This window comes from Phallusia mammillata, chromosome 7 (genome assembly GCF_965637545.1).
Source record: "Phallusia mammillata chromosome 7, kaPhaMamm4.hap1.1, whole genome shotgun sequence".
NCBI classification, from domain to species: domain Eukaryota; kingdom Metazoa; phylum Chordata; class Ascidiacea; order Phlebobranchia; family Ascidiidae; genus Phallusia; species Phallusia mammillata.
The window spans coordinates 12039257-12176344 of NC_137258.1; the positions used below are offsets into that span (position 1 = coordinate 12039257).

At 37.1% G+C, this 137088-nt stretch overlaps 21 protein-coding genes and 1 non-coding gene across 27 annotated transcripts in view; 8 read left to right on the plus strand and 14 right to left on the minus strand.

Annotated features, from left to right (window-relative positions):
* The first annotated feature begins 6043 nt into the window (after nucleotides 1-6043).
* LOC145239450 (uncharacterized) lies at nucleotides 6044-8673 on the plus strand. Its single transcript, XM_080102770.1, has 3 exons — nucleotides 6044-6227; nucleotides 6325-6741; nucleotides 6940-8673. Exons 1-3 carry the CDS (start codon nucleotides 6207-6209, stop codon nucleotides 8107-8109), a joined length of 1608 nt encoding a protein of 535 aa, XP_079958896.1. The 5' UTR covers nucleotides 6044-6206; the 3' UTR covers nucleotides 8110-8673.
* Nucleotides 8674-12204: 3531 nt separating this feature from the next.
* LOC145238956 (mitochondrial inner membrane protein Mpv17-like) lies at nucleotides 12205-15157 on the minus strand. The gene is made up of 6 exons (XM_080102248.1): nucleotides 15077-15157; nucleotides 14586-14695; nucleotides 14421-14498; nucleotides 14218-14346; nucleotides 13805-13857; nucleotides 12205-13212 (listed from the first exon to the last, which is right to left on the minus strand). The coding sequence occupies exons 1-6, from the start codon at nucleotides 15150-15152 to the stop codon at nucleotides 13107-13109; spliced, it is 552 nt and encodes a 183-aa protein (XP_079958374.1). The 5' UTR covers nucleotides 15153-15157; the 3' UTR covers nucleotides 12205-13106.
* Nucleotides 15158-15193: 36 nt separating this feature from the next.
* LOC145238955 (coenzyme Q-binding protein COQ10 homolog A, mitochondrial-like) lies at nucleotides 15194-16381 on the minus strand. Its single transcript, XM_080102247.1, has one exon. It carries the CDS (start codon nucleotides 16183-16185, stop codon nucleotides 15583-15585), a length of 603 nt encoding a protein of 200 aa, XP_079958373.1. The 5' UTR covers nucleotides 16186-16381; the 3' UTR covers nucleotides 15194-15582.
* Nucleotides 16382-20543: 4162 nt separating this feature from the next.
* Nucleotides 20544-25486, plus strand: LOC145237632 (KIF-binding protein-like). Of its 3 annotated transcripts, none has more exons than XM_080100572.1 (13): nucleotides 20544-20656; nucleotides 21070-21267; nucleotides 21581-21677; nucleotides 21744-21856; nucleotides 22266-22453; nucleotides 22583-22783; nucleotides 22934-23044; nucleotides 23217-23368; nucleotides 23532-23630; nucleotides 23867-24006; nucleotides 24112-24240; nucleotides 24470-24586; nucleotides 24764-25486. In XM_080100572.1, the coding sequence occupies exons 2-13, from the start codon at nucleotides 21086-21088 to the stop codon at nucleotides 24960-24962; spliced, it is 1728 nt and encodes a 575-aa protein (XP_079956698.1). In that variant the 5' UTR covers nucleotides 20544-20656; nucleotides 21070-21085; the 3' UTR covers nucleotides 24963-25486. The 3 variants fall into 3 exon arrangements, with proteins under 3 accessions (XP_079956698.1, XP_079956697.1, XP_079956696.1); XM_080100571.1 differs by lacking the exon at nucleotides 20544-20656 and adding an exon at nucleotides 20768-20880; XM_080100570.1 differs by lacking the exon at nucleotides 20544-20656 and adding an exon at nucleotides 20768-20860.
* An 86-nt stretch (nucleotides 25487-25572) lies between these two features.
* LOC145237633 (26S proteasome non-ATPase regulatory subunit 6-like) lies at nucleotides 25573-29266 on the minus strand. Its single transcript, XM_080100573.1, has 7 exons — nucleotides 29007-29266; nucleotides 28734-28933; nucleotides 28393-28538; nucleotides 28113-28332; nucleotides 27922-28030; nucleotides 27692-27860; nucleotides 25573-25948 (listed from the first exon to the last, which is right to left on the minus strand). Exons 1-7 carry the CDS (start codon nucleotides 29140-29142, stop codon nucleotides 25774-25776), a joined length of 1155 nt encoding a protein of 384 aa, XP_079956699.1. The 5' UTR covers nucleotides 29143-29266; the 3' UTR covers nucleotides 25573-25773.
* Nucleotides 29267-29610: 344 nt separating this feature from the next.
* LOC145237634 (actin-related protein 2/3 complex subunit 1A-like) lies at nucleotides 29611-31552 on the plus strand. The gene is made up of 8 exons (XM_080100574.1): nucleotides 29611-29787; nucleotides 29910-30083; nucleotides 30142-30242; nucleotides 30313-30467; nucleotides 30555-30744; nucleotides 30810-30974; nucleotides 31039-31245; nucleotides 31313-31552. The coding sequence occupies exons 2-8, from the start codon at nucleotides 29912-29914 to the stop codon at nucleotides 31421-31423; spliced, it is 1101 nt and encodes a 366-aa protein (XP_079956700.1). The 5' UTR covers nucleotides 29611-29787; nucleotides 29910-29911; the 3' UTR covers nucleotides 31424-31552.
* A 2-nt stretch (nucleotides 31553-31554) lies between these two features.
* On the minus strand, nucleotides 31555-33823 carry LOC145237635 (syntaxin-18-like). 2 transcript variants are annotated; one of them, XM_080100576.1, is made up of 8 exons: nucleotides 33611-33823; nucleotides 33261-33432; nucleotides 32608-32779; nucleotides 32397-32544; nucleotides 32204-32336; nucleotides 32031-32147; nucleotides 31788-31880; nucleotides 31555-31715 (listed from the first exon to the last, which is right to left on the minus strand). In XM_080100576.1, the coding sequence occupies exons 2-8, from the start codon at nucleotides 33393-33395 to the stop codon at nucleotides 31623-31625; spliced, it is 891 nt and encodes a 296-aa protein (XP_079956702.1). In that variant the 5' UTR covers nucleotides 33396-33432; nucleotides 33611-33823; the 3' UTR covers nucleotides 31555-31622. The 2 variants fall into 2 exon arrangements, with proteins under 2 accessions (XP_079956702.1, XP_079956701.1); XM_080100575.1 differs by having other exon boundaries at nucleotides 33607-33823.
* Nucleotides 33824-34514: 691 nt separating this feature from the next.
* On the minus strand, nucleotides 34515-34589 carry Trnas-gga (transfer RNA serine (anticodon GGA)). The gene has a single exon. It is a non-coding gene; the product is annotated as a tRNA-Ser (tRNA).
* A 3760-nt stretch (nucleotides 34590-38349) lies between these two features.
* LOC145238986 (NPC intracellular cholesterol transporter 2-like) lies at nucleotides 38350-38793 on the plus strand. Its single transcript, XM_080102283.1, has one exon. The coding sequence runs from the start codon at nucleotides 38350-38352 to the stop codon at nucleotides 38791-38793; it is 444 nt and encodes a 147-aa protein (XP_079958409.1).
* A 25-nt stretch (nucleotides 38794-38818) lies between these two features.
* LOC145238709 (uncharacterized) lies at nucleotides 38819-60620 on the minus strand. Its single transcript, XM_080101953.1, has 40 exons — nucleotides 60394-60620; nucleotides 60067-60169; nucleotides 59603-59827; nucleotides 58730-58915; nucleotides 58367-58555; nucleotides 58041-58226; nucleotides 57614-57783; nucleotides 57223-57388; nucleotides 56623-56877; nucleotides 55902-56086; nucleotides 55328-55572; nucleotides 54495-54723; nucleotides 53038-53186; nucleotides 52668-52918; nucleotides 52104-52248; nucleotides 50863-51834; nucleotides 50419-50628; nucleotides 50167-50348; nucleotides 49752-49985; nucleotides 49417-49606; nucleotides 48918-49138; nucleotides 47244-47437; nucleotides 46774-46995; nucleotides 45651-45830; nucleotides 45485-45592; nucleotides 44995-45198; nucleotides 44604-44753; nucleotides 44197-44422; nucleotides 43745-43928; nucleotides 42986-43190; nucleotides 42683-42821; nucleotides 42323-42495; nucleotides 42072-42244; nucleotides 41628-41903; nucleotides 41042-41239; nucleotides 40674-40798; nucleotides 40308-40476; nucleotides 39843-40109; nucleotides 39430-39544; nucleotides 38819-39345 (listed from the first exon to the last, which is right to left on the minus strand). Exons 2-40 carry the CDS (start codon nucleotides 60086-60088, stop codon nucleotides 39190-39192), a joined length of 8076 nt encoding a protein of 2691 aa, XP_079958079.1. The 5' UTR covers nucleotides 60089-60169; nucleotides 60394-60620; the 3' UTR covers nucleotides 38819-39189.
* Nucleotides 60621-61373: 753 nt separating this feature from the next.
* Nucleotides 61374-65861, minus strand: LOC145237209 (putative aminopeptidase W07G4.4). The gene is made up of 14 exons (XM_080099985.1): nucleotides 65794-65861; nucleotides 65591-65726; nucleotides 65444-65506; nucleotides 65187-65323; nucleotides 64964-65060; nucleotides 64707-64783; nucleotides 64538-64637; nucleotides 64257-64332; nucleotides 64006-64196; nucleotides 63827-63949; nucleotides 63536-63691; nucleotides 63186-63312; nucleotides 62287-62399; nucleotides 61374-61706 (listed from the first exon to the last, which is right to left on the minus strand). Exons 1-14 carry the CDS (start codon nucleotides 65796-65798, stop codon nucleotides 61575-61577), a joined length of 1533 nt encoding a protein of 510 aa, XP_079956111.1. The 5' UTR covers nucleotides 65799-65861; the 3' UTR covers nucleotides 61374-61574.
* LOC145237212 (immunoglobulin-binding protein 1 family member C-like) lies at nucleotides 65852-67220 on the minus strand. Its single transcript, XM_080099987.1, has one exon. It carries the CDS (start codon nucleotides 67218-67220, stop codon nucleotides 66219-66221), a length of 1002 nt encoding a protein of 333 aa, XP_079956113.1. The 3' UTR covers nucleotides 65852-66218.
* An 8-nt stretch (nucleotides 67221-67228) lies between these two features.
* Nucleotides 67229-71649, minus strand: LOC145237213 (TM2 domain-containing protein 2-like). Of its 2 annotated transcripts, none has more exons than XM_080099990.1 (5): nucleotides 71350-71649; nucleotides 68155-68306; nucleotides 67914-67998; nucleotides 67732-67853; nucleotides 67229-67442 (listed from the first exon to the last, which is right to left on the minus strand). In XM_080099990.1, exons 1-5 carry the CDS (start codon nucleotides 71374-71376, stop codon nucleotides 67229-67231), a joined length of 600 nt encoding a protein of 199 aa, XP_079956116.1. In that variant the 5' UTR covers nucleotides 71377-71649. The 2 variants fall into 2 exon arrangements, with proteins under 2 accessions (XP_079956116.1, XP_079956114.1); XM_080099988.1 differs by having other exon boundaries at nucleotides 71442-71643.
* A 1814-nt stretch (nucleotides 71650-73463) lies between these two features.
* LOC145237208 (rho-related BTB domain-containing protein 1-like) lies at nucleotides 73464-79882 on the plus strand. The gene is made up of 10 exons (XM_080099984.1): nucleotides 73464-74530; nucleotides 74591-74657; nucleotides 74723-74826; nucleotides 75566-75751; nucleotides 75827-75976; nucleotides 76159-76345; nucleotides 76794-77513; nucleotides 77665-77824; nucleotides 78066-78274; nucleotides 78881-79882. The coding sequence occupies exons 1-10, from the start codon at nucleotides 74406-74408 to the stop codon at nucleotides 79028-79030; spliced, it is 2058 nt and encodes a 685-aa protein (XP_079956110.1). The 5' UTR covers nucleotides 73464-74405; the 3' UTR covers nucleotides 79031-79882.
* On the minus strand, nucleotides 79633-84370 carry LOC145237211 (germ cell-less protein-like 1). Its single transcript, XM_080099986.1, has 6 exons — nucleotides 84009-84370; nucleotides 83660-83827; nucleotides 82171-82614; nucleotides 81625-81858; nucleotides 81049-81256; nucleotides 79633-80683 (listed from the first exon to the last, which is right to left on the minus strand). The coding sequence occupies exons 1-6, from the start codon at nucleotides 84330-84332 to the stop codon at nucleotides 80529-80531; spliced, it is 1533 nt and encodes a 510-aa protein (XP_079956112.1). The 5' UTR covers nucleotides 84333-84370; the 3' UTR covers nucleotides 79633-80528.
* A 3008-nt stretch (nucleotides 84371-87378) lies between these two features.
* On the plus strand, nucleotides 87379-93199 carry LOC145237464 (aspartate aminotransferase, mitochondrial-like). Its single transcript, XM_080100332.1, has 11 exons — nucleotides 87379-87608; nucleotides 88318-88474; nucleotides 88536-88658; nucleotides 88718-88777; nucleotides 91461-91534; nucleotides 91594-91681; nucleotides 91791-91859; nucleotides 91920-92106; nucleotides 92164-92329; nucleotides 92395-92545; nucleotides 92790-93199. The coding sequence occupies exons 1-11, from the start codon at nucleotides 87523-87525 to the stop codon at nucleotides 92910-92912; spliced, it is 1284 nt and encodes a 427-aa protein (XP_079956458.1). The 5' UTR covers nucleotides 87379-87522; the 3' UTR covers nucleotides 92913-93199.
* Nucleotides 93200-93399: 200 nt separating this feature from the next.
* Nucleotides 93400-95273, minus strand: LOC145237465 (calmodulin-like protein 4). Of its 2 annotated transcripts, XM_080100333.1 has the most exons (6): nucleotides 95100-95252; nucleotides 94827-94857; nucleotides 94620-94760; nucleotides 94377-94474; nucleotides 94205-94295; nucleotides 93400-94143 (listed from the first exon to the last, which is right to left on the minus strand). In XM_080100333.1, the coding sequence occupies exons 1-6, from the start codon at nucleotides 95100-95102 to the stop codon at nucleotides 94046-94048; spliced, it is 462 nt and encodes a 153-aa protein (XP_079956459.1). In that variant the 5' UTR covers nucleotides 95103-95252; the 3' UTR covers nucleotides 93400-94045. The 2 variants fall into 2 exon arrangements, with proteins under 2 accessions (XP_079956459.1, XP_079956460.1); XM_080100334.1 differs by lacking the exon at nucleotides 94205-94295 and having other exon boundaries at nucleotides 95100-95273.
* Nucleotides 95274-97823: 2550 nt separating this feature from the next.
* Nucleotides 97824-108343, plus strand: LOC145237463 (inhibitor of nuclear factor kappa-B kinase subunit beta-like). Its single transcript, XM_080100331.1, has 16 exons — nucleotides 97824-98106; nucleotides 98259-98393; nucleotides 98463-98575; nucleotides 98696-98834; nucleotides 99067-99256; nucleotides 99689-99864; nucleotides 100302-100490; nucleotides 100649-100762; nucleotides 100882-101032; nucleotides 101131-101241; nucleotides 102890-103070; nucleotides 103860-103963; nucleotides 104942-105038; nucleotides 105399-105546; nucleotides 106162-106250; nucleotides 106602-108343. The coding sequence occupies exons 1-16, from the start codon at nucleotides 97939-97941 to the stop codon at nucleotides 106753-106755; spliced, it is 2259 nt and encodes a 752-aa protein (XP_079956457.1). The 5' UTR covers nucleotides 97824-97938; the 3' UTR covers nucleotides 106756-108343.
* A 2602-nt stretch (nucleotides 108344-110945) lies between these two features.
* On the minus strand, nucleotides 110946-116673 carry LOC145237390 (large ribosomal subunit protein uL3m-like). The gene is made up of 8 exons (XM_080100237.1): nucleotides 116327-116673; nucleotides 115956-116248; nucleotides 115711-115802; nucleotides 115470-115568; nucleotides 115235-115395; nucleotides 114940-115114; nucleotides 114712-114853; nucleotides 110946-111231 (listed from the first exon to the last, which is right to left on the minus strand). The coding sequence occupies exons 1-8, from the start codon at nucleotides 116425-116427 to the stop codon at nucleotides 111113-111115; spliced, it is 1182 nt and encodes a 393-aa protein (XP_079956363.1). The 5' UTR covers nucleotides 116428-116673; the 3' UTR covers nucleotides 110946-111112.
* A 593-nt stretch (nucleotides 116674-117266) lies between these two features.
* On the minus strand, nucleotides 117267-123376 carry LOC145237389 (band 4.1-like protein 5). The gene is made up of 11 exons (XM_080100236.1): nucleotides 123113-123376; nucleotides 122703-122804; nucleotides 121910-122037; nucleotides 121369-121466; nucleotides 120530-120650; nucleotides 120359-120446; nucleotides 120006-120164; nucleotides 119605-119759; nucleotides 119415-119533; nucleotides 119082-119181; nucleotides 117267-118962 (listed from the first exon to the last, which is right to left on the minus strand). Exons 1-11 carry the CDS (start codon nucleotides 123296-123298, stop codon nucleotides 118863-118865), a joined length of 1356 nt encoding a protein of 451 aa, XP_079956362.1. The 5' UTR covers nucleotides 123299-123376; the 3' UTR covers nucleotides 117267-118862.
* Nucleotides 123377-124889: 1513 nt separating this feature from the next.
* LOC145237391 (immunoglobulin-like and fibronectin type III domain-containing protein 1) lies at nucleotides 124890-134925 on the minus strand. The gene is made up of 26 exons (XM_080100238.1): nucleotides 134825-134925; nucleotides 134138-134300; nucleotides 133994-134059; nucleotides 133759-133928; nucleotides 133416-133554; nucleotides 132589-132743; nucleotides 132103-132333; nucleotides 131445-131655; nucleotides 130436-130599; nucleotides 129743-129872; nucleotides 129527-129675; nucleotides 129218-129368; nucleotides 128551-128703; nucleotides 128214-128357; nucleotides 127937-128097; nucleotides 127699-127849; nucleotides 127517-127618; nucleotides 127126-127326; nucleotides 126769-126956; nucleotides 126593-126704; nucleotides 126431-126519; nucleotides 126153-126345; nucleotides 125971-126092; nucleotides 125721-125898; nucleotides 125406-125567; nucleotides 124890-125239 (listed from the first exon to the last, which is right to left on the minus strand). The coding sequence occupies exons 1-26, from the start codon at nucleotides 134909-134911 to the stop codon at nucleotides 125052-125054; spliced, it is 3960 nt and encodes a 1319-aa protein (XP_079956364.1). The 5' UTR covers nucleotides 134912-134925; the 3' UTR covers nucleotides 124890-125051.
* Nucleotides 134926-136930: 2005 nt separating this feature from the next.
* Nucleotides 136931-137088, plus strand: part of LOC145238987 (zinc finger MYM-type protein 1-like) — a 2256-nt gene continuing 2098 nt past the window's right edge. Inside the window, exon 1 of the mRNA XM_080102284.1 lies at nucleotides 136931-137088. This exon is cut by the window's right edge and continues 931 nt beyond it. The gene's annotated coding sequence lies outside the window, so the exon portion shown is untranslated.

A 137088-nucleotide genomic window follows, 5' to 3' on the forward strand; every position in this document is an offset into this window, starting at 1 on the left:
TTTAACATTATATCAATGTCGAATTTGATCAACCACAGTCAATTCGTGGCAACTAATTACGACACACGGTAGCCGCAATCCGACTGTCCGTTATTTGGCTACTTCGTCAAGTCATTATATACAGTGCGTGAAGCAATAAGCACGTGTCCCTTAACACGAAATCAAACACCAACTCAAGTGCAGTTGTCTGTCTGCTGATGTTTCCCTGCTCAGGTGGCTTTGTTTGCGAAGGTGCGCTAGTAGCTGGGCTGTTTGCTAGGACCGAGGACGACGCCCTGTCCTTTCTACGCGTTCGCTTGGGGCTCCTGGCCGTGGATGCGACGTGCATCGGTCGTGCGACTTGCGCGCGCTAGGAGGCAGATGGGAGACGGGCGTCGTAAGGACAGGTGATAGATAAAACTGCTTTGTACCAACGCGGCGAGAGTATTTATGAGTGAACTCTGTGTACTTTTAATCCCACCCCCTACGTCCTCATGGCAGCCCCAACGTTTTCGAATTGTTGAACTCTCATCGGGCGAGCTTTCGCGCTTAAGGGTAGTTATAGTTTAACTAAGAATTCTCCCGACTGTGCACATTACAATTAATCATTAACGGCGCCGTTTTTCAAAAAATACGCCTTGAAGGTTAACTGTGGTTAAATATCGAGTGTCACACAATAGGTCTATTCGGCAAACGAAACCTAGATTCCTGAGTGTTAGGGTTGTGGATTTGGTTCGATTTATCACTGTTTTGGTTGGCCTGTGTGTTTTGTTTCAATAAACCGAGCACAATTCCGACCCTAACAGTCAAAAGTTACCTTAGGTTGCAAAGGATAAAACATGCCGCAAAAGGTTGGCAACTGCTGCCTTATACGATGTCGAAATTGTTTTTATTTGGACTTTAACCGTTTTGCACTATTTCCAAAATTATATGACCTGTTTCTGCAAGCGTTTCACTAGAAAAGTATGTAGTAAAAAGTTGTGGAATATATTGGGCTGTTGTGACATCTAACGAACTGCCGGGCCATTTGTCAAAGCCTTTAATTCGTGGAGTGGCCAAGGGGCAATCACAACGCGCGTAATGTGCCAAGATGGATCAGGGTCGCGACACGGAACACGCAGTTCAGCGCTAAGCCATCCTGTAAGGCATCGGACAGTTTTGTTGACTGTGGGATTAGGGGACACGCGTAGGCTCGTGCCGGGAAAAGGAGGCCACCCAACGCGCTCTAAAATCTACCAAATAAATAAACATACGCCGAAAACTATAGGGGATAACGCTCGAACCGGCGTAACGCGCAACCGTTTAGCAATTGAATAATGCGTGAAGCTGTAGGGATTATGTTCCCATTTCTGAGCAATTTTCGGATACAAAAGCGACAGGTACATCTGTTTCTTGCTACCGATCTTACACCGGGCACTGGCGGGGCCTAATATGCAGGATATTGATAACAGGTGCTCCATCTTATTGCAGAAATACAATAACCAACACAGGTGGTGCTGCAAAACGTTTTACTGTACAACATGAATGGCAAACAGTAAGCAACACGAAAATTGTTGATGCATACGCATGCGAATACACAAACAAACACATTTCCGATGCACCACGAAACTGGCACTTATTTGAAAAAAATCGCGCAGATTTTTTATACTCAATGACACCAAACCAGAGCCGTGAAAAAGGGAACATTAATGTCGTCGCGTGGCCGGTCGATTAAATAAGCAAGAGCGGTTGGGCTGGGCAAACAAGGTTGTCGGCGAATTCGGCTGCCCGATGAAAAACACAAGACCTTGTAGAGGCCGTCTGCTTCTGATTGTGTAAACGATAACAATAGTGCAATGAGGCTACATTGCTTCCACAGGTCAAAGTGAATGATTAACAAACGAAGGGAGTGTTTTCAGAATCAACTAAGATTACGTTCAAACAAATTCAAGATAATGAGCTTTGAGTCAAAAGCGTGACTGAAAAGTTAAAAACGTACAACTCACATTATTTGGGTTAATTCCTGGTTCTTTTAATTTTTTATAGGGTGCGCGGACAATGAAATTGTTTGGCTGGCGCCGCGCGACCCTCTCTCGAATCACCATTATTATACCTGTCGCCTTGCAGCATCATCTATCACAAGATTAAAGCGGTGTTGATGAATGCCGCCGATCTACGTAGCCATTGTGGCCAGTTGAGCAGCAATCAAGGTACTGACCCTTCAATCGCCGTTGTGGACAGTGGCGCGTTATCTCAAATGCGATAAACAGTGACGCTTCGGTTTTACAGTGATTTGACAGGAACAAATGACGAGGCCACACCCAGCGAGTAAACGCGATCGGCTCTGATTTATTACGCACAACACCAAATTGCACTGCGGTGGATGCTTACAGGCTGCTGCTTCGCCAAACGATTTGAACAAATTTAAAAAAATGTGCACACTCCGGGCACGATAAATCAAGGCTTGTGTCAACACAGCTATCAAATATATATGAAAACCCATCTGTTCCTTTGGCTGATAATATTTAATTTGCCATTCGGTACGTTTGTTATCCTAAACCCAAAGTGCCGTAGCCATAGGCCAGTTAAAGATGGACAGTAAGTTTTTCACTGACCCGAGGTGTAATGTCGCTAATTTGGACCATTACTTTTGATGACCGCGGAGCCCAAATGTGTTGCGTTTCGGAAAATGATTGTCAATTGACCCTTTAATGCGTACGTGACGTCACCGCGACGCCATACATGTTATTAATAAACTCTATCATATACAGTTCGGCGACGAAACTTTATCGCAACGTAATTTTTCGGGTTTATCGGCGTCGTGTCAACACTCCAGCGCCAGGAGACGTGAGCATTGTGTTTGCATTCCACTGCGGCTTTCCAATGTAAGTGACCTCGTGGCGTCAGATGCACATGCCGACAAACACGGTGTAACAGCACGATACTTTTCTTATCTAAACTTTGATTAAGGCACACACTAAGGCAGACAATGGAACTTTGTAAACTGCTTGTTTCGTCCATTTTTGTTGGCGGCAATTGTTTGTGCACTAAAACGCAGCAAGTACTTTATCGCAGGATTGTATCTATTTTTAAACTAGCACCCCCCAAGCAAGCTTAAAAAATTGTCTAATTACGAAGCATTTTGTTTTACGATCCACATGAATGAGAATCTAACACCTACAGGCAATGAATTTTGCTTAGAATTCTACATAAATAAGCATAACGACTAACTTGACAAATATTTTAAAGCATTTCAATAACAAACAAAATGTTAGACTTGTATTTTTTGATAACTGGAAGCTTGTTGCTGCTCCAAACTTTCTTCGAGAAAAACAATAAAATTTGTACCAGGATTTTTGTTCAAAAAAGCGTAAAATGCATGGGCGATGATATCTTTGGACGCTACAGCTCGAAATTTAATCCACGGCCATAAGGCGATGCAGTCAATTGACTTCGTAGATCATATCGCTCAAATTCGGCGCGCGTCGTTAAGTATGAAAGTGATGCAGTTAACTGACCAGCGCGTTGATAATTACCGATCGTAAACTGGTAACAAAGAACTGAATAGAGCGAACGATGACATAATATGTCAGGCCGATAAGTTAATGCGAAGTGATAAATTATTTGATAAATATCTATAACCCAGGTGTCATATTGCAGTACAAGTGGGATTTGCAAGCAACTGCGCAGAAAAAATTCAGATGCACTTAAAATTTAAGTGATTAGATCTATAGCGGAAGGGGTCAAACTATTTCCAGGTCAAACAATTGTTCGAGATAAGTTGCAAAAGGAAGTGTTGTACACCAAAACTAAAACGGTTCACATAAATGTACTTAATGCAAACCATCTACCTTATCTCAATATTTAACCGAAACTTTAGTGCGATAACGACGTAAAGATGAAACCAATAAAGTCAATACATTTTCAGTAGGTATGGAAATTGAGGTAAAAACTTATTTTCCTTGTCAAAATAAAAAACAACAACTCTATAGACGTAATAATTTTTACCTGTTTTAATTCTACTTGCAATTTATGTAGCCGATGGAGCTGTATTAACAAAATATCAACAAACAATTGTGGGCGAATTACCAGTCGATCCCATTCGTGTATGCACAATCTGATTACCGTCATAATCTCAAGGGTTTTACTTCGTCGTAATCTCCGAAATCCATTATTTGTGTAAGAAAACGAAGTGTGCGTCGGATTTAAACGTGCACGCGAGGCTAGTAGCAACTTTCTAAGTGGCAAGTTGTTTTGTTAAAAAATGCAATCCCTAAATACTGTCTGATTACGCAGTTCTCGTTTTGTATGATCAAGTGGCGATCACAAATTGGATTATAGCGGTGCCAATTTTTTTCTTGCAATTGCACAGAACTTGTCACGTGACCAATTTCGAATGTTTAACCTTTAACCTGTGCGCGCGTCATGGGAAATTTAAAGTTGCGTTTGGTAGGTCACGCCCATGAAAATTGTCTTACGTTATGATTCGTGGTAAAGGGACGGTGATCAGTAATACCCCCCAAGTCGGTCCATGGAAATTTTCAAAATAGAATAATTTGAAGCATGTAAGTTTGATTTCTGGTAAACATCGGGATATTTGTGTGTGTGTTTAATTTCAATTATGCTTGACCATTTTTTTACCATGTCTTTTGAACGACTGATATCATCAGCTTGAAGAAACCGCAACAATTTAAGAATAATATTTGGATTGACAACAAAACACTAGCTAATAACACTTTGCTTTAACAGGGAATTTGTAAAGTAAAAATATGATTCGGTAATAGAAGATTTGCACCTGGCGAAAATAGGCGTCCAATACATGTAAATATAACACGTGACTTGCAAAAGTTGATCAATTATTCATGTTTATTAGGTTTCGACAAACTTGTAGCGTCAAAGTCGCTGGGCGGACATCCGACTTAACTCGCATCAAAATAAGTGATCCTAAAATGTTATTTGCTGCACAAACAAGTCATCCGGTTTCAGAGCCGTAATGCGTTGCGTTTTAGGCGATTATAACCAACCACTTTGCAAAATTGTTTTGCTATCAGGATTTGTGGTTGTACAAGACCTATTACACATTCCAAAGACGGATGGTTGCATGTGTGTACATCATTATTCGAGCAAAAACATGAGTTTTAAATCTTCGCTTTCGAATGAGTCTGCGTCCTTTTTCTTCGGTAACCGTTTTTGAACTTTGTTGTCTTTGAACAACTAACCTTACCAGATGAAAGAGTTAATTTAACATTAATTGCTATCCAAAACAGAATCAAACACAGTTATGGTTGACAATAAATGAGTGATAAACGAGACCGGCGACGGTTGGAGACAAACTGCTTCTCGCTAAGTATTGTGTTGCCGTTTTACTGCATCAGTTGTGTAAGTTTAGAAGTCCATCACGATCGTAAAGCTGATTTTCGTCCACGCACACTGACTTGGTTAGGATCCACCAAATTACACAACAAAATATAACAACTGCCTTCAATATTTTGCAGACAATAAGTTAAAAAAAAACAATATTGTAGGAATAACCTAATCACATTCCGAACTATAGAAACTATGGAAAGCGCAAACCTATGGTCGTATCCAAACATTTCTGTAAATAGATAATGGCCGCATTTACAAACACCATAAATCTTAGGCCACCCACAAACCTGAAAGCAATTGAGAAAGCAATTGAGGTCATAAACAAATGTTATTTTGGGTTCAATAAACGTTTCCGCCTGAATTTTCTTACACAAAATCGTCTAAAATAACACGCGTTCAAGGTAAGAGCCCGCCCTATTGATCATCATTTTAGCGGTCAGCAGCGAACACGCTAGAGTTCTCTCGTGCAAAAACGGGTTTACCCAATATCTTTAATGTAAACTTTGCAAATATTTGATGCAACGTCAGATTGCTGTTCAAAAACTGCACAAGAAGCGCGGGAGTGACGACGAAAGAGAAGAAACGATTTCTTGCAAAAATGTTCACCCGAGGCACGTGTCAGGCGCAAGATTCCCGTCATAACCAATCAGAAGCGAGCGGTCCGATGGTATAAAAGGGAGGCACGCGACTGGCATGTGACTCGCTCGCGACAAGTGCCACAGTTGCAGGATCGAATTCGACGAGCGAGCTCCCTACCATTTCGCAGGTTAAAAGTCGATTTAGACAAAAAGTTTGCGCGTAGAAAAAGTTTTTATAAAAGCAATAAACGTTGTAAGAGTTTTAACGTGTAAAATGTGTAGCAAACTAACTGTGTTTCTGGGATGATGTTCAGGAATTGCGAGGTGATTGGCGTATGTGTGTACTAACAGTGAACGAAATTGACTTTCAGTCTGTTATCAGCGATATGTTTTGTTGATCATTTGTATGTGTATATTACAGATTTTGAATTTTTTTTTGATGGTGGTTGCGGCTGTAAAGTGCAAAAGTAAAATTTTAAACCCACGACAAATGACGAAGGATAGCAATATGGCGTCACTCCACGCATCTGCCAGTGAACAGAACATGTTTCAAGTTGCCTACGATAAAACATGGAAGGCTCAAGAGTGCACAAACAAACAGCAAAGCAACGGTGCGCTGACCACCTACACTCTGCACATTAAGAACGATTCGATCACAGCCACCCCGGAACCACTGACAGAGGTCCGCCGAGGGGGCGGTGTCGCAGGGAAAAATCCTTCCAGCGTTGCCAGACGGAATGCCCGCGAACGCCGGCGAATTCGAAACGTGAACAGCGCCTTCGATGAACTTCGGCAACATGTGCCGAACGGCGAACGGAACCGCAAAAAGATTAGCAAGGTATTTTCGAGAGACCTAACCCAAAAATCTAAGGCGTTTGTACATGTATCTCATTTTTTAGGCTACTTTATACAAGTGGCCTACGTTTTGTTACAAAGCTTTTTAAAACTAGTCGTACTGTAATCGACTGTCTTAGCACATCGCTTTGACACGAAATTAATCAAACACTAATATACGAACATTTCTTTGTTTACACAGGTAGACACGTTGCAGTCCGCGATTGAATACATCAAAGCGCTGGAAGAACTTGTCCAAAACCGACGCTCAAAAACAACAGCCGCAGCTGAAGCCGAAGCCAGCAAGGAAAACGCGCCAAAGCTGAACAAATGCACCAAGCGAAACGAACAATCGCCATCGCCCCCTGACACACCTGAACACCGGAATAATGGCTCCGATTGCGATGACGTTATTTTTGTAAAAGAACTCAGCAATTTTGCCGAATCCCCAGCGCCAAACAATGAGCAAAAATCGGCAATGGAAAGCAGTGGTAAAAAGGTTCAACGCCCAGCAGCACTCACCGAATCCATGCTTAAAGCTTTCGACGTTATGCTTCAAAAGTGTGCTTCCGAGAGAAAGGCGTCTGCTTCGCGTCCCGAGTCGGTTCAGACTCTTGACAATGCTGAAGAACAAACAAAAAATCCGTGCCAAGACACTAGCGCTACGAGCAACTTCCATACGGACAACTGTCACCCCGATATCCAGCCAAAACGAAGCGACAGCGGTTTTTCCGAGCTTTTCGAAGACCAGGGCGATACCAGCAGCGAAAGCTCTTTTCGGCCTCGCCAGTCTTCCTTAGAACTAGATCAAAGCCCACCTAGCATGGATTTTGTTGCGTCACCAATTCACAGTGAAACTTTACAAGCAACCGTTGCTGAAACATCAGTTGGAGGGTTCTTGCAGCAACTTGAAGATTTCACGCCGTCGTTTGAACAAATCAACACACCAAACAGCCAAGTATCAACATTTGAGGACGCTCAGTTACCCGACGAATGGCAAAAGCCTTTAGGCCGATTTCAGCAGTTTTATCCTGAAGCCATTGCTGAAAATTGCCCAGCACCACAGATAAACTACTTACCGTTGCCCGCAAGCAATGCTAACTGGCCAAACGGCGTACAGGAAATGGAACATCAAAATTTTCATGAACCCTTTGATGTTCAAACCGTATCCGTGCCGAGTGGCCTTGACCAAATCAATCCAACTCTGGACTTTTTTCCCGGTCCTGACAGCAACAACAACTATTCCTTTGTTGAGACTACACCAACATTTATGAACATGAACGCCAACCAAGGCTGCGAACAACCGACATTCAGCCAATCGCTTTTCTCCGCTCGAGGAGTGGATGAGAGTTTTGCTGTCGCGCAGTGGTAATGCCTAAACCACGCTTTTTTACGCTTTTACCATTTTCCTTTGTTATACCACACAATCATAAAAGCTTGATAATCCAACAATCATTTGTAGTTTAGTTTACCAAGTGCCTATCTGCCATCCATGCGCAACAACTTCCAAATATACAAGTTGACACACTGCCTTAACCATGCTGCCGTACTGCTGTCCTAAAGTTTCTAATATTATCACTGCCAACCTTGTGCGTACTAACTTTTTTCTTTGCTCTAGTGCCTAAATCGTTAAGTCGTCTCATGAGACAAACGTCACTGCCAACAAAACGTACATGTTTGAGATCGTTTTAATTTATCGCGTGCGTACTGTCCATTTATGTCAGCAATGAAATCAAATAAGAATTTATTTTGTCTATTGCAAGGAAATTTACAACCAGAAGCCTGCATGGACGTGTTGTTTTAGGTTTATGCTATTGAAACATATAGCTATAATTTCCATTTACCGCCGTTCGTTTTCTTTGATTCTAAGTTTTGTGTCCGGGCGTTTACTTGCTTTGCGCTAAATAAATTCACAAATAAATCGATAAAAAAGTTTTATGGGTTTAAACGGTGTTTTAATCAAAAGTACAGATGAACATTTTGCGCTAATGGTATATGTTTGTCGTTCAGCAAATTATCCAATTGCGACGAACTGTTTATTTGTGGGATAGTTCACCTAGGCGCGAAACATCACAACACGTTCACGGTACAAAAGAGTGAACGCTGTTTATTTAGTCCTTTGCCATTCAGCAGCTCAAAACAAGTGTCGCGTGCGCTTGGGCACACATCGTTCGAAATCTTTTCGGGGCAATGATGTGCCCTTAAACCGGTCAAATAATCGACTGGAATTTCGTACAACAATACGTCAAACCACTAATTCAATAACTAGCGAAAACATATCTCACATTAGGCTTTTGTGCGTGTCCAATCTACGTTTTTGTGAAGACCAACAAAACGCTTCCGAATCTGTAGATCGGCTATTATTTTTGTGGTTTACTTTTCGTGCAGATACCGTTAGCAAATATATTAGTCACGTTTTGTTTAACAGCGATGAATCGTTGTGTGGAAATCTTTTAGCCTGGCATTGTACTGCCGCGGTGAGGTTTGTCGTGAAAAGTGATTTCAGGGTTAGCAAGCCATTCCGGCCTTGCGCGTGCAAATATTGAAGTTTCACTTCTCGATATCATCGATTGGCGATGGGCCGATCTTGGACAAATTGCAGCTAGAAGTAAGTCGTGACTAAAATCGACAGCCTGTCCAGTATCGAGTTAACAAAAGATGGGGGATAATTTCCGTATGAGGCGAACTAATGCTTTTGTGAACCCCAAAAGAAGTTTATGGGCCACGATAAGTTTTTGAGTATAGCGGGGACGTAAAAGTTAAAAGGCAAAAAATGTATGTTTTTTGTTGTAATTAGTATGTATGTAAATATGTATGCTACTATAAGAGAAATTCGGCATCCAATTCTACAGTTTGGAACTGGTTGTAGGATAATTTGAGTCAACACTCCAATTTACCATACATTAACGTAGCAGAAATGATGACAGGGAGCAGAAAAAAGAAAATCTTACGTAGGTCTGACGGTAGGACAGGTGGACGGCGGGCTTCGCGAAATCGATAGAAAATAGATTAATGTTCGCGATATTGATGGTCAAACAACGCGGGGTGTTCGAGTAAAAACGCAAGTGGGTTAAGTTGTCGAAAGCAACGTATGGTAACGAAACAAATGGTTTAATATTTCAAAGCATCAGAGCAAAAATTGAATAATGTGTAAATCAAAGCCAATTGGTATGGAAAGATTTTTTTTGTTTTCGCAAAACCAACCAAGTTTTATTTTTCCGAGAATGTTTATAATTTTTTTTTAATGTTTCGTGTCACGTTCGCTGTTTTATGAAATAGTGTGAAATGGCGTGTGTTTTCAATGTAAACAATCAATTTATGTAAAAAACGAAACGATGTTTCAATGTACTTTGTTTGTGTATATCGACGTAAAATTTGTTTACGTCAACGTATTGTTACTTCATCGAACATGTAAAGAGTTATAACCTAGAAGAGATCACGTCGTAAACACTCGACTTCATTAAAATGCGGATTTCGATTGCTTGGCGATATTTCAAGAATCATCAAGAATCCCGGTATTCAAATATTCACACGCCTTCTATTTCTTGCTCCTGTCTGTTTGCAAAACTTTACATCGGCCCCATACGACGCTACCGTTTATTTGTTTTCGTTGTACGCGGCGCGCACTGGGAAATTTAATGCGCTATTGTCTGCTATGTTACACTAATCTGCTGATTGGGGGTAGATTCATCTCGTCCAAGATGTTTACTTAATCCAAAAGCAACGTTGTTCGCATCAAGCGTTTTGTTTTTGCAAACAAGATTCGGTGTTACGAGCAGATGTTTCGTTTGGTAATTAAAAGTTCATGATTCTAAATGTCTATGAGAGAAGTACTGATTTGTTTAGTTAATATGTTTCAAAACGTTCCAAACAACTAAGTTAAATTGGCGATTTTAAAAGAGACATGTACTTCTTGTACCCATTGGCCAACATATTTGGCCTCTCTGTTAGTTCATATAAGCTAGCCCATCCCAAAGTGGGGTCCGCGAAACGATTTCTGATGAACCCGATGAGCTTAAGTTTTTCTAGAATCTAACTGTGTATTTTCATTACACTGGTTCTCAACCTTTTTTTACTTTGCGGCCCCATTTAGAGTCTATTCAGAATAGCGTGACCCTCGTTCGTACTACATGCAGTATCGCAAGAAACAATCATATGCGTATATGTGCGACCAGACGTCAATGCGACAGTCAGCCTTTTTGCTTTGAAGACAACTGTTTAACTCGCAGTTATGTGTGGATTTACTTCTGGTATAATTAAATTATCTTCGACACCAGGTTGAGAAACTTTGTATTACCAGTTTGTGCTGCTGGATAAAGGTAAATTTGTACATGTAAATGACTTTCCTGTGATGAGATATGGTTCTAATTCCGTGAAAAGTGACAAAAGAAGGGAATTGTTTGCGCACGGTTGTTATGGTTTTAGTCTTGATTGTGACGAAACAAACTTCCAATAATTTATTCGAGCCCCCCAAAAAACTAGATCATTGTTATGGTTATCCTCTCTTGTTTTTGTCAATTTTTTTTATCATGGATTAAATTATCCTTATTGTCGAATAAGGGTTGCGTTTCGCTAAGATATTTATTCAGCTTGGGATGTGAGTGCTACCAAGAGGCCGATATAATTAAAAAGTTTGGAAACCCCCGAGTTAACCACTTTATTCAAGAAATCCCCAGAAAAGATATGAAATCACACCTGTTTGAAGAGACAAGATCCAATGTGTAATATTTAACTTCAAAGTTAAAAAATTGACACCCTTTAAAATATTTTTCAACTACAGCTAGTGAACAAACTATTTTGAATTACAAAATAAAAGTTTGTTACTTTCAACAATTTTCAAAAACCTTTAGTAAATTGTCCAAGCGTTTGCAGATATTTATCGCGTTGATAAGGCAAAGCAATGGACGATTCAAGTACAAGTTTGATTATGTTTCCTTTAAGTTATTTTTGCTTTTTTTCACGGGGTTCGAACCCAGGACACTCCCGGGGACGAATCCCGATCAAAGTTTTTTGTGTCTGTATATGGGTCAGGCGCGCCAGGCCATTCGGCCAAGTTCCTGCTCTGCTATATTTTTGCGTCGTTTTCGGGAATGTAAATGTCCTAATCACGACATCTAGCGGATTGTGATAATTCAAAAACTTTCTTTGAGCGATAACGCAATAGTCTAGCTGGTAGGCTAGCTACTGCTAGTTTGTACAACTTCTTAAACTGACAAATAAATTCTTACATTGGTATAAAGCTTTAAAACTTAGCAGATAACCTATCGTATAAATCGGATTTCAAGCTAAATTGTGACTATTCATAAAATTGTCTTGTTTTGTGCAGAAAAAAATCATAAAAAAGTATTTTTAAAGAATTAAAACATCTTCTTTTACCGTTTTTGAGCTAGTTGTGAGATGCATTTACATAGTCTGCAATGGCTTTTACTCATATCCTAAAACACTAGATGCAAAACCATATCCAAAGTTTGCAATACCAGAAGATGAGCACTGTATTGGAGCAAGTGAAAACAAGAACAGTATACAATCATACTCACATACGGGAATATAAGAAACTGCAAAAAACAGTGTGCACGTACAGGTAAAGCAAACTACAGAAACAAATCGTTTTGCTCTAAACGTAAATCCTTTGCCTTATGCGTCAAAAAAGAAAGCAGTAATATTCAGTGCACCAACGATTGTAACCGTTCTACTGTGTACTGAAAACAAATTATTTGAACGAAATTGGCCAAACCGAGAAAATACCCAAGTACTTGGTGTCGAACATCACCGTTTGATGCTCGTTCTACTAATTGCATCAGTTACCTAATATATCCTACCAAGTACAGAGCAGTAACAAAAGTTGTGAAGCGGTAATCAGAACGTTTTGACAGCCTTTACTCTGTGTAGTGCAAAGCTGCAAAAAACCGCCACTCCCGACGCGAGCACACCAACTTATCATAAACAAACAACATGTAGACCTACATTTGTTCTAGTGTGAATTACAAGTAAAAAGCAATGCAATACAGGCATAGTGGCCAGTGGTATAGACAGAATAACTTTAGGAAGGGTGCAAAAATGTTTTGTTGGTATAAATACAAGTTGGTTAAAAACACCATATTTTTATTTCACGATGAAAAGTTTCATTGCATCATAAATGCTTGTGAGAGTAAGGTCATTAACTTTAATGCAGACTTTAAAATTTGGAGTTTATGAAGTCCTGATTTAGCAGAATACTTGCAATGTCATAACATGTGTATTATGTACATTACGCAGAAGAAAAATGGCAGCATCGTTGCTAAAAAAACAGCACAAAATAATAAAAGCAATACACACAAACCATAAAAAGCAATTGCACAGTAAAAGAAATGTGAAAGCAAATAGGCAGCATTACATATTGGAACCTGTTGTGGTTTCTTTTTTCTTAAGGGCAACATTTGCTCGATAACTCAAAAACATGTTCCAAAATATGGCAACCACTTGGACAAACAGCATTCTGAAACATGACAAATTTTGAACCTTAGTAATGTAAAGTTCAACATCATATTTAAAAATATTACCACTACACAGCAACACATTTATTTCCCAAAAAAACCTTCCCACACACTTGGTGACTGTTGATTATTTGCCATTGGGTTGAGTTTTTTTAGAACATACAAATTAATGACTTTTTCTGACTCTTTTGGGTGACATTAATGAGCGTTTGGAAGAACTGCCAGTATTCAACTTTATATCTTGAATTGTATACATGATCACAAGGACTATTGAACTTTGGGCCCCAAATATACTGCACCCCATTTATCATCATTTTAAACCAATTGCATTAAAATATTGGTAAATTGCTCGTGCGGTGCTGGATTTCAGCATTTTTTGTTTCTGAATTTTTTATGTGATGAATTAATCTAGATAAAATAGCACAGTTACAACAAAAAGGTTCCATACAAAATTTAAACAACCGTTTCCTGGCCAAAAGGAAGGAACATACTTAATATACAAAAAGTGCAGAGTCAAAAAACACATATGCCTTCATTGATCCATCACCGAGGTTAGGGACAAAACTATATACAGTTTATTTTTAAGTCACTAACCTGTACTCAAATGGAACAAAACTGAAATTTATTGTCTGTGCCGGAATCCAAACCTAAATGTGAATGTACAAATAGTTGAAATGGCAAACTTCAAAAATTTAAATGTTGACACAGATTTTATAAAAAGTTTGAATTGGAATTATTTTAAACACTTCTCTCGACCACATCCTTTCATACAACTCCCAAATGCATAGATGACTTTCAACCAGCTAAATATTAACATGCAAAAAAGTATTATCAACCATATGATTCAGGGTACAAATGTATACAGATATATACTGTGGATTATAAAGGGATATAAATTAATGGAACAACCAGACCACTTGGATTAGTGGTGTGTAACAGACAACCTGCAGCTAAGCTTATCTGCATTTGACTTATTTCAACACATCTATCAAGTGTCACAAACTTACCACCCAATTGGCTTTTAGTATGTCAAAGAAACTGCTCTTAAAAGTTGATATTGCTCCAGTAATCCCTTGGTTTGAAAGAAGAGGGTGTAAAATAGAAAATCCACCTAGTATAAGTGGTGCTGCAAAGCTCTATTAACGAATAAAGTATAGTCAACAAATAATTCTGCAGTCACATTTCACAAATAAAAACAAATCAATTTTACCTGATCAAGGGCAACAGTAAACATGACAGGCAAGTTCAACTTGTGCAATATGTTCAACCACACACTGACAACAGGTCCCTGAAGACAGAAATGTAGTTTAAGATGGCAGTTACAAAAGTTACCAGGATAAGCACCAATGAGTGAAAAATGAACAAACCAGCATACAAAGTAAAGAAAACCACATGCTGACATCACTGCAGTTCGGCGAAAGCTGTATCTTGTTTTTCTCTTTTCAGTATATTGTGCAACAACATCACCAGCTGTCGAAAGAATTCCTGAAATGCACCATAGTGATATTTATACAGGTGATATTCTGATGGCGCAATATGTATGTCAGTGGTTCTCAACTAGTGGTCCATCATGACATTTTGGGTGGTCCACAAGACGTCCACTAAATTAAGTATTCAACTAGAGATGATTGCATATTACATGTTGAAAAGAGCATCAAAATGTGTTAATAATTGTATCTCACTTCTCGAAAATCGGTTTACAAGAATTATGTTTCAAGTTCAAATGGTTGTTTCGTATGCGTACTTCAAACTTGCTCAAAAATGAAATGGTCCACGATTTTATTTTAACTGGGCCGGTGGTCCATGGCCTAAAACGAGTTGAGAAGCACTGATGTATGTGAAATTATTTATGCATTGGTTACAAACCTGCAGTTACAGTTTGGGTCAAAAATGGCCGTCGTTTCACTAGATCGCCATACATTCGAAGGTATTTCAAAGCCATTTTCAGATGATAAGTAGAACAAATTTAAATACGTATTGAGCCTTAAAATGAAAATCAACACATATCTTGAAGATGCAATAAACTTTAAAGAATGGCAGATTTAAAATAAATATTTTATTGCCTAACAGATATCAACAATAGCACTGACAGTTCTAAATGATGTAACAAGATAACGATACAACACAGTGACCAATGACATTATTAAACGCATTGGGCGGTGATCACAACACATCAAACACGTAAAACTTTTTTGACCTCTTATGTTTAAATATTCAAATGATATCTCAAGTTTAAAAGGAATACAATATCCCACTCACTAAAATCAGTTAAATGCACCTGAATTTAATCACATAAACAGTATTGTGACATCTTGTCAAACAATTAAAGCAAGTAAAAATAGCTAAGTGCATAAACTTGCATAAAGACAACACTAACAAACATCATCATTTATCACATTGTCAACTTTCTTTTGTTGTGCCATTGCTCTTGATTCAAATGATGTAACCATCTTTTTCACAACCTCATTGAAAAACATATTTGCCAACTTGGTATACATTAATGAGCGAAATTCAAAAATAATGTGAAAGTTTACAATACATGTGTCAGGTTGAGGTCCAGGTGCAAACTTCCAAGTGCAGTCAAGCAAATTAAAGAGCTTTCCTTCAGTGCAAATAGATTTAACATAAGTTGGATCATTCAGTACAAGAGTAGAGTTGTAGTGTTCCTGAACTGGGCCAAATCCAATAGAAAGTTTTGCTTTTGCAGTTTTGTTTGTTTTGGAAGTCACGACACTCTTTGTGCAATATGGTATGAATTCGTAATATTTATCAACATCAGCAACAACATTGTACATCACACTTATTGGGGCCCGCACAACTTTGCGATCTGCATGCTGAAGTGTTCTTGAGAAAATGGGTAACGTTCTTTGTGTCCTGACAATCACAGCTCTGTTGTTGACTGCACCAATTAGGTTTGAGGTAGTTTTCCATGTACCGCGAACTGCGGTGATTACACAATTCGTCAACAATACCATTTCCTACTCTATAGAGTCACTATAGTGACTGATTAACAGACAGACAAACAAAAACCTGTACACTTGGAGACAAATATATCAACAAGTTTAAACATATTACTCAATCTCATGAAAGCAGTGTAGTGAGATTTTCAGAGAGGTGTTTTTTTAACTGCAACCAATTCGAACCGAACAAATCAAGTACAATCAATTTCAACATTTAAATTAATTCAATAATAGAATTAAAATACCAAAATTACAAAACAACGACAAGCAAAAATACATTTGCAACTCACTTTAATGTCACAACTTAAAAAACTAAACTTATTAAAAAGTTGGGTCAAACTATAACTTATAACTATGCACAAAGAGCAAATGTTATTACATTTACTTTTTACCGTTAACATAATAGATAACAAGACGTTAACACTTATGATAGTGGCTGATCACTTGTTATGAAACAGTCTACGAATAATAGCCAATCAATGTCCAAATGATATTCATCGCTCCGTCCACCATCATCATTTCGCCGAAATCCAAAAAGAAAAAAAAATTACGCATGACTGCGTGCTGTTTCAGAAACAATTTTATTTTATAGATATTTTTTTCAATTTCAAACGACTTGCTATTAAACATTCCGCGCATAATAATTTTCTATAAATTGGCACAGAGGTACTTTAGAGCAAGTAGTTTAAAGGTATAGCGCGATCTTTTTGGTTTCAATCACTATTTGCCAACGAAATGATTTTAACCGACACTAGTTTACAAACGGCAACCCAAACATCAATGCGTATATGTACAGGATTGTGCGATGTTCAGATTCGATTAAAAATACATTCCGCGCATGATATTTTTCTATAAATTGGCACAGAGGTACCTTAGAGCAGTGCTTCCCAACCTTTTCCAGCTCACGGCCCACTTCCCAAAAAAAATTTTTTTGGCGGACCACCGTTTAATATTGCGACAAAACCACAATGAAAAAGAACAAACATTAAGAAAGAACAATAATAACCGCACAAGGAATACTTCTGAAGCCTGAGCTTGCTGATTTGATATGATGAGATCAAGTCGGAGTTTAATTGGGAGACAAGTTCACACGCAATTCAGCATTTAGTGTATCAGTGTTAAGACTGTTTCGTGTCTTCGATTAAGTAGTGTTGTCATGCGACAATTGCAGTTTAAGTACTGTTATGACGTAACAATTGCAGTTTGTTTGTGTGATAAAGCTTTGTTTAACGTGAAATTTTATGCGACTTTCATAGTAACTAATATTATATTTTAGAGAAATATAGTAAAACTTGAAAGTACGTTCACACGAACTGTGTAACTTTTTGAAGTTTGACAAGCTTCGCGGCCCACGAAAAAGAACGTCGCGGACCACCAGTGGGCCGCGGCCCACCGGTTGGGAAGCGCTGCCTCAGAGAAAGTAGTTTAAAGGTATAGCGCGATCTTTTTGGTTTCAATCACTCTTTGCCAACGAAATGACATTAACCGACACCAGTTTACAAACGGCTTGCTCTATAAGGTACCTCTGTGCCAATTTATAGAAAAATATCATGCGCGGAATGTATTTATTTTTTTGATCAAATCTGAACATCGAACAATTCTGTACATATACGCATTGATCACTAGCGTATTTAGGGGGGGGGACAACGTTCCATGCCCCCCCCCCCCCTCAAGAAATTTTGACCGGCTGTTTTAGTATTGAATCTTGCAATTTCAGACAAAACTGTAAATAGCAATGTGCGTAACGCATGGATGCTCGTCACACATCTCAATAAACAATGCCAATCTAGGCCACTTGGCGTCCAACTGCACGTATGACGTCACAATGGATTTTATAATAGCTTTGTTATGTCACACTCATACAAGTGAAGATAATTTACAATATGATTAAGAGGCAACCACTGTTAGAAAGAACTGTGTCGAGTGTTAAAAAGTGTTACATGTAGACGATCGAATCGTGACTATACGTTCGTTACTTACAGCAAGAGTAAGGGCTTCACAGGGCCTTAGGCTAACCAGCATTTAGTTGATATTGCGAGTTTAGTAGGCACAACAGGTGCTAACAGAGAGGTCTACACAGTCTACCGCCAAATGGCGCATTTTCTGCCACAAGTGGCGCATTTACCGCCGCAAGGTGGCGCATTTTCCGCCACAAGGCGGCGCAAAATATTTTGTATTATTGCCCCCCCCCCCCCAAAAAAAAAAACGATCCTAGATTCGCCACTGGCATTGATGTTTGGGTTGCCGTTTGTAAACTAGTGTCGGTTAAAATCATTTCGTTGGCAAATAGTGATTGAAACCAAAAAGATCGCGCTAGACCAGTGGTTCTCAAACTTTTTTTTGTTGCGACGCCTCTGGAAAAGTTTTCTGAACTTGCGACGCACCAGCAAATAAAAGTGAATGAGGAAACTTATCAATAAACAGTTAATTTAAATCCTTTAAACAGCACTTAGAGAACAAATTTACCCTAACTGTTTTTCGACAAAGTTACTCAACACTTTCAGTGCACCCGGCAATTACCTGCGGGATTTTGTTAATTGTTTTAATTATTGCGCACAATTGCATTGTCTTGTCTGCTGCAAGGCCTTAACAGCATCAATAACGAATTACAATGAAAGTAATGTTTCAACTTGCGCACAATATGACTGATGCACAAAAATTTACTGCTAAAACTCATGCACAATAATTACTTCAAACTTTTCTGACAATTATACGTTATAACTACCTCAAGCCTTTGCTAGAAAAGTCGCCTTTGTTACATTGTTAAGAAACAAGACTCCGTTCACGTAATCAAGTTTAATGCCCGCCAAGCGTCGCCCCAGACACGCGCCTATCACGCACTTGCTGCTTGTACTGTTTGGTCTCGACGTACATTAACGGACAGCCGCATTTTTGATCAAAAAATTTTGAGGTAAATTTACGTCAATCCGCACTCTACGCAAAAAGTATTTGGACGTAGATATACGTCACCTGCACTGAAACCTCATTTTTATGAAATAAACTGAGTTCAGCCACGATACGGAAATATTCTGCGACGCCCTTGGAAAATTGAAACGACGCACCAGGGCGTCGCGACGCACAGTTTGAGAACCACTGCGCTAGACCTTTAAACTACTTGCTCTAAGGTACCTCTGTGCCAATTTATAGAAAATTATCATGCGCGGAATGTGTTTTTATTCGAATCCGAACATGGAACAATTTTGTACATACGCATTAATGTTTGGCTTGCCCATTGTAAACCTGTGTCGGTTAAAGTCATTTCGTTGGCAAATAGTGATTGACACCAAAAAGATCGCGCTAGACCTTTAAACTACTTGCTCTAAGGTACCTCTGTGCCAATTTATAGAAAATTATCCTGCGCGGAATGTGTTTTTATTCGAATCCGAACATGGAACAATTTTGTACATACGCATTAATGTTTGGCTTGCCCATTGTAAACCTGTGTCGGTTAAAGTCATTTCGTTGGCAAATAGTGATTGAAACCAAAAAGATCGCGCTAGACCTTTAAACTACTTGCTCTAAGGTACCTCTGTGCCAATTTATAGAAAATTATCATGCGCGGAATGTGTTTTTATTCGAATCCGAACATGGAACAATTTTGTACATACGCATTAATGTTTGGCTTGCCCATTGTAAACCTGTGTCGGTTAAAGTCATTTCGTTGGCAAATAGTGATTGAAACCAAAAAAATCTCGCTAGACCTTTAAACTACTTGCTCTTAAGGTATCTCTGTGCCAATTTATAGAAAAATATTATGCGCGGAATGTACTTGATTCGAAATTTTGAACATTGCAACAAGCTTGCATTAATTTCCACCCAACCATTATGTGCTACAGTCATGCTAATGACGTCACAATGATATTTGGCGCCGATATATCAGGTGAACGTCTGTAATAGCGAGTCGTTCAAAATTGAATGAAGAAAAAAATATATACAAAGTAAAAAAAAAAGTTTCTGAAACTGCACGCAGTCATGCGTAAAATTTCGTTTCGTTACATGTATACGATCGATGTATACTATACATGTAACGAAAATTCCATTTCATGTCAGTTGGGCGAAATTGATTCAATGAGAGGGGAATTTTTTTACACATGACTGCACAATGTTTCCAATAAGTAATTTTTTGACAAGGACGTCGGGAGTCCGGCGTTGTGTGATTAACGGCAGGGTCGTTGTTATCATTATGTCTTTTAATGCAAGAAAGAAAATTAGCTTTATTTTGGTTACTATTTGTGCATTCAGGTCAAAGGTTGAAGCTCAGGGGGAAAGAGTTGCAAATCGTTTTCTAAAATTCAAACCACTTGCATGTACACCCAAAAGCGATTTAAAAACATATTTTTTGCTAGAGTGGTGGTTCCCGAATCAGGGGGTTGGAATGTAAATATGTGGGATCACAATCGAGCCATGGGAACAATGAGGTCCCTGAGAAAACATCTGATATTTTTTATCAATTAAAAATCACCGTCTGCTTAGGATTAGAAACAAGGTCTGTCGTTTAGTTTTGTAATATTTTATTTAAACTATACCCTCACTTTAATCCAAGCAGAGCCACTAGTGGCTCTGATCCAAGCAAGCCAAATTGTAAAATCTGTTTTTGCCTAATTGCAATATTTACATGTTAGGGGATTTTCCCAAACATTTTGCCTTTGCTTTATCAGAAGATGGTTTCAAGTTTCAACTGAAGTTTTTTGTACGTTAACCTCGGCTTAGGCATGTGGATGATGATACTAATACGTATAATATAATATTCAAAACCTATCGGCTTGTTAAATGTAATATTGCTACTTGCTTACGTGTAGAACTGCAGTTGCAGACGTTATTGACCTTAAGTAGTGGTAGTGAATTGATTTGAAGTTAATATAAAAAGTGTGTGTATACTTAAACCTAAACGTATTGCAGCTGGTGCACCAGCAACATGGCAACTTCCCTTACGTGTGAAGATTATGACAAATTTAAACAAGCAAAAGAACTAAACGAATGTGAAGATGAAGCACAAAATCCTTACAAATCAAAATATGAAGCAAGGAAGCTGTTTCTAGATGTTCGAAATTCTGTGCACAATTTAAGGGAGGACAATCAGGATGATACTGTACTATTGTAAGTATATCTTACATAAAACATATGGAAAATGTTTATGTATACATGAAACAGTATACATATGTTTTTGAACATACTGCCATTAAAACTTTACATGTACATGTGTTATAGTGGATGAAATTTTAAAAAATGCACCCACAAGGTAAAAGGTTTATGTCATCAATATTGGTGAACCAAAGTTGTTTAGGGCTTGTCGCAGCAGAAAACTTGGTTATTGCTTTTACAGTAAAAAAGTGGCTTAAAAACATATGGTAGTTTGGTTTAAAATGCAATTATTTTATGATGCTAACAAACACCTTCTATTTGTTTGCAGAGCAAAAGAAGCTGCAATTGAGTATATATTGGGAGTAAATTTTTACAACACTGAAGAAGTTCCAGATGGTGAAGAAAAGTTAAAAAAAGTTTTAGAAGTATTTTGCTTAATCTTTACATAGCAATAAAAGTATACCTAATGGCTGTCTGTACTTTTTTTGAAGACTCTGACATCAAGAGAAAACATTATACTAAAGCCACATGTGATATCCATTTTGATTGCGACTTACAACCAGCTGTGTCTTTTATGGTCAAATCGTGCTGAGGGACTAGAGAAGTATGTGTACTTTTTTGTATTCAAAGAGGATTTTAGTCCCATGAATATTGACTTGTATTTGTTCCAATCCATAAAAGTATTTTGCAAATCTGTCATTTGCTGACAAGCTAATAGAAACTTGTTATGAAATCGAATATTCTGTATTTGTTCCAAAACTATAATATGCATACAAATGCGGGATGTTCGATTACAGTCCCATTTAGGATTGGCCCGATACCCTTTTTTAATTCGATACTGCTTAACTATATTTTACACAAAAAGGCAATTAAATATGATACCCTTTTATTTGGGTACATATCAGAAGAAATTGTTTCCGATGCAGTATCAAGCCATCCCTGGCTGCAATCAACACAGTCTTCCTTTAATTATTAAAAAAATGTTTTTTGATAACATGTGTTGTCACCAACAGAACCTTCGAACATTTGGTAAAGGCAAAAGAACTTTACTTGTCATTTCAAAATGAATGTGATGATGCCCCTTGGACTGTTGAGGAGCATTTTTCAAATGAGCCACGCACCAATGTGGAGAGAAAACATGCATTTGAAAGCTTACATACATACACACTTTACTATCTTGCACAAGTTTACAAGCATTTAGGTATGTTTTATGATTTAAAATTCTTTTTTTCACTATTTTGTTTTTGTCAATATAATGGTGGCCAGCAAAGAACAAGATAAATGAAGCCTTGTTTTGACCTACAAAAAATTTCCCCAAATATGTTTTTAGATAAACGCGATGAGTCAGCGGAATGCTGCATGCAGACCTTACACAGGCAATTAAAATTTAATGAATACAAACCAGTTGACTGGGCTATAAATTGTGCATCACTTTCCCAGTACTATGTGGTGAGAAACAAATTCAAAGAAGCCAAACACTGTCTATCATGTGCCAACTACCTTCTTGCGGAAGAGAAGATTAAAGCTGAGGGTAAGAAAAAAAATCTCTTGCCTTGAACTACCCTAAATGGAGTTTACAATTCACGTTTCTCTAATTTTTGCACTTCGAGCAAAAGTACCTTCTTAAATACTAACATTTGCAAGTAGATTGCTTTAAGAATTTAAACACGATTGCTTGCAGATAATGATATTGACAGAATTGAACAGGCTGAGTCTGATGTTGCTAGATGCTGGGTGAAATATTTTGTCAACCTACTTGATGAATCAAAAGAAAAGCTGTCTGATGAATATGGTATGTTCCAGACACTTTGTTTTGTAATACTGTTGAATGAGGGCAAGTTTTTTGGCACTCTTATTAACTGTTATGTAGCATTTTTAAGCATCCTGATTTTTTGCCCTTTGCCATGCTTGCACAAAGTAAAAATTTACCATGACATTTTCTTTGTTGATCTATTTCCGATCAGGTGAGTTAGACATAAATCTCCAAATCCAAGCAGTTCAGAATGAACAAAGTGGCACTGGAGAAGATGATGACAAATCTTTTGAAAGATTCGGTTTGGAAGTAACATCAATTGAAGAGTCCATTCCTCATAACTATGCCCACAATATAAAATTGGTAATTAGAAAAAATCCAGTATTTTCTATGTCAAACTTATTAGTTGAATCATGCTATAAATCGCCTTTAAGCTGTGGATAATGTGTTGTAACATTTACAAGAAACTTAACTATCCTTTTTTTGTTCAAGGCAATAAATTATGTCATTGTTTGTTTTGTGGTAGGCAAGAGCTATATTTTTGAAAGGAAAGCAGTATGCTGAGGATGCCCTTAAATTTTTTGTCATGGATGGTTTTGTTACTGATCATGTGGAACTGATACAGGTGAAAATGCATGACCAAGAACATTTCTGTTGTGTGTTTAAGCCAGAGTTGAGGAGTTGCAGTTTCAAATGTGGGGTTGGAGTTAATAGGGGTCAGCATCAAAAAATATGTGATTGAATTAACCTTGGTTTAATTTTATTTTGTGTTCTTTTATCTGGCATGTTTTGTGTTCTTTTTTTCTTGGGATTTGACAGGTGAGATTTACTAGTAATTAACACCTATATGCATGCATATAGGATTTAAGTCACCTTTACCAGTACATGGCATTCTTTGAACCAAGCAAAGAGGTTCAGTGTAAGATGCACAAACGGAGGATTGATTTGTTGTCTGTTGTGTTGAAGGAACTTAACATACAGTATTACCTTGCAATATGCAGGTGAGAATCAGTATTTGCATCATTACTTTGTACGTTTTTTGTTAGATGTACTATAAAACAGGTTTTCATCTATAGCAGTAACAAGGTTTTTTTTGGATTTATTAGGCAACTTCAATATGAGATTGGAAAGACCTACAATGAAATGTTTTCACTAAAGTTGTTGTTAGCTGAGGGAAGTGGAAATTCACCCACCACTCATATGATAAAGAAAATGACAACACTTTGCAATTCTGGGTATGTAATTATTGAATTGATAAGGGCATTCTATTTTGAAATTGATGAGGACATTTTATTTTGACCAGTTGCTCAGGCATTAGCACTTTTTATATTTCTTATTCAAAATACAAGTTTAAGTATTTAGGGTTGTGGGATCTATAAGCATCAAAGTTACCCTTGTATTAGATGAAGCATTGTGTAAAATGTGTTTTCTTCAATTTAAAATTTTCTAACATTTATGGGCTAGAATTGGATACTTTCGAATGTTTTTAAACACACACAAGCTGCCAGATGGTAACTTTCCAGACAGATTCGAGCCAGAGATGGAAAGATCCACACTCTTGGCTCATTTCTACATTGGAAGGTATATACTACATATATGTTCCATCAACCAGCTGTATTCACTTAAGTAATGCATTTTAAAACAGGTCTTTACTAGACGAGCAAAGAATTTTCTTAAATCTTTCGAATTTTTGGGTCAAAACCACAATTTAGGCATTAAAACAAATTGTATTTAATTTGGTATAAATTTTTTGAAAAGATTATACTCGAAAAAACCTGCTGCTTCAGTTGAAAGCAATCTTCAAAACAAGAGACTGGCACTTGAAAATTACAAGTTTATAACCAACTATGTGGACACACACCAAGAAGCAGAGGCTGCTGTCAAAGCTGAAATTGGAGTTTGCAGAGAGATGGTTGATCTTTTGCCACGCACTTTAGAACAATTTGATTCTTTGTAATTAATATTTCACTGTGTTTACTTGCACCGCTGCAAAGGGATAGAGTTTGATCCTCATGCTTCAAGTTTTAGTGGAAGGACCATATTTAAATAAGGCTGGTACAGTTGCACTGTTTTGTAATGCTCAGGCATGTTCTTGTTGATGTTGTAGAGGTATTATAAGTAGCGATACACTGTACTATAGTTTGCTTAAATGTTTTAACATTGTCTTTACAAAACACAGGCACTGTTGTTATTTTTGTGTGCATCTAATACATTATGAAAGATGTTTTGGAGTGTTATGAACAAGTTTAACTGCATTATTTACATAGCATACCTTCCAAATATTTAGTAGGTTGGATCTTTATGGTTAGTGTTTCAATCGTTGCATCACAAATAACAAACTGCACTTTGTCTCTTTTTTGTTCTTGTTGTACCACTTACACTGATAAATGTATCCAAACATGTTTGTTTGAATTAATTTTATTTAGGTTTTTATGTGTCATTAAGTGTCATCCAAGCAATAAATGGTGCTTCTGTCTGAAATCACTTTTGGGTTACTGATAACAGGCAATTTTCAATAAATATGGAAACCAGCAATCAGTGACTTTGTCAAAATTCATTTACCAGAATCGGTTGTATCAAGTTTATTGTTTCAAACAGCACAAAGCTCTTGTAGCTTGGACCTACAAATATGACTTGAAAAACAGATTGCAGCAAAAAATGCCAAACTTAGTGTAAATCAATTGTTTTATGTTTGTCAAAGTAGTTCACTTCAAGTTGAACTTTTTTATGCACAAACAAACACATGTGTGAAGCAAAAGACAATAATGTTATAAATTAATAACTCTGGACAGTTTCTGGATCCTGTTTAGCAGCAGATCTCCTTTTTTGATAGTTTCCTGGTATTGCCAATTTTTGCTGTCGGGGCGATTGGTTTCTACCACTCCACCAACTTTGTCAATCTTGCAATGCAGTCGTCCAACAGCAATAAATCGTGACAATTCACTACAAATAATACAAGGAACTGTAATACCCAAGACACAACAGTTATAAGTGTTGCAGAACTTGATTTTAAAATTGATTGGCATAGTGCATTTGTATAACATTTCTTTAAAATTTAATAATTTGAATGTGGTCATAGAAATCTTATTTTTGCAAAACTTGAATACAGCAAATGTTTGTTGTACAGTATTTTGTTTATCACAATTCAGTACAAGAATTTGGGAAAATTAAAAATGTTTTTCAAAACAACTTAAAAGGATACACTGTGGCCTGTTTTGAAGCATTTGTTTATACCTATACTTATTGGGTCCCATATTCGCCAATGTTTTATGTAACCTTTAATTGTTTCTGCAGAAACTCAGGGGCCCCACACATGTAATTTGTTTGCTTTATAATCATGCAATATGCGGTACAAACTATCCAAATCCCATTCGATTCAGACATTGTTTAAAGTTTGATGTGAAACACAACAATTGACACTTTAAATTGGCATATCCTTTCAACTGTGCAAATTGTAATGAATTAGGACATTGTTCAAAAACATTACCAATTTAGAGGGCTAATGGGGTAAGAAACACAATAGCTGACACCGTAAATTGGCATATTCCAAAAACACGTTAAAATTAATCTAGTTCTGCCCTTGTTTACAAATTTCACCCAGTTTAGGGGGTTAGTGGGGTAAATGTAGGGACTATAAGGTGAAACACAACAATCAATGCATACACATCTATATTACTATATCTACTCTCTAGGAAAGTTTCATCCAAATTCATCAGACATTTCATGCAAAAAGTGCATGAACAAACTTCACTGTGGGAAAAAGAAAAAAACAGTGAAATCAAAGACATGTCTGCTTCAGGGAAGGGGACCCATAATAATAAAACAATTTTAGGGGGCTAAGATTCCACACCCAAACTATAGTCTAATACGTTTGACAAAATATGCCAATTTTGAATCAAAGTATATCACAACCACAATTAAAACATGTTTGATGCTTTTGGTTTGTGATCTTCAACCAGCATGCAAAACATATGAAACACTTTTACATATTGGGGGCTAATAGGGTAACCAGTGCAGCTATCAAGCCAAAAACAAGTGGCACATGTAAATCTACCACCTGTGCAAGTTTCATCAAAAACGGGTCATACAAAAAGTTCATGTAAAATGTCCACCGAATAAAACAAAGTGAAATTTAACGGAACTCATAAAAATGTACAAAACAAAACCTTTAACAGTAGTACTATCTAGGGATGGGCCAAAACTGCAAATGTTCTGTTTGGTCGAGCACCAAGCATCTTCTGTTAATTCTTGGTGCTCGGCCGAGCATGCTCAGTGCATTGTGATGTCACAAACATTCTCAATTCCACGCTAGTTTTAGCTTTATGAGGTCCCTTACGTAACCAGCGGTGTATTAAGCTGTACAAACCCAGGATGCATGCACATTTCCACCATGTAATGAATTTAAATAACAGTCAGTTTTATTCTTGAGTTTGAACACTAGTTTCGTATGTTAGCAGGGCATGAATTTGCAAATTTAATGCTTGGGTCAATTGTTGCATCTGCTCAGCCGAGTACCAAGCATCAAAAACAGCGATGCTCGGTACCGAGTACTTGGGTTCTGGCTCGACTCTGCCCATCCCTAGTGCTATCTGTACTATGACAATATTTTGCCATAAGTTTTACAGATTTTACATGATTACAACCACTAAACCAAATCAGGTTAAAAAACTTATTATGTATACTTACTGGTCAATAAATTCTACAGTGACACCAAAGGCTTGTGCCATGTACTCAAGTGTTAAACTTCTGTACGACTCAAGAAGCTGGGTGTATGCCAAAACTCTCATTTCTCTGATGTAGAAACGATAATGTGGGTTAAAATAACGATCTCTCTTCATTACTGTTTCCACTTCAGCTAAAATGGACAAAATAGTTTATGTGGTTAAAATCGACATTATTGTATAAAAGTATCTTACCAAGTCTGAGAAAAAACTGAGCATAATGGCAATCATACAGGGAAAACAGATATTGTTTTGTGCTTGTCTGATCATAAAGAATCTCAAGAATTTCAGAACCCTTTACAACCTATAATGGAATGTTAAAATATTGAGATACAGAGAAGTTAGACATATTCCCACCAAATCCAAATAAGTAACAACTTGTTTACTTTATCTCTTAATTGTGGTCGATCCAGAGCCATCATTGAAACATAAACTGTGTATGTGACAAAAGTCTCATAGTCCATTAATTCATAAGAAGTAAAAGTGGAAACCGTTTCAAGAAACAAGGTAGCTGCAGATTTAAAATCTCTGATAGCAATTGAGTATAAGCCCTGATAGACTTTTAATCTGTTTCTTCTGTCCCAGTCACCACCTTCTTCAATTAACCTGTTTAGAGAAACACAATGTTTGATTGATTTACTTAAACTATCCAAAGTCATATCTTACTGTTTTGCTTTGTCTACATTTCTTGTGATTAAGTCATGGTCCATATAAAACAAACCAATTCGTATAAGGTTGAAAATGATGTCCAATCTATGACCAAGCGCAATTGTTTTGTCATAGGCTTTTCGAAAAACAGCCAGACTTTCATCCTGTGAACAAACAAAGCTTAAACAATTTTTGAAAAAACAAAAATGTTTTTCCCTTTTATCAAAATTTGCTAGTGAAGTAAATGCTTGGAAATAAATCAACTTAAACTAAACATTTTTTTGGATGATGCAGATAATGCATTATTGTTTGTATTCTGGATGATGATGCTAGTTTAAATCCATGCAACAAACACTTACCTTAGCACCAATCTTACAGAGATATTCTGCCTTGGAAAGAAGTGCATCTTTTTCGTCAGATTCATAATCAACTTCCTCCGAAATTTTCTCATCTAGTTTTTTAATTTCTTTCTCATTTTCCTCCTTCATTTTTTGAAGCAGTTTTTCATCAAGAGGCTTGTTTAAATCCGCACAAATTTTCTCATAATAAGGGGCCATGTCTAAGTTTGGGTAAACAATAAATTAGAAATACATATCAATGCTGTTTAAACTTATGTTTTTAATAATACTCACTGTCTTTCTTTACAAATCCCAATAATTCAACCCATGTTGCTTCGGTGGGCTCCAAAGTATAAAGAAACGCAAGGTTTGCAATGTTTAAATTAGGAATCTTAGGAAGACCTTCCTCTTCCAAGTTTTCTATCGGCATTGTTAGCCAGTTATTACAAAACGACTTTTTAGAAAAAGCTACACCGGTGTGAGTATGAGAACAAAAACGGAATCTCGGTTACTCTCGTCACTCGGAGTCGGATCGCATTGAAATTGAAAAAAGGGGAATGACCAACAAAATTGTGATTAACGAAGCGTGAAACTTTTTTTTGGTATTTATCGCACCAAAAAGTTTGTTTTAATCATTTTCCCGAAATGGTTTACCACAACAACATGAAAGAACAAAATTGATGCAATAAAATTTTTGAGTCAAAATGTGCCTCAACAAAACATTGGTGCTTCTCTTTTCTACGTGAATAAATCTACAAATATACCTATGTGTACAAACGTTAATTGTGTCAGCGTTTTATTTTAGATTTTCTTTTTTGAGTTGCCTAATATTCTTTTTACGGTTCGTTCCAAATTTATTCAACCGTAACGTAAAAGGCGGAAGGAAGACCGATTGAGCTGAACGAATGACTGCGCCTACGTTTTGTATTGCTTTGACAGTTGAGCACGGAGCGTCGAAGTTTTTATTTGTAGCTGTAAAAATAATTGTTTTTCTAGGTATTTTTGTTTGTGCTAATATACACGCATTGTTCGCGTTGACTGACCAGAGTCCGCGAATCAACAACAAGGAACGCAGGTGATCTTATTTTGAGCACCGCCTCTAAAACTGACATAATTTTGTTGGACTGTAAAATATCTTTTTACGTAATTGGAATAGCTGTCAACATTGTCAGCATTTTAAATTGTCTTATTTTGCAGACATGGCTGATGTTTCCAATTTTGGTGTGAAGCCTATTTCCTGCCATGCCTTCAACCATGACCGCTCACAACTTGCACTCAGTCTGAATGACAATGATGTGCAAATATACAAAAAATCAGGAAAGAAATGGGACCTCATTCATACTTTGAGTGAACACACCCTAAAAGTAACAGGTAAACATATGTCATTATAGACACAACTTCAGTTTTCTACTTCTTTCATGCTTATTAGGGATTGACTGGGCACCCAAAACAAACCGCATAGTGACATGTGGGGCCGACCGGAATGCATATGTGTGGCAGTTGACTGATGGAGTTTGGGTTCAGGAGTTGGTGAGCTGTTTGATAAACTGTAACTCTGAAATATAAAGTGAAACTATAAAGTATATTTGTTGCTTTCAAGGTTATTTTGAGGATCAACCGTGCTGCTACATGTGTGAAGTGGTCGCCCGAGGAAGACAAGTTTGCTGTAGGAAGTTCTTCCAGAATGATTTCTATTTGCTACTTCGAAAGTGACAACAATTGGTGGGTTAGCAAACACATCAAAAAACCAATCAGGTGAGCACCAATTTGAGTATACCTTTATTTTTTGTAGTATTGAAACAATAAAATAGGCAAATGTCAATGTCATCCTTAACTTTGCAGGTCTACTATTGTCACCCTTGACTGGCATCCCAACAACATACTGCTAGCTGCTGGCTGTTGTGATTACAAGGCATATGTGTTTTCAGCATATATAAAAGAGATTAATGCCAAGCCTGGGGCAACTGTTTGGGGAAAGAAAATGAATTTTGGAAACATTATGCAAGAAGTTGTGATGCCTTGTACTGGATGGGTATGTTTTCAGCAGTGTAGTGCAGTTTTCAAATTTTGTTCAAATTTTGTCATTTTTAAATCTAGGTGCATGGGGTATCATTTTCCCCCAGTGGCAATCGCCTTGCTATGGTTTCTCATGGGAGCATTGTGTCAGTTGTGACTGGTGGTGCAGAATTGGTGGGTTTACGCACTGAGCATCTGCCATTCAATGACTGTATTTGGATAACTGAAAACAGCTTTGTGGCCGCTGTAAGTTGAGTTACAGGTTGTAAGTCCCACGAACCTTGTTTGTTAAATCTGATTTTATTTTAAGGGACATGATTGCAACCCTATGTTGTTTACTGTTGACGGTGGATGCACAAAGGTAGATTTTTCATGCAAGCTTGATCAACCACCAAAAGCTGGTGGTGGGGGACGTGCAGTTTCTGCCATGAATATGTTCAAAATGATGGATAAAAAAGGAGCTGTTGAAACGGGAGGCAAGGAAATTGATACAAAACATAAAAATGCTATTACACAGGTAAGCAATGTCATAAACTCTTAATTGCTTAAAAAAATACACTTTTGACCAGCGAGTTTTGTTTTAGTTGTATGCATATGGACCAAATAAATTTTCAAGTGCTGGAAAAGATGGAAATGTGATAGTTTGGGATGCAAAGTCCCTGGAATCCTCCATTGCTGGTCTACGCATTGCTTAACTGAAGATCTAACGCAGTATATTTCATATAGTCAAGTGTAAAAGTAATTCCTGCTCCTATTATCATGTATCGTGTGATTTTCTTGCACTATTCGGCAAAATAAATTTGGTTAGAGCATAACCACAGAAACCTTTCAGTTCAAGTTTTTATATTTAAAGAATGATTGCACCATCGCGATAGAAACATTTAACAACAGTCCTTAACTATACCATTCCAAAAACAATAAAGAAAATGAACACATTACAAGAAAAAATAAAATCCAAACTCTAAACCCAGCATTGTTCTTGATTGCCTACAAATATGTATAAAAGGGATAGTATATTTGACAAAATAGCAAACATTTGGAGTAATAAATTCTATTTACCTCGCGTAGCTCTTCATTACCATCTTTCACATTTTCTGAACTTTCAACCACTGTTTCAGAAATTACATCAATTTGTTCAGATTGTTGCAATACCTAAAAATTTAACAATATGGCAGTTTGACTATTTCATACCCATCTTTCCTCATCACATTATAAACCTCCAATTGGAAATATGAACTGCTGTTGCATAATCCACCAATTTTTGGCATTAATAGATGAGACATATGAACAACACTATCATACCTGCTCAGTAAACATTTCTTGCAATTTAACAATTTCCACCACTTGGTTTTCAATGGCATTGACCTCATCCATCATACTGTTCATATCACTCAGCAATTGAACATTCTCTTGCTCATACTAAAGACAAACAGTTGGTAAGTCAAGTAACCAAAGTAAATTCACAAGAACCTTACAATTGCTTCCTCATCAGATGATAGTTCATCATCAGGGTTATATAAATGAACCGGTGCTTTAGGAGTGAACTTAGTTTGTTCTTCTTGTTCAACAGGAGTAGTTTTCCTTGTGCCATTAGACTGCAAACGAGACCTAAAAATCCTCAAATTTAAACAAAGACAGGACTCACTGTCATAAAAAAATGAAACTTACATTAAGCGTTTGTCAACGACTTGTTTTACACGAATTGCTTTTTGCTCAGTGTAAATACGACAAACACTTCTTAAATACTTTTGTATAAGATCAATTGTGTATTTTTTATGGATATCAAGTTGATTTGGTGACCCAGGGTCTTTTACTTCTAAAAATAAAATTAAGTGCTGTAAAAAATCACTCAAAACAAGGGTAAATAAGTCAACCATACCTGATGTTCTTAAGTCTAACAAAGCATTGGAACAACTTTTAATGATAGCTTGACTATCGACATCTACTTTGTCTCGTTCCAAATCAGTGAGTTCATTATGCTGTCCAACACCTCCAATATAAGCTTTTCGATTTTTTAACAAAAAGTCCCTCAGCTGTGTTATGCTTTCAACCTAATTCATAAATACAAAACCATTGTGGTGTTTAAGCTAGTTTTGGTTAGGTGTGGCTTACAAAAGGTTGGCTAAGACAACAGAAGGGATTTGTAGCTAAAACTGTGTATCAATGTATTTTATTGTTGCTGAGTTAAAAACGATCCACTAAACAACCTAAAAAATAATTTCCAGCTGAGAAAGCACTTGAGAAACCTGATAATTAGGGCCAAAATCCTTGTTTATTTAGTCTAAAGTATAAAACACATGAGTTAACAATCAAAGATATGTTTAATAGAATTTAAGAACACAATGTTGGTTTAAATGTATTTTAACGACACGCTTAACAGTTACTTTCACGTTTGAATGATTTTAAATTTGATCTAATATTTTTAGTGAAATAAAACCTGATGCAAACTTAAGTAGGATTAACTGTAACACTAATAGAATTAGCTGTTGTTAGTAAATCTTTATTTGCAATTTCCAGTATGTTTAAACTTACTAGGTCTTTGCATTTAACTCCAAAAGACGTTTTAGGCTTTTTAGATCGAGTGGCCAATAATAACGAGCCTGGAATTCCATCCCTTTTCTTAACATCCTTTAAGGCTGAAAGAAAGTCTGCTGTTCGGTCAATCATAGTTTACGCCCGTACAGACAACAGCGTTTTGTCGAAACTGTAAAATAAACCATGCAAAATCATCAATATTTAGTGACAGCAGTGACTGACGTGGCAAACAGCAATCGGATTCCTTGTAATCTTTTAGGTTTATCTTACGATTCCTAAATATTCAGGAACTTTTTTAATTAACTATTTTACAATGTCGCTTTAAAGTGCGTAACTTGCATACCTACTTAAACAGAACAAGAAATCACCAGCAACACGAATCAAGAATCAGCTGATCAGCTGCATAAAAGCACAACAAAATAGGAAAATCATGTACACAACAAAAAGTGACATGCTTTTGACATTGGTTCGTGTAAAGCAGTGGTTCTCAAAGTATGGGTCGCGACCCAAACATGGGTCGCGCAGGGTCAAAAAATGGGTCGCGCTATAGTGATTGAACGAACTATTACTGCATTAAGCAAACACAAACAAACTTACTTAATGCAGTAGCAAAGTCAACTCACTCGACCACGTTGTACAGTAAAATGAACCAATCATTACCATATACAGACGACAATAGGCTTCCAACTTTACTGTGACGCACATGGCGATTGTAACGTCGTAACACGGGGAATAGTAGGACAAGTATTCGTACAAGGAAACATGTTTAGATTTGGGATTCACTTCTATCAACGATCATGCTGCAAAGCCACTATGTGTGTTGTGTTATGTAGTGTTGTCGAACGAATAGGCCTCGTTAAGCCTGCAGCCATTTTGGCATGCTATGCGGCGACGACGTGGCCTCGAAATTGCAGTCCGTTTCGTTGTCGAACAGGACAGTTAAAAGTCGAATCACAGAATCACAGACTTTTACTGAATATAAATATCAAGTGGTCTCTTGAATGAAAAATAGAGGCGTGCATTGAAGAATTATGAAGGACAAATTTCAATTTAAGAAACACGCTACGATAAATCAATCATTGTTTCATAGTACTGTGTACTACAACTGGCTGTCTGCGTCTTTTTTCATGCATATCAGAAGAAAATAAATTTTTTGATCACAGTACGCCAGGCCCATTGAAGGCGCTATACCGAATCAGCCGGTCACCAAGCATTCACCACCATATGGCAAGGCATAGGCTAGAAAAATCCAGCCTGCGGTGGGATTCGAACCCACGACAGGAGTCTTTCCGGGACTCGCGCTCTACCAACTGAGCTACAACAGGCCCAGTGTAGAATCCGCCGAAAGTCGAATCACAAGCACCGTTGCCTGCCTCGTATGCTGCACATATCAGCTTCGTAGTAGGGGATCGCCAGATATGTTCATCTTAACATTTTTTGATGTTTGAAGCTTGGGTCGTGAGATGTTCATATAACTCAGATTTGGGTCGCGGTCAAAAACGTTTGAGAACCACTGGTGTAAAGTGTAAGCAAAAGTATATCGGTATTCGTTTGAAGTAAAACGAATGTGAAAAATGCATAAAAAAATTGTGTCATAAATGTTCGACAAATACGCATATGTCAATACAACATACACAAGTTTGCCAATAGAAATACAACTGCAGAAAGGGGGACTAAATATTTTTGATGGAACTAATACGTTGAAAAGTACATTTTAAGGATGTCTGAAAAAGGCAAATCACTTTGCGATATGCATCCAGACATCATTCGTATTCGAATGCATTCGAATACAGGTTTTGCCACCTTCATGCTGTATTCGAATGATTTTGGTTTTCGTTCGATAGTGCATGAATACAATTCGAATAGTTGTTGTTATCTTTTGAACCAACAATTCATGAATCCAAAAGCTTGAGGAAAGTTATTCGAATACAATTCGAATTGTTGTAGGTTTTTGCCAACCTAAGAATTTGCAAATTCGAATACACGATATTTTTTACAAATACAATTCGAATTGTTGTCGGCCTTTGTCAAGGTAACAAATCGTAAAATCGAATACATGACTACATTTTTACGAATACAATTCGAATCGTTGTCAGCCTTTGGGAACGTAAGATACGTAAAATCGAATACCGTATTTGCTCGATTGTAAGCCGCCCTCGTTTATAAGCCGCCCTCGATTGTAAGCCGCATGTTGAGGTGTTAATAAAATAATGTAAGCCGCACGCTGGAATTTTAGATACGATTGTTTCTTAATACATCTTTCTGTAGTTATATGGTACGACTATTTGCCCATATCTGTTAGTTACGTTGATAACTGTACCCAACAGAACGTATATCGACGTATAATCTGTACACGCATACATGTTTTGAACCCCAAACAATTTAAAATGTTGGAGTGTAGAAATGATTTCGGTATAAAATTAAAATATAAGCCGCCCTCGATTGTAAGCCGCCCTCGATTATAAGCCGCACAAACGGCAGCTAAAAAACAATATAAGCCGCGGCTTACAATCGAGCAAATACGGTACATGACTTCACTTTTACGAATACAATTCGAATTGTCGACTACCTCCAGACTAGGAGTAGTCGCGAATATTTTGCTGCATATTTTTGCCGAATAGATTCGAATACAATTCAAATGAGCAGTGAATGTGACCTGATTTGACAATTTTTGTTTATGTTACGAAACAATGACACATAGAAGTTCAATTGTGACGTTACATAAATGGAATTGTGTTACAAAGCTTGCAACATTGGGCATGACAGGTGAAGCATGTTTTGGAAGCAAACATCTAACGGAGATTTAAATCAGTTATGCCAGTGGTTCTTAACCTTTTTGGTGAGGTTTCCCACTAAAGTCAACCACCAACTTCGAATTTCCCCCTTTGTTATTTTTATAATGATGTTTTGTGCCCTACGTTAACTAAACAAATTATTCTTCAATGAAATAATTTTGTGAAGCGATTTGGTCTGGAACTCCAAAGGTATACTGCAATCTTATTTAGTTTAAATAGTGCTTCTGTGAGAGATTAAGTTTTTGGAATTTTGAAGAGTCTCCTCTACTTGCAATAGTAATTTATTGCATCATAATCAACAAAGGAAAGGCTTTTATTCGCGCACAATAGCAAAGTCATTGATACTTTTAGTCTTGTCTGTGATGTAACAAACGGCCTTTCGATTAATATGTGTCTTGTAAGCCTTGCTGAAATCTTACATCTTTTTACGGAAAAAATATTAGTAAAGTAACTTTCAACGATTAATTCAAAGCCTTGTTCGACCCTCGGGCCCGAGTTTGGTTACCTGACTTAGATAGTTTCCCTCTGAAAACATTAAATTTCCCACCGGTTAAGAACCACTGAGTTATGCTAATGTGGCAAAAAAGCTCGTTGGTTTACATTTTTACCAACAAATTTGCAAATCATAAACCCATGTTACTTTTTGATCGAATACGTTCCAACTTCGGGGCTCTTTTATTTCTTTTATTTTCCGCAACTACAAGTATCCGAATCGGTGCATTCGAATACTATTCGAATTGTTTGCTTCTTACAACAACTGAACAATTCTTGAATATAAATTACTAGAACTATTAATACGAATACAATTCGAAGCCACACAAACGGCAGCTAAAAAACAATGTAGCCTAAGCCGTGGCTTACAATCGAGTAACGGTATTTGCTGTTGATACAGCACAGGACGCAGGTGTATTACTTTTGTTTGAACCAAACGGTATCGCTGAAACAAGACTTTTGAACTGGATTTTATTTTTTCTTTGTTATAGGCCTACGTTTTGGGATGTTGCATTGTCACATTTCTCCCCCAATGATACATCTTATGTTTGTTACGTGCTATAGGCCTACAGTTTACCTGCAAATGGTCTACCCCTTTGCGCAACTCGACAATCGTTAACTGCAGTTACTGTGCTACTGTGGGTGGCGTTCTAGTCTAGTCTGACATCGATTAGCGGGATGAACTGCTTCCTTTCGCGAACTCAGGGAAACATGAAGATTTTATGTTAAGTTAGTATCACTTGATTTAATACGATACTTTGCCGCCAATTGCTGAGATATTCCATGTGCTTTCAATGTTTTTCCTGTTAAAATCACTTAATCTTATTCTATAGGCGGTAATGGGCTAATTATCATTATGGTGCATCACGAACAGTCGCAGTCAAGACTCTAAGACTGCAAGCCTTTGGTGCTCCCTTCGAATTCGCTTCGAGGATCTCACATCGGGAATAGCTCCGTTATGGCTGGTAAAGCTATGTGGCCGTCGCGCGTCATTCCGAAAGTTAACCGGCCCATTGCAAAAAAAAGCTGGTGTCCCATGGAACCTGTAATTCGCGACCCACGTGGGGTCGTTTGTCCTTTTACGGGGGTTCGCAGAGGCTTTTTGATAAACAATAAAAAAGTTAATAGCCTACCAGTACATAAAGTAAAACATACATAAGCAATCCAAGGCAAATATCGTTCTAAGTTATATCTATTGAATGTGAAAAAATGTGGAATTGTTTTTAAATGGGGCCGCGAGTTAGCCTACATTTGATTGTTAAAGGGAGCCGGAAGATAAAACAGGTTGAAAAACACTGCTGTGAATAGTAGTAATTATCATGATTCCAAGAAGATATTATTGAACATTTATAATAGTTTCCACCCAGAAATGTTTCCCAAGTCATTAGTTGATAGTTTGTATTGCCAATGTTGTGTAGTGGCGTGCCGCAGCCGTTTTTAAATTTTAGTTCAAAAAAGCAACCCATGTTTAATAATTACATGCTCGATGTAAAGTCATCTACACCAAATTACGTTTAGAAAAACAAAGCCCCGAAACTTGCGGCTCTAATGACAATTGATATTTCATTAAGGTGGCGGTAACGAGTTTTGTACCTTTTTCAACGGACATTTGTAAACAGCCAACACGCAATATCATACCACCTGTCCAAAGTACATTTACGCCAGACAAAGATAATACGCTGTTGCAGATTAGCCCAAGCAGTTTTACCGAGGTTCAGGTTGCTTTTATCTGTGTGGCATTTTTTATTTTTTATTTTGTAATAAATCAGTTTGCTTGTATCACCAGATCTTGCAGAAAAATGAAGTACTGTATACTAATAACATTGCTGCTGGTGGCCGCGGTCAACGCTGCTATTGAATACAAAGACTGTGGATCGCAGGTTGGGAAGATTAAAAGCATCCAGATATCAAAATGCAATGCTAGCCCCTGCCAACTGCAAAAAAGCAGCAACTACTCTGTCAACATCACTTTTGAAATAATGGAACCCACCGACTCAGTCAAGGCCGAAGTGATTGGTGTTTTAGATGGCGTATCAGTGCCCTTTCCTCTGGCGAATAGCGATGGCTGCAAGAACAGCGGCCTCAAGTGTCCTTTGCAAAAGGGAATGACGTACAGCTATGTATCTACTCTTAGTGTATTAAAGAGTTACCCAAATGTAAAGGTGATTGTGGAATGGAAACTCTTGGATACGGGCGGAAAAGTAATAGTTTGCTTTGCAACACCAGTGGAAATTGTCGGATAATTTTTTTTCAATTTAACACCAATAATTTGTAATTTACTGTGACTTTATGTGAGTACAAAACGTGAATCTACGAATGCAATACAATTGTTAAAAAGTAAAAAATTCGTTTATGCAATAAAATTCTTGAAAAAAAGGCCGAAATGCAGTGGTGTATTTGCATTGGCCATCAGAGTCTTCGTGCAAAATTAAACATTAGCTTACCAAAAGGGCAACCTATCGAATGGTGTAAATACAGTGGTTCGAAGACAATGTTTACAAAAGGTTTGAAGGTTAACCAAGTTAACAAGGAGTTACACGAATGTTACTTTATGTGAAAAAAATGTTATGTCGGTAACACATCACTTTGCAGTTTATGCAATATTTGAATCATGTCATATATTTTTGTGACGGTCTAAACTAATCATATAAATTGCTTTGTGCACGAGACAACATCTTTACTCGAGTTGGAAAGCCGAGTTTTCTTCGGTAGAAAAGTCGAACATCGGTGTTCATCCAAGTTTCATTGAACAAATCGTAGACTACTTCCAACACAGAAAACACAGAAAATATTACCTGGAATAATTACAAAAATCGTAAGCACCTTAAAACATGTTCTGTATTGAGCTGAAAAGCATCAAGTCCTGTCATTTTTCTAACCTGCATTGGGTAATCAGGGGCAGGGTATGTTGTCACTAAAATGGGAATGGATGAAGCGACAGATAAGGCAATGAACAAAGTAGAAAACCCATGTAGCCAAATCTGCTTCTCGAATCTGTTAAAAACAAGGTCAAAGACGTTACTCATATTTATAAAAGTTTAGAACAGTACAAGGTTTAGAAGATGCTTTTGTTAGGCGATGTATTATGTGTCATTCACATCATTAGCTACAAGCTAGTTATTTACAATTTAAAGTTAATAATTTAAAATAGGTTTGAACTGTTTTCATATTGGGAATCCAGTAATCAACTGTTTTCATATTGGGAATCCAGTAATATCGCTCCAATTTTAATGTCGTCTTCCATCAAAAAATACGTTGTAAGAAAGTAAATGTTCTGAAACGAAAGGTTTACCGTATAGCATCTTTAGGATTGATATAGATCTCCTCTTTGTAGAAAGCCCGACAAGTTGCCACAATCATAACTAGATTAAAAAGCGACACAACAAAATATCCCAACATTGACACAGATAGGAGCTGGATACCAAAAAGTTGTTCGCAGGTGAGAAGAAACCGGTTACTGAAGTCAAATTCGCCGTCATACAAGACGTAAAGTAGTGCGACGTTGATGGGGGCCAGTAAAGAATGACCCCAACATACAACGCTGAAGTTTGGACGTTTACTGAAAAAAACAATGCTTATGCCTAGTTAGTTTTTCCTAAAGTACACACGTACAAGTCCTATAATGCCAATGAACATCAAATCACAGTTTTTGCTATAAAGCAAACTTTGGCCAGATAAGGTCACGGTTTTTAAAACACTTGTTGATTCGGTTCTCTTCCACAACAAAAGTACGACTTTTTGAAGGACAAACACGTACCCGTCGTCTTGGGAACTTTTGACCTTTATGTAGATATCCAGGAATCGCATGGTAGAGGTTGTCACACAAACTGTGCTGAAGTATGAATAAAGGCAAAGTGTACTCAAGCAGATTATCCCACTTGGTGTCAACTTAAGGATCAGTAGAATAGTAACAAATCTGCACATGGCTGAAAAACATACGAGACTTTATCATATACGCAAAACAAATATTTTTGTTACATGTGGACACGTTTGGTTAAAAACAGTTTAATATTATTGTAAAAATATTACAATACTTGTGATGTAGGTCGACATTAAATGCACACAAGATGTTGAACCAAATGAATTTGTAAACCTATATAGAACACATTAGGTGAGAACGTACCAGCCAAAAGGTTATTTAATGAGATAAAAGTCTTAGCAAATGGAATGTTTTTCGGGTAGAACAGCAGTACGATGCAGAGAAACAACATCGCAATGCAAAAGTACACAATCGTGGCTAAAAGCGACCTGAAAAACAAACATGCAGCGTTTGGCACAAATACTCGATTGCATTACAATTATTAATGATTAAGTTAGCGACCATGTCATCAGCACGTATTCAAAATGCATGTTCAGCAACATGACAAGTTTCATTATAACTTGTATTGGGAATAAAAATTACTCAACATTGCCAAAACATACCACATTTCTAAATCCGTTATGTGTTAAAGGTACCTATACAAGGCTTTTACGTTGAACTGATTTACTGACTTGAATTTCTGTGTTTCATTCTTGGCAATTAAGTCGTCATCGACGTAATCATGACTCAGCAAAGCAAATGTGGTGAGATGATTACATCGGCAAATTATCTTGTCGTCCCGGATGCGCCAGATCTCGCAACCATCGTCATTGAATATCCCAGCGCTTGATTTTAAATCAATAAACACACACAGGGGATCCTCAAGTTTTCTAGCAAAGTTAGATAAAAGTTTGTATGTAGTTTAATCACAAACATTACTGCCAAGGTAGTGGTGTATATAGAAAACATCGTTCAGACGTTTCGACAATCTCTGTTGTCATCATCAGTGCATGTTTTTGCATTAAACTACTTTTCAAGTCCGTGTATAGTGTTCCTGAGTTTGTATGTAGTCTTTTGTAACACGATTTTAAATCATACTGTTGTAAAAAAACGTTTTATCGTCATTAGTTTGAATGTAAACGTGAAAAAAGGTTGAAATTAAACACTTGTGTTACTCAACTTACAGACAAGGCTGTTGTCAATCTATAAAACCCGCGCCTTTTTAAAAGACGAAGTAATAATAGTGTGTGTGTGTACAGTTAGCAGTTTAATGGTTACCTCTTTTGGTAAAACGTCATGTAGACGTATCCTTTTAGCCGATGTACATTTGTCAATTCGTCATTGACATATAGTTGAGCTCCGACCAAGGCACTGTTTAACTTTCTGCCATTAAAACTAAGGTGACCTTCGTTGCCGGTCAAGCTGTTTATTGGCAGAGAACTAAACAATTCGTCGGGATCGTCGTATTTCACCATGGAAACATACATGGTTGTGTTGACGTCATCATGTGCGGACAGCACGTCAGTGGGTATTTCTATGTAACTTTTGTCAAAACTAAGAAAAAGTTAAACAAAAAATGTCATTAGTCGTTCAACCAAAAACCAATCAACCAATATTTTGTAATCATTGACAAAATTTCGCAAAGATTGATGAGAAGTAAGATAGTTATCAAACTACATTAACTTTTTTTTTCTGAAATAACAAATCTGAAATAGCTATAACCTGAGGTGGGAACTGTCGACATCAGGATATCGCAGTGCATTGTGGGCTTTCTGTACCACCTTCAATGTTAAATGTACTTCTGACGTAAAACTTGTCTGATATACGTCATAGGATTGTGGATTTAGGTTTGACAAACCGTCAGTTGCAGCTTCATCTATGATTGCAAAGTAATCCTGTGGCCACAAAAATACAGTTACTTCTTTAACAAAAATGTTTTGCCTGGTAATTTCCCCTCGTGTTTGTATTTGTACCTGAATGCCAGTCAGGAGAGAAGTTACATCAAAGTCGTTCCACAAACGTGCGTATTTGTATTGAAACAAACGTTGTGTAATTGACGTGATTTGGCTGAGATGGTCAAGTTTCTCGTTCCGTAGAACGTTTTCAAATTGATTGGGTCTCCATGACAACAGTCTGCGCAACATTCCTGCAAAGTTTACACACAAAGTTAGCACTTGAGACAGAAACCGGTACGGTATTATTTTTTTAATGTGAAGAAAACAAATTGATATTAAAAATAAAAATAATTTTGTTTTAAGGCTAGATATCATTTTACGTCGTCGTATGTTGATATATTGTTAACTAAGGTAACAAATGAAATAAAAAAAACATACTCTGAATAATTGCGATGTCGCCGCTCGTCTGAAGAGTTTTTCCATCAGCATCTTCCGACAACATACGGAGAATTCGGTCCGTAACTTCCGTAAATGTTATTTGATTCGGTGATCGCGAACCGATGATCTCCCAAATGTCCTGTCGCAAAACGAATGTTTTTGCATACATCAATTTGTACAAATCACATACTTAATTTGTGTCACTCTGGTTTCTTGTTTAACGTTTACGCAAGTGTCAGCGTGAATTGGTACAGAAAAATTTTACATTGCGAAAAAAACACAAAATAAGCTTATAAAACCTACGCGCAAAGCCGGTAAAACACAGCCTGAGAGATCCTCTTTCATCCACAGCTGATTTTGCGAACATTTTCTCCACACTGTGCCAACGGTGGGAAAAGGACAACTCTGATTCTGTGACCTTCCAGCGTGTTCGACCTCCCACCATAACTTGCTTCGTCCACTTCGTTCTCTCGGGCAATGTGGCGCCGACCAGGATGCAGAACGATATCTGATAACGAAAATGCGCTTGCGTAAAGAAGTGGTCCTGAGGTGGATCAGATTTGTAAGACGAGCCGGGTTTTTCGGGTGGGGTTCGGTTTAGGACTTGTATTTTTAACAAACGGACTTGATTCGGGCCTTACTTCACATTCTGTGTCAGTATTTTTTTAAATATAGATTACCTAGCTAAGTAGCTAGTTGCCGGATATTACCTAATACCCAATCGCTCTAAACGTCTGGCTTTGGCTGTTGCCCGTTATGCATGTCTTCTTTAGTATAGGCCTGTCAATCAAACTTTTGGGCCTAAACGGGCTTCCCAAAAATGATTCGGGTTCGGGATTCGGGCTTGCACTTTTTGGTTCAGGCCTGGTTCGGGTTCGAATTTCAGGCCCGCGAATTTTTCAGGAACTCTGAGGTAGATATCCGAAAACCTTTATGCTGTCAATAGAGATAAAAAAATAGACCTACAAAAAGCGTAACTTTCTAGAAAACGGCTTTTGGTGTAGCGATTGTCGATTTATTTGCTTTATGCAAAAAAGTCCACCGTTGCCCTTGAAAACCTACCGGTCTGGTGGACAATTTCTTGCTTTGCACAGTTCTTCGACTGATTGTGAATCTTTCCCAGTTCCAGGACATAACAAACCACTTGCACGTGGTGCAGGATCATCGCAAAAACGAATTTTATACCGAACTCCTGAACCACAACTGACTGAGCATGGTGACCAGGGCTGCCAAGTACCCCACTTGCCTGTAGAAAATGCAAAAAATGAAAAGCAACACACGAATGCAACAAATAATAGAGAAACGAACAACAAATAATGAAGAAACTAAGGCTCTCTGCATAATGTTTTAACAATACGCATGTTTTACAGACTAAAGATAAAAGAGCAGTAGAGTGTGTTGTTCATAGCTGCCAAATTACAGTTTAAGCAACACTTATCAACTTGTACGTTAATGATCATGCGAATCATGAATCTTTCAATAAAAATTGTGTTTAGAAACGGAAATCACAGTACCATCAAGTGGACAGGGCGTATCCGGACAGTAAACAACTTGCTCCTCGGATTCTTCGCAAACAAATTGTTCCCGGAATTCCTGATCTTTCCAAACACACTGGCGAGTTCGAGTTCTAGTACCACGGTTTTCGCCACAAGTGACAGAACAAGGTGTAAATAAATTCCATTCGCCCCAGTGCCAGTCTGATTTGCACGGAGATAGCCCCAACAATCTTCTCCATTCAGTCTGTTGTTATAGAAAAGAACTACTTTGTTTTGAGTTTGGCAAAAATGCGCGAATGCAAATGTGACTAGTTATTAACGGCCGCCCAAAATTTTCCACGGTAATTAGTAATTACTGAGACTCATATTTTTAAACTGAGACTCATATTTGTTACTAACTGTTTTGATATTTTATAATATTCTACCTCTGTACTTTTGTTTTCGCCACACAGTTTGCCCCCGTTGCTTGGTGCCGGGTTGTTGCACAATCTTATTCTGCTCGAGTTCCTCGCACCGCAAGGAATCACAGCTGGAATCCAGGACATCCAGTTTGACCACTGACCATCAATTGGACACTGCTCAGTGCAACATTAGTTTAGGATCTAATATACAAATACTATGTCTTAACCAAATTATTGGCAAATCGGTTTGATAACCACCAAAGCAAATGTACGCGCTCCACTTATGCCACATAAATATTTTTTCGCGAGTTACTATAATGTAGATTGAATTACTTTTTTGTATCTCAAAGTCCACACTTTGCACAACCAACCATCCTACTACAATAACCCGGTGCAATTAATGAGGTCTGCTTACTTCTCGTTCATTACATACAACTTCTTCATGTGACAATCCCGGGCAAGTCGGTATTTCGCTTGTGTCATTTTGAACATTTTCGCAACGCCTTGTTCTGACCAGTGTTCCATTTCCGCATGATTTACTACAGGCGTATGGCGTCATCCAGGAAGACCAGGATCCCATGAGCGGACAGGGTACGTTTGGACATGATCTGACGTCAATCTGTCGTGGGAATATAAAAAAAATAGTGAAAACAAGTAATTTACTTTGAGTTTGAAACAAATGGAAACACTTCAAGTTCCGTTTGCTAGGAAAGATTTAAATATGTTTATGGAAACGGACAAATCTCCGTACAATCAAACACTCTGGGACAAAACCGAATATCCATATAAAACGTTGTCTATATAGTATTTGGATAAAAAAACAGGTTTACGATAGAAAACCGAAAGAGTGTGGTTTTAGTAATCTGGGATTCTTAACTCCCAGCAAGACTATAAAACCCACTTACGTCAAATGTTTTGTTTTCTGCACAAGGAAATCCTCCCTCTGACGGAGTGGGACTGTTGCAGCTTCTGTTCCTCGTAATAACTTCACTGTAACCACAGGTCGCACCACACTGGAAATGAAAAATAATCTTTAACATATCCTATTTAGTATGCAGTGTACAAACTGACCTGTGTAAAATCACTCCATTGGGACCAGCCGCCGTGTATAGGACATGCTGAAAGGTTTGAACAAATGACTGTTTCGTCCTCCAAAGACTTTCCGTCGCATTGGTTAGGGACCAACAATCCCGACGGATCCTCACAGATACGTCTACGTACCATCGTTGAGTTACCACATGACGTTGCACACTAAACACAAGAATTTGATCGTACATATAAATGCGGTTAACCGCTTAACCAATTGGTAAAGTTTTTTATGCGATTAACTGGATTTTCCGATAATCCGGAAGCTGTAGTGCAGTTGTTAACACGGCGCTTATCTGCACTTCCCTTTTAGCTAAAGTGTAGGTATTATTGCGCTGATTTTTGGCAATACATATTCCTTTCTCTCTTTTTTGTAGCCTTGAACACACAAACAAAACCGCTCAATCAGGACAGCAGATCAACGCTCACACCACAGCGCACAATGAGCCGGCACATATCTTAATCACGTTCGTTTCAAGAAGGATCAGCAACGCGCACACACTCCACGACATGGCATACACGTCGCGCAAACATTTAAATCACCATTTTTAAAGTCATGACAACGTCTCGTCACATTTTGGGCGAAAATGCGACTTTAACATAGAAATCATTATTTCAGGTTCTCACACTTCATTCAGTTGTATTTTGTGCGCAATATTGGTACGGAATTACAGTTTTACGTGACAAGTGTTTTTTGATGAAGGAAATTATAGAACTTGCGAATAAGTTAGTTTGAACATATAGGTTATATCCATTATATCAGTGGTTCTCAAACTTTTTTTGTTGCGACGCGTCTGGAAAAGTTTTGTGGACTTGCGACGCACCAGCAAATAAAAGTTAATGAGAAAACTTATTATTAAAGCTGTGTTTATTGATACAACAACAAATAACCACGAAACGGAACTATTCTGCGACGCCCTTGGAAAATTGAAACGACGCACCAGGGCGTCGCGACGCACAGTTTGAGAACTACTGCATTATATCCATTCAATATGTTGAAATTCAATGGTTTGGTGTCAAATGATGATTTGCATTTTGTTGTTCTATTTAATTGTAACTAAAAGCTTATATAGGTTTAACATTTAACAATTTTTTTATCAATACACACAGGTTGGTAGGTTGTCCACTTCGACCACTCATAGATTGATTCCGATCCGAAATTTCTTGTCCAGGCGTTTTTCCAAATTTCGGGACTTTCTTCTGCACCACGAATTGAAAAAACTTTGACGTAATACAGGCGACCCGCTTCCAAACTAGCGATATTTATAGAAGGTTGTAAAATAAACCTCTCCTTAACTGGAGGAAGGTCTCGTCTCGTGAAAACCGACACCTGGAAAAACATTAGCTTTTAATAATGCTATAGTAAATAATCAAATAAAACTAAATTAAACAAATTGGCTTAGTATAATAATATTTAAAGGATTAACCAGAATTAAAAATTACAATTATTGCTCATTTGCTTACAAAAACCCGAATGATTTGATAAGTTAGCGTTTTTCAAGGATACAATTTAAGAACGGGACGAACAAACATATGAGCCGTTTTTACCAGCAAGACAAGCAATTAGTAAAGTATTACCTTATATCTGTCAACCAGCTCTGCCGGATCAGACGCAGACCATGAGATTTCCAGATTTTGTTCTGCACCAGTAATCGTCAAATCCTTTACTCCAGTCAACACTGAAGGGACAGTGAATTGGGAAACAACTTCTGAAGCGACCACATCCGGCTGTGAAGTGTGATAAACACGAAGCAAGGCCTGGTACACACAACCTGAAGATAAATTGGTATTTCATCGTCTCTCTGGTCTGTGCTCAGTTCAAAACTATTCAAAAGTTTTCCACATTAACGTGTTTTTGTCATGTGTGTAACTGATATGTAGATTCGATGTTTTAGTGGTGACGAGGTGGCGAATTTCTGTCCCCATAGGACAGTGGTTCTTAACCGGTGGGAAATTTAACGTATTTAGAGGGGAATCATGTAAGTCAGGAGTAACCAAACTCGGTCATGTGGATCGAATCCGGCTTTGAATTAAACGTTGAAAGGTAATTTACTGCATTTTTTTTCGTAACAACATAGATTAATTTCACCTAGTTTTACCAGACGGATAAAAATCCAAAGGCCGTTTGTTACATCACAGACATGTCTGAAAGTATTAATGACTTTGCTATTGTTCGCTAATAAATGCCTGTCTATGTTGATTGTGATGCAATATTTGAGTTTTGCAAGCAGAGAAGATTCTTCAATATTCCACATTATTTTACTCTCTCACTGAAGCACTATTCAAACTAAATAGGATTGCAGTAAGCCTTTAAGGTCCCAACCAAGCCGCTTTACAAAATAGTTTCAATCATTTAATAATTTTTTTGTTAATGTAGGGCACAAAATTCATCATAAAAATAACAGAGTGGGAAATTCGAACTTGGTGATTCACTTTAGTGCAGTGGTTCTTAACCTTTTTTCCTTGCTGCACCCCTTTCAAATCAGTAACCAATTTTCGCACCCCCTTTCAAATCACTAACCAATTTTCGCTCCCCCTTCTGTAATTGCTTAAATAGAATAGACCTAACCAACCTTAATGATTCAGCATCCCCGCACCCCCTAGGAACAGTTCTCGCACCCCTTGGGAACCCCTGCTTTAGTGGGAAAACATCCCAAAAAGGTTAAGAAACACTGCCATAGGACGTGGTCGCGGACTGCGCGTTACAAACGAGCGATTTAATTGCTTTAAAATTGAAAAAAAAAATTAATCGTTCAAGATTAACTCGACAATTATAGTTTATGTAGCCTATGCCACAGTTATCCCCAAGTTTGCTATTTGTTCACGACAACAAGAAACATTTACATTTTCGCAATACTAAGACTTCACAACCAAGCAGAACAAATATGGGCAGGGCCCAACGATTTAAGCATACCTTTGTAATATAAAACTTTAAAGCAATGCTTATAGGAATGCTGGCTAAAGTACGATTGCTAAAATAAAAATTTCCGATTTTAATTTATAGACATAAAGTGCCGCGAACGGGCTGCACCCCTGTCCTCCCTCTGATTTTTTTAAGGAAAAAAATCTGGGAATAGGTTTAAAAATCCCAGGATTTCCTAGGGTAAGCTACCAAGCCGCATCGCCTTTGCTTCTTGCAACCGTGTCTGTTAAATAAACGAAGCATTTTCACTTTGGGGTGATTTTCTGATTCGTGCCAACTGATTTTTCAGTCCAATACAATGGTTTACATCAAAAGCGATTTTCGTTTACCTGTTGCAGAAACAGTTAAATTAACACTTTTCCATTTCATATACTGCCGAGTGTGCCGGTCGCAGTAAATTGTTGCTAATATCGGTTCACTGCGGGAAGCTTCGGTGCAACCAGCAATGTCGTAAGATCCTTCAATTGATGTTAAAACTTCCACAAACATCTGATACATGTAACATTGATTGTCCACTTCCCACTCGACAAAAATAGTTGTGGTGCCAATTCTAAACAGGAATCGTATAACGTAAGCTGTGTTACTGAAATCAACACATACTAAACCTAAGCTTTTAGTAAACTTAAATCAGTCTGTGTTTTTCGTTATGCGATGTAATATGAATTATATCGATTTCGCCGCTTTAATGGCATCCTCATTTCTTATTCAAATAGAGTTGAGTAAATATTATCCGCAACTGGGATCGTTTGTAATCAGCGCGTGACGATTTCGGGCCGAAGCACATATCACATTCTTTTATTTCAAGATACTAATTATATAACTTTTCACCGTTTTATATTTAGTTGCAAGCCTTTTGCTAATCCCGTTTTGACGAGGACTGAGTTGGATGTTGCAATTTTGTCGCCCGCTACTGCAGCTATACGGAACCAGTAAAATGTTTTTGGACGTAGCTCGATAAAGTTGTACTTTCGTTGATGTGAATCCACTATGTGGTACTCAGTTGATCCAGAATTTGAAACTGCACGTGAACAAAAATATTAGTTAATTTAGCTTCTGCACAAATTTTAGAAAGTAATATGAGAGTCAGATTGCAGAAGAATACAACACATAATTAATAGTTTTGGTAGTCAAATCCAACATCAATTTTATGGCAAGGGCCTCACCTGAAGCTGATATATTGTAGAAGTCGACGAATTCGTCACCTTCAATTGTCCAACTCATCAGAAGGGCAGTTTTTTCCTTCGACTGTGTTGTGAGATTATTAAAAGAAGTTATGTTGGCTGTGTATGGCTGCGTTCTTCCATACAAAGGAATTGCTGGACCCAGGGCGCTATGAAATTCAGTTGTGATATCGACGCGATATCGCTGGCCCGGTAGCAGCACCAAAGTTTCTGCTTCTGTAGATAAATAGAATTGGTAAATTTGTGTTTAACTCGGAGAAACATTCTCTTAAGACCACAATTACCAATATCAAAACATTTTAAGGAGCAACATGTGTTAACGTCTGTTGAAAATGTACTGTAAACTGAAAATAAATCCCCAATATATTTTTTAGCAATAAATCGTCCAATGCCATACCTATATAATAGGCGCGATGCATATCGGAACTTATTGACGTTTGGTTTAAAAATAGGTCATCCCCGTCCTCATCAACGGCGGACACTGCTATTTTGTAGTGCTCCACCCCGCCGCGTAGTGGCGGATCCCATGCAATGACGTCCATTCCGGGCAGCAAAATGTCATCGAGCGGCACTTCAGATCTTTCAAAAAAAAAACAGTTTTTAACATTAAAACTGCGAAACAAAAAATCATAGACTTTTGATCGCTCACCTGACATTTATGGCCGCATCTGGTGGGATTATTACAATGCTGCTTTCCTGCGCGGTAATTAATTTAGGCAGATGACTGGCAGAAGGTTCGGCAAAAACAATCACAGTGTACGAGGTACCAGGTTCAGCGTCATGTATCAACAATAAAATATCTTCAGGATTTTGAACTGGTGTAAGTGTGCGGCTTAAAAGGGCCTGGTTCTGATTCGATCTAAAATACAAGTGACAAAATAAACATCGCAATTCTACGAACTTCAAAACAAACAAAGATAAAGGTTGCACAACAATATACAGGTCGTTACGTTTTAACCGACATGGTTGACTACTAATACGTGTCACATATACCCTTAAAATCAACCACATAACCAGACCAGAAAAAATGCAAAAAAGGAGAACAACTTGAAGACAATGCGAGACTCAAGTGAACCAATTACAAATGACTTACCCTGTTTTTCCATAGCCTGCGAGGAAGCTTATAGAACTGACGTCAAACTGCGTGAAAGCAAAGTAGTCATAGGACAATGTGACATTAGTTGTGATAATTCCACCTCTGTATTCCGAATTTACTTGCAAGGTAACAGAAAGTCGATCCATAGTGGTAAGACACGAATTCACGTCTTGCAATTTCCTTAAGTTACCGATGCCGTTCGCACTAACAGAGCTTGATAATAAATTAAGTGGAGGTTCATTGTTGTGAAAACAGGAGAACTGCAAATCTGTTATTTCCAACGTTGTAAGAGTCGAGTTGGTGGCATAAATGTCACTTATCATGCCAACTAGTTGCTTGCCGAAAACCCCAACATAATTGTCAACTGTAACTGCTTTCAGTCGAGCGACCACGTTGGTTCCGTTATTGTACTGAATTTGTGGTAACAGAGCATCGCTCGAACCTATGATCACGTGACCAGAAAAATTGTTATTCAATGTACACGGCAATTGTCCACTTGTCTCAGCAACATCTTTGGCATCCACTAGCACTTTACACAACGAGTTTGCATCATTCTCTGATCCTGTAACCACACACAGGTAGTGCCAGTGACCATCAAGAAGAACACTGGAATCAAAAGGAACCACACTTCCGTCTGGTGCAACAAACACGCTGACGTTTACGGTGTTAGTTTCTGTGATGGCCAAAACTGGAACCATACCGTCTTCAGCCATCCACAACAAAGTACCGATCTGAGTTGTCTTTAGCCACATGCAAATGTTATTGAACCGGTTGTTGGTGATGGAAATATATGATCTGGTGTCTGTGACAGGAAATTCAACAGCTCCAGTACTCATAATCCCATTTACACCTGATTGGTAGGCGAAGAGTGGACGAGTATCAAGGCACACGGCTGATGTTAAAGCGTTCTCGGATCCTGGACTCACAAAGCAATTTTTCCACGAGCTGATAGCAGCACCGTAATCCGATCTATGAAATAATATAGGTGGAAAGGGGCTAACTTATGAACTTGAGCAATAGCAAAATTATGAGATAATGTTGAAGACATTCGTGTTTAAACTACTAAATTGCTGACCCCACATTTTAACGTTACAATGACTTTCCTTATCACACAGAACGGATCTTATGTTTTTTTTCGCAGAAAAAGATTGTTACTTTTCAAGAAACCTTTTTTTTTTATCTAACTTAATCCTAAAAATCAAACATTGCAATTTAAATAACCTTTCAAACCAACCTACCGAACGGTGTCGCTTGATGGATCGACAGCAAAACAACCAACCAATGAGAGCAGTGGTGGACATGTGATGTAATTTACCTCATTGTTAAATGTGATGATGGTTCTGGTGAAGATGTCTTGGGTAGTTTCGCGACAAAACAATTTCCCTAAAGACACAGTATTTAGAATTAGTTTTTTCAACAGTAATGGACACGTTTTGTAATTTTAGACAGTTTACGTACCAATAAAGTTATTCCGTTTTATAGAAAATATAATTGAAGCACACATGTAGTTTCAACATGCAACTTGTATTGGCTACGTTTGAATTTTGTTTCCGCGGTTGAATATCAATTTATATATCAATTACAAAAACTAAATTATGGACGAAATATGTCGATTTAAGTTCACGTAAAGAAAACTTAAGGTTGTTCTTCACATATGAAGATACTAGCTTTATGAAGTAGCAAAAGTTTGAAGGTGGAAACACATCTATTTTACCTAAAGACACTATTACCTGATTTACTGTTTGTTTTTCCATATGCACACACAAGCATTTAACCATGGCAAGTTATTCGAAACAACTAACCTTTTGTTGCCACGGCATACTGGTTTAAATCATGGCGAAATCGGATCACGCAAGAGTTTTGCTCCGGGAAATCCAGAAGCTCAACTCCAAAGCAATGTTCGTTGCTACAGCGACACCCAGTGAGCGGGTAATTATTCGGACAAGTCATAACTTCGTCTTTCATTATCCAACCACTGTTATAAGTCTGATCCAAACTGTGCGACACAATCGTTTGCGCGGTGTGACATCGCCTGACACCACATGATTCGTATCTGGAAGAAGGATCGAAAACTCAAACAAATGTAGTGGAGTAAGATTGCTTCTTAAATGTGGTCGTCTACTCTGTTCTGATTGTAACAAATACGGGAGGTTATGCCAGTGGTACACTTACCGAACTGTGTCCAATGTGGTGAGACAAAATGGTGCAAAGTAGCCGTCGTATGCTCGACAGTAATTGTGCTGTTCTTCAGGATAGTTGTGCTGGTGTGGAGTTTGCAAATTCCAGTATTGACAAGGCAATCCGGACACAGTGACACTTACCTGCGTAGCAGTTCATAAGTAATTGCAAATAATTAGCTAGGCCTTGACAGTTGGGTTCAATGACTGTTTTTGCAACATTTTTAAATATACGTCGGAACACTATACAGCAGGGGCGGGCAACTTCTCCAGTCGGCGGGCCTGATATGGGAAAATGAAGTACTTGGCGGGCCGGATTCCTGAATCGATACATTAATCGCGTATTTATCCAGTGATTTAAAACGGATTTTTGACCACCTAAACCAGGGGTGGGGAACCTTTTTGTTTATAAAAGCTACTTAACGATTTATCGACACTCGTGTAGGCCGCATAGACTATTTCCCAGGCCAAGGGCAGTGATGTTCAAACTTTTTGACTTACAGAATGGTCGTTTTGCTATTTCCTCGTAGTTTGTAGGACTTACGGTCCCAGCTAATTAAAATTCCTCACTACATTTTCATCTTCACTACAACATTCAGGATTTATTTAACCTAGAAATTGCTGAACCTGGAGTTTTTGGTAGTCCTAACTATGGAAATCGCTTTATGTACCACTATGGGACCACATGGGTCTTGTTTGAAAACCGCTGCCCTGGAACTAATCAAAAAATAATCTGCAATCAAGTCAAAAATACGTTTCTGTCTATTTTTTTCAGCACCTGGTGCACTCGGTTATATCAACATCTTAAAAATGTATTTTGCCATCGAAGGCCGCACTTAGTGCCCTGAAAGGCCGCATGTGGCCTTTAGGCCGCAGGTTCCCCACCCCTGCCTGAACTAGGCTATACGTGTGGAAACAAAGAAAACCGTTAAAGTAGGACACACACAATTAAGGTTGGTAGTTATGTCGTAACAATGGACGTATGGTGCAATGGTAACAACGGCGGGAATTTTTTTTGCTATTGGGGAGCGTTACTGTGCGTTACAACTGTAATTTGACGTAGTAAGCAAGTAATGGGGGATTGCGGCAGACTGTGGCCGCGGGCCACATTATCATGTAAGACCGGAAACTGTCCGCGGGCCGCTCAAAATCCCGTCGCGGGCCGGATCCGGCCCGCGGGCCGTATGTTGCCCACCCCTGCTATACAGCATGCACGGATCTGTTTAGAAGTATAATGACTCAACCCGACGTTACACAACATACTTTTGTGCTTAAACGTTTCGGCAAATAAACAACTTCCAAATCGGCTATATTAGTCGCATACTGGTTCATGCACCAATGTCACGTAAAACAAAAGAATGTGAAAGATAAGAAAGATGTGAGACGTTATAAAGAGGGAGGAAAAGAAATACAAACTGGACTTATGCAAGATACACAAAAAATGCTAAATACCTTTCCATCGTAGTTTGCTGCAGTATGATAATAGCACTCTTTGGCAAAACAAATTGACGGAAGGTTTGTGTTGCAATCTTCAGCAATCAAATAACCTTCATAGTCAATAGACACACATAACGTTTGACTTCCTTCTGGAGTCTTCCCTTCCCGAAACGAACCAGTTGTCAATCGGTCTCCGCCTATCCAAGTGGTTGTGGATCCATTGTACAACAAACCGACCCATATTCTGTTACAAAATCGAGTAAAAACTAAAAGCTGGACTTGCCAAGGTAGGCTAAAATTAACCAAAGTTAAAAACAAAACGTTTCTTTTTTATACATCAAAATAATATCATCTGCAAGAAATGTAACAAACAATACTATTTTAAACAAATATGTAGCAGTTTTGAATTTATAATTGTAATAATTATGAAGTCAAAAACTTTGGATTAGAGCAGTGGTTCTCAGCCAGGGCCCCTGGCTCCCCAGGGGTGACGATCTGTCTTCTTGTTTTTTATTGTATTCGACTTGTTTGAATTCGAAATTAGTACGGAATTCCAGCACAATTTTTCGATTTGGGATTAAACCTGATTTGCCATTACATATTGTTGTGTTTCGAGAGTCGACCTAATTTCCTAGTAATAAAAGATCGTTTAAAGTTGATGGTGGTGCCCGTGTTAAAGTTTCCATAGGGCCTGGTCTTAACAACTTAGTTAAGTTTGTCATAATTTTTTTGGTAGGGGAGCCACAGGTCTTAAGGTGTACTTAAAGAGGGGCACGGCCCACGAAAGGTTGACACTGGATTAGGGCATAAAATAAGTAAACATGGTTTGTGAGTAACTTTTTACCAACCTGTCGAGTGTAAACCAGTGGACATTTTTCGCTAAATCAACAATGGTGTGATGGTCTTCAATTGACTCAAATGTTGCGAATCCGTTTTTACTACAAGCTGCATGCCATGTTGTTTCTATTGTGGAAAGTCCGAAGCAACCAGGTTTTGAGTCGAATCCAGCATGGTTATCCGGACAATAACTTTTTGAAAACAATTGTTTGCTGGCTTCAACCTCTTCCTCTAATGTTTCTCCAATCTCCCACTCCTGTTTTTCATCAAGCAAGTTATTTTTTTCCTGTTTAGTTTTATGTTTGCAGGTCAAAGCAAAATAGATTTTGAGGAAAACAAGTAGGCTAACTGCTAAAAGAATTTAATTTAGAAAAGTTATACAATATTTAGTAGTTTATGTGCAACACGCCGTTGTATACAACTTCAATTACGGACATAAATTGGTAGGTTTTTAAGACATTTTATAGGTTGCACTCCAGGGGGTTGCTTTTTTATTCCAAATGGTCTTAACGATCTTAACAAAAAGTTTGCCATCTTCAAGCTTCTAAGCCTAATCGTATCGGATCAGTGGTTCATTTATTATACCCCGGTAGACGCCTTCGCCTCACATATGAATTGTCTGCGCCTAAACCAGTTTTGCCTGTCGATCCTGTTTAGAATGGGCCGTGTCTGATTTGTTTTCATGACTGCACAGTACGAACGTTGGATCCATGTGTCAAAAACTATTCCCTCGAAATCCTCATCTGACGCCCATCGAAACTGGCGACCACCTAAAGCACGTAAACGGGATAGGACATTTGTCACGCACTTATTGAAACTTGGAACACTACAGTTGGTGTTTTAATTAAATTTCACACATTTAATAAAACACTGTTGGCAAACTGCAAATAGGTATTTTTGATGTCACGTATAGTTGCTGTATTACTCAGGAATTACAATCGTTAAAATTCTAAACTTGTGCCGTATATTAAACACACCAAACAGCGTGTTTCTTCTTTACATTATGGCTTGCCAAACACACACAAAAATGTTTTCCGATCAACAACATTTTAGCTCTTCCAGGAGTTTTTATTTTAATTGCAATTTATATCATTGCCCTGATGAAGGTGTTTCGTATGGGACATCGAAACGTTGGCATATTAAAATAAAAGCTGCCGGAAGAGCTAAAATTTTGTTGATACATTATGCCTGGCAGCAACAGTGTATTCGTGTTTTTCGATCTTAAGTACAATTTCTAAAAATTAACAGAACAGCAAAGGGGCAAAATTTTAACATACATAACTTAGAAAATTTAATTGATCCCAACCTGTGCTGCACATTCCGGTCCATGCGGGGTAATTTGCACGTAAATGGGCAAACAACCCAAGCAACATATTTACACCGGCATGCTTGATTATGTCGCCGACTCTTGCTAACGCCCCCGTTTTTTGGCAGACGTGCTGGGCAACATCCCACGATAGGCGTTCATAAACATAAGCGTAACAAATCCCATCCGCATAAGCTACGTACTGTGAAGGACAGTAGGTCGGGACGAGTAATTTCGTAACGCTGTGTTCTTGGCCTGCAGTAAAAATTGTTGAATTTACCACACACGCGCTGAGTTTTAATGAAATGCACATTAAGAAATATAAATATACATTGACAAACAATTGTAGAATTTAGCAACGTCCATACATCGGTTAGAAAATGATAGCAATAATAGTTAGCATTTGTTCTCCGAGCCTTTAAAACACAGGTAAAGATGGGAGGTCTTTTTGTGTTTTTTACATTTTGGTTCAAGTGTTTTTCTTATGTCAAAAATATGTCTTAGGTTCTAAAAAAATCAGGAGGGCCGAAATAACAATAAAGTTGTTTTGAGCCAGCGTTTCTTATTCGTAAGTGCTGAGGATTTATATATATTTCTTACGTGAGACACACAGCGTGTGGGCCATTTCGCTGCAATCGCTCCAATGTAGATGAGGAAAGTACAAATCATTGATCATCATTATACATTGGCTGGAGTTGGAATCACTACTATCGAAATTATCAAACAACTTTGATAAGTCTGTCGATGTTGAAATTTCAAGCCAAATCTACAAACAGAAGAAACATGGCCACAGTGCTAATGGGTGCCGGATAGCAATGAGTAGGTTTGCTACTTGACATGGTAAATGTCACCGTATATGTAATGAATAATGTACGTGGTCCATTTTTAATTCAAATGTAAGCATAGTATGTATTGGTAATGTTTAAACCTTTGTATAACTTTTGAATTGTCGCATTTTAAAGTGCTGAAAATCTGAACATAGTTAACTTACCCTGTTCCATTCTTGCGATTTAAACACAACGTGAGACAACGAATACTCATCGACAACCCGAAACACAGTTTGGTCGTTGTCCTTACAAACTTTCAATCCACCATTAAATGTATACATTTGTGAAGTGCCCCAAATATATGTATCCTTGTAACTTGTGTACCCCAATGTTCCTGAAAACACCATCCAATACAATTACATGTGGAAACACAAAACCTTCCAATCCATTAAAATCACTATTTTTATCTTCAATACAAATGAAACAACAATAGCAAATTTGGGCCTTTTAATTGCAATAGAATCTCTAGCATTGTAGCCCGTAAGTTTGTCAACCATTAAAAAGTTTAAACTCGTTGGCATTGACCAGTAGTTGCAAATTGCCGCTGGAGGGCAAAATTATCAAAGCAAAAGACTAGCTGTCCAAAATCACCTCCCACCGATGGAGAATACTGACAAGCAAATTCAAGTTCTGAATCACATGGCATTGTGCGCAGAGTCCCCTCGTATAAAGCAACACATTCACCACCAGATGGCTCATTTGCTGCCCAAAGCGTTTGTTTAGGAAACGAGCCGTCACTGTACGTGTAATCGTGTGTTTCTACATTCAGTGTAATGTCTGGAAGAAAATAATCGTATTTAACTGCTCTGGCTTCGGATTGTGACTCAACAGTATAGGTTTTTTTGGTCAGATGAAAAATCAACAAAAATGGCGAGATAGTAATATAATGTGATTAAATCAGCAGTTTTATGCCTTACCAGTCCAATACATGTTGGTGAAATTAAATAGTTTGGTGAAATTAAACGTTTCCAACAAATCTTCATGTTTCAATGCACTGATGAGTTTTCCTGTGACGTGTTGATTGCGACAAAAATGTAAACTTTCGTTGTAGTTTTTTTTCAAAGAAAAAGTTTTAACCCAGCGATCATTCCAAAATAGGTACGAATCTGTTTAAAAACAAAAGATAAAATTGAAAATTATGGAAGTTCTTTTGTTAAATTATGGAAATATTTCTCATGGAATTATTTTAGAAATATTTCTGTAAACAATTTGTAGCAAAAATAAAATGAAAAGGGATGACGTATATTACCAAATTGGTAAAAGTTCGGTGTAATACTTACCGCTTTGGCAAACAAACTGGCGGGAAACATTGCAATCCGACATTTTGTATTCTCCATCAGATGTTAGATACAAACACCCTGCTGCCCTACTGATATTAGGAGAAAGCGTTGACCCAAATTCGTGCGTAATTCCGTTTACAGAATCATGCCATTTCAAAACTCCATTCTCCACACTTCGGTAAAATCCTGAAGAGGTATAAGGTTAACATGTGTTTAAATTATCATAACCTTTGGTAGAAACGTGTGGAAAGCAATTACGGGCTGCCAGTTATGTCAAAGTGTTTACTAGTTCACATCTGAGCTGAAAAGCATGGCGTAGGCTACCTTAACACAACGTCCATGAAATACCTTATCTGCGGTTATTTATCGCATATTTAACATATGTCGGTATGGCCTACATATAAAAACTGCAAATAGCATATTTGAACGATTTTGCAATTTTTAAAACAAACCATTCAGTGGTTTTTAACCTTTTTCCCTTGCTGCACCCCTTTCAAATCACCAACCAATTTTCGCAACCCCCTGGATTTTTGTACTTATATAGAATAGACCTAACCAACCTTGAAGATTCAGCATCCCCGCACCCCCAGTTCTCGCACCCCTTGGGGGTGCGTGCACCCCTGGTTAAGAACCCTGCCCTAGATGATTGCGATACAAACATTGAAATTTTCACCTACAGAAGAATATTTATCGTTGAAATTGTTTCAAAAGGCAAATATTTATGATCTTTTCCACATAAAGCTCAATAGCCTATGTTGGATTTGGATTTCCTATTTTTTAATCAAACTACAGTATGAAGCAAATAGGCTATCTTTGACAGAAGGATTTAAAAGCGAACGATGTGTGGAAAAAATACGTCTTATATTTACGTACCGGTCCATGCTGTATGTCCACTTCCTATGTAAGAGATGACAAATTCTCTTGACGTATTTGTTGTTGGGGCGGCGAGGTATCTGTCAAGCTGGGAACAAACCCCCTGAGCTTCATTAAACGACAGGACTTCCTTTGTATGAATGTAAGAAGCACCAGCGAAAGTTGTTGCATTCCAATTGTTCATAGACATGGAGTTTACATTTGCAGAGGTGCCTTCGTTGCTGTCTACAAAAAACAAGTTTCATAATTTTGAAGGTATTGTTGCGTATCATGATTATATAGTTGCCTAGTAGGCCTATACACATTCTGCTCTTATGCATAAATGGTTTTATTTTTTTTACAAACAAACAAGCAAGTAGAAACAGACGTTGGTCAATTTTATGGTTCATTCGCTACAAATTATCCAACAAGCCTAGAAGACACTTTGCAAAACCAAAGTGTGTTAGATAAAATTGGGAAAAAACCTTCTAATTGCTGGATTGTCATTTCAAAAGCTTCAACGCGTTGAAAACCAAACGTAAACAAAATGAGGCCACCAACAGGAGTTAAAGCGTTTGCTCCTTGTACCTGGAAAATAAAAGTTTTAAGATGACATACAACCACAAACATACCGTGCATTTAGTTTTAAGCCGTTAAATATGTGGCGTACCAAAATAAGGAGGAGGCGTCTGCCCGTTAAGAGGTGCGTATTTAAACCGGTGCTTCAACAGGCGGTTACAAATTACATAAGATGGATAACAAGAACCTATAAGTGTTGCATTTAGCAAAATAATTGGAATCTTTCGGCTTACCCGAATGTATGTTTTACCCTCGGGATATTCGTCATCTCCTAAAATGTGCCAAACATTTGACACTTCGCTTCGCAAGGTGATGTGATGCCAGCCCCTAAATTCATCCGGGGATATTTGAAGGAACTCGGTTTTACCTTCCACTTCTTCATACTTGCCAAGTATGTCGGAAGGTGAACCACCATTATCAAAGGTTCCTGATGGGGGATTTCCCGAAATCACAAGAATGTTTGTGGCTAAAAAATCAGAAAGCAAAATGTATCGAAAACAAAAACAATAGGATTTTAAAAGCATTTTTTTCGACGCTTATTTTTTAGCAACAATGTGTTGCTGTCTTTGTACGGTTTTTCAAGAAAAATATTTATGCTAAATTAGATTTGAAAATCTTATTTAGGCTTTTTCAACAAATTTCACATAAGCATGACATCATCATGATAATACATTCCTACCTTTGCTTTTTTCCAAGAGCTCAATAATTAAAACTATCCGCAAACATGCTAAAAATGATCTTTTCATATTTGATACCTTTTTCACAACTACAGTACCACACATTCAACTTGGTTTAAAACTTCTCTGGTCTGAAAATACAGACTACACCTCCAAATCGCGTGATTATTTAACCGTGACCGGCATTTCTTTCAACGATCATAATTCTGAACCAAAGATTGTACATTCAAAATGACAATTGTGAATGTTGCTACATTAGGTTCATAAATAATTCAGTGAAGATTTATTAATGTTACCTAGCAGTAACGATTACATGGAAACTGGTATTATTTGTACATTGACACTAATTCCTAAATGACTGTCCATACTCAAAACGAAATGTAATAAACCTGACAAACTGGCCTTTGTTACATAACCACAGTATGGATTATAGCAATCTTGGTTCGGTGTGCTAAAGCAATGAAATTATTAAAATGACAAAACCTATTCAGACTGCAATGACATATAAGTAACATGTGCTGTTTAGTGCCACGTAGTTATAACTGAGTTTCAGTGTATTTGGCAAAAGATTTACAGTTCATGGCTCACGAAAAATTAAACAAAATGCAATGAAATATTACATGAACATTGGAAATTTGCAACAACAAATTAACACTGTGTTATATGAAAATCAACAAATCTTATCTCCTAATTAAAATTCTTTATATATTGCACTTAAGGTTTGCTCTTTGACTCAACTATTGAGCTGGAAAGTGGTGAAAGCACAAAGCAGGGACTGGACTTCCAGTTGGTACACCTGGAAATTTGCCTTCAGAACCAGCAATGTCCAAGTGAGTGTACTTCAGTGGCTGCTTGGAGTCAATGCCATGCTGAAAAAATTTTGTGGAATGTGTTTGTTTAAGTAGTTGCAATCTTACAAATTAATTTTAATTTGATTGAAATTGTAAAATATGTAATTGTTTTTGCTAGCAAAAAGGTATTGACCCCACACTCACCATTTTAAGCAAATAAGTAATAGTATTATTATGGAGTGAATATTTTTAGAATTCGAAGGAAAAATTACGAGAACGCATAAAACGCATTAGCCTAAAGTAAGTTTGTTAAGTTCAGTTTAAACTTTCTAGAACCGTGGTTTTCAACTTTTTTTCACCTGGCGGCCCATTTTAACAGCCAATCAAAAATGACTACGCCCTTTCCAAAATTTCTATCAGTTTTTTTTCGCAGTAATTAGATTAACGTTTACACAAATTCTGTTGAGTCAATTAGATAGTTACTTTTTGTTGCTGACAAATGTTTTACTGTTTTGTTGTTAATCAAAAGCCTTGGTGACAACCCCCAGTAAAGTGGCAAAATGCACACTGTTTATGGGTAAACATATATTTGAAACAAGCACACAAGCAACATTTGGTGAATACTTTCATGGCAAATTTGAAAAAAAAAACTTCTTACCTTGTCAAGCCCCGATGTCATGATCATAAATGCACTTGGAGATTGATGTCCTCGTGGTGTTCGTGATGATGGTGAATTGTTACATTGCAAGACATCTTCATACTCAGACTTTCCTGAAATTTAACACAAAAGAAATAAACAAAAAATCAACATGTAAATGAACGGGTGTTGTTGCCTGGCATATTTCAAGAACTTTTCTTTTTGCTAAACCCGCAATTGCATATGACTCAAAGAGGTGCGGAAATGGTTTTTAGAGAAATGGGCATTGGCAAACCATGCCACCAAGATCAGTGACAATGTTGATTTTAAAGCTGCTGCAGTGATTGCTAAGAATAATTTACAATCAGTCACTTTTAAACCACTTAACTACAGTTTTATCAACATTTTAGCACTATTGTGACAGTTTTCTTTCAGTTATTATCCTGCATGGTGTTACAAAACGTGGCAATACCCCAATAAAGATGCCCAAAAAAAGATGTACAACTGTTGAGCAAAAAGGAATGTTTGTTATCTGTTATCAGATGTAAGTTTAACTCAACCAAAACTGAAAGCTACAAATAAAGATGGAGACAAATAAACCTAAATCCCTAAATCAAGTTTGTAGAGCTCTTCTGGCAAATGTAATTTTATTCTGACGTTTCGACGTCCTATTTGGTCGTCTTCATCAGGGTAAATAACACTGAATGCGACTAGCACAGTGCACGATAAACAAAGGGGAGCGCAAGCGCATGTCACAACGCAACGAAAAAACTTCGTGCGATAACGAATGATTGAGTCTCTAATCTTTAAGCAGGTGCCTGTAGCACGCTAAAAAAATTACATTTGGTGGAAGAGCTCTACAAACTTAATATTAGGCCTGGCAGCAATAGCTTATATATTGGTAGCCTAAATGTTCCAACCTGTGTGAAATTCATAGTCCTCTCTTCTTATAGTTGAAAGTTCAAACATGTCACCAATTTCATCACCAGCATTTCTCAACAAAGTGGCATTGTTTGCGGCCTTTGCTGGCCCATTGTCCATTGCCAGCTACAACAAAAACAGCTTATGTATTTGATATTAACAAACAACTTTTTTAAAGTGATTTGTCTTACAAAAAGTAACATACAAAACATGCTGCAACAACAATTACAAACAAATGATTTATGACCTAAATTTAGGCGACTATATTCCTTTGACCAATAATTGACCATCCACAGCATCAGAAACGACAGGTTTAAAATGATTGTGCAGATATTTTTGAAACACTTACTGTATACCCTTGACCAACGGCGATAATTGCATGCCCAGTGAGTGTTGCAACAGTGTACAGTTGTGGGTTAACTGCACTAAGAGCAATCTCTTTAGCTTCACACAAACAATCAACCATTGCCATCCGACCTTCAGCATCAGTGTTACCCACACGAACCTAAGAAACAATGTTACAAATAAAATGCAGCAGAGTTTTGATCTGGACTGGGTTACAATTTGCCAAAATACCATTTACAGAGCTGTAAAAATACTTGCAAACTGCATAAATATGGGTTTTTGTTTCAGATCTTACCCTAACACCAGCACGAGAAGTAATAATTTCATCCGCAACATATCCATTTGAACCAATGCTGTTTCTCACCATGGACATTGTTCCATAAACCTTCAAATGCTTTGGTTTGAGCTTTTCCAAAACCTGACCAAAACAAAGTGTTTAAAAGTCAAACTTTTCAGTTTAGAAACAAGACCTACAGCAAAAAGTCCAGCAACAGCAGAGGCACCGCCCTTGTCTCTGTGCATTCCTGCCATAATTCCTCCAGCCTTAACATCAGCACCACCAGTGTCATAAGTAACTCCCTTGCCCACCAAAAAGAGTGTGTCAGTAATTGGACCTTCCCCTTCATAGGATAGTTTTACCACCCTTGCATTGTGTCGTGGCACCACTGCAAACAAAATGTTTATGGTGAATTTGATTTACATTTTTTTTAATAAACAGAGACTACCTTTTGCACAACGGTTGACAGCTCCCAAACAAGGGTAGTTCTTCTCAATGTAATCAACATCAGAAATAACTTCGACCTACACACAAATTTGAGAGTATATGCTTAGTAGTTTGTTCATGCATTTAAAATGAAAAATTATGCGGTATTCCATTTGTTTCCAGTATTACTTTGATTATTAATTGAATGCAAAAGTTATAACTGTTTTGTGTTCATCACAAGCAAGTTTAACACAATAAACCTTTACAGAAATACTGCTGGAGTTATCTACTCTGTTTACATGCCTTGATGCTTGTCCCTTCAAAATATTGGGTGACATGTTGTGCAACTCGTGGTGGAGCCATTCTCTCTGGATCAGAACCTTGGATGTCTCGTGTCAGGTGTCTGGTAATTATTAACATTTAGACAACAGTTGTGGACATAGTTGGAACCATCACTATTAATTAAATTTACCTTCCACTTTCGAAAGCAGCTGCAAACTTTGCAAGCTTTTCACTAGAGGTTTTGCTGTAGAGGCCCAACTTGCCAGCCTAACATGAAAAACATTTTTTGGTTGTGTGTGCTTATCATTACTTTACTAATCACAATTATCACTACTAATGAAGGTCAAATAGGTTTCTGCCAATTTGTGTCTAAAAACGTATCATTTATGTATAAATTTTTACAGGGTGGTTTTAACAAGTGGTCACACAAAAAGAAGAAAAAAATACCTTGATTTTCTTTTCAGGGCGACCCTCACGGATTTCTAATGGCACATATAGGGCCTGGAGAGCACCAAGGGCTGCTGAAATCGGGGCATGAACAAATCTTAAAATAGCAATATATATGCAAACATTTTTTTGTAAAATTGTTGATTGTTTTTACTTAAACCTAAAAAACAAACCGGCAGGCATACAAAATTTCTGCAACGCCTTACAAACTAAATTTTCTTACCGCTCATTTTCCACTGTAACCAGCAGTGGGGCTTTGCTTCCAGCTTTCAAAGCACGATTAATGCCAGAGAATGCTGCATCATAAAACCTTCGAACATCATCATAATCTCGGTTCAGTGGGCCAGTACAGGCAAATACCTAAAAACAGGCAAATACCCATTTCATTACTGTATGTTTAATAACATGATGGACAAGCCTGTACATGTATAAACAATGGCACACTTGCTAAATGGTTGGTAGAACAATTATGCTGCTCACCACTCTTTTGAATGGCCCTGCAAGGGGGGCAAGCAGAACATCTTTTCCAACAGTTGCATCAACCTTGATGTTTGTGAAAAAAATGGAGTTTGTGAAAAAAATTTTGTAAATCAAGATGTGCTTGGATAAAATATTATAAAAACTTACCTCAACCAAAGAAGAGAATGCTTGCTTCAAGAAGTCAAAATCACCAGTCAAGTTGTCCAGTAAATCAGTTACCACGACAACACAATCAAATGATTTATTGTCAAATGATGAAACAGCTTCCACTGGGCTTGGACCACTGCACACAACAAATTTGAAATGTTTGAAACTTGTCAGTAACACCACCCTATCCAAGTGTCACATACCTCATTTTGCTACAAATATGGTGAAACTAAAATCAAACTAAATTGAAGTTAAAAAATGCTGAAAAAAAACATTGATATTGTGACATTGAAACAAAAGACATGGACACAAACAAATGTTTCCACAAACAATTGTTCAGAGACCAGTATATTAAAGCCAAACACTATTTGCTTTTAAATCACCAAAGATCAGAAACAAAGATTTCCCCAAAAGAAATATTAAAAGATTGATATAATAAAGCCAACACATTTTGCCTTCTAAACATTAAGGAATATATAGTTTTTGTGCAAAAAGAAACTAAGTAAACTGTTTTACACATGGTTAATAATTTAAAATTTTGGCTAACCAACACACTTGGAAAATATGTGTAACGCATGTTTTAAAAACTCTCAGTCTTATTCTGTTTTTCAACATAATTATGCTGTAATTATCCCATGTTTTTTCGGTTTCCTGCCCCTCGTCGGTGATCGTCTTTCCAATCATCCAGTTCCCTTTGTTTCTTAAGTTTTTCCTCAGTCTCTTCATCCGATACATCTTCTTCTTCCTGATTCTTCATTTTGTCACTGGCTGGTGCAGATGCCTGGTCAGGTAACCTTCCTGCAGCTGCTTCCTGTTCAAAATACTCCTCCAAAGTGACAGTGGGCACACTTGGGTATCCAGCACCAAATACAGAAGCTTGAAGCTTGTCTTTGGTTAAAATAAATGGTTTCATGCCAGGAGTACTTCGTGCTTTCTGACGTGATTCTTCAATTTCAGATCTTGGTACATTTTTCATTTGTTCAAGCATGTCTAGTTCCCCCTTCATGCTAGCTAACTCATCAATTGCAGTGTCAATCCACTTGTGTATTTGAAGTAACCAATATTCCCTAGATGACTCCTCATCATGCAAGTGGCTTTCCAAATCCTTGAGCTTTTGCGATCTTAATTTTCCCTCTTGGTATTTTTTAATTTTAGCTTCTCGGACAGCATTTAATGCTTGTAAATCAGGTTTACCTGACTGTGTATGTAGTTTGTTTATGTTGGATTGACCTTTTAAAGCATTTTCAATGTATGCACTATCTCCGATTTCATAGTTACTGCATAGTTTCAGAAATATAATATAGTTTTCTTGGCATGTCTGCAAAATTTGTAAACGCTTTTGGATGTCACATTTTGTGTGTGAAGTTACATCAGCAATGAGTGCATTGGTGAGAAAATATCTTAAATCAGATGTTGCCACTTCCTCAATTTCTTCATTTTTGCTAAACATACTCAGCTGCTCAACACATTTACAGAGCAAGTTTAAGCGAGCAAGGGCATCGACAATGTTTTGTTGAACCTTTGGAGCTGATGAGCCATCCACACAATTGACAATAGTCTGATGAAGGTCCCATGCCTCATTAAAAACATCCACTAACTTTTGCTCTTCAAGCTTATTTGATGCATCCATGTTATGATTTAATAGTAAACACACCAGTCACTCTTGTCTTCAGGCACCAGCACACCAATAAGCAGTAAAATAATATCAATAAACCACCAAAGTCCAACACCACCAAGTGTAATTAGCTTTCCAACACCAGAACCTGGATATCCAAGGTAAAAGCGGTCAACTCCAAGGCAACCGAGAAACACAGATTGCAAAAGGACAGTGATGAAGCAATAGCCTGTGTACCTGCAAAATGATAAAAATTACCAACTGTGTGCAAATAAGACCACTTTTTAAAGATGTTTATTGAAAGCTGATATGAAGCTATCCATTTCCAACCTTGCAAACACAACATGATCTACTTACTGTTCCACAAGAAAGAAATGAACTTTATCCCTTTATCATATGACTTACGATGCTCAACTCAAAGGTCATTATTTATTGTTTCACAAAAACAATGTTTTAGTGGAACAATAAACTTTGGACAGAACATAAAACCAAAAATATAAGACCCACTTGGAAAGTATTAACTTACCTCACACAAGGCACTTCCTCTTTAACAAATGTACGATTTCCACTGCACTCTATGCTACTATCCACCACTTTGCAAAACACAGATGTTTGTTGCACTTCACTGTATTGGTACTGTTTTGCACTCTACAAAATTACCAGAGGTGTAAAAAAGGCATTTCAGCATTTTCTGAACAATTTTCTTACCACAGCAGAACAGGTGAAGTTGTCACCTGTATGACTTTCATTAGTTGAAAACTGAGGTTCGTCACATATGACAAATTCTTCTGGACTAAAAAAATGAAAGAAAAGTTAAACAAACACTAAACATAAAAACATCTCAAAGATAATTATAAATAAACATATAAATGTATGGAACCAGCATAAGTTTCACACAAAACAACGTTGGTATCAAGCAGCAACCCAAAGCATAGTAGATGAAACTTACAGCAAGTGGCACAGGATTTTGGGAGAGTAAGGATTGAACTCCACTTCTACGCTTGGTGTCTCGTCAGTGATGTTTAATGATACTGTGCAAATTATCAAACAACTAAGCAAAAAAAATTCAAAAGTACTTTTCCCCATGAGGCCTGCAAGGCACTAAAAACAAAAGATTGTTTTAGAACTTTTTTAATACTAGTATTGTTTAGTTTTTTGCGTTGTGATTGTCAATTGCCCAATAAGGTCTATTGCAAAAGACATAGTACAAACATATTTAGGGTTCCTCTGTTTCCAGTTGTTTTTTGATTGGCAAGTTTCTAGAGTTAAAAAGAAGCTCTTGGGATCTCAACAAAGTAATTAAATGTTTTTGTGTATAATTTGTTTTTTGTTCATAATTTCCAACCAAATCAGCGGCCACCCCCTCAGATTTTTATGAAATTTAAAATGTAAATGCAAAAAATTTTTTGAAAACTATCAATGTTTCACGAAGTTGTGACTTTTTGAAAATATGTCAAAAATGTGATCACTGCAGCGACGCGCATCAATGATTTTTAAAATGTCATATTTCTTTCTAATTTGTGTATTGTGGTCATTTTAGTAGGTTTGAACATTGTACCGGGAAAAAAGGTGTGTGTCAACTGCAGTACAAGACTTAAAGAAACTCTCCCTCAAAATGTATCATCAAATGAAGAAGCTTCGAGTTCGACTGACAGTGATATATATAACATTGCATCTACTGTTGACGCAAACAAATCTTTCAGCAGTCTTAATAAAAGTTTACAGAGCGTTGAGGTGATTACCTGTGAAGTTGCATAGTGTGCCTTCAAGCAGTAACATTTTCTATGGGAAAAGAAAATTATGTCAAATTCATGATGCCTACATGCAAAGATGTCCAATTTTTTTTAATGTCAGTGACGTAGACCTATAGCAAGACCAACCTGACACTAAAGATGAAGACAAAATGAAAATAAAATCTTTTGACATTATTATCTCTAAAATGAAAAAAATTAAGAACAGTGGCAGTACGATAGCAGAAAAAATACAAGTCCCCACAATGATACCCAAGCAACTGGTCAAGAGAAAAGACTACCTCAAACGGAAAATCACACCTTTTCACTGTACAATGTTTAAATTGTAATTTTTATATTTTTGGTAATATTCCCAAGTGATAGGACGTATATTACGATTTTTGACTGGTTAACTGTGAACTTGAAAAGGATCACAACACTTCTGCAAGGAAGGGTACCAACCAATGTAATTGTACTTGTGGAAAATACATCCGTTCTCCAAACAACATTCATTACCCTTATCAGCAGCAACTCGAATATTCAGAAGCATTTGCTCTTCATCTGTTAGAGAGTCAATTGGTAAAATACCTTGTTTTTGTGTTGGATATGTCTTTTTGTGGCATTAAGTATCCAGTGAGACACCTACACTAAACTTTTGCATCTTAACAACTTTTAATTACAAATTAGGACACATAAAGTATAGATAATAGAAGCAGTATCATGAAAATATCCGAAAAATGAACCTGTGTTTTATTATGACCCTGCTTCAAACAAATTACAGAAAAGCATCACAAAATTAAGAACAAGTAAAGTACTCAGCAAGAGCTTTCATTTGAGCCATTACTTAACTTTCTAGCTAGTGTGCACTTCAAGATATGAGCTTTTAAAGTTGTCGTTGCATGAATGCACATTCGCATACCCCAAAACTGAACCCCCTTTAATTACTGACCCATATTTCAAAAACATGAAAACCTGTAATAAGGTGATTGAGAATGACCTAAAGGTTCAGCTAACCTACCAAAATGACCACAATATACAAATTAGAAAGAACTACAACATTTTAAACACAGTATTATCAAAAGCATTGATGCACGTCGCTGCAGTGATCACATATTTGACATATTTTCAAAATGTCATAACTTCGCGAAACATTGATAGATTTCAACAAAATTTTTTTTGTTGAAATCAGTGTAACTAGCTGCATGAACATATGAAATTTAATAAAAATCTGAGAGGGTGGGTTAACTTTTGCCATTTTTCTGGGACGTTTGACATGGAATGACCCTTCAGCAGTTTTGATAATCGTCTTATATACCAAAGTTGCTTACTCATTTCGTCAACAGTCCAAAACCCTGCACAACAGCACACCACTAAAGCCAATTACTCCTGCACACTGGTTTAGCTTATGGGTGTGTACTTTTATTAAAACAATGTAAAAAACTTTACACCAGGCACATGGCAACCCACCACCAAGTTTCTACTTCACATCACCCAGGGAAAAAAAGCAATCTTGTTGACTACCGACATTCCGGCGCAATCAACGGTAACAAACCAATCACCCTTAATGGGGAGGCAGCGAGGGTGCCATAACACAAACAAAACTAAGCTGCCAAAGCGAAAAAGAATGCAACAATAAGTGGCGGTGACAAGCAATAAAACCATCCACTTTTTAACATTTTACTTACATATCTATTGGTTGTATTTACTTAAAGAAAACTGAGGTACACTATTCTCAATTTATTGTCACAAAAAATGATTTGAAACATTACCACACTAGGAAACGGAAGCAAGCATTATTAACAATGTATCCTGGGAGCACATTTAGTGCCCAAATTTTTGTCCATTAAAAATAACAAAACTGAAGCAGAACAGCTGATACAAGCCAACCTAATTTAAGAGCAGGAAACATAAACCATAATGCAACAAAAAAGATGTAAATGTAAATAAAAACATACAAGGTCAAGTGAAAAATGGGCGAAAGCAACATAAACTGAATCTCATTATTCAGGTCAAATTAATTTTTTGATTCAATAAGTTCAGGATTCAAATCCTTTTTGCTTCTAATTTAAACCAGAGGTTGCCATACGATCTTTACTTCTAAGATTTGTCCTTACTTATTATTATTTTTATTTCATCCTTAAATTTTATTTTTCAGTTGTCCTTATTTTGGAGCCCATGTGCATGGCAACTCTGCCTAGGGGGTACTTTGGCAAATTTTGCAGAACACACAAAAATGGTATTTTTATTACATAGTTCAGTAAACCTCGGTTAAACGGGATTTGGTTTATCAAGATATTCACCTAATGGGGATAAAACTTGAGGTACAAACAATTTTAATACCTTTCTTAACAAAACCTTTTGATAATCAATCAAAATTGCACTTTTATACCATAAGTTATACCATATTGCATTACCGAAAGAGCTTTACAACAACAGCTCATTGTTGGTTACTTGTGAGTTGTGACACTGTATGTTTTGCCACAGTTTATAACATTATAAATCATACTTCCACTTCGATTCCATGCTTCCACTTCGATTCCATGCCTTTATTGCTTTATACAACCGAAGTCCGACTCGGAGGCCGATCCCTTCAACAGACATCATTCTCGAATTTATTGGCCATGACGAAGAAAATTAGAGAAAGTAAACTGATAATTTAAACAAAATTACCAAGGGAAATCAAAAAAGTAAAACAAATGTCGGCTAAAAAACATTTCACGTCATGTAGCAACTGAAATGCTTGAAGCTCGAATGCAAATGTACATAATCTGCATTTGAACTTTGATAACCTCCGTGTCTGTGATTTAATTTTAGTTCCGCTCTAGCAAACATTTTACGCTTGGATGATTTCAGGGACAACAAAACAAAACGTCACATGCTGCATTTGGCTGAGAAGTATTTTTCAGCGTAACAAGAAGGAAGAGAACTCTTTAAGATACACCTTCAGCGTGCGGTTGGTAATGTTTTTCAACAATGTGCACCTTGTTTGTTACATAAGATTGATAAGATATATCTCTCGCAACAATCTTTTTTAAAATATTCAATCACGAAAGACATTCATTTGACTGCTGAAGTTACAAATGTGGTTTGCTAAGCTGTTATATATTGTTGGTACACCTAGACCAGGGGTGGGCAACATACGGAGCACCTTTTGAGCGGCCCGCGACTGGTATTATATTTTGATCGGCCGGACGGAATGTATGTGTTAAAGCCCATTTTTATACCAAAGAGTTTTTTAATTAAACATTGATAGTCATTAGTTAATTGGTAAGAATAGGCATTGTTCTGTACAATGACAAAATCTTTGTGTGTTTGACTTTTCCTACACTGCTATGTTATTGCAAGACTATCATTGTGACCCGCCTCCGCTATATATCACTACTTTTTGGCCCGCGCATGCAAAAAGGTTGCCCACCTTTGACCTAGACTGAAAACCTGTTTTTGAGGTATAACTGTCTAACAAAGTTTAATGTTGTACATATTAGATGTCTTGCTGAGTTTTGTAATCCTGATATGACTAGGTATGACTAGGATATGTGTGTTTGTGTTTGAACTGTTTTGGGTACTGTAATTCCATCATAATGACATTAGTTTGTAAATAAAAGTGAAATATTAAATAGAAAGAAAATTGCAGCCATTGCACACCGATCTTGGAAGAAACTGGCCGTAGGATCTAACATACCAACTGTTTAGCACTCCAGTTTATTGGAAGTAATGGGCTGACAAGCCGCACTTTATCAAACCTGTTCGACGCCACAACTGGGCATAAACCACAAGAGAACTGGTGTCACAAAGTGATGTCAGTTTAGTGTCACTATATAAAAATGAAAGTTTTTTGTTTCATGTTTTTTAAAATAAATTACTGATTTACTTTACATTGTGTAACATTTGCACATTACCGATAGTAATCAGTTGTTGCAGTACTTGCATACTGTAACCTCAGAGGACCAAAACAAATCAAATAAAAACTACATTTACAGTCTTTTTGCTGTTTGGAATTAGGGTGTATCATGCTGTAATGGGCAATCATATTTACACACTATTTGTTATGCTACTATTTTCATTCAAAGTAGTTCAGTAGTATGACGTTGTTAAGTTGTTTTCCTATTATCAGGATGCTTACTTAATTTTATTTTCGGAATAGACTGAACCTCATTACTATCTTGTGGAATTTAACTAATCAAATGAGATTTTCTGTTTCCACCGGCACACTTTGTTACCATAAGTGAGAATGACCTGATTAAAAGCCGATTGGTATGATCAATATACTTCATAGCAAATGTTTCAACAATCACTGTTGTTATCCTCAGTTATCTCTCTCTCTATATATGTTCATATTAATTTTATACATGCTCCCTAAAGGTTTTGTTTTTTGAAAAGTTATTGGACAAAATAATATCCAGTGTCTCTCAAACCATGTTAAGTTTATCTAACGCAGTCAAGGACAATTTGTGGATTTTTAAAAATAGGTTGTCACTAGTTTCAAACAGACTTTAAACATAGAAAACTGAGAATAACAAGGCACATTTTTTTCATGTTAATAATAATTTGAAAAATGTGTGTGGTCTTTAAATTAAATTTTTTGATATTTGGTTGGAGTTGAAACTTATCTACATTGCAAATCAGCATATAGTTTGTAAACATTTGGTTGATTAAGATCATATGATTTATGCTTTTTCATGATTAACGCTTTTTTTCAATTGTTCAGAAGCACCATAAAAATGGTGATGACTATTAACTTTGCTGAGAGATAAGTGCATTTCATATTTGTGAAAATCAATATGGTTTGCATGAACAACAACTATTTTGTTTAGTGCACAGAATCATATAAACTTCCAGGTATATGTAGGTGTTAAATATATCTTGTCATTGTAGTAAATAGTACATGCTAAAACAGTTCAGTTGTACATGAGCTGCCATCCTGATTATCTTCCATTGTTCTGTACCGAACTTGTAAAAAAACTTTTTTTTAAAGGTTTAGTGTTTAAAATTTATTGGGTTACTTTTGGTAATACCATCAGCACTAGACCAGTATACGTGTGGATCTTGAAAAATAAAATCAACAACATAAGTGCTTTACTGCCCAAGCAATCTCAGCAGCTTTGTTGCTTTTAAACCACTTATCCTGGAAAAGCATGTCATTATGCTTAGCTTACATCTTGTTATGAGTGATTAGGCTAAGCATGTTTTGCTACGCAACACTGTGTCACTTCCTGATTTCAGCGAGTCATGTAATTTGATGGCTTCCTGTGTGAAACAACGAAAGTACACAGCACCTGTTTGTTGTTTTTACCTGACATGTACCTATTGTTTAACAACCTTGCATTGAAGGATCTTAGCAATACATCTAGTTGCCTAAAATCCACTTAACTGGTCTGCTGTTTAGGGACAAGTTTTATTTATTGCATAAGTTTGGATTAAATGTAGCAGGTAGCATTTAAGTAAGTGATAATGCTCATTGCCTAAAGGAATGGCAGACACAACAGAAAACCCCAATGAAGAGACAATCAAATGTGTTGTTGTTGGGGATAACAATGTTGGAAAAACAAGACTGATATGTTCTAGAGCCTACAATGAAAGTTCACCTAACAACAGGTATTTCAGCTTTTGTAATTTAAACAGACCATTCAGATAAGTAACAAGAAAATGTTTCAGGTGTTTTATGAACACAAGTCATGTCCCAACTGTGTGGGCCATAGACCAGTATCGTAACAATGAGCAGGTATGTCCTGTTAATGACATCTCACATAAGGAGTATTGAAAGTAAAACAATATCCATGTTCTTAGGTGTTGCAAAATGCACGCTGTGATGTGGATGGAACCCTGGTTTCTTTGCGGCTTTGGGATACATTTGGTGATCACCATAAAGACAGAAGGTTTGCTTATGGAAAGTAAGTATACATTTGTAAAAGCGCCAGAATACTTGTTTTTTGAAAATATGAGAAAATTCTGACTATATTTAACAGTGAAAAATAATACCATGGCACTGTTTCTTGTTTTCTGTGAAAGAGTAAGGATGTAAACATGGTTGACACATTTTTTGGGATTTTTGTATTTGACTGTCTGGTTAAAAGCTGTACTCAATAGAGTTGCAGCAAATGGTTTTGATGTCATACACGAAAAAATATCTTGTAAAATCACCAATTTTACAAGCCAAACGTCTTACACCTAGGCGAACCAAAACTTGTTTTTCACACATTGAGTGTATTTGGACCAAGTATTGCTCATCCAGCAGTTTTTATTGTAAACAATCGACGTTTCGACGTCCTATACAAGACGCCTTCATCAGGATAATGACATAACTTGCAAGACGAATGTCTTTTAAAGCGACAAATGATGAAGGCGTCTTGTATAGGACGTCGAAACGTCGATTGTTTACAATAAAAACTGCTGGATGAGCAATACTTGGTCTAACATTATGCCTGGCAGCAATAGATTATTTCATTGAGTGTATTTGTCTAAAAGCACCTTGTTTTTAACTTGGCATATGATGACATCATTGGGTGAACCTTGGAGTTAAATATGCCAAACACTTGAGCCAATGATGGTGTGAATATACTTTATTGTTTATCTTTATCAACTTTAAACATTATTTTTTACATTTTTAAATGTATCAACCTCTTTTTTCAGGGCTGATGTGGTGGTTATATGTTTCTCAGTTTGTGACAAAAAGTCTTTGGAACAAGTCCAGCGCTTCTGGATGCCGGAGGTCCGCAAACATTGCAAAAACATTCCTGTGTTTACTGTGGCCTGCAAAGTGGACTTGAGATTTGCTGACTTGGGTAAATTGAACAAGTCAAGAGGAGTTTTGTCAAAGTAAGTGTTTTGAACAGGACTATTCAACTGTTTGCGTATGATTGATTAATTGATCAATTAACTGATTTTGAATAGAGCTATAAGAGGAAGTGACATATTATATCCGGACCACTGTCGAACTGTATTGGAACCACTCAACTGTCCGTATTATGAGTCAAGTGTGCTTATTGGCCATGGAATTCACGATGTTTTTGAAAATGTGTGCAGAGCAGCTTTGATACACAGGTTAAGATTTTTTGTCATCTATTTAAACACTTGCTTTAATAAAACCACATCTGAATTTTTGTGACACATATAAAATGTTATAATGTTTAAAGACATACAGTTTAAAATAGCTACTAAAAGTTTGTTATGGTTTTCCATATAGGTGTTATTGCATCAAAACTATTTTATATTTCTGTTTGCAGGAGAAGTTTGTATTTCTGGAACTCTGGATTAAAGAGAATCCAACGACCCTATGTTCAGGAGCCCTTGGAGCCACCAAAGCCCAAAGCGCCTGAACTAAATGTGATACATGAAGATACTAATCCTTTACCTAATCTTTACTCTTTGTACAGTTCACAAATGTTTGCAGACATTGTCTTTGTTTGCCAGGTTAGTAAGCACGCTCTATATCACGTTTTTACCTGTCACACCACTAGCGTTGTTATGTTTTACTTTGCGGGGGTGGGGCTAACCAATGAAAAGCTTTGGATGTTTTCATGTCAGTTGCATCGTTATGTACTGGACAAAATTGTCAGAGCGTTATATTGTAATAATGGATGAATAATGTAAAAAATATTTACTGTTTTATGTTGTCACTAACCTGTTGCAATATAAAACATAATCTTTACTAAGACACATTTTGAAATGTTTTGATGTTAACACATCCATTTGTTGTTTAATATTAAACATGTATATATGTGATGCATGAAAAATGGCTGACACCAACAATATGAAATGTTTATTCCGTCACATACCAAAAGCAAAGTTTTAAAACAGTTTAACAGTTTCAACTTATAAGCATGTTAAAAAAAATATATCCTTTTGTATTCTTTTTCAGGAAGAAAAAATCTATGCTCATAAAACAATCATTGCTGCCTCTTCAAATGTTTTCTGGAATCTACTTAACTGCTTACAAAAGTCAGAAAAACAAACAGTTATTTGTTTGGACAAAGAAAATTGCCAGCCAAGTCAATCATTGAAGGATACAAGTATAAATGATGAAGACCCTTTCAGTTCAAAACTAACCCATAAGAGAAGATCATCTTCTGATGTCACTGTTACCAACAAGCTTATCAAGTGTGAATTACCCATTATCGTCTTGTCTGAACCTGATGTTCAATACTGTGGGACTAATGCAGATAATATGGAAGTCTTCAATGTTAATTTACCACCACAAATCTTCAAAATTGTGACAGAGTTTTGTTACACTGGGTGTCTTACCCTGGGTACAGAAAAAGTAAACACTACTAACACCATTGATGTTCTTACACAAGTCATTGTTGCCAGTCAGCGGTTTGGCCTTACCAGCCTCATGAAGATTGCTGCTCAAATTATTAACTCAGATGCAGAAAATTTAACAGATGATCTTTCAAAGGAATTTCTTGTGCAACGCTCCCAAAGATTAAGAGAATTATTTCTGAACAATGAGTGCTGGTCTGATGTTGTTTTTGCTGTTGATGACGGGCATGTCTATGGCCACAAGATTCTGTTATGCAGTGGATGTGATGTTATGAATGCCATGCTTGCTGGGACTTTCATTGAAAGCAAAGATAAACAAGTAAGACATTTTTTTGTTTTTCAATATATATGGTAGTTATTAGGATCATTCTCAACTACCTTAATGGCATGCATAAATAACAATAATAAAAACTGTTTTATAAATCCTATGTTTTACTGTATTATTTTATTGTTTTTATTTTTGGTTGAAGGTGGACTTACCATTTGCTACAACAAAAAGCCTGCAGGCTGTTTTGGGCTACATTTATGCAAGCGACTTATCAGAGTTGAATGATTGTATGGATGAAGACTTTGGTGAAGTTATATCACTTGCTAACCGGTTCTGCTTGCCAGACCTTGTGGCACTCGTGGGTGGGTGGTATTTGAAAATAATGTACTGTTCTTACCTCGTATTTATTATGTAGAATGTGGTCATTTTCATAAGCTTACCTAATCATAGTAATTCTCCATCTTAATATATGTTTTTTTTGTCATTGCACTGTACAAAAATTGTGTCAAAACACTCAAAAGACAGTTAAAGTAGAAAAAATGTCATTATCAGTATTTTAGGGTTTAGTTACAACATATTTCAGGGTTTTTCAAAATTTTTCAGAGGGCTTTGTTGTCAAACTCTTCATGAAGCATGAAAATCAGCATGTTAAGAGTGGTGATGCTGTGGTAATGACCAAGCTTTGTGAGGAAGTTCTGTGGATGCTTGAAATGTCCCAAATGCACAACGCACCTCGTTTGCATGAATGGTGTCTGCACTTCTTGTGCGTTCATTACAATGAAGCTTGCCGTAGTGTTTCAAAACTAATGAAAGTAAGAGTTTTTTCTTTGTTTTCAGTAAACTTTCAATAAAGAACAACCACAATTTAATACAATGACTGAATAGTTTTAAAATTGTTTGGAAACCAGAGTATTGAGTTTAATCATAAGGCTGTGAAAATGGTAAATCCTATAAATCTGAACTAAAATCTTTTTATATGTCATGTATATAGGATAGTTGTGATATGTGACACATGAAGATGTAACTGGTCCACACACACTGCTCATTTTAGTTTAAGTGATAGTCAGTTGAATATTTACCTTGATAATACATATATAGTTACAATGCACGGTGCAACAAATAAGGTGCCTAATCTATTGTTTTGATGTGTAATATCACCACATAAATTTAGTACTTCATTCAACTAAACGCTTTTTTTAGTTTTGTCCTTTAGATTTCTTTTTGAAAGTGAAAAAAATAGATTAACCAGCTTGGAACTTATTTAATATTTTCCAAAGTTGTCAACCACGCTGTTAGAACTTAGTTGGCAATCCACTGTAAACATTCATACTCTTCTGCTTTTTCATTTAATTCTTGTCAAGTGTTGTTCCAAAGTATTTTTGTTGTATTTTTTTAAAGAAAAGGTAAATATGTTTCAGAGTCTACCTGACGAAACACAAAAATATCTTGTTGAGCATCGCTGGCCTCCTGTATGGTACATAAAGCAAAAAGATGCCTATGAGAAGATGCTTAGTCATCGTCGGAATGAAGAATGTCAGCAAAGAGCAGTTCGCAAACCACGAAAATAACTGCCTGTATACCCCCTTGTCAGTATTTTGATTGTGCAATCGCTTTTATGTTGCTCATTTTACCTTGTTTTTTCTCTGTAAAATATGTGACTTAATAAGTATTATGTGTGCATTATTGACACTGTTAATTGTTGACCAAGCCTGTACCTAATTTTAGCAATGCCTTATTTTCATTTAATGACGCAAATTTGACACTATTGTGAAATATTAAGTTACATCCTTTAATTAACTTTTTCTTTTGCACAAACTTTTTCAAGAGTTACTATTTGCATGATTGCTTTTTTTAAAACCTTGCTGGCATTTAACTTACATGTGCTTTATTTTGTCATTGTTTGTAACAGCATGTTCAAAATTTGCCATTGGCAGTAATAATTTTCCAGCTGCATTTTCATCTTATTTATGGACAGTTACTATCTGCTTCTGTTATGTTCCAAATTGTCTTCCATTGTTTCTGCACAAAAATTTGAACTATGCTTACATATATATAGCTATGTTTCAAAAATACATTTCATCCATGATTAGCAGAACCTGTCTAGTTATAGCATTTACGTTTAAGGTGTAATGCTTGCCACCTATTCTCCCAAATTTATTGCTGTGCTGTCTAAAATTGCAGGCTTGTTTATTTATTAAATAAGAAAAAATAGTATGAAGGCAAAATCACAAAACAAACAATCTTGCGGTTTTAAACAGCAATTGTCAGTACAGTTACATAATTAATAGCTTGGTGATGGTGTTGGACTGCTGGCAGTTTCATTGTGCCTTGTACAGTATTATTTTATGTGGTTATGTGCAGCTGAGCTGTTTCGTTTTTGGTGTTGCTGGGTGTAAAAATATAACTGTAGTTGCACTTGGGTACCTGGTGTAAAATGTCCTTTATTCAGAATTTTTTTTAGTCATGTGTAAGTAAATGATATAAAATCAAGACATGGGAAAAAACAGTACAAAAAAGTTATGTTTCTACAATACAAACATTCTATTGCTAGTTGCAGTGCTTCCACTATTATCCATACCTCATTCAAGCGGTAATTGATTATCCGGTTGCCTTATCAATGTTTTAATGAGGTGACAATATATGAAAACCAATCTACGAAGCTATTCACTGTATGCCACTTATTTCAATCGGTAATTCACTAACAAATTGGATCCTATATATTACAATTTTGAAATTGGTTCTTTTTCAAAATGCAATTTAAGAAAAAAATGTTATACAAAGGAAATCCAAAAATGTTAATTAATTATGTGAATTGAAATGTTATGATATTTTTCAGCTTATCTGGTCAAATTTTGTCCCACTAGTTCAGATAATTATTTGATGCACTGTAGGATGAAATTAAGCCAAACCCATTGAAAACACATAATTGAGAATTTGAACAATAACAAGAGAACACTAACAACTTATAAAAGCATTGTAAAGTGAGTAACAAAGGTATGATATATACCATTAATATGTTACATTAACATAATAAAAAGTGGCTGCACAAATACAAGCTTTGGTTTGTTATGAAGTTGTCAAATCGCTTTCGTCATCATGAAATGATAAGGACTGAGCAGTCAATGATATTGGAGGTATCCGAAATGATGAATTTCCCATGTCTCTTGCTGATACAATTTTAAATGTTGCTGTGACCAACAGTGGAAAGTGAAGTTTTTCTCCTGCAAATATATAATTTGGGATGTAACAAATGAAAGGAGATAAATTGTTTCATGCTTAAAATACAATCAGTAATACATACAAAAACATCAGTACTGTATTTGCAAAAAAATACAAAGATAAACCATGCAGACAGCCTATTTGCATTTTTCTTGAATTATATTGCTTTATTTTGCTCCTTGCCCATTTTTTTCAGCTTATCTGGTCAAATTTAGTCCCAACTAGTTCAGACAATAAATCAAAGATGCACTGTAGGGTAAAAATAAGCCAAACCCATTGAAAACACATAATCGGAAATTTGAATAACAAGATAACACTAATGGGTTAGCTGTAGTCGCAACAAATACGATGTGTAACGTCACCATACCACTATTAAAGTGAAGCACAATCCTTTCATCATCCTTTTCAAGAGCTAGAAAGCTTGGACCACAGGACACTTTGTTCACAACATGACCTTTTTTGTTCACTGAAAATACCCGAATGTGGTACAGGATTCTACGAACAGGCGTAAGTCCAACGGATGCTCTTCGCCTTTGTGATTGTATGTTACGTTTCAACAACAAGTACTTGGAGTTCTATGTACAGTAAAAAATGCGCTGTTATGTTATTGAAATAATCTGTTAATTGGTGCAATGTATCCAATGGCATAAGTACCACAAAAAGCAAGCACACTTCCAACACATTCTGATGTCATAATGTCAGTACCACATAAAGCAAGCACACTTCCAACGCATTCTGATATCATAATGTCAGTACCACAAAAAGCAAGCACACTTTCAACACGGTTCTGATATCATAATGTCACCATGAATTTGTTTTTAAATTTTGGCAACAAAACTAATTCTTTGTGTGCATTAACAAACACTGTTTTATCATTTTTGGGCTAGCTGGTTAATCATCTGGGAGTTTAGTTTTGGGCATGGCTAGAACCAACTTTACTTACTGCAGAAGCATTATATGTAACAAGAAGATCGAGTGCAAAATTATATCCATTCCATCTCCAGCAGTGATCAGTGTCTTGTTGTAAGATTCTTCCACAGCGTAAACTCATTGAATCTAGTGAACTACCAGACTGGGGTCCATGGTCAACACCTTGTTCAACCCTCAACATTGTAAGCCATCTCTCACGATATAATGGCATTAACCAAGAAGGTGGTACGATGCAATCTTTTTCAAGCTAAAAAATGTCAAAAGTATTGTTTCAAATGTTATGTTTTGTCCTGCTACTGGATGATGTACATAGGACAGTAAACATAGACTGCAAAACAAGTTTAGTATGTTTGCAATGGTATGTGAAAGTAAGGAGGTAATTTAAGAGTATTTAGGAAAATAGCTTCCTTAATATGTCAAACATTTTTTGTTATCCCTCTTCAAGGACAGTTTTGCTTTAGGGTTCTTTTTTTAATCAGGCTAATGGAGCAAATGGAAAATTTACTCAATATACTATGAAATTGCATGGTGTTGGACTCAACTAAAACAAGATAATTACCTCAAGGCAACAGCCAAATTCAATGATCACATTGCAAAGACGAACAGCCTGAAAAGCTTTGATGAACATAGCACCTTCTGGCGTTTCCAAAAATATATTGCCATTGGTTTTAAACTTTTCTTGAAAGTATTCAGAAGCAACTGTGGCAAGGTTTTTATCATCAAAATCATTCATGGAATTGGTTCTCATCCTTAAAAATGCCCACTTCTTTAAAAGTGTGTACACATCCATTTCAACTTGAAGTACAAACAAGTTTGATGAGGATACAATTTTTGCCATCAATTCAGGTTCAATTTGAGTCAAAAAGCTAATATTCTTAGTTTGCATCATGAGGTTGTTTTCCATCCACTTAATGCATTTGCGCTCCACTTGACCTTGTCCATACATTCTTGCATTAGCATAATAGTTGCATACATTTTCGCAGCACACATATTCTTTCATGGCCTATAACAAAACAGGTTTCCAAGATTAAATAGGTTTTCATACTGGTTTGCCAAATAGTACTTCCAAGAGATTATTATTTTTTCTTTATATTATGTGTATATGTTTTCATTTAAGTGGCAACTTAGTTCATCAAAAGAAGTTTGGATAAATTTTTAGTATGTGTCTGAAGATTTAACAAGAAGGTTTGCTTAGCATTTGGTAAGAAATCTTTAAAGGATTTGCATGAAACTTTTACATGGTCATATGCTGTTTACCAATGTTTCGGTTCTGGTCCGAACTTTTTTAAACATTCGGCCCAAACCGTACTGTTTGATCTAATAAATGCCACAAATGCCAATATAAAACATCACGAATTAACTAATTGTTGCCTCTAACAAATACATTGTCTGCAGAACATAAGAACTTTAGTAATGCTTATGCATTGTGAAAGTGATTTTGGAGTGCCATAAACCAGTTCACTTACATTAACAACACAAGATTTATGTTAAACGACATCGATCAAAAAGGGGACTTTAGGTTCAGCCTGAATCAGCCAAATTTATTCAGCCTTGTGGCCAAATAGTTGGTTTCGACCCTAACCTTTCTGGTTCAGTGCATTCTGACGTCATGGGGCTGTTAACACTTCCCTAACAGTCAGCATGTAATGACAGTAGATCACAAATGCAATAACATATGTTCAGTTGACTTTATATAACACCACAGAAACTTTCGTTTCTGGTGCTAAGCAGCCTAAAAAAACATATAGAAAATGTTTTACACTTTGGGGGCTAACAGGGTTACGACTGGGGCTATTTTGTCAAATGCAACTGATGGCATATCTACATGACTATATCTAGCAGTTGTAAAGTTTCATCCAAATCCAGCAAAGAATTCAAGGCAAAAGAGGATGGTCAAACTACATGAGTGAAAATTAGGTAAAATCAAAATGTGTCCTGAGGGAAGAGGACCAATAGCCATTTTTTAAAAAGGAGTATGGACCCATTACTCTAAAAACGTAGGAAGTCGCAGTTTTTTAACAATGTTTTCAGTATAACAAGGTAATTACATCCGAGCATTGTTGCATTAACCCTTCCAACTGAATTAATGATGCTGCAGAAAGAACAGACACAACAGTTTCGGGGGAAATATCAACTTCATCTGAATACAAAGATCCTAAAGCTGTGTTAAGTGATTCTTTGGTGACATTCTCATCCGGAATCTGGAGGTCTATGACCTGCATAAAATGAGATGAAATAACTCACTAATACAGCATTTTTACCAATACAAATGAATTCAGTTAAACACATAATCTGTTTAGTTGCATTTGCATAGGGATCATTAATCCCAACCACCATCATTTGTTTAGAAAATCAACCTTTGCAAGAACAATTGTAACATGTAAATAAATACATTACCCCCATTAAAGATTCCTTCCACTGTGATTGAAACATTCCTGAGAAATATTTTGCTTGTTTAAGGTAAATCTTGTGCAAATTCCATTCATGCTTAAATGCACAAATTTTGATGTCACTGTTTTCCCCATTTTCAAACAAAGCATTGTAAATGTACTGGGACGTAGTTTTTGTTTTCTTTCTGCGTGATTTGCAACAAGAATGTGAGTTGCTATCCTCTGTGTCACCAGATTCATCAGAATCTCTCCTCTTTCGTTTTCTTGGAGATTCGGTTGGGACATTTACTATACCAGAACTCGAAGCAGGAGTTCTTAAAATATTTCCCATTATTTTTGACCCACTGAAGAAACAAGTTTAAAACAAAGAAAATTCAGAATCAATTGTCTGCTAATTTAAACCCAGAGCTTGAAGGGTTAATCAATTATGTTTATAAATGTATGACACGAAATAAATTGTGTGAACGTATGTGTATATACTATATTGTGTATCACATACTACAAATAATTATTTGTTTGATTATAATCAAAAGTCAAAACCGAGTCTATTGTTTTGTTGCGATCGTTGCTGCAAAAGTGCAAATTTTGCACCAATTAAAAGCATACATTGCTTGGAAAAGCGTAATCAGTTTCGCTTGACTGCACACACATTATCGTTTTGCGGAATTCTGCGCAGAACAAAAATGATTTTATTCAAGCAGGGTGGTCCAAGACCAGTGGAATAAATGTTTGGTAACATACCGCACAGCCCACCTTCTGCGTCGCAATTTGCGGTAGGCTACCATTTGACTTCGTGTTAAGATTACACAATGTGTGACACAAAGCACATCAGCCTGCACTCAGTTACAAATATTTAAAGTTCTTGAGGTGCCGATGTTTCGACGGAAGAGAATCAATGCGTTCATCTCGGACCAAAAGCGCAAAAGCCGCCGTTGGCTTAGAATAGATGCATATTGACCTGCAATAAATAATGTACGTGGCCCAGTGGTCGGCAACCACCGGTCCCTGGCGCGGTGCCGGTCCGCGAGGAGTTCGTTACCGGGCCGTATACTTTTTCAGGTTAAATGCTTTGAAACATTTTGCCCATGTATCCCTGGAATTATAAACTAATTTAGTCGTTTTCATTGTTGAATATTTGTAGTTTTTTGAAGGCCGGTCCGCGTTAAAATTTCGGTTTCAAAAACGGTCCGCGGGACAAAAAAGGTTGCCGACCCCTGGCGTAGACGATTGTACGCAGAAAGTGTTCGCGGGCCGTAGAAAAACTAACGGCGGGCCACTTAGAGCCAGCGTGCCAGGGTTTGGGCCGCCCTGATCCACTGCCCGCAACAGCAACACTACAACGCCACCCTTTTCCGAAACTTTGTCCAATCAGTACGATTGTGTCTTATTAGGCCTACCCCACACGGCTCAACAATTCATTTTAATTCTATTTTTTGTGGTATTTTTAGGGGCTGGGCTCATAGCCCGATGATCTACTTCATAGGCACCGAGTAGCCTAGGCTAGTCGACCATGGGTGAGACCGCAACCAGCTTCGGTTATTGGCCAGCTGGATCATTATTGCGTATAATGCGACTGTGTTGTAAGTAACGGGTTTTACTCTGACACAAAACCAGCCATCATTTGACGCGACCGTCATTGTTAAATGTTGCAACAAATGTTCCAAAAATTATACACGCGTCGATTTTTTAGCTTTGTGACGATGAACGGTTTATTTAGAATCGTGCACAACTGTGGATCGCCGTTTAAAAAAGTAGTTTGTTGTGATGTGCGAATGTCGCGGTTTGACGTGTGTAAAGAGGTCATGTGATTTAAGACCAGATTCACCAGAAACACCCACTAAAAGCCATTTTGTTTTTAACTTTATTCCCTAATTCAATCGACAATTTCTCATACTATTTGTCTATATTGAGGTTTTTACAATTACAGATTCTTGTTTACTCTATTCGACCTGTTTAGAGCCAAAATTAGTACCGAATTCCAGGACGAGTTTGCAATTTACATTTTTAAGGAGGCTACAGGGTTACTTGAAGGGGGGGCACGAGGCCAAAGAGTTACTTTAGGGGGCCACGGTCCACGAAAGGTTGAGAACCACTGTTTTAGACCATCATTTTGGCACATTGCTTTTGCAAAGCATAAACTAATGCAGCGTGGTCCAACTGCAGGCCCGCGGGCCAATTGTGCCCACGAGATAATTTTGTTGGCCTGCGAAAGTCCAACGTTTTAACAATAACTATAATTTTTGTTTTATTGTGACGCACGGCAAGGCATTGTTATGTGTAGGTTCTGCATCAATAACCATTCGGGCATTTTTGCGCCAGAGTAGAAACTGAATGTTTTTAACGGCTGCTAATGGGATACAACTATAAAAGATACAAATAAAATAATCTATTGATTGAAAACGGTGTGTAGCCACCCTGATGTTTGTGCCAGAAAAAAGTTTTTACCTGGAAAAATTTTAGACTTTGGCCTGCGGAGTAAGTTAACGATTTTTAATGGCCCTCAACGAAATAAAAAATTAATAGAAGATTTTAACTTTGCAAGCATGAATTTTCGTTCCCATGAAATTTACGTGTTGTTGGCAAAATGTCGCGTCTATTATCTATTACATCAGATATTATGTGCTCCGTATCTTTGCAAGCCTTGAACTTAAAACATACTAAAGTTAATGTAAGTAAAAGAAGGTGATGTTTTGCAATGATCGTAAGAAAAAGGAGCATCAGTTTGAAATCAAATGTTTTATCGTTGGTCTTTTGTCCCATCTTCCACTACCTTGAGATAAATTAGATTTGATGTGTGTTGCTTAACCAGAATAAATAACAAAAACTTGTTCTTTGTGGTCACGCTGTCGGCTCCATGTATCCAGCAAGCTTTAAGAATCGGGATAATTACCTTACTCGCTACTGCAGAGTGCAGACAACCAATACAAACTACGAGAAGGAGACGGAATTTAGTTTTAAAGTATAAAGAATAAGATAGCCCAAGAAGCTCAGCTGACGCAGGAGGACATTTAAAACCAAGGCATTGTGATTCATTGCGGGAACCACGCGCCCCTGTACGTGTCAGCAATTTTAATGACATGTCCTCCTGCGTCAGCTGAGCTTCTTGGGCTATCTTATTCTTTATACTTGGAAGCTTAATTCCTTTTTTACGAATAGCAATATGGCCGTTTTGTTCACAAAACATATGCTTTGGCCCACCAAAGTTGGTCTGTGTTCCAATTTAGCGGTTCTTTTCGATGCGCACATAAAAGTAATGCCATTATAAGTTGGTGTTAATTTAACGTCCACTACCTTCGGATTCGGAACTATAGTGTCCACCGTTGAATTTCTGATTTTGTGGCAAAAGTAATGTTTATTCCCTGTTGATCTGTGTTCCCGTTATTCCGCAAATTAATCTGTACTTCGTTCCATCATTCCGTAAATAAGTGTTACCAAACAAGACCGCAGCGTGCAAGCAAGTCTTCACCTCTTGTTAGTTAACTGTTTGATTTTGCTGTGTCAGGAAATTTTAAACCGGTACCATGGCGATGTCTTGCACTAAGGGAACGTCTGGCTTGATGCATAAACTCAAGCTAATTATGTCGGCAAATCAATCCTCCAGATGCAGGTAACAAGAGAGTTTTTTTGATAAGTCTGCAATTGCCAGTGTTGCATTTTGTTTGTGTATGATGCAATCGATTACTTCTGTTTGCAATTAGGTGTAGATTTTTTTATCGACAAATATGAAGTAAAAATGCAGAAGCATTAAATGCAAAGGTAATTTTTGAAATAAATGCAGTTGAAACATGACATTCTATAGAATGTAGAATTACTGTTCTGTAGTAATCCAGTCTGCAGAGTATGGCAGCTGCACGCATGATTTTTTTTCAATCAAAATTCTTTGCACACCAATTTTTGGGGTTTGTACGCGTAAATTTTGCACCAAAGGCGTCTATAATTGGGCTGTGTTGACCTCTTTTACTTGATTTGCGCCTTCTGACAGTATCAAAACTTACTCAGCCATGTAGTGGACACCAGTTACTTGCATTTATTCTGTGTAATTTTATATCTTAGTTTTAGTTATGTCAAGTGACAAAATATGAATTGCCAATTAAACGTTTCATTTAAACCTGCAATAAATTAGTCTCCGCCAAATAAGGTGACAAAGTATCAATGAACAGGATTATATTTGATGTGAAAATTACACTGTTTGGATGTTTACAATTAAATAAATATGATTTTTTTTGTTTAATTGTGTGACTATGGTCTTTAACCGGGGGAATCACCTCAAGTGATTTTTTTTGGCACATTCAAATAATTTTTGACTGTTTTTACAGTTCTTGGTGGACTGATGTTGAAATGGGGCCCCCTGATCCAATTCTGGGAGTTACTGAAGCTTTTAAACGAGATTCAAACCCAAAGAAAATGAATTTAGGTGTAGGTGCATATAGAGACGACAAGGGTAAACCTTATGTATTACCAACAGTTGCAAAGGTATATTTACAACAAATCTAATTTATTTTAGTCGATTTCAACAATATCAATTATCCAACAGGCTCAAGAGAAGGTACTTGGTATGGACAAAGAATACCTTGGAATAACTGGCCTTCCTGCTTTTACTACAGCTGCAGCGAATCTTGCCTTTGGCCCAGACAGTGCTGTTATATCTGACAAACGAGTAAGATGTAAACATGTTCTTTTAAAATCAGCATAATTTATTTGCCTGTCGCATTGCAGAATGTAACTACACAAGGAATTTCAGGAACAGGATCTCTTCGCATTGGAGCTAATTTTCTGGTAATGATTTTATGTTTTTATTGGGCCCCCTCCCCTGAAGGGGACACATATTGTTTTTGTCCATATTTTTTTTCTTTTTTTCTTTCTAACGCGGATTTGTTCCCACGTTTTGGTCAAGAAAGAATGGTTCAAACTTTTTCAAATTTACGCACATTACAGATATTGGTCTAAAGATGGTCCATGTGAATTTTGACCCCGTTTGATCCCTTGGTTCACCCACAGCCCCCCAAAACGTGAAATTTTTAAAACAGCTATACTGGCTAAAGTACTTTATTTAGGAGTTATATGCTTTGTTGTTTGATTCAATATAAGGTATTTCAAAGAATTTTGTACCTTAAAAAAGATTTACCCATTTTCACCCCTTAAACCCCAAAATATTCGTTTCTGTCTAATGCTGGTTTGTTAAATGCGTTTGGTCAAAAAAGAGTGCTTTAAATTTATTCAAATTTGCTCAGATGTTAGTTATTGTTCCGAATTTGATCCTCCTGAAGTTTGACCCCAAACGACCCAGCAGTTCACCCACAGGCCCCCAAAACAAAAAAGATAAAAACGGCTGTACTGACCCAAGTACATAATCTGAGGGTTTCATGCTTTGTTGGTTGGTGCAATGTAAGCTATTCTAAAGAATTTTGTAACTTTTTATTGGATTCACCCATTTTTACCCCTTAAACCCCAAAATAATAAGTTTTAGGCCAGAAATACAAGCCCTATGTGCTGAAATGTTAAACAATTGTTTGCAGTAGGTTATTCGTTTCGTATTTAAAAATTTGCCTTAATCGGCCAAATAGTTACTTTTACAGCCCATAATATGTGTACACTGTCAGTCAGATAGAACTCTTAACTCTCAAGGGAGTAATTCAATTGTTTACGATTACGGCGGGTGAATGCAGCGGGAGTGCTCAGCTTTGTGCAGCTATTCTATGTCGTTTTGTTAAGTTATCAAGCACATTTTCAGTTTTGGAAAATTGTGTTTAAAAACTGACCTTGAACGACAATATCAAGGTCAAAGCATGAGATTAAATTGAAAGTATTTATCCTGTTCTTGTTTACTGTTGTTTGTAATTATATGACAATAATGATGCAAAAAGAATAAGGCTAAAGTTGGTTAAGTTTTTTCTTAAGAATGTAAAAATAACCAGGATGTTTGTTTACCATAAATCCACACAAACGCACGTGTGGGGACCCATTCGTTTTTGCTTGCAAAAACAATCATATGTGTAGATCAAATAATGTGTATAGTAAATTGGTAAATATCTAACAATGATTGTGCCCTATTTTTACTGTTACCAAATCGCATATGCATATGTGTGGGGACCCATTAGATTATGCTTGCAGAAACAATTATGTTATAAAGTTATAGTGCCAGGAAAAAGATAGGGACCCAATGAAATGTAGGTGCCAAATATATATCCGGTATGTGTGATACATCGTTAAATATGATGTAGTATATATAAACTGGCAATATATAGGAAAACCACTATTCTAGTTTTCATACAGTTTAAATGTTACAGTTTAAATTTTATTTTTTCTTTAAAATTATTCTTATTCTTTAAAAATGCCTTGTAAAAATATTAGTAGTGATTCATGCACTAGACTGAACCACCTTCTTATTGTCTCTAAAACTGATATTTCATGTAAATGACTGAAAAATTTTTTTTGCAGGATTACAATACAAAGCATTTCTAAACTTTTTTGATGCTTTTACTCCAGATGCTGTTTTTTGTTTGCCTCATTACATTTTATGTGATGTTTTAATGCATATTAATACTGTCCACAATTCATTTTATACATAACTTAAACTAATTTCCTGTTTATTCCTGCACATTTATAAGGGCAAACAGTTAAACACCATAAATCTTAATGAATAAGGCATAAGAAAGCAGTCTCACCCTGCAAGATCTGCTTTTACCAAACTTCGTTTACATTTAGGAACAGTATACACGCATTCGAAGAGTAACTTATTCAGAAACATTACTGCACTGATGATGACAACAGAGATTGTTGAAAGTCTACATCAGGGGTGTGCAACATACGGCCCGCGCTCCACAGCCCAGCCCGCCAAGCTTTCGAGTGTGGCCCAAACCAACACACTGATTAAGATAAAAAATGCAATTCTTCTGAGAATTTAGCAAAACTTTACACTAGTTTTTGGTAAATCTCCTAAGTTGCTATAATAGCCTATATGTAACAAATATATGCTAAATCAGCGTTTTCCAACCGGTGGATCATACAGCAGTTATAACAAGTAGCCTCCTTCACTGAATGTGACGGAACAATTCCCTTTGTCTAGTAAACAATTGCTTTGTTGTGAAAGCCAGTGTTGCGCTGAAACTCTTTATATTGTAGAAAATAAATTTATTGGTGCTTTTGGAAGAATTTCGAATTTATTGTGCACATGAAATAAAGTTATGTGGCCCTCGCTTGAGGTCTGAAATCGGTTATACGGCCCACCGACGAAAAATGTTGCACACCCCTGGTCTACATGATGTATTCTATATACAACACTACTTTGGCAGTTATGTTTATGATTAAGTTCCTTTTACGTTGATTTCAAACACAAAACCTCCATCATGGCCCTGATGGGGGTCGGTCTTAAAGGCCAGGTTCTTTTTTTTATTTGATGTATCTAAGTTTTCTTAGATTTCTAGTTTGCATTTACAAAGTGTTCATATGTTGGTTGCAGAGCAAGTTTTTCCAAGGACACAAGACAGTATGGTTACCAACTCCTTCATGGGGAAATCACAACCCTATATTTATGTGAGTCTTCGTGCATCTGTGGTTTGCTGAGAGATATCCAAAATGTTTTGTTTATTCAGGCATGCTGGCCTTGAGATCCAGAAATACAGGTATTACAAACCAGCCACATGTGGTTTTGATGCAGATGGTGCCTTAGATGATATCAGTGTAAGTGCAACATACAGTTTTCTTGTGTGGTCATAAAGCAAAACAGTTAAAGATGTTTGAACCATTTTAACAAGTTAAAGACCAAAATCAGACATAATTTTGTTTGCAGCAAATACCCGAAAAGTCTATTGTTTTGTTTCATGCCTGTGCCCATAATCCAACTGGAGTCGATCCCAAAGTAAGTTTAGATTATTATTGCATCAATACAATTTCATATGACTGCTTTTTGATTTTGCAGCCAGAACACTGGGCTGAAATGTCAAAGATTTGCAAGCAACGTAATCTGCTTCCTTTTTTTGACATGGCATATCAAGGGTTTGCCAGTGGTGATGTGAACAAGGATGCTGCTTCAATGCGCTTGTTTGTGGAGGATGGCCACAACATTCTTTTAGCCCAGTCATTTGCTAAAAACATGGGACTTTATGGTATGGCATAGGTCATTATGAATAAACTTGTTTTTTTACTAATAAGCATATTTTCAGGTGAACGTGCTGGAGCATTTACAGTTGTTTGTGCTGATCAAGACGAAGCAGCTAGAGTAGAGAGCCAGCTAAAAATTTTAATCCGCCCGCTTTACTCAAATCCTCCATGCAATGGTGCTCGTATTGCTGCAACCATACTAAATGACCCGGCTTTAAACGCACAATGGTTTGTTTACATATGTTCAATGACACACTTCTGGAGTGTTAAACATCAATTTGTTGTTTATACAGGCTTGTAGAGGTTAAGGGTATGGCCGACCGGATCATAAGTATGCGACAACAACTGGTGGAAAATCTTAAAAAAGAAGGTTCAATTAGGAACTGGTCACATATCACTGATCAAATTGGAATGTTCTGTTTTACTGGATTAACCCAGGGAGAGGTATGTTGCTTTTGCAGTTGAAAATTAAAATGCATGTCACACACTTCTTAACAATATTATAAATCTACTTGTGATGACAATAAGCATTGAATCCAATTGACTAATATTTACATGCACTTATTGTTTACGATGCAGCCCCCCCCAAAACAATTATTTACACCTCTAGGACTTTACACACAGCTTACCCTTTGTATATACGCCCACAAGTGTTTTTTTGGGATTTCTGATTTAACACTTTCTGCAGGTTGAACGACTTACACGCGATCACTCAGTCTATCTCACGAAGGACGGCAGAATATCTGTTGCGGGTGTTTCTTCAGACAATGTACAGTATCTGGCGCATGCAATTCACCAAGTCACAAAATAGGCAGAATGTGTTTGAAAGTTAAATTGCTTTTTACATATTGCGCACCACTGCTGTAATTATTTGGCTGTTCAATGTGCCTTGTAAAGGTCCTCGTTCAGAGTTAATTTTGTAAGACGGTTTATGCATGGGTGATTTCATTGTTACAGTTATAAAAATATGTTAAGTTGTTAATCTCTAAATGTTAATCATGCTCCTAATTCACCGAAAAAATAGTCTTCACTTTTTGCTGTTGTTGGTCATGAATAAAAGTTCTAGTCACAAAGGTTATTTGTGGCTTTAAACGGAAACGACTCTCACCTTAACACGCTATCTTTTTCACACAATAGGTAGTTAAAAAAGTTAACCAAAGATATCCTACGCATTATCTAACGTACAAACAAAAGTTCGTTCGCATAAAAGTGCTACAAATTACAATAATGTTAAAACGCGCCAAACTTCCACAATCTCCTCGATCGAGCACTGATCCTTCATTCCATCACAAGTAAAAGAAAGAAGGTGTTTGCAATTTTCAGCATAGTGTTGTGATGTAACAAACTGGCTTCTTTCGTTATAAATTTAGCGCAAACAGCGACTACTCGAAAAAAAAATCCACGTTAACTTTCCAGCCCTCGGAAAAAACGAAAACTCATGACGATGCAGTAATTTTACAGAAAAATCTAAAGCACATAGCAATCACAAGGTCTCCCTCACAAGGGGCATCAATGCTCTAAATCAGTGGTTTTCATCCGGCGGCCCATTGTTGCAATGAAACTGACGACCCCCTTTCAAAGATTTCTATTGTTTTTTCGCAACAAGTAGAATAAAGTTTGACTGCAGGCCAAAAAAAGGTCTCAGTTAATTTAAATACAGGACGACGTTCATTTCATATAGTGCGGTTCAAATTAATACATAAACACTATTGATCCTAAACTGACATAAACACAATCATTATAAATGCAAAACCAACACACAAGAGCGGCGTAAGAACAGGTACAAAATATTGCTCTACAGTGAATAAGGCAAATTGCAATAAAAGGTAATTAAAATTTACGTGCTGTACATCAAATTTACACTAGATTGCACCAAAAAAATTAGACAACCACAATCTTGAAATATATGAATTAAATTAATAATCAAACAGAAACTGAGTGAAATTAGTAGGGAATTGGTGCTGAAACCAGGGAAATAAACTCTTTGTAGTTGACTGTTTTCTGATTCCTTGACACCTTGCCCTTCTGAAACATTTGTTCCACTGAAAGGTAATGAACAAGTAATTGAGTGAAAAAATAAACCAAACCATCAATGTTACATACCTTCTTTCATGGTTAAGGCTTCACCAGTATTCATTAATATATTTCTTAAATAAGATACAGGTATTGTTCCTGAATTAGAAGGATCGGTAATCTGGATTCATAAATTTAACAGTTTAAAGGTTTGTCAAAAATATATGGTTTTGCACAAACACTCGAATCAAATAAACATTACCTTGAAAGCTTCCAAAATGTCCTTGTTAATGTTTTTACTTGACCCTTGTTTATGCATTATTGTCAAAAAATGGGAAAAATCCATGTGATCACCAGGAGCTATAAACAAACATTTTTAACAAAAAACATTTACATTAAAATAACATACATTACATTAAAACTACCCTGACAATACCACATTTAATATTTATTTGTTTAATGTTAGCATGTTGCTTTTCTATAATTGCAAAACTTATCGATTTACCTTTTGATATCAGTTTTAAGTGGTTTTTGATGTCTATTTCAGTAGGACAAGCTCCCAAGGATCTCATGACTGACACCAAATCGCTGCATAGAATTTTTCCATTTCGTTTCTTATCATAAAGATTGAAGCATTCTCTATACTCTGAACATAGTATGCTATAGGAGACACTGGTTTAAAAAAAAATACTGCAAAACAATGTTAACAAACCTGCAATCTGGTCTTCTGTTAAATGCCGAGCCTAAAAATGTGAACAAAATATATTTAATCTCACAATGCGTTTCTGATATTTTGTTTTACATTGTCTCAGCAATCAACAGCAGTAAAAGAAAATTTATTTATTTTTGAAATGAAACTTTTTTTTCGCATTTGAGCATTGACTAGCAACTTGGCAACAAACAACAGCATACCGGACCAATCATCAAACATGAGGTTTATGAGTTGCAACATTATACTATTGCAATTATAGCACGATAAACTTACCATTTTTAAGGAAAGTACAAATGTTTATCAAAGGAGTTGGGCAGATACCGTACTTCAAGACCAAAAAGAAAAGACGGGAATACGGATTGCGGAACGACGGAAAACAGGTCCAAATGGCGGAAGGAGAAAAGCTGAGAAAAAAATATAACATCGCATGTTTCTACAATCTACGGCTTCTGGTAACACGCTAAACTGTATCTATTTCAAAAGATTTCTTTTACTCAATTGGGTTGTGTGCAACGGCTCATATTTTGCACAAACATAATACGGTACAAAAAAAAACAGTACCGTACCCCAAGTAGCCTACGGAACGCAATCTACGTATCGGATCGCACTACCCTCCCTACAGTACTTCCCTTGATTAAATTAATTAGACGTATGGACTCTTTGTACAATATATTTGGTTTTCAACATGGGGGCCGTTTTTGCCATTTTACTGGGGGCCACGAGAAAGGTATTTGGTAAACAATTCAAAGTTTATTACATATACACCTAAGCAACAAAAATATCGTAAACTTATAATTTGCAATGGGTTTGATTATGTTTCGGTATTTCGATCCTAGCCCGTTAAAAAACAGGACCACGTGAACAATCGCACAAATTCGTTTGAACCTGTTGAAAGTCATATTATTGTTTCTTAAAACATCTTTCTGTTGTTACATAGTATAACTATTTGCCCATGTTTGTCAGTTATATCCGTGATATCCGTGCCCAAACACAACGTATATCGACGTACAACGCTCAACAGTGACCAGCTAACACACACCTTATGACGTCACAAACAGAAATAACCTTTGTCACGTAAAGTTGTCATGAAATTATTGTTGGCGCCGGTTCACACCGGTTATAGAACCGTCTCACGAAATTTTATGAGATCACCGAACCGGTTAGCATTACTGGTAACTGTAAATAGACCTTTTGTAACACTGACAAAAAGTTTGAATCCCACCACTGCCCAACGCCATGTGTCGTCTTTTGATCACTGAAATACATTTTGCGAAAAAAATCAAAAAAAAGAACATCTCCAAGAACATTAAAATATGCCCCAATTCCCAATTCCTTCGTTTTGCGTATCGGTTCAATTTGACTTTTCAGTGTTGAAACAAAAACAGGAACAGGTTACAGGAACAATGTTCTGAAGCGTCGTACGATGCAACAGCTTTTTTGTGACGTTCAACGACCACTACGAAGTTCCTTGTTCCATACCAAACGAGTGCAGTAAAGAGATGAATACACTGCGGTTTTCACCCAGTTTAATTTTTTACTGATTTTCAGAAAGTGCAGTCATGCATGTCATGTAAGAGGAGGCTGGTTTGTTTCTGCTGTGTAATTGGTAATGGTGTTTATTTTTCTTAATTTTAGAACGCATTGCTTACTACGTTCTTGTAGCCAAGGGACCGTATTCTTAACCAACATACTGACAGATGGGGGACAGTTTAGAACACAAGAGGCTTATTCTCTGCCATCAGAATGCGCCTTTTAGGCCAGTTTGGGGGTTTAGGTTTAGCCAGGACCAGTGGGTAAGATCCCCATTCCCCATCTGCTGCATATCAGGGATTTCAAACAGTTTTATAGACCCTTCTTAAAAAATCTTTTGATTGTCCATAAATTGTATCATGTGTCAAGATAAAACTGCAACATTATTTTCTGTTTTAACTTGTCCCTAGAGCTCACTGGACTGATTCCCTTTTTTCCTTTGTTTCTTTCACAGTATTTTTTAAGTTGTGTTGCTGCTAAAATGTCTCCTCTTTCCCAGCCAGAAGTCGCACTTGGTTGTGTTATATCAATTACACAACCCACAGTCGTTTTGTTTTTTTGCTGGTACCTATGCGCAAAAAGTGGGTACTCATTAGAGTTCCTTCTCGAGAAATTCAAGTCGAGAAATTCTTGAGAAATCTCGAAAAAATCGAGTCTCGCTTCTCTAGAAAAAAATACAAATTTCTCGAGAAAAATTACGTCACATATCTTAAACAAAAAGTAAATGCGACACCTCTTATTGCGTGTATTTTTCGTTTCAACTTGCTTCTAGAGCGGACTGGGCACATAACTTTCTTATCCTGAAAAACTTTCCGAAACAGTTTTAGCGTGCGTTGCCGCTAAACTTTCACCTTTCCCAGGCCGTAGTCACGCCTGGTTGCGTAAGATCTATAACAGTCGCTTCGTTTTTTGCTGGTTTGCTAGCGAATCACTACTTTTGATCGCTACTAGTAGCGAAAAAACGTATAATCGGACATTTTTATGTTTGTTTTGTTAGAAAATCGGCTTAAATAAAAATTTCGAGACTCTCGAGATTCTCGAGAAATGGATTTTTAATTTCTCGTTTCGTGAGAAACGAAAAAGTCAAGAAATAGAGGAACCCTAGTACTCATTGTGTACAACATGAAATGTACAGCCCTAATTTTTTATGCTTTTTTGTTAAAAATGTGCTCAAAGAATTATTTTGAGATCCTCAAGATTCTTGAGATATGAATTTTTTTCTTCACGTTTCTAGAGAAACAAAACAGCCAAGAAATTGAGGAACCCTTTGTTCAACATACATTAACTTAGGGGTCTTCCTGAAAAGGATGGTTGTTAGGCTTTTGTATTTGTTTGGTTGTTACGTAGCAATGAAATAAGCATAACATTTTTGGCTTGGATGTTTGTTATTACTTGTTGAGTAAACATGTTGCTTGTTTTATAATTTGGTTTATTACAAAGCTAACAAGAGATTTTACCTGCCCTTAATATTTTATAAAAAGGTTCTGTTTCATCGTAGATTTGAATGCAGTGTTGTTCGAATTTTATGGGGCCTGCATGGAATTGTTACCTACTGGCAATAAACACTTGTTAGAAAAATCTGATGGCCAAGGCAACAGGCCAGTATGGGACATGGTACAAACAAGAAGATCTGGGAAGTGGCGGCTTTGGTCAAGTATCTTTGTGGGAAAATGTAAATTCACATGAAAAAATTGCAATCAAGGTGTGCAGGCAGCTAAAAGCAAAGCATTTGCAAAGATGGAGACAAGAGGTATAATCTGTTTTCTAAAAAGAATTGTTGCCAATCAATTATAGATTTATGTAAATGCAAGGTAGTATGAAAATAAATATGTATATAAATGCATTGCACACAAACACTTTGCAGTTGGAAGGTAGGGCTTACAGAATTGCATGTATTTGTAGGTAGCTATCATGCGAAACTTGGACCATCCTGGCCTTGTGCAGTTTCGACAAATACCATCTGAAATCGAAAGTGCATTTGTAGCACCCAATGTTGCCCTTGGTATGGAATACTGTGAAAATGGAGATCTTCGAAGGGTAGGCATTTGTGTATGACAAGCATAATATTGGGAGAATGCTACTTTACTAACTATTTTATATTGACAGTTGCTTAGTCAATCTCAGAATTGCTGTGGTCTATCTGAGCCACAAATTCGAGCTATGCTTGGGAACATTGGCTCAGCCATCAACTACTTACATGATAAGAAAATTGTTCACAGGTGTGTATGTCGGTTTATGATTTCCTTACAAAACTTGAAAAATACCATTCAACTTATATTTTCACTTGTAAAACCCAAAAATTTGTTCATCAATCTGAAAGCATTTTATTTTTATTTTAGAGACATTAAACCAGAAAACATAGTACTGAAGTCAAAGGAAAATGGTACATTGGCATACAAGATTATTGATCTTGGTTATGCCAAGGACCTGAGTGATCAAACATGTGCTCAGAGTTTTGTGGGCACACCTCATTACCTTGTAAGTAATTGATAAAAACTTCAGCATTATTCTTGTAATATTTCAACTATGACAATTTTAAAACCCAATTTATTTATCCTAAATAAGCCATAAAAATGTGAAATTTGACAGTAACAACTGTTTAGGTGTACAACTAGAACCAAATACATTTTAACCTAAGCTGAAAATAAAACGCCACAAGTTCTCATTTTATCCAAAGAAATCCTATATATTTAGCTTTATACATGTGCAGGCTCCAGAGTTTGTTGGAGTACAACCTTTGCGATATACTGCTACTGTTGACTTTTGGAGTTTTGGTTTGGTTGCATTTGAATGCATCACAGGAAGAAGGCCCTTTTACCCAATGCTGGATGCTATGCGCTTCCTAACTATTCTCCGGGAAAAGAAAAAGGACTTCCACATTTGCACAGTTGACAATGAGGGTAAGGTTTCATATTCCAAAACTGGTTTTTATTCATATAGATTGTTAGTGCAGTTTATCAGTGCCTTGGCTGGTTGTGCAGTTTGTACTTGAATTTAGGGATATTAATGATTGACTGTGCAATAAATCGTTAAATCTGATAAAACACATGTGCCACCTAAATTATTTATGTAGACCTGTTTGAGTTAAACTGTTGTGTTGAAGTTTGTGAAGATATAGTGAACTCAGTTAGGTTAGTGCAATTTTTCAGCACAGGCAACTATTTTATTGCTTGAACACAAGGCAATTTTAATTTATGTTGTTTTGTACATTTGAAGCTAAATAAAACTCCAAAAGTTTGATGTTGGTGTTGAACATGTTGGAACATGTAGTAAAATGATGATTTAACTTTGAGCAAGATGTTTTAAAATTTTGCTACCTGTTGCATTTGCAGGATCTGATCCACAGTTTTCTTCTGAGATTCCTCAACCTCACCACTTAAATCCCATTCTTGCTGAGAAAATTCGGGTTTGGCTACAGTGCATGGTGCTGATGGATCCGACCAGAAGAGGAAAAATAAATGAAGTTGATGATTGGTTTTCAGAACTAACAGCAATTTTAAATGATACAGTATGTGAAAAAGTTTTTCTTTTTTTGGAAAGAAAGCATTTTTTATGTTTTAACTGTGGAATATTTAAGTACAATATTACACGGGCAACCTCTGACAGGTGATTTTTCATGGTAGTCCGAAGGGTTTTGTAACTTTTTATTCAAGTACTTTTTGACGTAGTTCAAACTATTTTTTACATTTCTTGTTTCTATTTTGTTAAATTAATAGTGTTAAAAACCATGCATGAAAAAGTGTGCTTTCCGATTGTTATTAAAATCAAGCCACTGTTACAAATATAGATGTTGGCATGTGAATCCATTACCAATTGGATATAACAAGTAAATTGACATTTAGTGTTTTGCTGCCTGCAATATTGCTGATTTTAGTTGACATTTAGTTTTTGCTGCCTGCAATATTCACGTCACTCACAATTGTTGAAATGTTGCTGCTACCTTAGGTGATTGAAGTATTTAATACTCAAACACAAGAAGTCATCACAATTGAAGCTGATGAAGAAACAAGTATCACATTGCTTAAAACCAACATTGCACAACATACAAACATTCAACCACCTGACCAAATTCTACTCTTCAAAAATGGGGAAATTCCTAATCCAACTGAGAAAGTTCTTCAGCAATTTGAGACAGTAAGTTTTTTTTTACCACAGAGCACCTCTAAGCTAAATTAGTGCTTGCCTACAAATAATTCAATGTTGACATAGTAGCCACAAAAACATCCCAAGAAGAAAAATATTTGCAACAAATATTTTTCTTAAATTTAAAAAATATTTTTGTGACTTTTTAGAAGCAGCAAGGCAAGCATTTTCTCTTTTTATTCTCACATCAACATCAAGCACAGTTGATCAACTGGGATGTAAAACTTCCAGATGAAGTTTCAAGTTTTCTGGGAAAATCCCCGGTCAGTACAGCATAATTTTTGTTGGATAAAGTTATTTAGTTAAGCAAGCAATGGTTAAAGGGTGATGAGATTCATTCCATCACAAAACAAGATTTTAATCCTGAAAAAAAATTGTTCAGTTCAATCCAAAACACATGAAAAGGGTAACAAGTCTGGCAACCAACTTCATCTCAGAAATCTGTAACACTTCAATCCAAAGTATGGAAGCCTGTGCAGCTGTGTACCAGAGCATGGACCGATACCGTGTAAACTTCCATACTTCTCTAGGAGGTAATCTTTTTGCAAGGATGTTAATATTGATCGGTGTCGAAATGGTGTTGGTTAACGACTCCATGGAACATATCATGTTAAGTCAATGGTATTTACAGACCTGAGGACCAGGTATTTGTACTTCATGGGAATGGTGCGCATGTATGAAGTTGGAGTACATAATGACATTGAAGCTTGCAAAGATGCTGATGAAGACCCACAAGGCACAAGTTAGTTTACCAATGCCAGCTATATTATATTATATATTTGAGTTTTTTTTTTCATTGCTGGTTTGTCCACCCAAAGTTTTTCCCCGGTTGACCCAGTAGTTCACCCCTAAAACTGAAATTTTATAAACAGCTATTATTATTATGGGTCCCCTTCCCTGAAGGGAAAAGTCCGACTCGCTTTTCCATCAAATGTTTGATGGATTTGGCTGAAATTTACACAGATGGTAGATATAGTTATGTAGATGTGCATCCCACTTTGTTTTTGTTGATAACCCCAGTGTTTACCACGCTAGCCCCCTAAAATGGGTGAGTTTTTAAACAGTGTCAGAATGGGCTGAAATTTGGATAGCTTGTATAGTATGCCATTTATAGGTGTCGATTGTTGTGTTCAACCCTGTAGTCCTAACATTTACCCCACAAGCCCCTAAAGTGTAAAATGTATTTGTATGTTACTGGGCACCACAAACGAAAGATTTCTTTGGAGCAATAGTGTTACAAGGGTAACCAGTTGTATGGTGCTCGTTGGTGGGTTACTTGGTGGTCGTTTTTGCGCCATGGCAGTTAGGGGCGTGTTAACAGCCCTATGATGTCAGAAACTTTAACGGTTGTTGCTCAAAACACCTCTAGTGGTCGAAACTTTAAACATTGGCGGATTGGGCTGAAATTTCGCAGTACTATTGATTGAGTCATTGTGGTTTTTATATAGTTTTTAGTTTGTGTGTCGAACCCAATACTTCAAAGGACATACTTCAAACAATATCTGGGGTGAATCTAATTTTATAGTTTGTATTCTACATAGTATTATTATTTAAGCCCAGTGCCGATCACTGTGTTTTTCCTTACAACACCCGACTTTCTCATAGTTATCTCTTGAATTGCATTATTTTCAACTTTGCATGTGTGGGGACCCATGAGTTTTTGCCTGCAGAAACGACTAAAGTTATAAAAGGCGATGGCTAATATGGGACCCAATACAAAATAAGCATAGGAAATATATTTATGTTTTAAACTAGGTTATAGTGTATATGCAAGGGCAATATGTGCTAAGCCACCCTTCTAGTTAAAGAACACGATTCAGGAGTTAGATATTGTTGGTTAGTACAATGTAAACTTTTTTGAGTTTTTGGATATCTTTATGTAAGCAAGAAAATATTGACCTAGTATTTCAGTTTAAAAATTCACACGTAATCTTGGCTGTGCTTGTCAGAAATATATATGGATTCTATCCGGGGGTAATTGCAAACAGGCACCAATGCTCCAGCCTAGTGGTTCTCAATTTTTTTATTGTCGGGGCCAAATGGTATTTAAGTGTGTAGGGAGCCGCAAAAAATGAAACGTTGAGAAAATCACTAAAGATTATTACTTTGAAAGCTAAAATAGCAATGTTTGGTGATTTTCTGAGGTCTGGTGCGAGCTGCAGAATAAGTAGTAGGGAGCCGCATGCGGCCCCGAAAACCGAGTTTGAGAACCACTGCTCCAGCCTTTAAGTAACATTTTTAATGTGCTAGTCAAGACACAAGTAACAGTTGCTTGAATGCAGCATTTTTTGGATATTTGTTTTAGCAGTTGTTTGACCAGTTTGTAACAGTTACTGCACTGAGGTAAATATTATGTGTGTACACTAATTAACCTTTTCACATTGTTTCAGTAAACATGGATGAGATCTACACGCAATTGGTCAATGACCGGGATCAAGTTGCCTCATGGACCGAAACAGTTAAGAGGGAAGCTGAAAACTTTATCCATCAAAGTTATGACGAACTCAACTTGGGACACAAAGATCATTGGACAGAATTCTTCAAACAAACCAGAAACAACTTGACGGAAAGGTCAGAATTAATTGCTTCTTTATGAACCAATTATAAAAACTGAAATGAAACAAGTTTTCACAGATTCTGTTAAGGTGGTTTAGAATGGAATTTGGCTTTAAATTGAATTTCGCCGAATTTACCTTTTTAATTCAACTAAAAATTGTTTATAACCACAAAGAATTGCAAATATTCGTATAATTGTTTCATCCTGCTGGAACTGAAAAACTCCTTGTTCGGCTTATCGCATTTAAAAGTTTTAGGTTACTCAGTTGACTGTTAGAATCAGTCATTGTTCAAACTTGCAATGCACTCAAAAGAACGCAGATTTCAAGGCCAAAAATCCACCTTCAACTTACAATGCGGAACCATAACCCCTTTTTGTACAAGCTTCTCTTTTGTGCTTCTACATTTTTTTTAATGGTGAAAATGCATTACTGACTTTTTGACTGGAGCGGGAAAAACGGCAAAGTGTTAAAATCATTATAGTTGACGCTATTTTAGTTATGGCTTAGTTTGAAAGGTTGTGTGATACCTCCATCAGCAGAAAAGACACGTTTTACGCATAAATTTGTGTTCGTAAAAGATTCGGTTTCGGCCGAATCACAACGAAAGAAACTCACTTTTAGTTGCGCCCCGAAATAGCTATTCACACTAGAATCATTATCGATTGTGTGGATGCTTGTTCCGTTTCCAGCATCGATCGTAAAAAACTGACCGTGTGTGTCGAAAAAACTTTTATGTCCAGTCTGAGCTGTTTTGCCATCCTTAAGGCTTTTTCATATTATGACAAGTGTAATTTGTATCCAGGTTAAAAGACGCTTATCAGAAACACGAGGTGCTTCGCAAACGATTGCGAGAAGCAAGTGACCACGAACGTCGACCAACTGATACTCATTCCATCACCGGCAACGGTACTTTTTTTTCAACAAGATAGCCTTCTTTAGTATTGATTTAGACGTCTCCCGGCAAATTACACAGCAACCGACTGTATTACTTATTATACAACAACGTGTAATATGCAGTGATGTACGAACCTTCTATGTTGACCCAAAGCTCGATAGTACAAAGCTCAGCCAGGAGTCGGAAAAAACGTCGTGAAATCTCGGTGTTGTTTGCGCAAAGACGGACATCCTTTAGCCGGTGTTTGTTCCAAATGTTGACACAGTTTGGCACATGTGCAAATTTCCACTTGTTAATAACCCGAGGTACAGTCCCCGGAACCGTTATTCTCAAGCAAATGTTTTTGGCTGAAAGAAACTCTGGTTATTTTGGCTGAACAAACTAGTGTACGAATTCAAATGTTCCGCGTTCTAAGTTAGGTAATCTCGGCCACGTTTAGGGGTCTTTGTTGTTAAGGACCCAACGCAGACCTGGTTCCTCTTCTCACGACATAAGACACCGATCTATCTTTAACTTGAATTTGTACATTTGTCTAATTTTATCAGTGATGTAAAGGGGCGGTGATATTTGTGTGGTTAGCGCCGTGACTCACTTCAAATTTGCATGAAGGACTCGAAATCTGGGGTCATTGCAAAGATAAAATCGGAATTTTGACGTTACTTTTGTGTGGTTGACATTTAACTGCTAAACGGCATAACTTGGGGCAGTGGGCTTAAAACTCGCAACCAACAGGACACAATATTTTTACTGCCTCGCATGTTTTAGTTTGAGTGCAAATGCACATAAAAAAGTTCCGATGTAAGTATACCATTATAATGAATCAAAATAAGCTGCAGACAGTGCACACTGTTTCGACCTACAAGGCCAGTGCAGCTGATGATGACGAGAGATCGGCCGTATTGGCTAGTGTAGCCATCCACCGGCACTCCAGTTTGTTGGAAGTAACATTCTTAAAAGCCATGTCTTACCTATTCAAAATACAATTTCAGAAATGGTGACTCTTCTTCAAGAGCACATCATGAAGTTCGTGTATGCTTCAATAAAACATCTGAAAATAATTAATGCCGACATCTCAAAAAGAATAAGGTAAGTTACCTAAAGCTGTAAAACATTAAAAAAGATCCAATCTTCCAATTAGTTTTAATACATTCTAAGATGTACGTGTAAACGTTTTGCGAGAAACTGAAATTTGTAGTTATTCAGTGCTTTTTGCTTACTGTTTCTAAATTTAGTAAATTAAAAATTTTTCAATGTAAAGTAAAAAAGTCGTCACCGCGCCAAATTGCGAACAAAAATTGCCAAACGTTCTTTCGAAACACAGTAGTGTGGCAACGTAGTATCATGTTCATGGGAATTGTTCTACAATCTCTGCTTTCCATCTCTGGTACACTGATTAACATGTAGCGTTTAATATTTCATAACCTATTGTGCTGCCTTTTTGCGCAGCGCCGTGCTTAAAATCCATGAGCGGCTGGGCCATTTGATTCCTGGCTTGTACAACGTCAAACACATGTTGGCCCATCGCAACAACGAACTACACAGGGTGCAGAGAGACAAACAAGTCAGATTGTGGAGTCTGATCGCATACATGAGGGTGAGAAGCTTTGTCCATGTTTTGATGTATTTAATTTTGCCGTAAGTTTGTTTGTTATGGTAAAAAACTGTTTGATTGCTTCTTTGGCCAAATCGTGTTATAAACAGAAACTTGCGGGAAGTCTTTGTGTCCGGTTGATAGACACCCCTTGAGGGTCTCGTGTTATTACACAACACATAACCGAAACTTCGGTCCTTGTCATTATCCCTAAAAGTTTGTTTTATCTTAAAAAAAATGGTTGCGTAATCGTGTTCCCTGATAATTAGCTACACAATTGACTCTGATTGAGTTAAATAAATTGTGGAAAATTTTACCAGCTAATAGAGGTTACATCGGGAATGCCATAGTTTTTGTTGTTTTTCTAAATCGCACCTCGATAATCAGCCCTCTGGAGCGTGTCGGGATGCTTTGGGTGGAATTTACCTGATTTAAATTTACAGAAAAAACATCTTCAGTCGACTAATTTACCAACTTTGTAAAACGGCCTTCGCTGTTACCTATAGGGTTGGGTTTACCTTTTTAAATGTTGTTGTGTTTTTTGAAGATTAGTATAAAATCTAATGTATTTGGGTCCATGTCTACAAGGTTTTGTGACGTTGTTGTTATTTTGCACAGAGGGACATTTTGGATTTGCAAAACTGCTTGAGTCAATTCAGTAACGATGGTGTTGAAGACACACAGATGAACCAGCAACACATTAGCACGTGAGTAAAATGTTTCGAAAACTTTAATTGAAAGAAATTTACAAAGCAAAAAAAATGATTCTTACAATACGAAATACCTTATTGGATCGCAATCAAATGGGCATTAAACAGTATGTTTGCACTGAATTCCTGATCGCGAACCACCTGAGGACATTTTGTCCACTGAAACCCTGTTGTAAAAGGCTGGGCTATTTAGTTGGGTCAGTTAAGCTGCATTTCATAATCTGATTGAATTAGGTATAGCAGTAAGCTACCACCTTCGCAGCTCCAGACTACCGCAGGTTGCGAACCACTGTTTTAAACGTAGCGAAAGACACTTGTAAATCAGCAGCATATTATTTTACGTTTCAGATTCGATTCGTTTATCAGCGAGCTGCACGAAGGAATAAACGACATCGCCTCGCTTGACTGGAATTTTGGTGGCAAACACAACGACGAAGGGGGGGAAAGTACCCAACCCGCAACTGTCAATCACGAAGATGCGGCTGGTGACGTCACAAAGTGATGTGAAGCGAAACGCCCGATTCGGGATGAACGAGGATGCTCAAGGTCGTGCGGGGATGAGACGATATCAGGAAATTGTCGATGTGCCTCCGAGTACTTCACTCTGTTGACAACGTTGTGCAATGAAAGATGCAAGTGACGTGAACAACCGTAGTAAAACTGCATTATTACAAATCAGCACTAAACTTACCGTTGGCAAACATTCTGACCTCGTTTTTTTCTCCTTTTTTATGTAATAAACAGCATGAGATGCCAATGTCATTCGTCCAAACGCAGCAAAACAAATGACTAAGTCGACTGAAACCAGCTATGATTTTAAACATCACCACAATCCAGACGTAAGATAGTCGCATTCATATGTGCAAATTGGGTGTAGTTCAGCGGTTCTCAAACTTTTTGTCATAACGGCCCCTTCGCTCGCGCTTCAAGCTAAATATATTTATAAAACTGAAAATACCTGGGCAAAATTAAACTGTCGTGTGACCAACTAAAGTTAGTTTTTTCCCTTCGAAAGTATTCCCACAACAACATGCAGAATGAACTTACCAATTTTTGCTTATACACTCGCAAGATCTGATATTACATAAGATTGTAGATATACTTTTAAACTCCTCGCGGTCCCTCTGAAATCGCGTGGCGGACACCAGTTTGAGAACCGCTGGTTTAGTTGAACGCTACGTAGTTTTACTGTAAAATGTACCTACTGCACTTGTTTTTGGACTAAAACTCTTTATCACATCATGTTTAATTTCAAACAGATTTCATCAATGTGGAAAAAAAACGTGTCAAAAACTTATTTGTGCATTCAATCAGAACGATTTTTTTCATCACATGAAACTTGTGCAGCAATGTTTTTATTACTATGTGCACTGCTTAATATTTGCCGCTTTTAGCAAGTTTTATCGTTGGGTAGTGATGTTTTGTATTTTATTTATGCTTATCAGTTTGTGGCCAATCCCTTAAATTCTTTAAAGGCGTGGTGATACTCGAATCGATTCGGTGCAAAGCAACTACTGCACCGTACAAGGGCGAGGACAAATGATTTGATTTACGGCGCCCATGAATTCCGATAGGTCAATGTGCTACACTTGCCATATAAAAACTTCGCAACAATTTTGGATCCAATAATAGGGTGTCATCCTGAAAAAAGCATTGACAGAAAAACAGCATACTTTAAACTGTATTTATTGTATGTATGTAGTTCTTGTACTTTAGGAAGTGACGTTTTATAAAAAGTAGTGTAAATATTACGGTTTGCTTCTTGTGCGGTTGGTTTTGCTACTACTATGAAAAGCTTTTTCAAAGTTTATTTTGGGGAACAGAACTTGTAAGAAAAACTGCTAAAAAATATTTTGTGTACCAAGTACATTAAAGTTGCATATATTTCGGAAACAGTACAAACTGAGTGTTATGCAAAGTGAAATGTTGCCTCTTTCTCTTCATCTTTCATTTTATCGTGTCTCCCGTCGCTTATAATTACAGCTTTATTTTTTCAAGAGTGGTGCGTTTTTTTCAACTCACTGCCAACAAATTTAGAATCTTCTCCGGAAAAGAAATTGTGCCGGTGAAAATAAAATTAGTCCAATCTACGCTCTTTATTGTGTAAATGTTCAAATAATGAAAATTCATTTTTTTCCAAAACATTCCTTATGGTTGAATACAAACTTAGTGAAGCAAAGGTGCTTATATAGTCAAGTGCCTTCAGTTCCTCGCAGAATTTCGATGAGCAACTTGTAGATTTACGATTATAGGACACTTCAAACTTCTTTTACACATTACAACTTATTTAAAAAACATTTTAGTTTAGCATCTAAGGGTGCGTTAGTCAATTTATTTTTGTTTTAAGCAAGTAATTTCTTTCAAAACGCCAGGAGTACTTAAAAACACAAGTTTGTGTTGTTTGTAATTCACTAGGGATACAAATGTCCTAAGTCTATACTTTCAGATTAGATACGAAGCTTCTCTGTCGATAGTAGTTGGAAAACAGTTTATTTCGCCTCTTGTGGGATTCAGTTTGTTTATCCTAAAAATTTTCCGTGCAAACATGTTTCTTCCTATTGTTTAAATTGAATACAAAAAAAAATCATGTTAGGTTCGTGCGTTAACACATTAAACGTCAGATAGCGTAGCCTACTGTTTTATCCGACAGTAATATTTTGGCCATATCAGTGAACGTAATAAAAACACACCGATTTTGTACACTCAGCGAGGCACATCTCTGAAGAGATCAAGTTGATGTCGAATAAGAACTGTAACAACATACACCATATCTTCGATTTCTGCCCATTGTCTGTGCCCTGGTGTTATCAACACAGTTCTGCCTCTTCTGTATCCAGTGTAGCAGTAAGCGTTTCATGCTTTGGACTAAATTTTGTCAGAACTATACAATGTTTATTACTGTACGATTCGGCAACGACCAAAATCAAATTTTTAATCCGGATTGCATGATGATTAACCTTCTCAAGGAAATCAAAGAAAAATGCAAAGTTGGTTTGAGTCAAGACATCGATTTAACGGATGAAACTGGTACGTATTATATTCTTAAAAAATATTTAGGCCTACAAACCTGCAATTGGGTGGATTGGATTTTTAGGTTTGCTGATTGGTATCAGCAAGGCAAATCCGGAATTACGAGGTCTTTGTTTGTTGGTTCCACACGTCACATACATTCTGGTGGAGAAACGCGAAAATGCTTCGCCAAGCAGCAGCTCCACCGAGGAAAAACTGCGTGTGCTGCGGGAGAGATTAGGCAAAGTAGGCTGTGTTAAAAAACTATGCTCGTATTTTTAAGTCACTACTGCACATAGGCTAGATCAGTGGATTTTGACTGGTGTTCCGCGAAATACTAGAAACTCATTAGTTTGACTACAGTTCCATATGGAACATCGGTCGAAAATCACTGGTTTAACACAATGGGCTTAAATAGTTTTTTTATCCTAGTAATTGCCAACTATCACCAGAAATGTACAGTCGCAATTACCTTCATACATTGTTGTTTGGTAAGGCTCGTTGTGTGACAATAGTAATGTATTTGCGTGGGCCGGTTGTTGCCTAACTACAATTACTTCAGTGGTTGAGTGAGTTTTTTGTGTTATATTACAAAACTTAGTTTGGAGTTCCGCAAAATTGTTTTATTGCATGTGTTCCGTGACTCAAAAAAACAAAACATTAGGCTAGTCTGGGTTATCCTAAACCAGAACTGCTTCCCAATCTTTTGAATGTATTTTAAAGCATAAGTTATACCCACTTAACATTAAATTTCTTCTTGCAAAAGTATTCCTACAAAATAAAGGTTGCACGGTTTCTCGCTTTCCTGTGCCGAGGCCGGCCTGTAACTAAACCTATACATTACGGAATTTATCCCAATATATGTTATTACTTTGAATCAGATTCACCCAATTCAAAATTTTGCATAAATCCCACATATGCTGATCGTTGTACCAAGTGCGTGATTTATTTTGTTTTGCTTTAATTCAAAATTCTAAGTTGTAACGATGTATCATTTGGAATATTTTGTATCCAGCATGACCGATCACATCGCACTGCACGCAATCTGCCCAAAGATCATTATTTTCCACTGCTGTTGTGCGTCAACAAACTTTATCCTGATTACATCTTCCATAGAAGTGCAGACGAAAAAAGGAACATTATCAAGAAAAAACAAAAAGGTACATACACACTTTACAAATTAAATTAAACAAATACATTGTTCTTGTACTGGTGGTACTTGCACTTGCAAGTAATTCAACGTAGAAAAATGAGCAATGCTTTTTGTTTTGTGTAGAACTGAACACAGCGACCCCTACACGAGAATCGTCACCAGGATTGTCAAGAAAATCAATTTTTACACCAACTCGAAATAAACCAAGCGCCAGACGCACAATGTCGGTCCGGCGACTCACCCTTATTACATAGCTTTCATAAGATTTTTTAAACATCTGAAATCAATACCTTCATAAGAATACGTTTTGTTCCTATTCCATTTAAATGACTTCACCAACAGAAGTGTTAACCTGGGACTAAATGCTGTTAAGGTTTACATATTTGTTTTCTAGAAAACCTTTAGTTCGGCCTACAACAAAACCGAGTAGCTATAGCGCGCTTATTATTGGTTTGTCGTTAGCCCTCTACTCAATTGCGTTTTGTACTGTTTAACGTAACGTGGGTGTATTTTTTTACCCCAACTAAAAGTACAGCAGATGTAAGTTTATTGAGACAGTTTAAAACCGACGAACTCAAAATACAGAAACTTTTGGATTAGCACAGGAAATGCTTTTGCATACTCTCAATGCATTTCACCAACAAATGCAACAATTCCTCGGTGCAGTACATACATGTTTGTGCTTCTTACAATTGCGTCATTTTTCTGTACTTGGCAAAATTATAGATGGATCATTCATTCGATGTACAGAATCGTGATAAATTTCCTCAGGTAATTCTTCATTTGAATCGATTGGTATATAGCGCGGAAATGGACCTATAAAGAAAAAAAATGAAACGGTAAAACAGTGTATTTTGGCTTCTGACCTCGTTAGGATGAATCATAGTATGCCAGGCCTTTTAAAGGCGTCATACCAAATCAGTCGGTCTCCCAAACAGTACCACATTACAAGACACAGGGTAGAAAAATCTAGCCTGTGGTGGGATTCTAACCCACAAGAGGTGTCTTTCCGGGACTCGCGCTCTACCAACTGAGCTACACAGGCTCAGAAGAGGGTTGCTGAAGGTATAAGTATGACTCAAGCCATTCTTACTTCCCTGGTTAGAGGAGACTTTTTGACAGAGTAATAAAAACACTAGAATGGTGGCCCAGCACATATTGCGATTCGTATACACTGTTGCCTATTTTTGAAAAGACATATATACAGTTATACACTATGTTGTTTTACACTGGGTCCCATATTTGGAAACAACTTTTACAACATTGATGTTTCTGCAAGCATAAACCGATGGGTTCCTAGACTCCCAACACATGCAAATGCGTCAAGTATACAATTGATGAAATTGAAAAATTAAAGTTTGGTACTGTGATGTCATACACATCGCTCAATAAACTGCTTTTAATCATGAAATTTAGGGTATAAATTTCATTTGACGTTGTCTGAAAACAACGATTTTGGGGGGATACTGGGGTAAATGGTAGAGCTATAAAGTAAAACTCAACAATCACGTAAAACTAGAAGGGTGGCTTAGCACATTTTGTTGTTGCATTTACACTATAACCTATTTTAAAACATAAATATATTTCTTATGGTTACTTTGTATTGGGTCCCATATTAGCCATCATCTTTTATAACCTTAGGTGTTTCTGCAGGCAGAAACTCATGGGTCCCCACACATGTAAAGTTAAAAATAGTGCATTTCAAGAGGTAACCATAGTCCACATGCTACCCAAATTTTAGCCAATTCCGACACTGTTTTATAAACTTACCCATTTTAGGGGGTTAGTAGGGTTACTATGTGGTTTTGACACTAAACTAAAAATATGAAACCTAAATGACTCAATCAATAGTACTGCAAAATTTTAGCCCAATCTGCCAATGTTTAAAATTTCGACCACTAGACATGTTTTGAGCAACAACCGTTAATGCTTCTGACGTCATAGGGCTTTAACAACCCCTTAACTGCCATAGGGCAAAACCAAGCAACCCACCAACGAGTAACATACAACTGATTGCCCTTGTACGACTATTGCGACACAGAATTTTTTCATTTGTGGTGCCCAGCAACATACAAATACATTTTACACTTTGGGGGCTTGTGGGGTAAATGTTGGTGCTAAAGGGTTGAACACAACAATCAACACCTATAAATGTCATACTCTACAACAGGGGTGGGGAACCTACTTAGTACTGCGGGCCGCATGAATTGCACAACATTTTCGGGCGGGCCAAATATTTTTTACTTTCAAATTCCGTGTAATAATACCCTAAGCATACAAGTGATTTTATATTTCATCGCTCCAGATTTGATTTTTTCTTTGCTGCTACATGTTTGCAACAAACAAGGCTTACAGGTTCATCACTTAATTCGACTAAAATCTGTCCATTCTTTCTGGAACACCCTAGCTCCATTTGAAACTAACACCGCATGGCAAATGATTTGTTACTGGAAGAAGAGACAATCGAGTGACTGTTACGTCACAAATACAGCAAGTGGTTGAATGTGTGGCAATTTTAATAAGTTTGGCGTCAAATATAGAAATGTCGAAGTCTTTTCAAGTAAATGTTTGTACATAAACATTTTATTATTGTTTTTTTATGCTGTACTTTAACAAAATTGTGACGCGGGCCACTTTCAAAATGCAAGCGGGCCGCATGCGGCCCGCGGGCCGCAGGTTCCCCACCCCTGCTCTACAAGCTATCCAAATTTTAGCCAATTTTGACATTGTTTACATACTCACCTATTCTAGGTGGCTAGTGGGGTAAATACTGGGGTTATCAACAAAACGAACTATATCTACCATCTGTGTAAATTTCATCCAAGTCCATTAAACATTTGATGGAAAAATTAGTCGGACAAACTTTAGGCAGAAAACAACCCATTTTAGGGGGCTAGCAGGGTAAATACGGTGCCTTCGAAAACTGCAGGTGCGCTAGGTGCGCTTGGTCCGCTAGGTACTTCGCTTGGTAAACTACAGGTAACTCGTTTTAATTCAACAAAGCCCGTAAATAGTGCAGGTAACCTTTTTTGAAACAAGTAACCTCGTAGTTACTGCGACGTAACGTAATAATGCTGTATGTACTGTTTTTAAGGTTGGGTTAGGGTTGGGGTTAGGGTTAGGGTTTAGGGTTCAGAGTTTAGGGTTTTGGTTGTGTGTTGGGACTATCGTAACACTTTTCCAGCATTATTTGCGTGTTTTAACGTTACCTGCAGTATTTACGATTTGTCGCATAAAAACAGGACAGCTGTAGTATTTTCGACTTACGTCGTACCTATTCTTCGCACCAAAGAGAGTTACCTGCACTATTTTTAAGTTACGTTGCACGAAAAAGGGTTACCAAGCGAGGTACCAAGCGCACCTGTAGTATTCGAAGGCTCCCGGGTAAATACTGGGGTTATCAACAAAAACAAAGTGGGATGCACATCTACATACCTATATCTACCATCTGTGTAAATTTCATCCAAAATCAATATGTGTCCCCTTCAGGGAAGGGGACCCATAATGACTTGTTTTTACAAACTGTGCAAATTTTATCTAACTCTGTCATTGTTTGCGAACCTGACCCATTTTAGGGATAGCGTAAGTGGTGGAGGCATGGGACTACAGCGTTAAACACAACAGTCTAATTTTAAATTGGCATAATCTACAACCCGTTAAAAATTTGTAAAAAAATCAGACAATGTTTAATAATGTGATCATCAGAGCCACTTAGAGCAGCAATTAGTAACGATTCGCTGTCATCAGTTTGATGATTATCCCCTGACTGCAATTGACAAAACTACTACTCAAAATAATGGGCCCTATACCCTGGCAATTATAACACTAATATGAAACCAAACTTTTAGTTGGTGGCCTGCAACATGCAAAACAGACAAACTCCAGAAAAGAAAACAATACATAGTGCTGTCTGCACTCGAATTATTCTAATAGCAAAAAAAACAGAAATAATGTCCTTAAAACACCAAAAATAGTAACTTTAAAACAAATCACTGTCTTAAGTTTTCTGAAGTCTTAATCTGATTTTGCAACCCTGTCAACCACTATTTCTGCTGGTTTACCCAGTTTATCAACTCAGCTAAGATGTCTCCAGTTGTACCAGACCACTATAATACAGAAACTTTGTATTTATTGTGACTGTCCCTGATAAAAATGTTACTCTTTTGGGACAGCAAGGAAACCACTGGGTTTATGCACTAGCAAAGTTTCATTAAAATCTTTTAACTACTTCATGCCAAAAGCACTTCAACAAAACCAAATATGTGTCTCTTAGCAAGGTGAGTGAACCATAATTACCTATTAGTCTTTTGGCCTCTTCTTCTGTGTTGGGCTGTAATCTTCCCACTGAAGTGTCACAGATTTTCACAAACTGATTAATGTGGCCTGCAAACCTTCCTTTTACATAGATCACATTGTACTTTGTGTTGATGCGAAGAACCTTCAACAACAAAAATGAACAGCTAATCCTTAATCCTTTTTAAATACTATGGCACAAATATTATTGTTGTATTGCACAACACACACCTTCAAACCCCTGATATTTTCATATGTGCCTCCGAGCTGGCCAGGCATTTTTTTGCCCTTAATGACTTTTCCACCAGCTCCAAGGGAACCAATTCGTCTGTGCCACAGTTTGGCATGAGGGTGTCCTCCAGCCATTTTCCAGCGCTGCATAACACCTTGGAAGCCATACCCAATGCTGAAAAACAGTACATGCTGTAAATTGATGCTGGTTCGCATTGTAACATTGTAGTCAGCAAATGAACATCATAAAACACTATGAAAGTTCACCATCTTTATGATCAACATTTTGCAATACCTTTTAGCCAAACAGTCAACATACTGTCCAACCCTAAAATGCATTGCATTTATTGGAGTTCCAGGTTTGAGGGCAGCATTTTCTGTCACAAGAAAGCGAAAACACTTTGCTTTCATCGGAATGCCAGCATCACGACAAAACTGTGCATATTTTTCGTTTCTCTGAAATCATGTTTAAAATTACAGACATTTGTGCTTTCAAATTGAAATACAGAAGCTTCAAACTCATTACTTACATAAAATGGACTTGCATTTTTTGCACCCACAAGAACTGCAGCAGTTTTATTGTTGTACTCTTCTTTAGAAAAATATTTCACAACATTGCAGTCAAGAATCTGGATAGTAAGGAGTAAATAAGTACAAGAACAAAAAGGCCACAAAAACGCAATGCTAGCCAAATTAACCTTTATTAAAGCACAAATTGAAACATGTAATTGATAGAAATATTATTTTGAAATATCGCTCTATATTTTTGACCTGTATTAGTGTAGAATTGCAGTAACTTCCATCTTTAAACCAAATTGGGTGAACTCCCAACTTTATACCAACTGCACCACATCGCTTAGAATCTAAACAATATTTTGGTTTTGCTAACTATAATAAAAAAAATCTAAGCACTCACTGCATACCACCACAATGGTAACAATAAATCAGTGTAGCTACAAACTAAGGTTATTGGGACGACAAAACACATTTATTTCTGCTTCCCTATATATATATACCTTTTTGCCAGTCATGAACTGGCCATAGTTCATCATTCAATGGTGCATTTGTTGCTTCTGTTTGGAGATTTTCGGAATAATTTCTAGCAATTTCACTTAAAAAGTCTACATTATCTTTAGTCAAATCATAATCCCATGACCATCTTGGTGCAGGTAGTTTATGTACAGGTACAAATTTGTCAGATCTTACACCATATTTGTCAGTATATCTAACAGCAAATCTTTCGCCTCGTTTTACAGCATTAACAGGTTCAACAGGTGTAAAGACATTCTTTGGCCGAGGTGTTCTGTGCCTATAAACAGCCGGAGAAAAAAACATTTTGTCCAAGACAGATTTAACACTTAAAATCAATACACACTGGTGCACCGACCTTTTGGCAGCATATTTCTTATTTCCATGAAATTCCCTTTCACAAAAACAGCAGGACGATTTGGTAGTTGATGTAAACAATCTTTGTCTTGACGCTAGCATTTTGACAGGGGTACATCAACATACATCAAGCAGCATTACGTGAAAGACTACTACACTTAAAACTTAAGCATATTTTTGCAGCATGATCAATTGAAGCAAATGTATTCCATAGATGTGAAATTGTGAATTACTTTTTTGTGATTTAAATCTTGAAAATACATATGTCGAGCAAACAAGCATAAAATTGGTTCGTAACTTCGTATCAAAGTAGCATATAGTTTGGTTTAAATTATTTGTAAGCGCTAGCTTTAAAAAAAACGCAATAAAGAATAAAGCAACAACTTTTTCTGTTCCAAAAATACAAAAGTAGCAGATGGGACTTTTTTTCCCGGGAAGCATGTATTTTTCACATTTTCACTTGTATTCATGAAATTTAAAAGCTAGCTTGAGATATAGCGCCGCATGCGCATGTTAGCGGCACACTGCTTTTGTGAGGTTTGATTGAAATTCATGAGGGCTTTCTTATATTTTGCATCCATTAATAATAAACGTTGTTGCTTTTTCCCATTCTGTTTGGATAAGTTCCAAACGAGCCTTAATTTCATGCAGGGCAAAACAATTCCAGATAAAACATCAACTTTGCGTTCTGGGTAACAGTTATTTCTGTATTTTTGCAACAAGAAAGTGGCGCTGCATCCTTGTAAACTAACCCTAGGTTTTCCTGGTTTCGCAATCGATTTGTAATTGCCCTCGCTGCCCAGCAATGAAGTTAAACGAATGTAGCCCAGAGACTATCTTAACCTGTTGAAATAGGCCTACTGAGCATGAACGTAATGTTTTTGAAGCTTAACACAATGTACAATGCTGCATCAACAAAACCCTGACAAATCATCCACACCTTCGTTTAGCTTTCTTTGTTAAAACAGAGAATATGCAGTAGAACAATGTGTCACACGCAATACATTTACACACGCAATGTTCAGCACCATGAGAGATAAGGTCGGATTATAAAATTTGCGATTAGTGAATTAACAGTAATGGCTCTACTACTCCCGTGACGCGATAAACACGATTTATATTGAAAAGCTGAAAGGCGTACCGTATATATATCCACACACTCGTACAAAAAATGGTGGGATTTTTTCTTAAATCTAATGAAGCACTCAGCAAATATTTCATAAATAGCAATAATTCATATAAAAGTTATCAATTTGATATGTAACTTTGTAGAGTTCAATATAAAAGCTGAATTCGACTTGTAAGCCAGTACCACGTGTAGAAATGTGCTAACGTCTATTTGCAAAATCAAAAAATATTTTCGTACGTGGTGACAAATATGATTGACCTCAAATATGGGTTCTACCAGCACCGTTATAAAACGCGTACATAGCTTACAAACTCGACCACTAACATTTGTACAAATTCAAAACAAAAGAAACGAAATAAAAGAACGAAGAAAACAGCACACAACGCCACACGTGCATTGTAACACACAAATTATTTAGTTGATTTAGTATCCAAGTGATAAGTGTTGTGCTGCTCAATAAAATCTGCATGAAAAGTTATACGCTATACTTAAGTGATTGTCGACAAGCAATAAACGGTGCAAAGTCACACACAGCCCGATTCAGAGATACAAACTTAAAATGGTTGCCCCGCTAGCGGCTGTTACATCACAAACCCATACGACGTAGCAGAATGTTTTGTTACAGCCCTCAATGAGCAAAGTAGCGCATTAGCAAAAAAACACACACAAGCAACACTTTTTACACTTTCGTCACTCCGCAATACAAATGCACGCAATCGAGAAGAGCGAAAAATAGATCCCAAGAGACAACGTGCGTGTCAGGCAAGATACGCGCACAAAAAGTCGAACCTGCCCTGTCGCGACGACGCATACTGCTTTTATTGACACAGTCTCGACGCACGCGTAATTTACAGCACTTTCAAATGCTTTTCAAACAGATGTATAAGTGCATTGCCGGGGGACGCACAGAGCTGACCGGGTGCCTTGCAATCACAATGATGGGATATAATCATACGCTTGGGGTGTTAGTTTGCAATAAAACGCGTTATGCGAGGGCTTGTGTACACAATGAAAGCAGCTTGTTGCCACTTGGCGACGGATGCTGCATATATCTCTTCATACAAGTACTATATTACGGTAATCCAAACATGCGTGTACATATGAATTCATGTAGCAAACATAGCAAGAATCAAGTTGATGTTTGGTCACACAATGAGAGTTAAGACTATACACACAAAAAATAGGCCAAAGCACTTTGCCAGCACAATGAATGTAGAATGACAATACATACAAAAATAATAAAATGCATTTGCGGTAAAACTTCATCCAGGGTTTAGAAAATCAATGTGTTTCAATATGACTGTTTGATCAGATATATATAAGGTGGTACTATTACTCTGGTTCAACAATTCATTGTGAAAAACTTATTGGCATGTTCGGTAGGCGACTGCTTAGCAACTTGGCTGTTTTATACCTCTATTCCATAAGCCTGTCTTGCACTCGCTCGACTGTACTGCGCATTTTGTGATGAGTTGTAGTGGTTCTGGGGTGCAGGTTTGGGAGGAGTTCTGCAAAAATAATAAGTATGTTCCCACAAATATCTGAACAATAGTTGAAACATTCTCACAGACTAAACACAAGGGAGTAGAGATTCACAACATCAACACAGAAATATTTTTACACAGACCTGTTATGTGGAGGCAAAGATGGAGGGGCAGCAGGTCCATGTTGTGGCACGAATCTGCTGAAAGGCTGGTTGTCTGTTGGGACTGGTCGTTGTGTCATTGCTGTATGGACACAAAATGATTAAATGGTTTCAAGCTAGAGTCGAAAAAAGTAAACCAGAAGTAAAACCACCAATAAACAGAAAAGTTAAACCCAGTCATATGTAAGTCTGAGGCTTAACAGCAAGCATTGAACATCAAGATAAAACATAATCAGGGACAGTGACAAATGCGGGAACATGGAAATTTGTTGTATCACACATGTAAAGCATACAACTCATTCTTGGTGGACTTACGTCGTCTAAACGTTGGCCGCCTTGAATATCTCTTGCTTGGTCGTCTTTCAAAGCTTATTGATTTGCGAGCAGGCTGATTTCTAGTGATTTCAAATTCTGTCCTCACACTAGGTCGGAATCTGATTGAAACCCAATAAATTGTGTTAAAAAATGCAATGCTTCCAGAATTCTTAAATGTAAACAAGCTGACCTTGAACCAAGTCGAAGCATTTGTTGTCGTTGTCCTTGGTTAACATTAGATTTAAGGCGGAAGAAAGCATGATGTTCAACTGCGCACTTCCATAAGTGTTTACAGGCTTTTGGATGATCAAGACGAAAAACAAATGTATGTTCCTGCTCAACACCCTAAGTAAGAAAACAACTCCGCTTTAGTGATTAATATTTTGAATTTTCTATTTCCAATATACATTTGACACCAATGAAAATTGACAAAAGGTAGTAATATTATTAAACTAAATGACAAAACATGTTCTTTGTCTACTATCTGATACCCTTGTCGAGCAAGCCTGGGGGCTTGAGTTGATCAATGGTCCAAATTAATTTGTTTTTTAAAAAAGGCCTGTGAAGTAAATTTATTGCAATTTTACTTACTCTATCATCATCTTCTGTTACAACAAGCATGAGCCTTTTGCCTTTAAAGTCTAATCTTTTAATTTTGGGCCAGAAGAAAAGTCCAATTTTTTGATCGCCTTCAAACACAAGTACACCTGTTGGAGTGAGACCCAGGCTGTAGTTGTTTCCGTCTTTGCCCTATGTAGCAAAGAAAAATATAAAAGTACACTTAACACACTAATGGATTTTTTTATAACACACAGCAAACAAAAAAACGTATTACTCAAGTTTTAAAAACTTGGATGAAAGAAAATGTGATTAATATCACTACGGTTATGTTATGCAGTGACATCAAAAACTAACAGTTTAGGACTGGTTGCCCAATATCTTACTTTCACTTGATGCATATCAACACCATACATCTCCCGCCACTTAGCAATGTTTAAAAAGTTTAATTCTGCATCAGCTGGCGTCTGTCCCCTATAAAAGAATGTTATACATTTAAAGAATGTTATACTTTTGAAGTAAACATGAATATACAGTGACACAAGCACGGCACTTACTTGCAAGCTTTGTATGCTTCAATTGCCTCAAGTTCAAACTGTTCAGATTGATTAGGGACAAATCGAAACTCGGAAATGAAATAAGGATTGTGAACATCTGGATCATAGTCACCAAGTTCAGCTGGAAAAAATTATTAACATTATGCAACTATAACTTCTTACAAGAATGTTTGAGCATAGCACATGTCAGAATTCCTTACATAGTTCAAGTAATAAAGTTGGTTGAACAAACATTTGTACAAATGATTTACTGTGTAAATATTTCAATCCCAAGCACCCAACAAAAATGAGACACACAGCTACAGTTATGATTATTATATAGAGCAGGGGTGTCAAACATGCGGCCCGCGGGCCGCATGCGGCCCTCCATGAGTTTTTGTGCGGCCCGCGAAGAAACTTTTAGAAGTTATGTGTTTTACACAGGCGGAATACCCTGCCAGACCAGTGAGTTCACATGATACAATCATTCTCTATTAGTGGTATATGCAACGTTTTAATAGGATGATCGAAATAACCCATCTTTTTAATGAGCAATTGCGATTGTGACATCATTGTATGCCATTGTTTTCACACAAAGCAATAAAGCACAGTTGGTTCTTTCATTCTGCTACACTGTATATCTGTTTGTTACTTATACAAAAAAATTTTCATGTAGTTGAAGGCATGGATGAACATTTTACTTTCTAATCATGCAATGTTTTTTGTTGTCATGTTACACTGTAACAAATGTTCCGATAGTGCGGCCCACAATGAATTTAATGGTTTGTTTTTGGCCCTCAACGGTGTTTGAGTTTGACACCCCTGATATAGAGCATGTACAGTAATGATAAAATACATACATTGTAGAGAATATCCTGCTAGTTGTACAGAAACATCAAAAGGACAAGTAAGTTTTCCTTGCAAAATATCTTGTTTAAGCTGCAGGAAAAACTGATATCTAAAAGGAACAAAAAAATATTGTATTTACCAACATGGCATGGCTGATTGCCCTGATATATAATCCTTTTACTATTACGCGACCAACAAACGGTGTTGCTTTGTTTTAAAGGGGTTGAAAAAAGTGCTTTTGTATTTTGTTTGCTCTAATCTAAAACTAAAAATTGTAATTTTAATGTTATGTTTGAGAACAAAGTGAGACCATGAGGTCAAACATATTGTGATTGCCTTGTCATAGCACACTTTATATTGTAATTTGCTTATTAAACAAAAAAGCTAAGTGAAGCTTCATTGGTTGAAAGAGCTATTTAGACTTTTGTTTTGAAGCAAAGATAAATATCAGCTGTTTTGTGCTCTGTATAATCAGTTGGCTTTGTATTTGCAAATAGAATCATTTTTTCAGTTCTGAAAGTGAGCCACAACAGACTCTTAAATGTAAGTTACCTTGTTAGCTCCTCTTGCAAAAGGTTTGGCTCTGATGAATAAAACTTTACTCTAAAGTGAAATGTGTAGGGAGGCCCAATCTTAACTTGGCTTATAATTCTTTTAGTTTTGTCCAACCAGTGCGGAACCTGTACAAAACAAATTTTAAAGTTTATTTATGTGACATTTTATTAACATGTACAATGTGCTAAACTCTAGTTAAAAAGGTCATCAATAAAAACTTTTTCAAAAAATATGAACCATTACAATGGTTACTAGACAATTGCAGGATAACATTTCGTTACCACCATAAAGAGCAATTTTCAAGGACCTAGCAAACTATTTAATTTTATACCTTTACCCCCAAGACATGGTCTATATCAAAACTGTATGACAAAAGTTTTATAACAACTAACTAGCTAGCTTTTTGGTTTGATTTCATTATGTGTTGGTAAATTATTGTAAAATACCGATGTCAAACAAGTGGACCTGAAAAATGTCACAGTTCTTTTGAAGTTTAAACCTTTAAACTTTTGCTTGATTAGCTGCACAGGTTATGAGAAACTGTTATCTACCTATGACTTAGTCTTTTTAATAGCCATAATAACTGATTCAATGACCCATCAATGCTGACAAACATATGGTTTTAAAGCAAAAATGTCTTTCAGGATTGACATCTGTTCATTAAAATGGTTGTTCTTCAAATAAAATGCTTAACTTGTGAAACACACAACAATGATAAAATGTTTTTGTTTTAAAATTAAATTTATTACAAATTTGCAGAAATCTATGCATAAAAAACAGTTTTCCCTACTTGATTAGCATCCATGTACTGCAAACCGAAGTAATCAACTTCTATTAAATCCAGATGGTATGAAATTACTTGCTGGTAAAGCAGGCCACCCAAAGCCTTTTTCTGAAACAAAAAAATCACAAAAAGTTTAACCAAATTCTTGAACTACTACATGTTTACGAGACAAATAATCAATTGGGCAATTCAGGAAACACTTCACATTCCTTAGGAAGTCATATGTATTAATTTGTTTACTTGAGAGCTCTAAAATAGTGCGATACTAAAAGAATACCACTATTGGGTACAGTGAAAAATATGCAAAAAATCATAGTATATATACCTGCTGTTTTGCTTGTTTACTTAAGACATACGAACCTTACCAAAAATAGAATCTTTAACAACATATGTATATCATTTGACGTGCAACTTACTGGAACATCAACAGACACATCTGTCCCATCAAGTAAAACTACTCTAGCAGTTATAATTGACTTTCCCCGTTTTCCATCAGGAGAAGGAATGTGAATGCCGGATTCAGACTGGCCACGTCCACTTGAAGGCTGCTTGGGTCTCCTTCTTCCACGCCTGCTAAATGTTCTTCTCAAAAGTCGCAGCATGGTTGCAAAAAATTAAACAATCATTTAGGCTTTGGATGGCCAAGCACAACGCCTTATTACCAGGAAAATTTATTTGCAACTAGGGTACAAAATAAAGTGATTAACAAACTAAGGTGTGCACATGAAGTAGGGACATCACAAAATGTACATCTTTTAATGCATTCATCTGTTATTGGCACAAGCCTGTATGCATCTCGGTCTTTATTATTCACTGTGAGTCTTTGAACGTTTCAGTTGAACACATTTCCAAAGCTTGTACTAAAGCAACTAAAGTGTAACAGGTTGGACCACTTTTGTGACAAATAAGATAAAAAAGGTTGTAGCGCTGCCACGCACATCTTGATTTCATCACTAAGCCCTTATTTATCTTTTTTACTTTTCTGTTTATTGATACATTTAAGACTGAGAGAAAAAAATCATAGTGGTCTGTCCAGTTTGCTTTGGGAGCTAGCTATTTGAAAAGCAAGTATGGGTAGAGTCTATAGCCTGCCAAACATATACTACAGTTTCTGACGAGCTCTCAAACGTGCAGGACCAACATGTCAGTGTGCATGGCCCTAAAGTCCAGATACAAGACAAATTTGGCCCAGTCTGCAGAGTGTGGCAGCTGCACGCGCAATTTTTTTTGGAAAAAAAAAATTTGCCTGCCAAGTTTTGGGGTTTGCACCAAAGGCATTTAATTGTCCTGTCTTGACCTCTTTTACTTGCTTTGTGCCTGCTAAAATAGGTCTTGCACGTGAACTTACGGGTCATGCATGCGCGCACACGGACATGTAGTTCCTGAGGTCTCATCGGGAACTGGCTGCCATGTTCTGCACACTGGAATTTAGCAATAAAGACACCAAACAATTAAATGTCGAAAAAATTAAAAACAACTTCAGTATGCAGCAGTCATACTCTGCAGACTGAGGTACAGTGAATACTCTAGTTTTGTGTTGGGCAGGATGCATAATATTGGAGTTATTTTCTTAAGAAAAATACCAGATTGCTCTAAGGGAATTTGAGAATTCTTGACAAGAAACTTGATTTGCACTCTCACAAAACACTAACGTTCTTTAACTGCATGCTATTTGTAGCCCACCTTACTTAAAATCACAATGGTTTAAAATGTCTGATTCAAAAGCAGTTACTTCCAAATTCCCACTCGCAACCACTAAAGATACAAATTTTACAACATTTAAAAAACACAACACCTGCACCCTTACAGATTTGTATATTATTACATCTGGCAGTCGGTAAAAAAAGCTGAGAGGTTCTGTGTTTTGCACACAAATAATGACTCAAACTTTCGAGTCATATTAATAGTTAATCTCACATAGCTTCCAGTATATAAACATGTTTTATAGGAGCACTTAAAAAGATTGTCAAGTAAAATCAAAACTTAATAAAAGCGCACAAACAGCACAATTAACTACAGTCCCGTTTCCTTTTCTAAAACTTTAACTTCCGATAATTTCAACCCAGAGGCAGATTATTACAGATGAGAGAAAGGTATTTTTCTCGTTCAACAAATTATAAATGATTTAAAAAAATGAGGAAAGCGTTTTATTGTCCTGAATATAATTACAATAATAAAATATTGCAATTTACCTCTAATAGTGTCTTTTTATTTTCAAAAACGCCAGTTACCATCCAGTGCTTATGCAATAAGCAAGACACGAACCATCTTTTAATCACAAGCAAACAACAAAACGCGAAAGCAACAAGGCAAATACATTATCATAAGTATATGTTTGAACAATACTACAAATATCTAATTATATCTGCCACCATTGGACAACACTGACAGATTTGCTTCGCTGACCGCTTTTCCAGTGGGGTTGGCGACTTCGCACTTGTACATTCCTACGTCACGTGATCGGCAATCGAAGATCGTAAGGGTGCAAACTCCGTAATTATTTAAAATTGAATACTTGTTGTTTGCTCTGATACGAATGTTGTCTAAAAATATAAATATATTTGTAATCTAGGCTGGTAAAGATGAATAGACGTCTAATTTAACCTAAAACAAAAGCTGTGACCTAGTGCAGTTATATGAAACTTATCTGTTAACATTTTCGGTACACATTGCCAAAACAATTTTCTCTACCTGTGACAGCGTGCTTACCTTTATACCATGTGATTTCCGGGTCCGGCTTACCAGCGGCAGCACAAGTAAATTTAGCGGTTGCTCGTTCATTCACTTTGATTGGTTTCAGTGCCAGACTAATTTTAGCGGGTTTGCTTAAGTTCATCTTGTCATATGACATCTTCTCGATTCTTAAAGGTCCTGATATACAATTCGCACTCTTATACTCGTGCTTAATAACAAACCAACTAAATTATTAAGAATTAACAACATCACTATATTTTAACCTCTTTAAAATTGACATAAACAGGCTATAAACGCAACATAAACTTATCCTTCCCAGGAGTCTTTTACCTCTCTTCTGTATAACAGTCAGCAAGTTGGATTGACTTCCATCCCCTCTTCCCAACTCATTTTCAGCAATTATTCGAAAATAATATGTACAGCCCGGCTTTAAATCTCTCACAAGGTAGCTCGTTCCGGTCACTTTATCTTTGATTGTTTGGAAGCTGCGCGAGTAGGCATCGCGTTTCTGAAAATAATAGTTTGCTGTCTGTAATGTAAATGGAATTACTTGCCACAGAAATTTTATGGATCTACTGACCTGGATGCAGTAGTGTTTCACAGCAGTCCCTCCGTTATTCAAAGGTGGATCCCAAGATATCAGCAAAGAGCCATCGTCTTGGATTTCACCCAACTTGATGTTGCATGGCGGGTCTGGGGCGTCTGTAACCAAGAATAACCGACTTAAAATCAATTGGCAAATTACTTTTACGCCGTTTTTACCTTTTACAACTAAACTGACAATTTTTTTCATGCTGCCACTCGGATTGTCTGCAGAGAGTTCGTAAGTTCCAGAATCTGACTTGGCTAGGTTCCGAATAGTGAGTTGAGTTACTCCGTTTTGTGTTAGAATGACCCCTCTTTTGTCCAAATCAGTACCTTGCTTCGTCCAGCGCACCACCGGAGTTGGTTTACCCTGCAAAACACCAACGGAAAAAATGTACACACAAATATAACCATCAACGTCAAACTTACTTGCAAAATTTAATGGCCACACTTACCGATACCGAAGCAAGCAAGCGAAGGGTGCTGCTCGCAGGAACTTCGATCTTTTGTTGGAACGACGAGTCGAAGGATATTTTAGGTTTTTCTGCAAGAATGGGGTCAAAAATTTTCGCAAAATGTAGCATAACAGGAAATTTGTTTGCAAAGTTTGTACGAACCGTGAAGCTGCTTTACTTCCACCAGCGATGTCCCACAAGCCTGACCGTATCCACCATCGTTAATTGGTCGAACACGGAAGAAATACTTTTCTCCATTTGGAAGTCCTGTCACCTGCAAATTTTCAGACGAGCTAAGTGCTTTATCCATGCCGAGCCGATATCTTAAAATAAAAAACCTTATATTTGTTTGACCGAATTGGAAACTCATTGCATTTTATCCATTCATTGGCCCCATCTTTGCGTCTCTCGACGTAATAACCATTAAATAAAATGGGCTCTAGATCTTTTGAAGCAGTCCATGTTAGAGATATCGACTTGTCCGTTTTGTCAACGACATCCAAATCAGTAGGTGGTGGGGGTGGTGCTGAAATAATGACAGTTAGTCTTTTAAGAATTCATTACTAGGCTCCATATTCCACGTAGGCTATTAATCCAACCAGAACCATGGAGTTAATACCTTTAATCAACGTTACTATACTGGTAGTAATGCAAACCCAGATTGTAGATATTGTACATTCTTATCGTTAACTTACGAATAGGATCTTTTGCGGTGATGATTTCGCTTTCCTTTCCGTGTGGACCGGAACCTCCTTCGTTTTCTGCAGTGACGCGGAACTGATATTCACAATCCTTGCTCAGGTCTTTAACCTTGTACGTTTTATCGCTGATCAGACGTCCGCTGTTTTCCGGAACCCAGTTTCTGCGACCAATGCGCTTTGTCTCCAAAGTGTACCCTGTTAATGTTTACAGGCCAAATCATTGAAGTAACAGCTTGCTTACAGAAAATTTGTTTAAGTAGTAAAAAGAATAAAATAAAAATACTTTTTTGTGTAGGCGCAGCATTAACAAACATAGGGAGGTTAGAAAATAACATTTCACTTAAAAAGTTATCATATGGGCGTTTTGGTAACTATTAAAATGTACCATTAATTGCGCTGCCACCGTCGTCAGGCTCGGTCCACGTCACCACGCATGACGTTTTTGTCACGTCACTCACAGTAGGCGCATCGACAGCCGCGGGCGGCTCTGAAAAGAAAACAAGCTTTTGCAGAGAAGAACTGCACAACGATCCGTAAAGGTAGTAAATGCAATTTGTTGCTACGTACTGTATTTGTCATCAGCCAGTACATCAGCAGAAGTCAAGTATGGACTGTTCCCCAAAGAGTTTTGGCAATTAATACGGAATTGGTAGGAAGTGCCTTTATCTACATGGTCACTTGTCATTTTTAGGTCTTCACCGGGAAAAACTTTGCCAATCTGACAAAAAAACTTATGTATTTAGCAATTGTTTTTTAAAATTTTTTTTAACAATGGCAGTTAGTTTCAAAGAGTTTGCAAATTTACCCTGGACCATTCTTCCATGACGTCTCCACATGTTTTTCTCTCCACCAAATATTGTGTGACGTGAAGACCGCCGTCGTCGCTAGGTGGCGCCCACCCGATTGTTAAAGCCTTTGAAGAAGCCTTGATTACTTTCACAGGTCCTCCAGGAGCCAACGGTACGTCTGTATAGACCAAAAATGACCTTTTAATGCATTGCGATGCTTGTTTCCTAACAACGTTTTGCAAGAATTATGCACTAACAAACCCATCTTGAATGTATGTGGGACTAACAACCTACCAGTGACCTTGAGGTTAAGATCAGCTTTTGCTTCACCCTCACTGTTTTGCAAAACAACGCTGTATTTGCCACCGTCTGACCTCTTGGCATCTGTGAACTTTAATTCGGCTTCCCCTTTGGACGCCACCAAAACAAACCGCTTGTCTGTTAAGAAAATCAGGAATTAAAAAATGACGAATTCGGCTTAAATTGTTCATTTCCATCTGAAAACGGAAACAGTTGGCTGAAAATCGCTCGTTTATTGTTTTTCCCTACTTTGTTCTATACAAGCAAAGCAATTTAGGTTTATCAAGCTTATAGAAACGGAATGTACTTCATATACCAACTCATGTTTTACCGTTTGGGGGAATCGGTTTTCCATTTAATGACCACACAGCTGTAGGTCGTGGGATTCCGGAAACAGGAACTTTCAAAGAAACGTCATCACCTGCTTTGAAATTGACCGGAGCTGCCAGATTTTCCTTTGCAGATTCACTAATTACAGGCGGTTCTGAAAAATGAAGTGAGATGATGCCTTAGAGAAAAAGAATGCAATAAAACTGTTTTTAAAAATTGAGACACTAACAAAATAAGCAATAAGAAAAACGTTATTGCTAAAATCCAACGGTTTGACAAAACTTGACAGCAAATGTGATTTTGGGTTCAAAAGCAGCCAACACAAAAAGGTGCGACTGATAGTATGTAATCGTCGTAAAAACCTATAAGAAACTGCTATATGTGTTTAGCAAAAATGTCAATGTGACAGTCAGGTGTGTTGTAGTGCACTTAACCGTAAAACTAAAATAAAGTTTCGAACACAGCTGAGGTCTTTACTTTCACCATGTGTTGTTTCGTTGTGTTTATGTGAAGAAACGTCTAAAATTATATGCCACGGAGACATGGGTAGCATTTGGTATTTGATCACAAAACACTTCCAATCAAGTGTGCTACAAATAATTGAGGAAGCGAATGTATGCCATGTGTTATAAATGTTGGGAACACTCTTAAAGGTATTATTCTCAAACCTGGTGAATCCATAGCAGTAATCGGTTTCTCGGTTTCGCTCCATGGACCTTTTCCTGTCGAATTTTTTCCACATACGCGAAATTCATATTCGTTTTCGGGAACCAAGTTGTCAACATTCGCACTCATTCCTTTGACGTGTGAACTGGGAACCTGAACTCGTTAAAAAGATAAACGATGTAACAAATCTATGCAAGATTTTCCTTGATAAAAACTCCACACCTGGTGACACATGTAATCTTCGTGTGTAGCAATGATTTAATGTTTTGTGAATATATAGTATTTCAATATTTTGAAACATATATATTTACCATATTCCAGTCTTGCCCCGCCTCTCGCATTTCCAAATAATAAGCAGTCACCGGACTTCCGCCGTCGTTTTGCGGCTCTGACCACGTGACCTGAATGCTCGATGACGTCACCTTGCCGGGAGTTGGTTTTCCCGGGGGACCAGGTGGTCCTGTAATAAAAATGTAATATGACGTTTGTAGACACGTGCCGAAGGTTGTAAAGGAGTTATGTCTCACCGCTTGCCAGGACCAACTGCGAGAGAAGTGGTTTGCTTTCTCCTTCATCGTTGTAGGCACGGACACGAAACGAGTATTTCAATCCTTTGGTAAGCCCAGTACTGGTGTAGCTTAAAGTATCTGGGCTGACCTATAAACAAACTGATTCAGTGACAATGAAGACAGCTTGATTGTCGATAAAGTCCAAATTACTTGCATCCTCGCAACTTTTAAAAATAGGAAAATTCATAATTTTTAAAATAGTAACTAGGTTTTGTTACAATCAGTTGGAGCAACCGTACTAATTTTGCTGCGCCAGCAACAATACCAGGCCTAGGGCAGTGGTTCTTAACCAGTGGTGGGATTCCGCCGGTTCGCACCGCTTCTATAGAACCGTCTCACGAAATTTCATGTGATCATCGAACCGGTCAGCATTACTGGTTACTGAGATTGGACGTTTTGTGACAGAACTGACTGAAAAATGTGACTTATGTGATAGAACCGGCTGACAAAAAATTTGAATCCCATCACTGTTCTTAACCCCCAAAGGGTAAATTGACATTTTAGGGGCAATTGAATTATCATTTTTTATGGTTCATGATGTCTGATTTTGTGACGTTATAATTAGTCTTAATATTTTTGATAATGAGCAACAATTATAAAAAGGTTAAGAACTACTCGGCTGTGGTGATGTTTTTGAACTTTCAAACGTACTCTTTCAAGTTCGGTCCACCTCGGTGATTTTGAGTCCTTTCTATCAACTATGTATCCCTGAAGTGGTTTTCCTCCATCCGATTTTGGCGGCTTCCATGAAAAACTCATTTCAGTGCTGGTGACGTTGCTCATTTCCATCGGACCACCTGGCTGCGACGGAGCGTCTGCGTGGAAATGTCGGTTAAAAAAAACTGTTTCTGTTTTTTTTTAATTACGGATTTAAGTTATAAAACGCGTTATGGAAACCGCCTCACTTTATTACTGCTATATCACAAAGCAAGCAACCCAACGATTTATAGATGTAGAAACATTTTAATTGCAGTCGTGCTGTTTTCGTTTAGTTTAAGACGAAATGCAGTGATTGCAAACAGTTATGAGTGTTATATTGTTATTTGCCAACAAAACTGTGGCCTACAATTCAACATTAAATAATGTGAAATATATATATATTTCTACATGTATAAATTAGGGCGCGTATTAAATCAGTTTAACTGTAGTTTGTTTTCGTTGCATGAGATTAACACTGTTTGTGCGCAAGGGATTTGTTTGTGTTGAAAGAGAGAAATTATTTATCATTAAGAAAGATAGGTTGTGACACTTGCCACTCCCAAGCACACGCTGCATGTGATAAATGACAACGCATTTTGCTCAGTGTCTCATTAATCAAACTTTTTTCAAGTGCACTGACGGTAATTTCACTGATATGGTGTCTGTAAACTTGAAGACAAATGAGCCCAACAAACGTGCTGCTTCACGAAAACAACTAAAAACCATAATAGTTTGTTGCTCAAGTAAAAAAGACTTTGCTATCGCCGTCATGACCAAAGTCACTTTTTCGCCATGATATAGTGTCGTTTTGGGACAATGTCCGAAAGAATAACTGCAGATTTTACCGAACATTTAACTTTTCAAATATGCATCTGAAACTAGTTTTTCGATTTTCAATGCTATGAAACATGTTGCATACTGCTGGTGCTATAAACAGGTTTAGTTCAAGCGAAAGCTTTACCTATTATGACAATCTTGAATGAGGCATTGGTGCTTCCTTGCTTGTTTTTTAGCAATAAAGAATATTCTCCAGTATCTTCCGCACCCAGACCAGCAATCGCAAACGAGGTGTCTTTGTCCGAAGTTTCGCTCGATATACGACCCTTTGCGTTTAGCTTTTTGCCATCCTTTGACCACTGAGCAATAGGAAGCGGAAAACCAACGTAGGGAATCTAAACAATACAATAGTGGATATTGAGTGGAAAAGTGTTTTTGGGAGAAAGTCAATCAGCTCTGCTTTTACCTACTAGGCATGTAAAATTTCAAGTTTAACTTGAATATACCCAATAGTTTAGTTATAGGTAAGATGAACATACAAACGTACTGGGATCAGCCCTGAAGCGTTTGTGCAGACCAGCGATCACTGCATACATTTTTTTTTATAAATTATAGTACGCCAGCTCCATTGAAGGCGGTATACCCAGCAATAAAGGCACTGTAGGGGTGACTTGCCTTATGGGAATGCATGTCAGACCGGCTTAATTCGGTATAACACCTTCCATGGGCTTGGCTATGATTTAGTTTAGGCATAATTAGCAAGCTGCAAATATTATCCTAAAAGATGAGGTATATACAAAAAGAGTAATTCCGGTCAAATACAGCTGGACAATTGATCTTGCCTTTAAGCGGAAGTCCTTTCCGGATTTTAAGCACTGGTCTCCCTTTAACTTTTCCAAGACCCCGGCATCAAGAATCGGACTTTGTGATGGTTTTTGCACAGTAACCGCTCTTGATTCCAACGCTTCGCTTTCTCCGGCAGCATTGGCTGCTCTTATGCGGAAAGTGTATCGTTTTCCCTCATTTAGTCCGTCGATTTTTACCGCCTTCTCGCCGGGCTTGAATGTCGCGCACTGCGCACCAGAAATATCACTTAATTTCTTTTTAAAGAAATATCACTTAATTTTATAACAATATTACTGTTTTATTTGTAAAACATGCAGAAAATGAGAAACATGTACTGACGCCAAATCCTACTATTGTTGGAGTAAAATAAATTGTGAACGATTGTAAATTTACTATCAAAAGGGTTTGAATAAAATAAATGTTTTGAATTTTCAGTTGTGTTTTTTCCTTTTTTATGCTGGCAATTAACGAAGGGGTTTTACCTTCTGCCACCCATTAGCTCCACCACCACTCTTTTCAATCACATATTCAGCAATATCGCCACCCTTGCTCGTTGTAATAAAACTTATGGTAAAGTGGTTGGCCGCCATGTTGTCAAATTTAATGTTTCCGGTGGGCTTCGACGGAATTTCAACATCTGTTGCAAATGATTTAAAAATTAATTGTTATCTAATACTTGTAAAGCATTAGCCAGCCTTATGACATGTGATTATATTCAAGAGATTTGGATGCTTAACAGCTGCTGCGTGCAGCCACTGTTGCAGTAGTGTCAAGTAGTGACGTAAATCACGAACAGACCCGTATATTCCCAAGGGCACCATCGCTTTATGGCATCCGACGTAACCGTGCAAAATACAGTTGTCGTCTGCTGTGGTTTATCTATTCGATTACCCTTTATAACTACCACATGTATAGCAAATACCTTCACAAGCCAGGTAACGCACTACAAGAGTTATGAGAAACCTAACGAGTAAAAGTGTTTGCAAGGAGATGGAAGCGACTTTCAATAGGCGCTTTTCCTTTTTAATGCCCATACTGATTTCAGTCCGTTACACAGAAAATATACTTCAACGTGTATGCCTTGCATATTTGTATTCTGTAAAGACCATTTTTCCAACCACGTCCATTTATACGGTAAAGACGTGTATATCCAACACACAATGAAACACAAAAGTCTTTATTATGATGATGCTTGAGCAAAATATTTGACCCAGTGTGTACAATTAACGCTTTTAAAGGATCCATTTTACTGACACATGATGGTCACTCCCCCTAATAGTTTACTACTTGAAGATTGGTAACATCTTACCCTGTCCAATCACCATGGTGCTGCTCTTCTGAACAGTTTGTCCCGGCACAGAGACAGACTCAAAGCTCACTTTAGAAACATCGGAAAGAGACACATTAACTGGGATGCGCATTTCACCAAACTTATTTTTCAATAGGACCTATGACAAAACATTTAAATTGCTACCAACCGTGTTTTTTTTTGCAAAAATAAACTCCCCAAGCAAGAATATTGCTTTTTAATTAAGAACTGTTTTCTGCAATGTTTAAATAATCGAGTGTTATGGCTTTATACTTTTTCACTTTGTGTTAAAGCTATGGTGCAACATTTTACCTCATAAGTTACACAAAAAGTTCCATCTTACCTCATAAGTTCCACAATCTGCTTCCTGGAAGTTGGAGAGAGTCAACGAGGTTTCGCTTTGCGTTGTTTTTATGTTGTAATGACCTCCTGATGCCGCTTTGCCGTTAACAGTCCAAGATGCAGTTATCGGGGCTTCACCGCTAAAAGGAACTCGCAAAACCATTGGAGAACCTGTGGGTATTAGGATACAGGATTCAATTGCGATTTTATTGCTCATATCTGTGATTTTGCATTACCTGTTTTCAGCTCACTGAGAGCTTGAGACGCTTTTTCGAACTGTACAGGGTCAATGGTAGGCGGTTCTGGAGAAAACAATGACAAACAGTGCTCAAAAAAACATTTTATAAATAAGTAAAACCAGAACAAACTGCTCTGCATACCTGTCACTATTAATTGGAATGGCACCTCAACCCCGCCGGAGTTGGTTTTAAACGAAATTTTTCCAGCATCCAGAGAATCGGTAGAAGTGATAACAAGAGTATGTTCCGCTCCACTCTGGCTGATAATTATACGTTTTCCATCGTCATTCAAGTTGCTTCCATTCTGTGTTCACGAGTACAAGTTTTAATATTAAACGTTTTGTGTCAGTTACCTAATTATTAGACCAACGTTCTTACGCATAAAATTTACCCTCACATATAACAAACTGACTTACGTTAAACCTAATTGAACGTTCAATGTCTTTTAATGTCCCTAATGTATTTATTTATTGTGAATATGTGACCCAAGTTAGATTAACAAGCAGTTGCTCTACACCTATTCAATAAAGCCTGGTTTACACTTAAATGTAAGTGGTGTTATCATACAGGTGGCTGGAAAAAGGTAATGATTTTCTTTGTGATTCTGCCATCTTAAATGCACATAACTTCACAAACATGCCAATTGACATGTAAATTGACAAACTCGATTTAAGTTTAATTGCATTTAAAAAGATTGTTGCATTCTGAATTACTACATCATTTCTTACTTCAGTGTTATTTTATCAAGTACTCAACACTCGGGGAGTTATAGCTTACTTGTAGGTTTTTAAACTTATTTTTAAGGAAAACAATGCCTAGCAAATTTACCTTGGTCCAAAATCCTTGATAAGAGGAATCGGGCAATTCGCATGAAAACGTTGCCTTGCCTCCCTTTGCTACCACAATTTCAGACATTTTTTCTATTTTCTCTAACGGCTAAAAAGCAATAGATTAGGTTTTCAAAATACCTGACATCGTATTATTCTATATGAAATAATCTCTAACTATTTGTTGAACGTCTAAGGCATACAGCTTGCATGCGAAAAGTGGTGTCTATAAAAGGACAGGCTTTATGCTGTCCCAAGGGGGAAGTTATTTCGGTGAACGACGATGGCAAAGAACGTATAGCATGCATGGCTTTAACCAATGCAAGCCGTATGCCGAAAGAACTTGGGTTAAGAAACAATTTTCTAAAACTTTGCAAATCCCTTTTTACATTTCAAAAATCTATTTATTTGAACCAACTTAAAGCCTATTCATGGTTTTCATAAATAGTTAGGCGTTTTTAGGCTCCAGCATATCGAATTATAAGCCTAAACAAATCAATTGAAATACATGCTTGTGTTCTTAAATTGTTTTTAAGATTTATAATTATTCGCATATATAGCGACTGTTAGGTGTGGCGTTTAGCAAGCTTTCCCACCACAATGTAAATTTTCACTTATTGCTGAATGGTAGAGCTACTAACACCATACCTCACGGTAGACCCACATTTAGCTAATTTTCGATAAGTGACGTAAAGAGCTGAATTATTTATTTAGCGGCTATAGAGGGGTTCGGTTGGGAAATAAGTTTTTGAAAATTTTACATTAGTAACTAAATTATTTTGCAGTTTTATTAAATTTTAAATGCTAATACCTTACCCCGACCATAAACGTGAGCATTTTTGGAGATACAACGTTTTAAATGTGAAAAGTGCTCTTTGTGCCATCTATCGAAAATTAGCTATATATGGGTCTACCGTGAGGTATGGTATTAGTACCTTTTCCTTGTAGAATAATGTTTTGCTTTAAGCGTGACGTATTGAAGTATTTATCCGCGAGTGAGCGTGTGATTTAAACGCCACGTTTTTCGTTTGTTACTAGGTTTCGCAGTTAAAAAAGTGAATTAGTTTATTGGGGTCCGAATTTACATTCCATATTTGTGTCATAATGGCTTTGGTAAGTATAGCTTAGGGTTGCCATATTTTATGAAACACAATCCCTGACAAAAATTATCTCGGTTGCGTGAACCCAGTTTTTCTCAAACTTTAAGTCTAAATGTGTTGACGTAAGTCTGAGTGTGTATTTCAGAAAAACGAAAGTTGATTGCAGGATTTTAGCTAGTTATGCAAAATTGCGCATAAAATGATCCAAATCTGACATCACAGACAGGACAAAAACATTACAATTGTGCGCGAACAATTGCATTTTGTTAGTTGTCATGCAATAAAGCCTATTGTTTAACAATGGAGACGGTCGATTCTCACTTGAACTTTGATTTCAACTTATCCAGTTGCACAAACTGACGCCAAATAAGGATATAGAATTACTTCCACCTTTTCGAGGTCCCCGCAAAATGCCCTAAAGGACCGCGGACCCCAGTCTGAGAACCGCTGCGTTGACCATTTTTGCGATCCAAACACTTCATTCCGGAATAAATTAGAATATTGGGAAGTCACACGGACAGCGACACGAGAAAACGTTACATACCACGGGCGCAAATCCCGGGGGGGACATGTCCCCCCCCAAAAAAAATTTGGTTGGGGGGGAATTCCATTCATCTGTCCCCCCAATATTTTTAATACCCTTGAGCTAAAAATAAGATATAAGTCTATTGTTCAATATCACACAAATCTAACGACATAATACTACTTCATAATCCACATTGTTGTCAACAATGGAACTCAATCGAATTGTTTGATGTCTGTGCAAAAAGCTTGACAGTGCATTTGGTTGATGGAATATTTGCGGCACTACAAGAATAATGTCTCAAAACGTTAAACGGCTTAAAGTTAGCAAGATAGAACAGTATTTCGTTTCCAACGCAGCGAGTGGAAAAACAAACTTGAGGAAAGTAGATAAGGTCAATTCTGCAGTGCTTGAAAGTGTTTTACTAGAGAAGGAAATGAAAATACTCAAAGGTGAAACCAGTTCCACAACAACAGATGGGGGAAGCAACTCCTGTTTAACAGAAATAAATTCTGCGGATCTTTTGTCACAATCCTGCCCGAACCAACCAGAAGATGTAAGCCATTTGCCAGCAAAGAACTGCGGCGGTAGATTTTTAAAATTTCAGACCAAGTGGTATGTTTTATTCCCGTGGATCCATTG

Coding starts and splice junctions, on each gene's coding strand:
- LOC145239450 (XM_080102770.1), top strand. CDS start 6,207: ATGATGTTCAGGAATTGCGAG. Junction 6,228..6,324: donor TGATGTTCAGGAATTGCGAG/GTGATTGGCGTA, acceptor TGTATATTACAG/ATTTTGAATTTTTTTTTGAT. Junction 6,742..6,939: donor ACCGCAAAAAGATTAGCAAG/GTATTTTCGAGA, acceptor TTGTTTACACAG/GTAGACACGTTGCAGTCCGC.
- LOC145238956 (XM_080102248.1), bottom strand. CDS start 15,152: ATGGCTTTGAAATACCTTCGAATGTATGGCGATCTAGTGAAACGACGG. Junction 14,347..14,420: donor TTACTGTTGCCCTTGATCAG/GTAAAATTGATT, acceptor ATTCGTTAATAG/AGCTTTGCAGCACCACTTAT. Junction 13,213..13,804: donor TTTGTTCCATTTGAGTACAG/GTTAGTGACTTA, acceptor GTCATGTTTCAG/AATGCTGTTTGTCCAAGTGG.
- LOC145238955 (XM_080102247.1), bottom strand. CDS start 16,185: ATGGTATTGTTGACGAATTGTGTAATCACCGCAGTTCGCGGTACATGG.
- LOC145237632 (XM_080100572.1), top strand. CDS start 21,086: ATGGCAACTTCCCTTACGTGTGAAGATTATGACAAATTTAAACAAGCA. Junction 22,454..22,582: donor ACAAGTTTACAAGCATTTAG/GTATGTTTTATG, acceptor ATATGTTTTTAG/ATAAACGCGATGAGTCAGCG. Junction 24,007..24,111: donor TATTACCTTGCAATATGCAG/GTGAGAATCAGT, acceptor TGGATTTATTAG/GCAACTTCAATATGAGATTG.
- LOC145237633 (XM_080100573.1), bottom strand. CDS start 29,142: ATGCCGATAGAAAACTTGGAAGAGGAAGGTCTTCCTAAGATTCCTAAT. Junction 28,539..28,733: donor TCTGTAAGATTGGTGCTAAG/GTAAGTGTTTGT, acceptor GTTTGTTCACAG/GATGAAAGTCTGGCTGTTTT. Junction 28,333..28,392: donor AATGTAGACAAAGCAAAACA/GTAAGATATGAC, acceptor TTCTCTAAACAG/GTTAATTGAAGAAGGTGGTG.
- LOC145237634 (XM_080100574.1), top strand. CDS start 29,912: ATGGCTGATGTTTCCAATTTTGGTGTGAAGCCTATTTCCTGCCATGCC. Junction 30,084..30,141: donor ACACACCCTAAAAGTAACAG/GTAAACATATGT, acceptor CATGCTTATTAG/GGATTGACTGGGCACCCAAA. Junction 30,243..30,312: donor GAGTTTGGGTTCAGGAGTTG/GTGAGCTGTTTG, acceptor GTTGCTTTCAAG/GTTATTTTGAGGATCAACCG.
- LOC145237635 (XM_080100576.1), bottom strand. CDS start 33,395: ATGATTGACCGAACAGCAGACTTTCTTTCAGCCTTAAAGGATGTTAAG. Junction 31,881..32,030: donor AAGAAATGTTTACTGAGCAG/GTATGATAGTGT, acceptor TTAAATTTTTAG/GTATTGCAACAATCTGAACA. Junction 31,716..31,787: donor GTAATGAAGAGCTACGCGAG/GTAAATAGAATT, acceptor ACATATTTGTAG/GCAATCAAGAACAATGCTGG.
- LOC145238986 (XM_080102283.1), top strand. CDS start 38,350: ATGAAGTACTGTATACTAATAACATTGCTGCTGGTGGCCGCGGTCAAC.
- LOC145238709 (XM_080101953.1), bottom strand. CDS start 60,088: ATGACAATCCAGCAATTAGAAG. Junction 52,919..53,037: donor ACCACATTGGACACAGTTCG/GTAAGTGTACCA, acceptor TCCTTCTTCCAG/ATACGAATCATGTGGTGTCA. Junction 45,831..46,773: donor AGTGGACAACCTACCAACCT/GTGTGTATTGAT, acceptor TCTTGTGTTTAG/TGTGCAACGTCATGTGGTAA.
- LOC145237209 (XM_080099985.1), bottom strand. Junction 62,400..63,185: donor GGACTATGAATTTCACACAG/GTTGGAACATTT, acceptor GTTAAATTTCAG/GAAAGTCTGAGTATGAAGAT. Junction 61,707..62,286: donor TGACATCGGGGCTTGACAAG/GTAAGAAGTTTT, acceptor AAATTTTTTCAG/CATGGCATTGACTCCAAGCA.
- LOC145237212 (XM_080099987.1), bottom strand. CDS start 67,220: ATGGATGCATCAAATAAGCTTGAAGAGCAAAAGTTAGTGGATGTTTTT.
- LOC145237213 (XM_080099988.1), bottom strand. CDS start 71,477: ATGGAATCGAAGTGGAAGCATGGAATCGAAGTGGAA. Junction 67,999..68,154: donor AAAATCCTGTGCCACTTGCT/GTAAGTTTCATC, acceptor TCATTTTTTTAG/TCCAGAAGAATTTGTCATAT. Junction 67,854..67,913: donor ACTTCACCTGTTCTGCTGTG/GTAAGAAAATTG, acceptor GTAATTTTGTAG/AGTGCAAAACAGTACCAATA.
- LOC145237208 (XM_080099984.1), top strand. CDS start 74,406: ATGGCAGACACAACAGAAAACCCCAATGAAGAGACAATCAAATGTGTT. Junction 74,827..75,565: donor AGAAGGTTTGCTTATGGAAA/GTAAGTATACAT, acceptor CTCTTTTTTCAG/GGCTGATGTGGTGGTTATAT. Junction 77,514..77,664: donor TTGAAAGCAAAGATAAACAA/GTAAGACATTTT, acceptor TTTTGGTTGAAG/GTGGACTTACCATTTGCTAC.
- LOC145237211 (XM_080099986.1), bottom strand. CDS start 84,332: ATGGGAAATATTTTAAGAACTCCTGCTTCGAGTTCTGGTATAGTAAAT. Junction 83,828..84,008: donor GGAAGGAATCTTTAATGGGG/GTAATGTATTTA, acceptor CATTTTATGCAG/GTCATAGACCTCCAGATTCC. Junction 81,257..81,624: donor TTACATATAATGCTTCTGCA/GTAAGTAAAGTT, acceptor TACTGTACATAG/AACTCCAAGTACTTGTTGTT.
- LOC145237464 (XM_080100332.1), top strand. CDS start 87,523: ATGGCGATGTCTTGCACTAAGGGAACGTCTGGCTTGATGCATAAACTC. Junction 88,778..91,460: donor GCATTGGAGCTAATTTTCTG/GTAATGATTTTA, acceptor TGTTGGTTGCAG/AGCAAGTTTTTCCAAGGACA. Junction 91,682..91,790: donor GTGCCTTAGATGATATCAGT/GTAAGTGCAACA, acceptor TTTTGTTTGCAG/CAAATACCCGAAAAGTCTAT.
- LOC145237465 (XM_080100333.1), bottom strand. Junction 94,475..94,619: donor CTTAAAACTGATATCAAAAG/GTAAATCGATAA, acceptor GTTTGTTTATAG/CTCCTGGTGATCACATGGAT. Junction 94,296..94,376: donor ACATTTTGGAAGCTTTCAAG/GTAATGTTTATT, acceptor TTATGAATCCAG/ATTACCGATCCTTCTAATTC.
- LOC145237463 (XM_080100331.1), top strand. CDS start 97,939: ATGGCCAAGGCAACAGGCCAGTATGGGACATGGTACAAACAAGAAGAT. Junction 103,071..103,859: donor AGAAACAACTTGACGGAAAG/GTCAGAATTAAT, acceptor ATTTGTATCCAG/GTTAAAAGACGCTTATCAGA. Junction 103,964..104,941: donor TCATTCCATCACCGGCAACG/GTACTTTTTTTT, acceptor ATACAATTTCAG/AAATGGTGACTCTTCTTCAA.
- LOC145237390 (XM_080100237.1), bottom strand. CDS start 116,427: ATGCTAGCGTCAAGACAAAGATTGTTTACATCAACTACCAAATCGTCC. Junction 116,249..116,326: donor AAGAAATATGCTGCCAAAAG/GTCGGTGCACCA, acceptor GGCTGTTTATAG/GCACAGAACACCTCGGCCAA. Junction 115,803..115,955: donor AGTTCATGACTGGCAAAAAG/GTATATATATAT, acceptor AATATTGTTTAG/ATTCTAAGCGATGTGGTGCA.
- LOC145237389 (XM_080100236.1), bottom strand. CDS start 123,298: ATGCTGCGACTTTTGAGAAGAACATTTAGCAGGCGTGGAAGAAGGAGA. Junction 122,038..122,702: donor AGTACATGGATGCTAATCAA/GTAGGGAAAACT, acceptor TGTTTTGTACAG/GTTCCGCACTGGTTGGACAA. Junction 120,651..121,368: donor AGCAGGATATTCTCTACAAT/GTATGTATTTTA, acceptor AATTTTTTCCAG/CTGAACTTGGTGACTATGAT.
- LOC145237391 (XM_080100238.1), bottom strand. CDS start 134,911: ATGTCTGAAATTGTGGTAGCAAAGGGAGGCAAGGCAACGTTTTCATGC. Junction 129,369..129,526: donor CGGGGCAAGACTGGAATATG/GTAAATATATAT, acceptor TAACGAGTTCAG/GTTCCCAGTTCACACGTCAA. Junction 126,520..126,592: donor GGAAGTAAAGCAGCTTCACG/GTTCGTACAAAC, acceptor CCATTCTTGCAG/AAAAACCTAAAATATCCTTC.